General features: G+C 54.8%; 7 protein-coding genes across 8 annotated transcripts; 1 reads left to right on the top strand and 6 right to left on the bottom strand.

Moving 5' to 3' along the window:
• The first annotated feature begins 32423 nt into the window (after window positions 1-32423).
• LOC119105411 (RNA polymerase II subunit A C-terminal domain phosphatase) lies at window positions 32424-35650 on the top strand. Its single transcript, XM_037228876.1, has 2 exons — window positions 32424-35146; window positions 35312-35650. Exons 1-2 carry the CDS (start codon window positions 32723-32725, stop codon window positions 35534-35536), a joined length of 2649 nt encoding a protein of 882 aa, XP_037084771.1. The 5' UTR covers window positions 32424-32722; the 3' UTR covers window positions 35537-35650.
• Window positions 35651-36080: 430 nt separating this feature from the next.
• LOC119105410 (integrator complex subunit 7) lies at window positions 36081-44989 on the bottom strand. The gene is made up of 9 exons (XM_037228875.1): window positions 44927-44989; window positions 44177-44313; window positions 42510-42708; window positions 41949-42143; window positions 41168-41350; window positions 40727-40822; window positions 39738-39926; window positions 38240-38330; window positions 36081-37834 (listed from the first exon to the last, which is right to left on the bottom strand). Exons 1-9 carry the CDS (start codon window positions 44966-44968, stop codon window positions 37674-37676), a joined length of 1293 nt encoding a protein of 430 aa, XP_037084770.1. The 5' UTR covers window positions 44969-44989; the 3' UTR covers window positions 36081-37673.
• A 784-nt stretch (window positions 44990-45773) lies between these two features.
• Window positions 45774-53479, bottom strand: LOC119105409 (integrator complex subunit 7). The gene is made up of 8 exons (XM_037228874.1): window positions 53428-53479; window positions 51551-51664; window positions 50972-51101; window positions 50080-50203; window positions 49065-49355; window positions 47076-47192; window positions 46432-46542; window positions 45774-46004 (listed from the first exon to the last, which is right to left on the bottom strand). Exons 2-8 carry the CDS (start codon window positions 51621-51623, stop codon window positions 45774-45776), a joined length of 1077 nt encoding a protein of 358 aa, XP_037084769.1. The 5' UTR covers window positions 51624-51664; window positions 53428-53479.
• Window positions 53480-56095: 2616 nt separating this feature from the next.
• On the bottom strand, window positions 56096-60845 carry LOC119106392 (protein singles bar). Its single transcript, XM_037230031.1, has 5 exons — window positions 60794-60845; window positions 58531-58714; window positions 58025-58207; window positions 57178-57318; window positions 56096-56416 (listed from the first exon to the last, which is right to left on the bottom strand). The coding sequence occupies exons 2-5, from the start codon at window positions 58699-58701 to the stop codon at window positions 56339-56341; spliced, it is 573 nt and encodes a 190-aa protein (XP_037085926.1). The 5' UTR covers window positions 58702-58714; window positions 60794-60845; the 3' UTR covers window positions 56096-56338.
• A 2671-nt stretch (window positions 60846-63516) lies between these two features.
• LOC119105407 (uncharacterized) lies at window positions 63517-71471 on the bottom strand. Its single transcript, XM_037228873.1, has 5 exons — window positions 71055-71471; window positions 69608-69808; window positions 65490-65621; window positions 63835-64389; window positions 63517-63684 (listed from the first exon to the last, which is right to left on the bottom strand). Exons 1-5 carry the CDS (start codon window positions 71151-71153, stop codon window positions 63517-63519), a joined length of 1155 nt encoding a protein of 384 aa, XP_037084768.1. The 5' UTR covers window positions 71154-71471.
• A 2825-nt stretch (window positions 71472-74296) lies between these two features.
• Window positions 74297-92707, bottom strand: LOC119105284 (uncharacterized). Its single transcript, XM_037228751.1, has 5 exons — window positions 92560-92707; window positions 82705-82845; window positions 80503-80694; window positions 79280-79402; window positions 74297-75778 (listed from the first exon to the last, which is right to left on the bottom strand). Exons 3-5 carry the CDS (start codon window positions 80665-80667, stop codon window positions 75704-75706), a joined length of 363 nt encoding a protein of 120 aa, XP_037084646.1. The 5' UTR covers window positions 80668-80694; window positions 82705-82845; window positions 92560-92707; the 3' UTR covers window positions 74297-75703.
• Window positions 92708-107832: 15125 nt separating this feature from the next.
• LOC119105791 (uncharacterized) lies at window positions 107833-123807 on the bottom strand. 2 transcript variants are annotated; one of them, XM_037229311.1, is made up of 4 exons: window positions 123591-123807; window positions 111678-111848; window positions 110773-110889; window positions 107833-109375 (listed from the first exon to the last, which is right to left on the bottom strand). In XM_037229311.1, exons 1-4 carry the CDS (start codon window positions 123705-123707, stop codon window positions 109301-109303), a joined length of 480 nt encoding a protein of 159 aa, XP_037085206.1. In that variant the 5' UTR covers window positions 123708-123807; the 3' UTR covers window positions 107833-109300. The 2 variants fall into 2 exon arrangements, with proteins under 2 accessions (XP_037085206.1, XP_037085205.1); XM_037229310.1 differs by lacking the exon at window positions 110773-110889 and adding an exon at window positions 110446-110565.
• Between the last annotated feature and the right edge of the window lie 11534 nt (window positions 123808-135341).

The following is a 135341-nucleotide window of genomic DNA, read 5'->3' as shown; positions in this document are numbered from 1 at the left end:
AGAGAAGAGAGAGAGAGGAGAGAGAGAGAGAGAGAAGAGAGAGAGAGAGGAGAGAGAGAGAGAAGAGAGAGAGGAGAGATAAGAGAGAGAGAGAGAGAGAGAAGAGAGAGGAGAGAGAGAGTATATATATAGATATATATATATATGTGTTGTGATATATGTATATATATATCATATATATATATATATATATATATGTATATATGTGTGTGTGGTGTGTGTGTGTGTGTGTGTGTGTGGTGTGTGTGTCCATTTAAGTGTTAAACACAGCACGCAGCATAAGTTACAAAGTTTTTTTGTAAATCAGGAAAAAGTTTGTGATTGTAATTTCTGAGCAGCAACACGTTACTGTTCGTTTTGAACTAAAGCTTGCCAAATCTCAGTTAGGAACCAGAGGATATTGCATGGTACAGACATCCTACATTCCTATATTCTACCCTAAATCAGTGAAAGCTTGTCTGCTACCCATGAAATTAAGGAATAGTAATATGGTTCATTGTCAATTGTCAAAACAATGAATTAACCCACACCTGACGCCTCATTCACTACTACTTGAACTGCTTAAAACATGTTTTTGCTGAGGCTATATGAAATAAACAGCAAGGTCGTCTTGCCTCATATGCGCATTGTATGTCGTACGTGACCTTCCAGGTATATCACCAATGACTATTTGCATGCAACGCGCTACTTGTGAACATTCTGTCTCCAAATTAAGTCGCCTTAGAATGCGCATAATGTAGCGGGCTTAGCACTAATCTCTACGTAGCGCGAAAATCTAGCCCATCATAGAGTGATCTGACGAGATCAGCTTAAGGATCATGTTGAAAACGACAGTCGGTGCCTAGGTTAGCTCATTTCTTGTCTGGTTGTTCAGAGCTGAGTTCAGTGCAGTTCCTTGCTGACTGGAAGACGTGGGTCTCGTGAAGTGAATTTTTGTTGGGATTTTTGTGAGGTTTGCGAGAAGTAAGTAAGTACAATTGTAAGTGGTAATGCTTATAAAGTTCAGGTAAATAGATAAAGTCATATAATTTTCATGATTTATGCTAGCTTATCGGTATTGCTTCAGTGCAGCGTTAAGTTGCTGACACGCCTGATTCCGTCGCTGACGGTATGGCTAGTACTGGCTGATGGAAATGAGATGACCTGCGTGTGAATGCACTTGGCTGACATCTGGCGGTGCAGACTGCAAAATGCCAGGTTAAGTGCAGTCAAGTTACACTGTATGCTATCTAACTAACGGGTCTGGGTCATAGGCGTCATGTAAAATATGCTAGTCTTATAGGTGAGATTTGAGAAATCTGGTTGGTAACAGGTCACAGGAAAGGTATCGTTTCCTGCACTGGCTTTGGTAGTCTCAAACTACATACTTGCTTCTCGGCTATTTGTATCGAGCTCCCATAGTATTATATATATATATATATATATATATATATATATATATATATATATCAAAGCAAGCCAAAACTGAATCGGTTCTTTGATTTACAAGCTGTGTGAGTTATGAGTCAAATGACTGAATGCAAGCAATGAGTCTGAACTGAGTCGGTTAAAAAAATGCGGAACAGCTGTGAGCAGTGAGCTGAGTAGGATCCTGAAATCTGGGAGTTAGTCCTGAGCCGGCCAAAAAAATCGAGTCGAACACAAGTCTGTCCACCACAGGGGTGTGGTTTTGCAAAATGGGTTTGAGGCGCTGAGCGGGGAAAATGACCGAATATGCCCTTGAACACATTAGAAGACAGGTTCTCCCTGGATTTGACCTACTTTTCTCTGAAAGTTAGAGAACTGGGGTCTTTCCAAGCTAAACAGAAAATTACACCCCTGTTTCGATGCGTTCTATCGCTCTGCCTCGGTGCGGTCAACATTACCTTTATGCTGGGCCCCGATGATCGAGGCCAGGTTTCGGCAATCCGCGTAGGGTCGATGTCACGTGACTTTAGACGTTGTTGCATCGTGTAGCTTCGGGAATAAAGGAAGTAAGTTAGTGTGCGCGATAACTAAAGGCTGCCACCGAAGCCCGCCGCCGGTAGCCCCAAGACGAGCTGCAGGCTGCATCGCAGAACTCGCGCTAGGCATGTTCGACACGCGGTAGTGCTGTTTCGTGGTCGTTGCCGGACGATTGCTGCTACCATTTTGGTCGAGCGGTTGTCTATGGTCGGTTTTCGTTATTCACGTCGCAGTGTAGGTCGACCCAATACGAGGGTTCTTCTGAACGTAGCGAATATTAGAGGGCATAAGCTACCTTTTTCTTTTTTCCACCTGTTATTGGGTCAGACGCGTACGACTTCGTCAGTGATATCAGTTTCTCTAAATCCTTCTGAACAGCTGAGAATTTCGATTTGAAATAGCCGCTTCTGCGGATGAAATCTTCTTGGACTCCTTGCTTACCAGTATGAAAGTAGTACATTTCATTTGTCTTGCTTTTTTGACGTGTGTGCTCTTTAATGCTTTCATTACACTACTTTGTCAAAATAATTTTGTAATAAATGCTTAGAAGGCTTCATACGCTCTGTTTTGACACAAAGATAAGCAAGCATAAAGCTATTATCCTGCGAATTCAACGGAACGTTATGCTATAGCTTTGATTTTTGCTCTATGGCGTCTATCACAGAGGCTCTTTTCGAGGCGCACTTTGGCTTTGAAGATGGGAGTATCATATTTCCCGGCCCGCTGGGCCAATCACAAACGTTCTTTCATTGGCGCCATCAGAGGTGCCGCGGCGGTTGGCGTGACGACAGCGGTAGCAACTGCAGAGAAGAAACGTAGTGCTGTTACAAAGCGTTGGCGGCATAATTTGGGCTGGAAAATAATCCAGATTTACAGCCTTATCATGTGTGATGGTGCTGCAGTGGTGCTGCCCAGTACTGCTGTGAGACGTGACTTGTCCTCAGGTTTCACTCGAGAATGCTTTTGAAATATGCCCAAAAGTTGGGGCACTCCCTTGGAATTAGTCACGTTTTTAGGCTAATTTCGGCCGGCCTGTTTCAATTCTCCGATAAGACGTGCCAGAACGTCGCAGGGAACGCAGCTTGTTGTAGTCTGTGGAACTTGAAACACCGCTGAATAATGCCAAAATACTCAGGCAATGATGCAAAACTAGACCGGAGGCAACAAGGCATATGACTTGTGTGATTAAAAACATACAGAATGCAGCAAAAACAGAACGTGCTCTAGCAAACACGGCACGAACGCGGAGCTCTGAAAGTTTGGCGAGCACCGTCGGCTTTACTCAAGTGAACATCACATCTCAGTTGGCACTTTTTGTTCCTTTTGCGCGTGAAGCAATTAAAATAGACTTTTGAAATGTGTATAAATTTTTAGTTCTCGCTTCTCATGTTCTACTTGCACGTAGGATCCGAAAGGTCGAGGGGGCAAAACTCGCCGTTATGGGTCGAACTGGAATATGGGAGAGGGTCGGTGGCCACCCAACAGAATGCAAATCGATACCGGTGTGTACATACTTCCCTGTGTCGTACGCGTAATACTTCCTATTGAATAATTTATGTGTTCCATGTGGTATGTAGTATGGATGTTAGTAAACGGAAAACATAACGTTGCCTAGCAAGGTCACAGACCTGGACATCCCACCAGCTGCTTAGTCCTCGCTGGTTCCACAACCACTGACTCCAGAATTATATGAAATAGTCGGTACGATCCCAGTCGCGTCGTCCATGTAAGGCCTCGCCTAAATAACGATTGTCCCACTATCTTATAGCCTATTATCTGTCTTCTCTCAGTCATGGTCCACCCAAGGGGCCGTGTAATGCTACTGCTCTCGGGAGCGCGGGTCTGCGTCAGGTTCGCCGCCAATTGTCTGCTCCCGGAGGGGACTAGCCGTGCTAGTCTTTAAGCCAAATGCGAACATATAATATACCGTTCTCCAGAATGACTCAGGGTAAAAGCGTTGCGCGTGAAGGCGGCAGCATAACGATCGTCGTCTAAAAAACTTTCAGCCCATGATGATTAAAAACGTCGCCCTTCGGTTATGCTTCTTTGCTTCGGATGTTCACATCTTCTTTGAACTCCCGATATCGGAGATCATGTTTGGTCAGCTATGGAGTTTTGACATCCTTGGCAACCATTCTGGCGGTTTATTCGCACACCTTCAGAATGCTTAATTTTTTAGAGCTTTTTTGCACGTGGGATAAAAAACGGCTCTTCCAGCTGTCGCTCCCTTCCTACCGGTGACACGCAAGGCCTTCTCGAATCGCTCGGCCTCACCTTGGAGTCGCCTGCTGCCGACCATCAACGTCGCTCACACGCGGAAGGAACTTCCTACCGAACTGGACGATGTATTCGCCGCTGTATTAATTTTTACGATCAATGACTTTGTTTTTGCCGAAGTGTTTAAATGGAGGTGTGACTAGAAATGTACCAATGTGGCTGCGTTGACGTCACTTTCAATATCACGCTTATACTGTGATTGTACTTGTACCGAATTAGACAATAACCCACTCGTTGGAATGATTCGTTAAGCACATGACGTTAACCTTGAAATTGAACTGGAACGATATCGACGGCATAGGTTCTTTGCCTTCCGGGCCGCTGCAAGCACACCCTATGGGTATTTTCCGCATGCCGCCGTATGCCGGCCAGCAGGCTACGTGCCCGCCGGGTGCATCTAATAATGCGGCGCCGGGGGGCCATCAGAACAAAACAGGTGCTGTCAGCTAGCGATCAATTTACTTTACCGTCCGATAGCGCTTCCGCTAATCCAGCACGGTATCGTGTGCACACGGTTGCGACTGCCGCGCACGACCATAGCTATTTTTAATGGCTGCCATGACTTGGCAAATGCACTTTGCGACCGGTCTGCCAGCATTGAGTGATACGCTATCAGGGTGTCAACCAGATAAAATGGATCCCTTTGACCGACAAGCATGGTGCAGCGCCAGCTGATACAGATCGGACCGATAATATTACCTATTGCAATGATCACCGCGAAACCCTCGCCATTCGATCCGCCATGCATGATTCTCTTTGTGTTGCACTCGGCCCCTCATGAAATGTGTAACATGTGCTTATCCCGAGTTCGTCAATGGCCTCTCGAATGTTTCTTTCTGCCCCCACCAAAGAAGGTTAGCAGCACAACTGCTTCACAGAATACTTATTCTAGTAGCCCATACGGCTTACGTCTTAAATGCGTGTTTTTTGCAGAACTGTAAACCGAATTTTATCACAACTTCAATGAACCTGGCACCAAAATAAATTTTCTCGTGTCGATCTTTAACCGTTTTTGACGACAGAAGCTGAACTCTCACGGCGTACCGGGTCAAAGTTTTCATACATGGTATGCCGTGGGTGTTTTGACGTTCGAGACATGTCCTGTGGTCTCGGTGGATCGATCGGCATTGTGCCGAATCCATTATTGAAAGGCCGTGCGTTCGGGGCCGGGACTGGCGGGAACTTTTGTGCCAGGTCCACTATATGTAGAGTGTGCTGAAATGTTTGCCAACAGCCAACGCATGCTGCCAGTGTTGTGCAGTACACAGTTACTTGAGAGTTTCTGATAAAATATTTGGACATAGCATTCGTTTCAACTTTGAATACACTCACATTTATAGGAGTTGCGCCACGCTACCTACAGATGCAAGCTGTCAAATGTTTCGTGTAAACTTGAAGTCAAGCCTACATTGCACATCTAGCGTATTTCTAGCATTAGACTGCACTTAACGTGCTGATTTCGTTCTGACCGACATGTGTTACCCTCTTTTTGTGTGCCATCACTCGCTCTCTGTTTACTCGCTCGTGTCAGCGCTGGATGCTCGTGATTGTTCAATAGATATGTATTGTAAGGCGCTGTTTTTCGGTCTTAATGTCGATTTGGCGACATCTTGTTATGTGCTCCTGTCGTCACCTCTTGAGTTCGGCATACAGTGAGACTAATCGATCATCTCATGATTAACCTACAGGTGAGTTGACATTTCTTTCTGCTTCCATGCACCTCAAAAACAAGGTCATATTGGGTTTCGCAGGGTAAATTTCAGAATATGATGCCTGTGCCCCACAGTTCCTGCTGTTTCTGCAATCGCTTGAGACACAAGCCATCGTATTGCACATGCTGATATGCCTGTCTTTTTCCAGAACTCCGGATAGCAGCACCTTTGTTTTTCAGTGATTAATTTCTACGCCATACGACTCAGCTCAATGTTAAAGTCACTGGTCAAAATCATTCAACAGTGAGATCAATATAACAACTGTGTAACGCCGGCAAGTTTTTGTCTACAACGAGCTGATGCATCGCTTCGGCCGGCAATATGTTGTATGAGACCGGCCACTTGAAGCTCCGCTGGCACGTGGCGCGGTTTGCTGTGTCATCCCACCCCGTGCCGTGTCACCGACGCCATCCCGCGCAGCTCCCCGTGCGAGGCGGTGAAGACTCCCCGCTGGCATGACACACCCTCACATCGAAAGGGTGAAGGTCAAGATGGGATGCACTGGGAAGAGTGGGTTAGCAGAGCTGCGTGCTGAATGTCATCGTAAAGAGCCGAGATAACTGCCTCAGGGTGGTGAGCCGGCACGAAGTGTAGCTAAGTGAGCGTTGCTGTCGGGTCCAGGTGCCTCCCTCGTACCACACGCGGCTGAAGGAGCCTTTGACGGCTGGACAGGCGAAGCTCGTGGTGAATTCAATCGGAGCGGAGATTTATTCGGTTGTGACTCAGAACGCCACGCAGGGGCTTCAGTGGGATTCGTCGCAGCGCACGATGTAGCCGTTTATTTTTGTCTGGCGCAAGGAAGAGAAGGAGGGGGTGGGTGTGTGATAGCTCAGCTACTGCTTATCTTGAAGGCAAAAAGTGTGTCGCTGCTCTGGTTCACGTCGTTTAGGGGCGGATGATGACGGAGGCTCATATCTGAATGCCCGGCCTGAAGAACGTACATTTTTTCGCGGATGGTCGTCCAGCACAATGTCGAACCAAGATTATTCTCCGAACGGAGATGATTTTGAGGGCGTAGGTTACCATGTCATTAGAATGTCTTCGACACATCGCTTGGAAAAGGAAAGTGGGATGGCACCGTGGCATAAAAGCTGCTGCACGCACCCAGAGTATTTGAAGAGGTCTTTCTTCAACCCGATCCTGATGGCCCAGACGATGCATCAGTTTTTTTCAGGCGAACGCTTTTCATTCCCCTAATCCGACGCCATATGAACAGAGTGAGTCATTGCAATATTGAGCTGCACCGTCCAACGTGAAATTAATTACTGATTGAAACAGAGGTTCTGGCATTCAAAGTTCTGGCATGGTTTAGTAGCGCGTGCGCCATTGTGACCCAGTGTTTTGTACGATCGGAGGTCAGAGGTGAAAAGTCAACAGAAATGGAAAGTAACGTTCGACTCAACAGTAGGTCAATGATGACGCGATAAGCTGGTCTCATTATGCATATGGTACTTAAATGGTGATTACGGGACTTAACAATGAAGATTATGTATTTGTCTGCATGTGACCTCTGGTATGGCGTTAACTTCGACTTTGCATCACAAATATGGTGTTAAGCGTCTTGCTCAGAATCGCCTTCCCAGCTGAATTTCGTTTCCCGAATCTCGATGTCTATATCTAATCCGAAAATAAAAGGAGAAACCTTTCCAACACCAACTATGCCAATTTTTACAAAGCCCAGAAGAAGCATCTGTAACAAGAGCCCATTTTTGTCATGTTGATAAGGTACTAAAATTGGTAAGCCATGAGATGAAAACGGAGCTTTTGATACGCGACAGATCAAGGTATGTCTTATGATTTAAAGTTACGAGGTCAAAAGTAGAAACGAAATTTGGCAACTGACAAAAGTTTTCTTGTGACATGGTGAGTTCACCAATATGTGAGTTTTTTTAGTTCCGATCACTTGGCTATAAGTCATGGATCACCACAGACACGCTGCGGCGCGACCTCTCAGAAATGTTCGAAGCTGTAACCTAATGACAGTTGCTCTGAGAGGTTCAGGGTTTGCACAGTGGTCTTTATGGTGTAAGGCCACCCTACGATCTTATTTTCAGAGCTTTTAAGGCATGGTGGTGTTGGTTTGCGCCTTGACTGTGTCGTGGAATGTCCTTGTAGACGGTGTCGCAACGTCAGTGCTAGGGCAATAACTCCTACCGACAACGGGGCTATATCAGTTGTACCCGACATTTCTTCTACCGCAAAAACTTATGCAGACTGCACTTAAACGCGGCATAAGTTCTGCTGCAAAAAAAGCATGCACATCAATGCTGCACGACAAAACGTATGCTGCGAAAGCCTGTATCCGTCATTATTTATGCAGCAAAGGCTTATATAGCTATAAAACTTACGTTGTAAAAACGTATATCAATCATAATTTTTGCGGTAGACTTGTATAGCTTTTATTTATACGTAGCAAGTTACTTCAACTTTGTATAGACGTTACTTCTCAGCGAGTTTATTTCTTCGGCAATGCTTATATGCGACGTTTGTGCAGTACGATCCAGGTTATAACCCTCAAATTACAACCGTCAGTGCTTCGGCCCATTAGATTATACATTATATTATATTATAGGGGTAGATTATACCTCACCAAAATCCTGGAGGAAACGAACACGTGAGAGCACTTGACTGGGTGAAATCAGACGGCAAGTGTTCACTCCATGTTATCGATACATTGTTGCTGCTGTAAATATTGTGATCGGCGGATACACAGCAACAACAACAACAGCAACAACATCAAAAACAAAAACAACAACAATATTTATGCGCGACAGTTTTCTTCTGAAGACGCATGGTGCATTGTCGTAGTGTTACAAAACAAGGCTCGGGCCTAAGCAGAGAAGAACGGTCAAGCCCTAAAATACGTGAAACACGTAGTTTGCCTCCCATGTGACACACCTGCCTATTGCAGCTTGGGGACGGTTAGGGATTTGACTACCTAAACTAGAGCATTTTGCACATACGAACTAAGGATATCATTTTTACTTGACTGAGGATCACTATTCGTGTAACTGCGCAAGGGAGCTAGGCATGGGGATCGAATGACGAAGGTTTGGAAGCGATCGACGCCATGCTCTCTGACATCTGAGTTGTCTGCTTTTGCACGTGAAATTCCCCCTCCCCTCCCCCCGCGTTTTTAAGGCGTTTTACCGAAGGTCAGGTCACGGTATTGACAGCGTGGTACCCACTTCATCACGGTGAGTCGACTGGTGAAGTGTTCAGTGTGAGTAAATGAGCGAGTTCTGAGAACGAACATGTCTGTGAAGCATACTGGATCTTTATCCCCACCTTTTTGTCTGCACTTTGACCGCTCGCCAAAAGTATGTGTCGTCTTAAGCAAAATTACAATTTGTAATACGCGCGCAGGGATTATCGATTTGGGCACCCAGACCCGTCCCTCTGCCTGGAAGTCACACCAAGATGGCCTGTCCCTCTGCTTGGAAGTCACACCAGGATGGCCTGCCCCTCTGCCTAGAAGTCACACCAAGATGGCCTGTCCCTCTGCCTGGAAATCACACCAAGATGGCCTCTCCCCCTGCCTGGAAGTCACACCTAGCGCCTAGACGTCAGCTCAAATAATCTGAAATATGCCGGGCAGGTAAGAAAGCTGAAGCTAACAAACCATCGTCCGTCGTCAATTCAGGATATCTCAGAAGTGTTCCTACAATGAGAGTCATTCATTTTCCATGAGTCGCGTGAGTTTAAGCGCACAAACTCTTAAACTCAAGTGATAAGGGCGCTTAGAAATTTTGGTGATATTGCATGTGAGGAATATAGTCAAGAACAGCACCCGCGTCGCGCTACGCAGTTTAGCATCGTCGAACAGCGTTCATGACGTGTTCGATGTGTCAAACGTGACGTGTTAGGAGAGCGTAGGTCGCGAGAACAAAATTGTGTCTCAAACCCTGGCGACCGGACGCTAAAAAAGACACTGTAACTCTAGCACAGCTCTCGCGAGCTGCTGGGTGCTTTATGGTATGCTATTATAAATATTGTCTTTAACTAGCTCCACAGGAGGAAGTCGAACAGGCTGTGGTCAGAGAACAAGAAGCTTTCGCGTGTCCATCTTTAGCGAGTTTTCTCTCCTTGGAATGCCTTTGAGAACATTTTTACTTCCTTCACCGCAGCATGATGAGTGGCTCGACCTTTTTTGAACCACTGCTTATTAAAGTTGACACGATTTCGGAAAACGGAGGTGAACTTACAGATATTTTAGCTTAAATTTTTCTGATGAAGTGCAGCCCTCTGTCCGTCGTCATCTTGAAACCACAGGAGTTAATCTATGTCATGCGAACTTGGGAGTAGCATAAGCAATGTCATTTGTGATGGGTGATTGATGCCAGGCACTATATGTTAGGTGCAGGTCGTGCTAAGTGGGTGCCTCACTAATGGCTACCGACATTAAATCCCCGAGCTCAGGTCACAGAGCTGGTCTGTAGAAACCATTGCACTAATTACATTATCTATCGTATGGTGTGCGACTTGCTTCTGCTCTTATGTCCATGCAACTTTGTGATAATAGGCCCTCAACCTTGTAGAGGGTAGTTTTAGGGGCAAAAAGCAGCAGTGATAAATAACAGCAGTGCGAGGTAAAATTCCTATCGCACAAACACTTTTGAAAGAGCCGATATGGCAAAATGAACTAACCTGTGCAGTGTTCAAACATGCATTCCAACTCCAACGGGCTGCTCTTTTAAAAGACCGCTCAGCGTAACCAAACAGGGGGCGGGGAACGAAGCAAGCGTGCAGCAGCCATACCTGTCGAAAGAAAGAGGTGTTCAGCAGAGTATGCCCTTCGCAGACGCCTGGTTCACAGCCTGGTGTTCGAACCTTGAGTACCCCTGGACAGTCCCTGGGTAGCCCCTGAGTAGCCCTGGGCAGCCCCTGCATAGTCCCTGGGTGGCCTTGGGTGCGCGCGTCCGACGCGCGTAAAAACCCACTTGGTGACAGCCCGGCCCTCGACGCTGTCCTACTTCTGTGCCTTGTTAGTGCGGGCTGCAGTGGCCTCCGCCTCGTTACGGAGCTAACGAGCGGGCCACCACTGCCCGTGGCCACGACGGTATAGTGTGCTCGTCCGTCCCGGTGTGCCCCGGGCTCGCCGCGGCTGGGAGGGGGGTGGCCGGCCCCCTGCCCTGCGGCTATGTCAGCCGCCAGAAGATCACTGTTGGTGCGCCCCAAATCCCAAATTATCATCAAGCTGTCAGAAGCCCCGGTGGCCGCTCCCAGCCGAAAAGCCGATTTCTCGTCAGTGCGGAGCTTCCATGTCCTCTTCATGATCACGTTCACTGGAATCTCGCGGGTTGATAGTTGTCATTTGTTCCTGATAAGCTGTTTAGGACGAGACTGAAAAAAGCATACACCACGCATCAATGGAACATTCGCGTCAAAGGTAACTGTGGAGATAATGATAGCTCCTTGTGGGCGTCGCGTTCTTTTTGCCGTCATTTTCGGCTTACTACCTCTGAACGCCCTTCGTTGCTGTTCTTTGCCCCGCTACGATTTCTGAACCTCCTCGGTCCAACCTGGCCCTGTTTCCTTGCTACTTGGTTAATCCTTTCGCGTATCACTACTGTCATTTATCACAGCGCAAACGCACTCGAGGGTTCTTCGCCAAGTTGATTTTGGCATCCGCGCGTTGCGTAGTGTCAAAAGCATGAAAGAGGTACTTAGTGGAAAAATTGAGTCCCTGCTTGGTCCGGTTGGTCCCTATTGGAAACTTCCAGTCCACTGGAACAGACTGCAGGAGTTCCGAGATACAGGTTAGAGGCGGCGATAGCAGATTTCTAACTGTTTGCGTGATAGTTAGATAGTTCCTCCTGTAGACTAGTGACGACCTCGTCCGTGCCAACCCTTCTCGCGAGTCAAGCAAAGATGAATCTCGTCGGTGTAGAGCCCTTTTACCCAGTACCTCGCACTCACCAACCAACGCTTCACACCACAACGTCCACGTGCACTACCAACAGCAGCCTTCAGTCGTCGAGTCTATGAGCATATGAGCATACATGGTAACAAACGGTTCGCCTGATATACTAGCTTCAGTCGGAAACGAGTCATGACCACGTGCCACGGAAATGATGCGATTCGTAACGAACAATGAGGAGCGAGCATGTCATCGTGCGATGGGCCGCCTAACCAATCCCATAGGTTAATCGCCTTGCAATCCCGGAACTATGCAATGCAACAGACGGCTGGTGAGGTGCTGGGGATGGCTTTTTAAAGAAAGCATCGAGGGACATCACGGATGATATGCATGGTTTAGGAGGCTCCGACGGAATATATGGCATTTAGTGGGAAGTATGTTTGCCAGATACCTGGGCTTGAGCGTGAACCAGTCCATTTATTAGCTGCACATAACCCACCCGACGGCTGGCTGATGCAATAGCCCTGATGTTTTGACGCTTCTCGTTCGTGCATACGTTCCCCGCGAATACATTACTGTCTGTCCGTGTGGGAAGGCGCTCCCGACTGTTATCTAAGCCGGGTCCAAAGGACAATTCACTTTGCCGTTATGCTGGTGGATTGATTTGCCGTTAGGTGGATTACTTTGCCACTTTGCCGTTAGGCATCCGCCGCTGCAACTTCATTACACCTGCATTAGAAACGCCGGGATGGTGCAGCGTGGCGGGGATGGAGCGCCGACACGACTGCGTCAATGTGTACCGTACATTGCATGTCAGCGGAACGCCCGCCGCCCTACGTTCATGTCTCGGTACGCGCGCGAAGGTCTCCTAACGCTACACCCGAGTCGTGGCCCGTGGTAACGGTTCGCTGCACCTAGCGCGTCAGACCGACTACCACTCAGCGGCAGCTTGCACACCGGACGGCTGCCGCATGGAACTGCCTGCCCCTGGCCACCGTCCACGCTCCATCACGGCGTGCCTTCTTGACTGCTGTAAGACGCTTTGTGACTGAGCATTGCGACTGTGTGTGTGTGTGAGCGTGCTTATTATACGAAACCGACTGGGTGCAGAATGGCCACCACGCGGAAGCCCCCCTAACAAACTGCTGAACAGCCCGTCACCGAACCGAGGGTGAGTCCCTCGGCCGGCAGGTCCAGCGAATATAGCGGGGCGGTTGGGTGTGACTAATGGACGGCGGCTGGCGCATGGCCACAAAATGGACCGTTCGATGACAAAAAGTGGACCTTGTTGCAGCAGCTCCATAGAAACTGGTAGCCGAGCAAAAATATTTATTGAACCATCACACTACATCGTGTCTATAAACTGCAATATCGCAATTATATCACATACGTCGAGAAATATATCGTATAGAGCATCCGAACCACAATAAACGCACACACCTGGCACCAACGGCTGCTCGCCACCAGGAAAACTATGGACCATCTCAACACACAACCACCTCCGCAGAAGGCACTTTAGCGGCTGTAAGGCGCGCGCCGGGTCCGCCCCACCCCTCCGTCCTGCGGAGGCCGCCGGCGCGCTCACACACAGCCAGCCCAACCCTCTCTGTTGGTGTCGTGGCAACACGGCAGGAATGGGCTGGGGACGGCCGGGGTTTGTACTAGGTGCGGGGCATACGGCTCGGAAGGTGAGAGGGAGAGGGTCCAGCCGGGGGCGACATCTCTGGACGAAAAAGAACACCACCGCGGCGGACGAGCGTCCAATGTGAAACAAACACGCTTGCAGGATGCGCTACGGCGCGAGACAAACTGAGAGTACAAACCACGAAGAACCGTACGATGGGCACACACACAAAGGCTATACAAAACTCGTCTAAACAACACACAGAGAAGCATGACAAATACACCTCACCTACTGCCTCTGAAACGACCCTCGCTTTGCATTGACAAGTGAATAATACTGCGTTGGTGAAGGACTCTGCTGACAGCACAACACTTCATCAGCCAGCAACGGGCCGGCCGACAACAGACTCCGGCCCGTTCAAAGCAACTCGACCGGGCTGGCAGCACGAAGTCAACAGCACGTAAGCCGGTTCAATACGAGCCACATGGAGCGGGGATGGCCTCCTCGACCTCACCACTGCTAAAACGCAAACGCCGGGTATCACAGCAAACCGTTCACAAGAGCAGCGCGGCTACTGGGCGCCGCCTACAAACGCCGACCGAACGGAGCGGGGCTGTGGTTCGGTCGGGCCGGCCGCTCGCGTTCGGCACGATTGGCACGCTTCTTCGCCCGCGAGGCGGCGGTGACTCGCCCGCGCCGCGCGGGACGCCGGGACGCGCGCGCTAGTGGAGACCGCCGGGCGCCAGGTCACCTACACGGGCAGCTTCGACCGCAGCTCGCTGATAACCAGCGCGAACTTCTCGCGGTCCTTGCGGCCGATCTCCAGCTCGTTGAGGTCGGCCTCCGACAGCGCGACGAACGCTTCGAAGTCGATCTCCTGCGCGGCGAACACGGGTCCGTAGCGCGCCATGCCCAGCGAGCGCAGCAGGTAGGTCAGCTTGCTGACGGTCTGGCCGCCGGCGCCGGCCGGCTGCGGGCCGTCAGCTCGCGGACTCCTCGCACCAGGCGGCGGCGCCGCCGGCGCGCCACTGCGACCTGCCGCCGCCCTGCGGACAGCACAGCAGGTCACCCACGCCCCAGGTCAGCAGTTTGCTGACCAGTGCTGCCGCTGATGTCTGCTGGTGCCGCTCTAGGCTGAAGGCGTGGCGATCACGTGGTCACACACCGCCAATAAAAAGCTTGTCCTTCAAAATGATTGTCTCACGAGCAGGGAAACGTACTGTAGCCAGCAGAAGAGACATCCGTATTTTTACGTATTTAAAACGAGTGTTGTGGCGCTTGCTATTACCCGTGCGGACTATGTCGGGGAACAATACAAAAAACAAAGAACACAACAAAATAAAAACAGACAACACAACAAGGGGCGGAGAGGAACTCCCAATGCCCCAGTTATGAGGCCAGAACTACGAACTGCAAACACTGGTAATTAACTACAAAGTGAAATCAAATATGAGCGCTTATCAGCGCTAATAAGCTAAAACATGAAAGGAAATTCTCCTGGCATACAAATGGGAGCAACTAATGCCACAAAAGTGCAAAATGTCATTGTGATGCCCCAATACGTTCCTGGTGTTTCATAACGGAACCCGAATAAGTCAATAATGTAGTCGGCAAATCCCAGCAGCCGCTTAACTTACACGCGGTTCCAGCAAACAAAGCCAGTATACTAGCCACATACCATCATCCAATCGGCTTGCAATTTTGGTCCATAATTTGATTACTAAATGTTCACAATGATGGCATTCGCATGAGATTGACTGCTCCAGCATGCCTGCAAATAGATGCAATTTCATATTCGGTAATTCGCTAGCTGGAGCAAAACCTTGCAGAGAAAGCAGCGATGAATTTGCAGAGCTAAAACGAATCAGCTCGGGGTGGGCACAGCTAGCGCCCACTTTTCGGTCTGCTTTGATCTTGATGATGATTTGGGCTTTGGGGCGCACCGTCTGTTTTGATCTTATTTAACGCCTTACTCTGTGTATTTGACTTGTTTTATACATCATTGTTATGGTCCGTCTCACCTTCCCATGGCGTATGGTTGTAAATAACGACATTGAATGCGCTGCTCCAAAAGTCAATCAGGGAAAAGTAACGTCGAGACCCCTTCAAAGGTTCGCTTCCATTGGAGATACGGGACTAGGAGGAGGGTGGCCCCTTACTCCGGCCTGCCACTCCCCCTGATGAGCCGCTGCAGTCGGTCAAAGGACAGCCAGGCAGCGCGCTTGTTCGACCCGCGCTGTATGCGCGGATAGATTACCGGCCAGTTTCTGGTGATATGGCTTGCGTAATCCCCGTTCGTGTGTAACATCGAGAGTCGGTACAACATAAATAACAGCCAATGCAAGCGTTGAAGTGCATATCAAGGGCAGGAACAAACGCTTATGTTAACGTGCTCCCATCAGCTCCAATGGTCAGCTTTGATTCCATTAGATGAGCACTGGTCGCTACTTCAGGACTGAGCCTGCCATCGAAATCCCTGATGGCGGCGGCGTCTGTCTCTTTATCTCATCAGACATGTCTAAGATGGGCAAAGCCAGGAGCTAAAACACTTCCAGACGACGCATTACGATTCAATAAACGTCCAGCCCTGGACTACACCTCGGTCGTAACGTAGGGGCCGACGACCAATAAGCGTTGGTAACATCTGTGGATCATGTTCGATCATTTCGAGATACCTTGGCTAAATCATGGCTGACAAAGAAAACATTTAAAACACCTGTATCTAAAAGCGATGCATGTATGGTACCCATGCAAGTCGAGATAGCCGGCAGCACACCGGATGCCTGCCAGCGGGCACCGCTGAACTCTGCCTGCTTTCAGCATGAGACCCCGTGGAAACACGTCAAGAACGGTGTGCATGAAATCTGCCGGTTCAGACGACGGCGGTCCCATAAATAAGGCTGCTCGAGTGCCCAGTTTTACGACTTGGCTTACCTATAAAATGTTGAAATAACAACTATTTTGTTGCATTCTCTATTATGTCACACTATACTGCGACTTGTGTGGCCAACACTTGTGACAGCATTACATTGTGGCAAACACACCCAAACACCGTGACTTGCGTCCCACATTTCTGTATGGTGGCTGATTTGGGTTTAAGTGGACCACTCTTATCAGCGAGGTAAGGCAGCCAAACCTTCTGAACAGAAGTTCAGAGGTCACCAGGTACCATGTCGTGCTAGCGCGCTGCCAGTGGGCGTCCCTGAGAGCGCAGCGTATGCCGCCGGCGCGGTAATCGGCCAGCGGGCACAGACCCAGCGACCTCGGCAAACTTCGGGGCGCCGGGACACGTGCATGATTGCGTCATTATTACGTCACTTATGGCGTCCTCACGAACGGTCGCGATGGTTTCGCGCAATAGATCGGATGCTTGCAAGGAGGCACCCCTGACAGTCGTTACAAAACGTGGAAGCTGCTCAAAGCGATGCCCCGGGGGCATGTCGCATGCAAGTCGGCGACTTAGCGCCGTCTTTGTTGTCACTTAAATAATAAAGTAGGCGACAAGAAAACCTTCGCCCGTAGAGCTCAGGTTCGTACCGAATTTTGACATTCTGACGCATTCTAAAGGATCGTTAAAAGAAGCCATAGACAATTTAGTGTGTATGTCTGGTGTGCGTATATACATCATCACTTCCAAATGCAGTCAACATCGCTGGGTGATTGAGCCTTAGGGAACTATATCTAATGTACGTGGAACAGCCCGTCCTTGCTGGGAGTGTGATAACGGCAACACTAATACAAGGAAATGCATTGAATGGAACTGTGCAACAAAATATGTTGCAAAATTTGTATTCCCCACTTTAATTACTTCATGTTTGCATTTCTCGCTCGTTTGATGTGAGTGTTTTCACTGCCGTTTGACCCTCCTTTTCATTATAAATTCCCTCCGAACTACAATGGTGACTGGTAATGTTCTCAGGACGACAAAGCGAAGCCCCATAGTGGTCCCACGTACTTCTTAGGCGGCTTCTGTTTGGCCTTGTTGGAGAAGCGTTTGCTGGGAGAGACCTTGGCTTTGTTGAAGCAGGGATGGTCAGAGGACTTCCCCAACGTCTCGAAGCCCGAGTCTCCTGGAAGAGGAGTTCAATGACGAGTGGGGAACGCTTTCGAACCAGAGTGAAATAATGCAATACTGTTTGGTTGTCGCGCGGATGCTCACGGATGCATTCAAAAAAGGGGGAAAGCGACAATGCGGAGCGTGACAGCTCAAATGTACGTCTGATACGAGGGAGCGTAAGTGATATGAGAGGAGGTGGGACGATGCCTTATCGTCATACAGGCGTGCAGCACCATACCCTCCGACTCCCGACACCAGTGAAGCCCTGTGGGAAGCATCGTGAACAGCAGGCAGTCGAGCGGTGGGGCGGTGGAAGCAGGGCGCGGAGCGACGGCACTCGCGCTCATTAGTCACGGGATTTTCACTGCAGCAGAGGCCACTCCGTTTCAGGAGACTGGAGTACTGGAGTGAGGACACTCCAGCACTCCAGATCATCCGAGCACTGAATCGCGGTGCTCATCGGATCAGAGCAGACACTCCGAAACTCGCAGGATGAGTGAATGCACTCCGCACCTCACCAGATCAGAGAATGCGCTTCCGGTACTCATCGGATCAGAGCCGACACTTCGACACTCACAGAACAAGCAGACAATCCCGACGCTCACGGGATGGGCAACGCTACTCCGGCACTCGTGGGACAGGCACAGACGCGCCGACGCCATGGGACGGGCACACTCCAATCTCACGGGACGGGCACAGACACTCCGACACTCACCGGACGAGTGCGGTCCCGGCGACAGCATGCGGCGCTGATTCAGCGAGCTGGACGGGGACGAGTTTGGCGAGCGGAGGTACCGCAGCAGGCGGAAGGTGTTCAGGTGGCCGCCCTGTGGCGCCATCGACGTCCCTGGAGTGCAGCCAGGCGTGGTCAGAGCAGCATGGGAGGGTGTGGCTCCTGCAAATGCTGAAGGCGAGAGGCAGGAAGATGATGAGGGGCATGAAAATCAGGCGAGAACACGAAGGAAATGAAGACAGCAGCCGCGAAGGCAAGAGATGCGACAGGGGAGCCATCAAGAGAGACCGCGTCTTCAGTGGCATCCCCTGGAGCATCTGTCCTAGAGCTGCAGAGTCAATTAGCCTAGCCCACCCAGTTTGCGTTGTAAAGACTCAAATGGTGAACAGCATACCCCTGCTCTCACTCTCGCTGTGGGCGGGGAGGAGCGCCCGTCTCTCAGCAACCGCCCCCTCTCACCCAGCGAACCGTCCCTCAGTCCCGTCCCCTCTCACCCCCGCTGGGCTGAGGGGAGAAGCCGTCCCTCAGCCCCGTTCCTTCTCGCCCTCGCTGGGCGGTGGTGGCAGCGGCCGTCCCTTACCCCCGTCCCCCTCACCCTCGCTGGGCGGAGGCGGCAGCGGACCGTCCTTCAGAGCGGGCGGCAGGCAGCACCGGTCGCGCATGGCGCGGTCGCAGTAGAACGGCGGCAGCACGGGACGTAGCATGTCCGACGACAGACTTCGCGACGGAAAGCCCTGCAGCGTGGAGCAGGCGCCGGCTTCGTAAGCAACGTGTGTGGGTTCCCTATCCGCTTCGGGACACTCCCCTGACCGTGGATTACACCAGTGCGACTACATTTATGGCCCGCGTATTTGCATGCGTTGGTTAAGAAGTCAAAAATCGGACAGCCAGCGCTGGGACACGGAAAAACAAGGGCACGGTGTGCAGATTCAGGGCGCCTCCATGCGAGCATGTGTGCCGGAACATTATACGAAACAAATATATCTGAAAACAAGCCATGTGTATGAATGTCCAGATAAACCCATTTGATAAGCATCCGCCTCAGCAGGACCGGGTGGTGCAAACTGCACAGCCAGTACAGCGGCAGGCTTCGTACCACGGTACCCCGCATCGAATCCAGCTATTACGTATACTATTATGTACATCAAACGCCATGTCGTTATAACCAGCGTGAGCGAGCGAGGATAGCGGGAAAGGTAGCTGCAACCGTCCACAAATGATCTGGTGAGCATTTCAACAGCAGCACTAACTAGACGGAAACCTCCCATTCATTTAATGCAACTGAGCACTCGCTGTCATTCAATGCATCTGACCAGCGAGCCGTGTGCTCCCTCGCGTGATGCGCCCCTGTACGCACCTGGGGCATGCCTCCCTTGACGCGCTTGCTCGCGGGCAGCACGCCGTCCAGCGTGAGCTTGGGCGCTGCGGTGGAGCCCTTCTCGGAGACCTCCTCTGGGATGGAGCGCACGCCGAGCACCTGCACCGGCTCCACGCGCGGCTTCACATTCCGAAACCTGTCCGCATGAGCGCGCGACCACGCCGTCCTGAGCAGGGCACGGCCGGCGGCTGTCGTCACACCCGCTTTACGTCACTAAGCCCGAGGTGGCGTGACCCCATGCAGGCTTAACGGTGCTGGCTATTGTTTCAGCTTCAAATAGCACGCGCGTCGTGTCAGGGCATTGTAACGGCGCCGGGCTGTGACACGTTGGTCGACTTTAGGTGCGCCGTCGTCCGCCCGCTGACCGGCTAGGCCCTCCGACAACCCGGCCTTTAGCGCGTGTCATGGGGGCGGAGACCTGCACGAATCGGTTGGGGACCTGCGCCTTCGGGCTCTACTCCGTCAGAGACACCGCCATCAAAGCGAACCACGCCGCGCAAGTGAAGGGCGGGCCCTGTTGGCAAATACGCGACGATTTATTAGATTATTGACACTACAGCGTGGGGAGCCGCTTGTATCACGCTGTCCACTTAAGTGAATTGCAGTCGTAGAGTCTGATGCACAGTACATCACCCTGAGTAATCCTCATTACAGCCAAAACAATCGTATTGCAGCAGCCACTTCCGTGAACACCGAGAAACTCATGCACAACGCCGCAATTGTGCACAAGTTAACGGGTTACGTTCAACAGGGTTCGAAGCCCCCAGTAAGGAAAGCAACCAGTGCTGACACAGAATCACCGCGGGCCGTCCAGTAAGAGCAATACGGCTGAGAACGGAGCAGGCCGCCAACTAACTTAAGTAAGCACGGCGCCACTACGGTTGGCGGGCAGTGCCCAGTGCGCATAAACAGTTCGGCTAGCGGGCAGTGCCCAGTAAGCGCACCAAGTGCTGCTAGCAGGCAGTGCCCAGTATGCACAACCAATACTGCTAGCGGGCAGTGTCCAGTAAGCACGGCACCAGTGCGGCTGGCGGGCGGTATCCAATACGCAAAGCATCAGTGTGGCTGGCGAGCAGTGCTCGGTAAGTACAGCGCCAGTGCGACTGGCGGGCAGTGCCCAGTAAGCCAAGCACCAGTGCGGCTGGCGGGCAGTGCCCAGTAAGCATAGCGCCAGTGCGACTGGCGGGCAGTGCCCAGTAAGCACAGCGCCAGTGCGGCTGGCGGGCAGTGCCCAGTAAGCACAGCCAGCGCGGCTGGCGGGCAGTGCCCAGTAAGCACAGCGCCAGTGCGGCTGGCGGGCAGTGCCCAGTAAGCACAGCCAGCGCGGCTGGCGGGCAGCGCCCAGTAAGCACAGCGCCAGTGCGGCTGGCGGGCAGCGCCCAGTAAGCACAGCGCCGGTGCGACTGGCGGGCAGTGCCCAGTAAGCACAGCACCCGTGCGGCTGGCGGGCAGTGCCCAGTAAGCACAGCGCCAGTGCGACTGGCGGGCAGTGCCCAGTAAGCATAGCGCCAGTGCGACTGGCGGGCAGTGCCCAGTAAGCACAGCACCAGTGCGGCTGGCAGGCAGTGCCCAGTAAGCACAGCGCCAGTGCGACTGGCGGGCAGTGCCCAGTAAGCACAGCGCCAGTGCGACTGGCGGGCAGTGCCCAGTAAGCACAGCGCCAGTGCGACTGGCGGGCAGTGCCCAGTAAGCACAGCGCCAGTGCGACTGGCGGGCAGTGCCCAGTGAGCACAGCGCCAGTGCGACTGGCGGGCAGTGCCCAGTAAGCACAGTGCCAGTGCGACTGGCGGGCAATGCCCAGTAAGCACAGCGCCAGTGCGACTGGCGGGCGGTGCTCGGTAAGCACAGCCAGCGCGGCTGGCGGGCAGTGTTCGGTAAGCGGACACGCACGGACCAGTAAGCGGACACTCCGCGGGCACAGACCAGTGGCTTCCTATCTAAGCCCACGGCAATGCACTTGGCGCAGCGCGACCACCAGGCAGAGACCAGTCGGGTCAGTCTGTGCAGACGCCAGGGAACGAAGGCCTCTCCGCCCCGCCGGCGCGTCGGCGGCGAGCGCCGCTCACCTGTGCGACATGCGGTTCCAGAAAGCCTTCAGGCCGCGGTCCTGCAGGCTGGGCGTGCTGACGGCGCGCGTCTGCCAGGCCAGCGGCACGGAGGGCGCCCCCTGCAGGCCGGCCGCCGGCATCGGGGGCGTGTACTTGTACGTGCAGGCGGCCAGCAGCCGGATCTGGAGAGGAGCACGGTTAGCAGCGTTACGGGACAAGAGTTCTGCGATGCGGGTTCAAATCCACGCAAGGCCAAGTCTCAAGTCGTCAGAATTCTGAGGGAAGGGGCTTGAGCGTCAGTGGTGCCATGACCCTCAGGACTTCGCCTTGACATGGCCATCTCCAAGAAGATGCGGCCCGTAATTTCTAAGCTGTCCCAGTAGCAACAGCTCAGGGCACGCACGCAATGCAACACGAAACAAAACTCGATTGGGCTTCATTCTAGATGTTCCACGGAAAAATTGCAGGTTGATGGAAAGAGGCCATAGCCATATATAAATAGATACACCCGTCTTAAGCCATCGCACTGTTGTAAACCGGCAATGGACTATCCTTTTTAGCGTTTGGAACATGTGACATTGATCAGAGGCCGGCGTTGACAATGTTAATGACCAGTGCGTCACGCGCGGACCGGGTGAACCATAGCGCGCGCTAATGGTCGGCCCTTAGGGCTGACCCACCATATCCGGCTTGCTGTCCACGAGCGATGCCAGATCGAAGGCAGTGCAGCCGTTATGGGCGCGAAGGTTGGCGTCCGCTCCAGCCGTCAAGAGAATCTTCACTATGGCAGCGTGGCTGGCGAAAGGCGGACAATTCAGGTCATTGGTCACCATTGGTCGCAGCGGAGGAGGCGAATCAGACAGCGCTGGTCTGAGATGTGTGAATGAGCACTACGTTGCTCTTCCCGTTACTGCACTTTTACTCTAGGTCAGTCTTACTACTGATTTCCCGAGAGGTCACTTGTAAAAGATGGCGTGCCTTGATATCAAACGTAGTACCCAATCTGTCTCCATTGAGCAGCTCCGCGGACAAACTACAGGCATGGTTCACTTACCGGGAACATTAAGAATGGCCTACGAGGTTTCAACATCCGGAGCACGGTCTGTGAATCACCTCCCATTTTAGTGCTGCTCCCTCCCCTTCCCTCACTGGAAACGAATTTCAGTCGGCAGCCCGCCAATATGCCACCTTCCGAGATCCCCGAGAGGCGATGTATCCAGAGACCTCCGAGTGTTCGATCTCCCAAGATCTACCCGGTGTTTTATCTCCCGAGATCCCCCAAGCCTAGTTCCTATTCAGTCTCTTTCTCAAACCCATCAACAGACCCCATCTTCCACATCCACGAGGGATTGAGGAGGCATGTTTCCACATGAGGTCCGAGACAGCGTGCCTCCGGAGATCCCCGAGGGCCAACATCTCGTCCTCCCCTTCCCCCCCCCCCCCCCGAGCACTGATCTCGCGGCCTCCCGAGATCTGCACGGACACGGGTCTCCCTCGACAACGTCAGTCAGGGTTTCAAGTCGTCCGCATGTGAATTATGTATACCGACATGCAGGTATCATGTTTATTCCTGCCGCGACACCGACTGGCCACCTTAGGTTACTGGCTTTCACTCAGTTGAACCTTGGACGCTTCGCCCATCCTACCGGCGACCTGTTCGACCAATTTGCACTGCCTGCGGCGGCTGGACGCCCGCCTGGCAACGTCTTCCGCTCACTTCTGATTGGTCTCTCTCATGAGGCGAGAGAACCGACACAATATTCATGTCCAACGTGGGACTCTAGCGCCGTGAACTCCTCTTGACATCCTTGCCAGCTAACTCGACGAACTTGGGGGGGGAGGGGGCACGCAGTCAGGCCTCACTCGTGGAAGACGGCCTGCATGAGCGCCGTCCAGCCGGTGCTCGGGTCCTGCTGGTTGACGGCGGCGCCATGCCGCAGCAGCAGGGCGGCCATCTCGGCATCGCCATCCAGTGCGGCCAACATCAGCGGCGAGCCGCCCTCCGGCGTCAGCTGGTTCACCAGGTCGCCGCCAGGTGCCAGCAGCTGCGCGGCCAGCCGCACGTCGTGTCGACGCACGGCCTCGTGCAGTCCACAGTCTGAGGGAGGTCAGACGGAGAGGGGTCAGACGGGTCAGAGAGGGATAGACCCACACCAGACCAGACCTCGTGCAGTCCGCAGTCCGAGAAATGGGGGGTCTGATGGTCGGATAGATAAGAGTGGTCTATTATGTCATAATAACCAAATGAGCTGTAACGTACTGATATACCAACAAAGTGTCGTTTATTCAGATATTAAACTAACATTATCAGTGGGTCACACAGACAGGTTACAGAGCGGCCCGCGCCCCGCTCCTCCATGTTACGTCACCGCCGTCACCTGAGGAACAGCTCGCGCCCCGCCCCTTTGCGTGACGTCACCACGGTCACCTGGCGGGCCGCTCGCGCCCTGTCCCTCCACGCGACGTCACCGCGGTTACCTACGGAGCAGCTTGAGCCCCGTCCTTCCATGTGAAGTCACCACGGTCGCCTGAGGAGCAGCTCGCGCCCCGCCCCTTCATGTGACGTCATCGCTCACCGGTGGCGTCATCAGGCTCGGCCGTGTGCTCGTCCAGGATGCGGCAGACCTGGCGCTGAGCGGTGACGCGCGCCATGTCCAGCGCCGTCTCGCCGCGCGTGTTGCGCGCGTTCGGGTCGGCACCGCGCTCGAGCAGGATGCGACACGTCGACCGGTGGCCGCCGACGGCCGCCAGCATCAGCGCCGTTACACCTGCGGCGGCCGGCGGGCGAACTGGTGAGTGCAGCTCACGCCGACAGATGGACGCGTTGGGCCGTGTGGACCTTGGAAAATGGACATGCGGGGGTGCAGGTGGGCTGAATTATGCGCTGTTTCTGAGAAATCACACCTACGTGACCTGAATACCGGAAGAAAGAGACCAGTTCGCTGGACCCGTTCATGGCCACTGAATTTTTACTGCGAGGTGCAGCGCGTGCTGCCACGCTGAAAACAGTTCCGGCAAACCACGGCTCTAACGACCTGAACTAAAATCGACTGTCACATGCAAACGTCCAATTTGTCAGGACGCTTAATTCCCAGAATGTCCGCCTTTGGTCATTCGCCGCTCTAAGTGTCTGAGCCCGCCTGCATTCGGACACCGGTCAGGGTTTCAATGTCGACCAGTGTGCGCGGAGGGAGGGTCACGAGCCCGTTGACCTCGTAAGAGTATCCACTCATTGTTGACAGACGCAAAGCTCCACTGTGCAAATACAGCAGAGTAAATTCTGGATCGACTGCTGATAAGAAAATGCAGCACCGCACCACGATGCAGCCGGTTGCAGGCAAGCTTTGCAAAGAGCAAAGTACTGCACATTGTCTGGTGGCCTTGATAGGATGCACATGACCAAAAACACTGACAGACTCTTTGCCCGTGCATGGTTTCAAATGAGGTCGATTGGGGAGGAGTATTTCCCACCACCATCCAGTGTATTGGTTCGTCCATATCAATGCCGTGCCCGTGCTGCCTCATGCCGCTCCCAAGGACGCATGCCGTGCCCGTGCTGCCTCATGCCGCTCCCAAGGACGCATCCCGTGCCCGTGCTGCCTCATGCCGCTCCCAAGGACGCATCCCGTGCCCGTGCTGGCCCATGTCGCGCCTGTGCTGATTCATGATACACTTGTGCCGACCCATGTCATACACACACCGACCACTACCTGCGGCAAGCCGTGCCGTGCCTCAAGCGGCTCATGTTATGTCTCTGCTGGCCCGTGCCGCGTCTCTACTGACCCGTGTCATGTCACAAATGACCCATATCACGTCCCTACTGACTCGTGTCATGTCTCTACTGACCCGTGTCACGTCTCTACTGACCCGTGTCACGTCTCTGCTGGCCCTGGCCCGCGTCTCTACTGACTCGTGTCATGCCTCTACTGACCCGTGTCACGTCTCTGCTGACCCATGTCACGTCCCTACTGCCTCGTGTCATGCCTCTTCTGACTCGTGTTACGTCTCTACTGATCCGTGTCAAGTCTCTACTGGCTCGTGTCGCGTTTCTGCTGACCCGTGTCACGTCCCTACTGACCGGTGTCACGTCTCTACTGATCCGTGTCGCGTCTCTACTGACCCATGTCACGTCTCTACTGACCCGTGTCACGTCTCTACTGACCCGTGCCACGTTTCTACTGACCCGTGTCACATCTCTACTGACCCGTGTCACGTTTCTACTGGCCCGTGTCACGTCTCTACTGACCCGTATCACGTCTCTACTGACCCGTGTCACGTCCCTACTGACCCGTGTCACGTCTCTACTGACCCGTGTCACGTCCCTACTGACCCGTGTCACGTCTCCACTGACCCATGTCACGTCTCTACTGATCCGTGTCACGTCTCTACTGACCCGTGTCGCGTCTCTACTGACCCGTGTCAGGTATGGGCGTGCCCAGCTGAGCGCCGCGGTCCAGCAGCAGCCTAAGGACCGAGTTGTTTCCGTGCAGGGCGGCGGCCAGGGTGGGGCTGAGGGGGCACTCGGCCGCCAGGGCGGCCTGCTCGCTCTCCAGCGGCGCCGGCGGCGGTGGCGGCGTCGGCGGCTCGCGGCCCGCCGCGTCCAGCAGCGCTTGTACGGTTGATAGGTGACCACTGACAGCCGCCAGAGTCAGAGGTGTCGCCCCTGTCCGAGGTAAGCGTGGAAAATCAGTGGGGAGAGAGATAGGGGGAAGTCAGAGGGGTCGTCGTTGTGGAAGGGGGGGGGGGGGGAATAAGCAGGGGGCTGCACCGCATTGGTCGGTGGAGGTGTCATGCTACAGCTGGAAAACAATTCATTCAACTGAGCAAGGGAATAACGCAATCTGAAGGCACCTTGGTGGGTGTCACGCACCAGGCCCTGGAAAACCCTACAACGTACACAACAGCCACACAACACCCCACCCTCTCCTATCTGAGAGACTCCTGGATGCTGGCAAAGTCGCCTGCCGCCCGATAGACCGCACCAGCGCGTGTCATAAGCTGCCACTAGCATGCAGTGTTCTTATTGATTAGTGTAGCTTTGTCTTCACGTTGAAGTTGTTCGTGGTTCGGCACCATCCTTCCCATTTCAAAAAAGTGACAAACTCGGCCTACTACGAATCCCTCCCTAACTTAATATCAAGTAAAGAACGTTGTTAAAATACACTTTTACGAGCATGCTATACAGCTATGTTGCGTTACCATGCTATGCATGCTATACCATACCATGCAGGTTATATAGCTATGCCAGTTACCAGCAAAAGCCGAATGACTTGCAAAGCCTTCGCTGGCTTCAAAGCTAACAGCCCCCCCCCCCCCCTCACAGATGACCCCGCCACTCCTCACAGCTGACCCCTGCCCCTTCCAGACCGGAATTCCGCCCTTCTTCACAGCTAAACTCCACGCTTTCTCACGGCTGACCCTCCCCCCCCCCCTTCCTACAGCTGGTCCCACCCCTTTGCACAGCTGAACCCCGCCCTTTTTAACAGCTGAACCCAGCCCCTTCCCACAGCTGATCCCGCCTCTTACCACGGCTGCTCCCTTTTCAAAGCTGACCCCGCTCTTTCTCACAGCTGCCCCCCTCCCCCCTCACAGTTGACCCCCCACCCCTTCTCACGGCTGACCTCTGCCCCTTCCCTTTACTGACCTCCGCCCCTTCTCACAGCTTCCCCGGACCATCCTCCCAGTTCCCCTGACCATACGGTCACCAACTGACTGTCACCCACGCTGTGATCAGCGAGAAACGGCAATGATGACGTCACTACTTGCATCATTTTACCAAAAAGCATGCAATGATTATGCTCCACAACATAACTTGCATGTTGTCCTCTTGCTTCCAAAAAAAATATGAATCAGCCGAATACCCAACTTACATAAACCACCGCCAAATGCAGGCGAGCGGCTGTTGTCTAGCGCACGCTGTACGTATCCCCACCTGCTCACCCTGAAAACACCCAGCCGACTGATGCTCCGGCCGCCGAGCAGCCCTGACCATCAGCCCCCCGCCCACCACCCACCGAGCCGGCTGGTCCGGGTGGCGTCGGCGCCCCTCTGCAGCAGCCCTGACCATCAAACCCCCGCAACCACCCACCGAGCCGGCTGGTCCGGGTGGCGTTGGCGTCCCTCTGCAGCAGCCCTGACAGCAGCCCAGCCCCGCCCGCCACCCACCGATTCGGCTGGTCCGGGTGGCGTCGGCGCCCCTCTGCAGCAGCCCTGACCATCAAACCCCCGCAACCACCCACCGAGCCGGCTGGTCCGGGTGGCGTTGGCGCCCCTCTCCAGCAGCCCTGACCATCAGCCCCCCGCCCACCACCCACCGAGCCGGCTGGTCCGGGTGGCGTCGGCGCCCCTCTGCAGCAGCCCTGACAGCAGCCCAGCCCCGCCCGCCACCCACCGAGCCGGCTGGTCCGGGCTGCAGCGCCCTGACCATCAAACCCCCGCAATCACCCACCGAGCCGGTTGGTCCGGGTGGCGTCGGCGCCCCTCTGCAGCAGGAGCGCCACGACGCCGGCGTGGCCGTGGCGCGCCGCGTGCATGAGGGGCGTCCAGCCGTACAAGTTGGTCGCGTCCGGCCGGGCGCCGCGGCCCACCAGCAGCTGCACGATACCCTCGTGGCCGGAGGCGGGCCGCCACCTGAAGTGGTGTGTGTACACGGCATCCGAGCCGTTCACGTCCACACCTGGCGACGCGGAGAAGCGCGGTCACAATTACGCCTCGGGGTTGGACGGCGGCCACGTCTACACGTGGGGACGTGGAGGAGAACTGACACGTCCGCATCTGCAGACGCGGAGGACGGTCACGTCCACATCCGGGGACGTGGTGGACGGTCACGTCCACATCCGGGGACGTGGTGGACGGTCGCTGACACCAGAGCGCAGCTAAGGAAGACAGCGGCTGTACGTACTGGGACCATTGGAAGTTAGCTCCCGCAGTCTGATACACTGACATCCACACCTAAGAATACATTCCAGGGTTGGCCTCACGGGTAAGGGGGCGTCACGGTCGAGGGGTTAGCGCATCGGGTTCCCACATGGCGACCCGGGTTCGGATCCCGGTTGCACCATGGTCTCTGAGCGCCAATAATGGCAGTGCGGTCGTTGGCGCTCCATACAAGGACGTGACGACGTGCGTCGCGTTCCTCAAAAAAGAAGGCTGGCTTTACGGAATTGCAGCCTCAAAGCTCGGTTTAAATTGGGCGAGGAGCCGTGGCATCGAAGTTACCATCACACGGTACGCCCCGGCGCGAGTTAAACTTCTGCCTACAGTATGCAACAAATCGTGCCCGGACCTAACTTCACTCGGTCATCGGGGCCTAACAACACTGAGTCATGACAAGTTCCGCAGCGGTCAGCGCCCAACAGACACGACGGCACCCTGGCCAGCAGGGCCGAACAGCGGCACCCTGTCCAAGAGCGCCCAATAACGGCAACCCGCCCACCAGGCACCCCGAGTCCAGCGGGTGGCCGGGTGGGCGGCGCATTGCAACCCTATCGTTGAAGCAGCAGCAGGACTGAACCGTGCGTGTGCGTTATGACGATAGTAAACTTTAACCGAGCATCCTCGCCAATAAACAGCGGCTGAACTTGTACAGGCATTGGCCCGGTTTCAGTGTGCGACAACAGCTACGGTCGCTGGAGGAAAGCACAAGTGGAGACTCCTGGCAAATACTCCAGCAGAGTAAGGTTTTGAAACAATGTAATATTCGGCTGGTAAACCCGATCTGGGCAGCATCCGAGTACGGATTTCGGCAATCGAATGTTGAAATACATATAAATGCCTCCTTCAAATCACGCAACTTTTTACGAAACCACCTGACCGCAGTTCAGATCCAAATTCGGATTCACAGCTAATTCTGGTGTCGTTCTTGCCGATGAAACACGACCCAGTTTTGAGGTTCATGGACATGGGATCTGAGTCCCAGGAACAGCACACCGCGCCGCAGTGCTAGAGGAGCTCAAGTGAACCGGAATCCGAGAGGAGCATGGTAAAGGCTAATACGTGCAGGAGTGTTGCTGCGTTATGATCGCAGGCTTGCAACACGAGATGCTTTATCACGTTGTGGAGGAAACTACGCAGTTTTCTACTCACGCAAAAGAAAAAATAATGAATCCAACCCATTAACCGCGATGACTCTCGACAGCTATATCTACATTGACCCAACATCCTGCCGATCCGAAACGGAACGGAAATGCGTGTGTCTCGCCCGCCATGCAGTCACTATAACACGTCCACACCAAAGCATGTTAAAACTGAGTCTTTAAAAAATGTTGGTCGTGTTCTTTCTGAAAGGACGAAACACTTCATCAGAACACATGCCTGCACGTGCGATATATGATGGGCGAGGCCGGCATCCGCCTCGATGAAATCGCCCTGCGCACGTTTTACGATCTGGCTCGGTGACGACAAAAATCTGTAGTCTGATTTATAACTTCGCCGGTAAAAAAGGTAGCATTTCTATACAGGAGTTTGCCAGCCTGGCAGCAGAGAGGTCTAGCTTTCCCTGGGAAGATGTCCACTGACAGTTTAAAAAGTCGCGCCCGCGCTGGTTGTGCATTCGTTTGTGGAGACGTCAAGCAAGGTGTTCGTGTCACAGGGCATCTAGCAGTGTTCTCCATAGAGGCTTTGATAATCTTAATGGCGTGGAAATGCATCCAATGTGACTTGGAGCAGGATCCGATTTTGAAGGAATCACTGGGTGTCCTTGTATCATCAGATTCAAATCCACAAGGTTGTCATCACTCCTACCTGATACAAGCTAGGGGGTCACTCTGCCATTTACACCAACAAAATGCTAGAATCGCTTTCATGTGGATACTCAGCCATGTTAGGATTGCGGGCAATGAAGGAGCAGATGTGGCAGCAAGAGTAGCTGCCAGCCAAGATCTACCTTCCCATCAACCTGCCAGTGAGTGACCAGATTCCAGTAGTTATGTGGCATATTCACCATAGATGGAAAAATAATTTTGATATCAAGTAGCATATTCCAGGCCATCCATACCATATCCAACCTGACCTCCCAGTCCTTCATGCCTCCAGCTTCTCACACAGCCCTGCACAGCACTCCCATCCATCTCTGGGTGCAGTGGTGCAAGCATGCATGACCCATGGCATACCTTTCTCCAGCTGGGTGACGATGGCTGCCTGGTCACCCTTGTAGCAGCTGTCCAGGAATGCACCAATGGCATGCTCACCCAAGCACACTGCCGGGCTCTCCATGGCAGCAAGGCTCCTAATGGGTCATGGTGTCTGGTGCCTGGGGATCAGCCTGCTGAGAATAACAACATTGAGGTGATAAGCATTGGGTTTATAATGGTGTGCATTGCAAGTTACTTAACTTATCTATATGCCAGGATAAACTGCTGATTTTGGATTACTGAAACAGTGAGTTCTAGATTGTTCAATAACTGTACCACATGGCAGGGGCCTACTGAGAAGGAAACAGTACAGACTCATCTGTGATAATGAGCAGGTATCTGGATATGACAATGAATCCAATAACAACAAATTATGACCCTAAGCAAACATGTGCCTAGACCTAATGTGTTGACCTGAAATGTTCCAGAAACTGATGAAACCATGTTGTTACATCTGGCACCAGTCCTTTAGCAGCACAATACATTAAAGGAACATCCATGAATTACAGCACTGTCAAATAGTGCAGATCAAGTGGCTTATCAAGACAGATCAAGATAAATCATAGTAGGTTGCTAGCATACCATTTGATTCCTCATGAGGTCCATAATATTTTTTTTTAGATATCAATGATTTGGAACATCTCTCATGTTGAAATCAATGTTCAAAACTATAACAGACACTGATGAGCACATATTTTTCATCTTTGGACATGACTCTGTCAACCCATCTACTGGGTTTTGACTTGCTACCCATGAGTATATAGGGTGCCTATGGTAAGCAGCCTGCACCAGTGCAATAGATGGTTGACCACACCATGAAACACTCATGATGTTGATGTGCCATTCATGTACAATGCAGCTTTGGCACACATATATACACATGTACAAGTGGCACAAGCACTTGTGTTCTAAGACTCAGAAAAGTTGAGGCATCAAGGCTTCACTAATGAACACTATCAATGAAAAACTCTAATATGCCCACTTTCCCTAGTTCTTATTCATACTGGGTTGAAATGTGTCCTCCAAAACTCCTGTACAACTGAAAACCGCAAAAAGCATTGTGAACGTATCGACTAACCAGCTCAAATCCAAAAGTACGGGCTGAAACGCGGCTGAAACGCGAGCATGACCAACCAGGGATTGCCACACCGTCGATACGGCGTTTCCTATCGCGTGGCGCGCATAGTTGTTCAGGGTGAAATGTGGGTAAATTGAGACAAATTGCTTACGCATCAAAAACCACACTCACTGTAACATGACTACCTCTTCCTTCCACAATTTCCCCCGCACCCAGCTCAGCGCCACACTCCACGGTACACCGCATCGGAAACCCACGAGATCCGTAGCAACCGCGCGGGGGCTCCAAATGTAAACAAACGAGTTGACCAATGAGAATGTGGGACATATCAGGAAGATAAAAACTATGCATATGACATTTATACATAATACATTTTCCTTCCAACCTTAATATTGGGCTGTTTATACTTCATGATAAATATCAATTAAAGCAGTTCAATATTTTATATCGTTTTAGCTCCAAGCACCTTTCGTACAGATACCCATCAATGCGGCACGGAATACTGCGCCAAAGACAAATGTTGTGTAGCTGTTTCGAAAGCGGTGCAAAATTTGCAGCTGCGTCTTGTCGTTGCGTCGTCGTCATAACAAACATAAGCCCGAACCGTTTGCTGTGTCAGGGGTATTCTGCCGAATAATATCTGCTTGTGGGGCGTCTTGGAAAAGTCTGAGTCATAAATTGGCGACATTTATGCGGTATTCTTGTGACAGGGTGGCTTGCGGTGTCTTGCAAGGGTGTGCGCGAGAGCAGATGGAGGCTGAAAGCAGATGACAAGCTTGATATTTTCATATTTGTCGAAAGTGGTCAGCCCATGTGAGGCCGTTTTTCATCGGTGAAGTGGTCCCAGAGGATGTTGTGAGTGGATCCAAGCTCTGCAAAGATGAGTATCAACAAGGTGATAAAGTACTCAGGATCTCAACCAATAACCATCAAGAGGTGGAAAGCCAAAGAAGGGGATTTTGTGTCTGTTGGTGCGATCCTGTTCACCTATGTGCCTGCTCAAGAAGCCACAAATGCTAACAGGATAGCAGACGAGCTCAAGTTCAAGAGTGACACATTTGGCAACCTGGAGAAGATCACAGTGAAGAGTGGAGATGTTGTTCATCCAGGCTTGGAAGTTGCACAGATGGGTGCCTGCCAGCACCCTGTTGTCATGAAGGACTTGTGTGCAGAGTGTGGGGCTGACTTAAGAACTGAGGATAACCAAGGCTCTGCCTCTGTGGCCATGCTTCATAGCATTCCTGAGCTGAGGGTGAGCAAAGAACAGGCTGAGACTATTGGCAAAAGGGATACTGAGCTGTTATTGAAGCACAAAAAGCTTGTGCTGCTGGTGGACTTAGATCAAACCCTTATCCATACCACCAATGATGAGATACCAGCAAACATCAAGGATGTCTACCACTTCCAGCTGTATGGTAGCAATTCACCATGGTACCACACAAGGTTTCGTCCTGGCACTCAAACATTCCTGGAAAATATTTCAAAGTATTACGAGCTGCACATCTGCACCTTTGGTGCCCGCTTGTATGCTCACACCATTGCTGGGTTCCTGGACCCAAAAGGTGTATACTTCTCCAACCGGATACTGTCGAGAGATGAGTGCTTCAACCAACAGAGCAAGAGAGCCAATCTCAGGGCACTATTCCCTTGTGGTGACAACATGGTGTGCATCATTGATGACAGGGAAGATGTGTGGAACTATGCACCCAACTTGATCCATGTGAAGCCCTACCACTTCTTCAAGCACACAGGAGACATCAATGCTCCTCCAGGCCTGGAAAAGGCTGAGCAGGATGAAAAGGAGGGCTTTGACTTCTCCACCATCCAGACAGCTCCAGAAAAGGAGGAAACAGAAACATCATGTGCAAATGCAGGGGCCCAAAGGCGAGATTCCATGCCAAACCTTACTGATGATGAGGATTCAGATGAGAAAGTCCTTCCCCAGGTGTCAGACACAGCACTAACTGAGGGACTCACTGAGGACCTCAGCCTGTCTGAAGACGAAAACGAGCCTTCTGACGATGCCCCCAAAACAGCTGTCAGCGAAGACCCCACTGCCGAGCTAGTAGCAAGTGACGGGCCGTCCAGCACAAAAGCGGCGACCGCCAATGACGCAGAGAAGGCGCCCGAGCCGGCCCGGCCAGAAGGCACCTCGGCCAAGCCGGCCCGGCCCGAGGGCAGTTCGGTTGAGGCGGGCTGCGAGTCGGTCCGGCCAGGGGGCAGTTCGGTTGAGGCGGGCTGCGCGTCGGTCCGGCCAGAGGGCAGTTCGGTTGAGGCGGGCGGTGAGCCGGTCCGGCCAGAGAGCAGTGCGGTTGAGGCGGGCGGTGAGTCGGCTCGGCCAGAGGACATGGAGGCGGGCGGTGAGCCGGCCCGGGCAGAGGGCAGCTCGGGGGAGGCGGGCGGCGGGTCGGCCCGGCCACAGAGCAGTTCGGGGGAGGCGGGCGGCGAGTCACCGGACGGCGGCGGCGGGCGGGGGACAGAGAAGGCTGCCCCTTCGTCCGCCGAAGGCAGCTCCGACTGCGGCGAGTCCAAGCCGGCCGTAGGCGCCTGCAATAGTGCCACCTCAGACGAGTCTCGCGCCGAGGGCAGCCAGGCCACCAAGTCGGAGCCGACGCCTGTGTCTGAGGGGTGCGTCAACAATGGTGCCGTGCCAGAGGGCAAGGTGTCGCGTGAGATCGAGGTGCGTGATGAAGACGATTACCTGTTGCATCTGGAGGACATCCTGCTTCTCATCCACCGCGCGTTTTACTCGATGCTGAAGAAGTGCGACACGCGCGAGCCCCCCGACCTCCGCTTGCTCATCCCGTACGTGCGGAAGAAGGTACTGAAGGGCGTGCGTCTCGTCTTCAGTGGCGTCGTGCCAAACAATGTCGAGCTGAGCACCAGTCGACCGTACCAAGTAGCTGTCAACTTGGGCGCCGTGGTGCAGGAGAAGCTCGTGCGCAAGGGCCCGCGCGATGAGCTCACTACGCACCTCGTGGCCGCACGGCTCGGGACGGCCAAGGTTAACGAGGCGCTGCGCTCCAAGCGCATCCAGCTGGTGACGCTCGACTGGCTGTGGTCTTGCGCCGAGCGCTGGGAACGCGTCGAAGAGCGGTTGTATCCGCTTCGCGCCGAGACGGCGGTGAGCCGCGCGCCGCCGGCGCACTGCTCCAGCCCCGACCCGGAGGGCGAGCGGACGCGTCGGCAGAGCTTTCAGGAGACGCTCAACCCGCTGCTGACATTCTCGCCCGACGACATCGCGCGCATGGACGAGGAGGTGGAGGACATACTGCAGAGCGGCTCCGACGCCGACGACGACGACGAGCCGGGGCCGGCGCGCGCCGAGACGCCGCCGCCACGGCCCGACGCGCCGCTGCCGCCGCCGCCCGGCGACTCCAGCAGTGACGACAGCGACGACTCGGCCGGTGCCGGCTGCGCGCCGCGCGGCGCCAAGCGACGCGCTGCCGACGACGAGTCTAGCGACGACGAGGCGGCCGGTGGCTCGTGCGCGCGCGCCGCCAAGCGGCCGGCGCGCGAGGACGAGGACTCGAGCGAGGACGAGTCGCCGAGCGTGAGGTTCCGTCGCGGCGAGCCGCTGCCCAGTGACGACGAGCTGGGCGGCGACGGCAACGACAGTGATGGCGGCCCTGACCTCGAAGAGGACTGGAGCATGATGGGCGCCGAGCTCGAGCGAGAGCTGGGTGGCGAGTGACGCCCGCTGGTGAGCCCGGGACGCTGGTGTGAGCGGGTGCACGAATGCGTGACGGGGTGATGGAGTGGCTGGGTCTGCAAGCGAGAGGAGGCGACCGCGCAGTACGCCGACTCGATGCAGAAAAGTGTAGTGTGATGGGTGGGAGTATACAGAGGGTGGATGGGGAGAGGGGAGCTGTCGCTCTGCCGTGAGGGCGGCGGCGGGAACGTCAGGGTGACCGAGTGGCGGTAGGCTGGGGCGCTGCGCGGGAGGGGCCTTCCGTGTTGGGCATGTCCGTGATGGACATGTGTGTGACGTTTGGCGGAGGCGTTGCGGTGGGGGTTTCTGTGCGTGGTGAGGTTCAGGTTTGTGGCAGAGTGGGAGCATGCCCGTGAAGTAAGGTGGCTGGCCGAGGCGAGGTTCGTGTGGTGCAAACGCTGGCTCGTATGGTGGTGGATAGGGTGCGTGTGGTGGGGGCGTGGTTTTGCGAATGCGATCCTTCAACACCTCTGTACAACGGTCGCGCCGTCGCGTGGACGGAGCCTTGGCTGGCATTGTTGGCGTCTGCGTGCCGCTCGCCAGCGCGTGACGGCTGGCCCCCTCCGGTTCGGAGCGGTGCCGGCCCATGCCACAGTCTTGTCACGTGCCGCAATAATTGAATCGGTCTCGCGCTCGTAGCTGTTACGCCTACCTTCTGTCACGCGAGAGAGCGACCAACCCAAACGAATCACGAGAGTGGGTGAATGATGCATCTCGGCACGCGGTTCACATGCCACGCCAGGTGCGTGCGCCCAGTGGTCAGCGCGTCGACTGTTCGTATTAATTTTGTAGCGGTGTGTGTAGATTGCTCGTAGCGGCGTGTGAGCCCGCGGTCACTGGTACGGCTGGTGTTGTTCCCGACAGTCTGCCCGCTGGGCACTCTCCGCGTGGTGCGCATCCTATTTCATACAGACTCCAGGTCGCCTTTTTTAGAGTGGAGACCGATGTGTTTGTAGTTGATGTGTAAATACCTGTCGATTCGTACCTGCATCACCGTGGGATGCTCATCAATTCGGTGGTTAGTGATCTCCGGCAAAATCATATGTACATTCATCGACTCAGCGCTAGAGATAGCCCCTGTCTCGCCATCCTTCTGCGACTCGCTGCACGCCACCTCGGCCCGTCGCGCCCCAAGCTTTGTCCTACGCTCGCCGCCCCCTCCACCGGTCGCCTTTTGTGCATTTCTCACGCCACATCGCCGGCTCACGTTGTCATCCAGCCCAGTTGTGTGTTGCATTAGTGATGGTCTTATGTCGATGGGTCGCAGGTCGCGGGGGAGCGGCGCAGGTTACCTCGGGTGTCTGGGACCTCAGGATCCGCGCCCAGGCTAACTGCGCCGCTCCTGGTCTGGTTCAGACTCACGTCGCTGTTGCGTGTTTTTCTTCCGTTGGCATAATCTGGCGGCGATCCGTTAACTTACGAGCGGGTGAGATCTCGTGGGGCCCTAGTTCTGGAGACGCAAATGCCTTCCACAAACGAGAGCGGATTCGCCGGCACACAGTGCGCTTTTCTCCGCGGTCCTTTTGTGTGTTGCTTCAGCGCAGCGCCGCGAACGAGCGTCCTTTCAGGGCACGCTGTATTGCTCCACAAGCACGCGCCAACATGGAGCACACTCTGTGTCACTTGAAAATACATACGTTTTTGTAACGCCCACGACATTGTTGGGGCGTACGTCGCCGGAAAAAATTCCCCGTCGGCACCAGAGCCCACGCCGGGTCGGGTGAGTTTTTAAACAGCACCATTCGCTGCCACATGCTCGGCGGGCCGACCGGGCACTCCTGGCGCCGTATGAAGCGCTTCACTCGACGCGCGGCCCACTACGCATGGATCACCTAACGTCTGGCCAGATGCCCTGGAAACACCTCAATACGTAGTGATCAGACCCTCGTGAAACTCATCCGCATTGCGGCAGCCCCTACGAAATGCATTCACATTACACCAGCAGCTGGCCCCCGGCGTGCAGCACATCTACGTGATGCCAGCAGCCGAGCTCCGTATGAAGCACTCGCAGCACTGGGCTTGCCGGGCCTGGTCCGAACCACGCCTTCTGAGGGCCCCGGAGCGCAGACCGACTGCTGGACCCTTGGACCGGGGTCGGCCGGCGGGCCCGGCGCGGCGGTCAGTGCTGCGGGGGCCGCGCCGCGCTGCCCTGCTGGAAGCCAGAGCGGCTTGGCTGGCTCTCGTCGAACGCCTTGATCGTCAGCTGCTGAGACGACGACGTCAGCCACTGGATACCGTCCGCGTCCAGGATGTTGGCGTCCACCGTCACCAGGTGAATGCCTGCCAGCAGACGATTTTTTAGGTTTGTGATTTATCTACATTTTATTATCAACCTTGAGTTCCGCTGGTCGGTGGCAAAACCGCCCGTCATCTGCTTATCAAGCATCCAGCTGTTGCGACAGCGCGTGTGCTGAGATTCCTCTTGGGGTTTGCAAGCTTAGCTCCTGTTCACCATTTGCCTTCGACGGACACTGGCATAGTTCTCCTTGGTAACGACATATTGGCGTGGATGTTCCATTCCAATAGCTACACAATAGACGTGCTGTTCTAAGATACGACGTCGCGTATTACCCTCCCGTAATCCGAATAACGAATTGATTAAGAACGTAATAAAACCGAAACTCGCATGACGCCGAACAGCAGGCCTGGCTGGATCATAAGCATGCAGCTGCAGCAGGTGCCCACCTTGCAGGCGCAGGTCGAGCAAGAACTGGCCGTGGAAGTAGTCGTTGTGTGGCTCCACCGTGCGGCTCATCGAGATTGTCGTGTCCTGGGCCTGCGCGGACGGCGAGGAGGCATCGTCACCGGTCGCTGACGTCAGGGGAAGCCCCGAGAGGAAAGCCCTAACAAACAACATTGGGTGACGCTATACCTTATCTGGTGTGCACGGGACCACACGGCAGGGTTCCACCAGACCATGGTTATGGTTTATGGCAGTGATTATGCTTATTCGAGCTTTTGGGGCGCGCGGACTGCATTGGGCGTATGACGTTCATGACTCATGGCGGCAATAAATCAGCATGTCGTTGCAGCCATGCCCTTGTTACTTGGACCTGGGGCCGCGTCCACGGCCGCGGCCATTTTGCGCCCAAACGTGTGTGCCCAGGGTATAGCCAGCCCGACGAGTCGCACCTCTGCTTGCAAACCATCTACAACACATGATTCAAATTGTGCCGTTTGGACAGGACGGCGCTAGTCTCTAACGTGCGGCGCGCCACCTGCCCGGCCACCACCTGTATGCCACGCGGCATAACGTGACCTGCCGGCGCGCGATGACGCGCCCTACAGCTGGTCAGCTGCGGAGGGCAGAGATCGAGTGGCGGGAAACTGGAAGCGCGGGAGACTTCGCCGCAAGTCTGAGCCATGCGTCATATCTGCTACAGGCGCGGAGCGGCGACACCATACAAGACACACTCAGTGCGCACAGCTTGAGATCGTGTTCCACGGACGCGTCCTGTTCTCAAACGACGACTGTGGTGGGGACGGGTGAAGCACGGCACTATCGCAAGGAATCCCGCAGACACATCGCCACTGCCATGAGACCAGAACTGTACACTACTGCAAATCATGCCTGGGCATTTCAGTCACCCATCTCGTGCCATCTTGTGACCTCCTCCGTACGAGACGACCCTCACAAAACTGCCAGCCAGCTACAAATCATCAACAACCAATCAATCAATCAATTAAAACAACTTCTGGACTTGCCGCGCGTCACAACGCCCCCCGGCGGCTGCCTACCCACGGCCGCTTGGTGGCCTCGGCGGAGGGCTCTGGCCAAGCCCCCGGCCCCGGTCCCGGCCCCGGCCCCCGGTCCCGGTCCCAGCCACCAGCCCCAGCCCCGGCCCTGCCCCGGCCCCCGGCCCGCCGGCCCCCGGCCCCGGCCCCGGCCCACCGGCCCGGCCCCAGCACCGGGTCCCAGGCCCCGGCCCCGGCCCGTCCCAGGAGCCCGTCCGGCCCGGTTCCCGGCCCCGCCCCGGTCCCAGCCCCGGTCCCGGCCCCCGGCCCCGGCCCCCCGGCCCCCCGGCCCCAGCCCCGGCCCGTCCCGGCCCCGGCCCCGGCCCCCGGCCCGGCCCCGGCCCGGCCCCCGGCCCCCGCCCCAGGCCCGGCCCCGCCCCGGCCCGGCCCCGGCCCCGGCCCCGGCCCCGGCCCCGGCCCCGGCCCCGGCCCCGGCCCCGGCGCCCACCTTGGAGTCGCTGGGGGCCTTGCTTTGCAGCGCGGCCGTCACGGTGAGCTGCACGCGCGCTATGGAGCGGAAGACGGCGCCGCGCGGGCCGTGCGCCACCACGCCGTCGATCTTGACCACCAGTTGACTGGCGATCGGGTGGGGAATGACCAGCTCGGTGGCGGCGCGCGGCTGCGGCTGCACCGACAGCTGACCGGGCGCGGACAGACAGAGTCAGGGGGCTGATGGGTGACGGCGGTCATGGCGGCACGAGTCACTGTTGGGGTCACTGGGTCACCAGGCCGATCCATCAATGGGCAGGTACGGCCACACCAGGTCGGCTCGGTCAGCTGCGGCCTCCCAGGTTATCCGGCGGCTGAGTTGGGTACGGTCTGGCCGTGTCTTCAGGCATCCCTAGTTTGAGAAATTAGCAACAGGTGTGAGAGCACCCCTCGGTTTGTCCCATTCTCCTCCACAGCATATCGCCACAGCACCTCGCCGCAACGACAAGGCAGTGTTCTCAGGCATCAGGGACAATACCAGAGCAGGTCTGTAGCAATACATCCACCCTTCTCGATTCTACACATTTCCTCTCCTCTCCCTTCAAGACAATACAACAAGCCTCGCCCTCCTCGGCTGTATACAATGGTTTTCGACACGAACTGTAAAGCAAACTGTAGGCACTTTCCACGTCATTCACCCCATTTCGCAGACGCTTCTGTTCGCCTCATCCTTATGAACCTTCCCCCAACTCGCCTCATCCCTCCGAGCCCTACCCCAACTCGCCTCATCCCTCTGAACCTTCCCCCAACTCGCTTCATCCCTCCGAGCCCTACCCCAACTGGCCTTCGTCCCATTCCTCTAATACCCCCCTTCCCCCCCCCCCAACTCTCTTCATCCCTCTGAACCCTCCCCCAACCAGTCTTCGTCTCATCCCTCGAAATCCCAATCCCATCATTTCTCTCATTCCTCCCGCCAGTGCCTGCCTCCCTGGCCCCCTCCCCTCTCACCGAGATCACAGTCTTCTGCAGTGTCTGGAAGAAGCGGCGAGGAAAGCCTAGAGGCGCCCCGGTCATCAGTCGACTGACAGCTAGCAGTGCTGCCGTCTGGTGGTGGCCGAGGCTGCGCGCGCCGGCGCTCAGCTGGTGCGCGCGCGCCACCAGCGCCGCCGCGCGCCGGCACGCCTCGTCCAGGTTGGCGACGGCGGCCGAGCGGTCTGGGTCGGCCGGCGCGCTGGCGGCGGCGGCGGGACGAGTCAGACTGGCGCCGAGGGTTGGGTCAGGCGCGGCAGAGCGGGGTCAGACCGGCATCGCAGTTGAGATGGGAGAGGTCAGATTGACTGCGACCAATGATACTCGAACCAACATAATCCATACCACCTCCCCGTCTCGGTAATTGCGCTTCCTCGTCCCCTCTCCTCCACCCCCATCCCACCCCTCTTCCGTTCCCACCCACCTGAATGTCTCGGGGTTCCCGCGCCGCACGGCCCAGTCGACGGCCTGCGCCACCAGGAGGCAGCACCGCTGCAGCCGCTCCAGACAGGCCAGCGAGTCGGGGTCGGCGTCGAAGGACGAGCGGTACAGGCGGCCGTACTCCTCGGCCAGCGCCGAGAACTCGGCCCCCGACTTCTGCAGCTGAGGACAGGAGGATGGCGTGGACGCGGGGGCGCACGGAACCGGAGAGAGCGGTGAGAACGCCGCAAAACGTCACGGCACAAACTTCACTGCCGCCGCGCCCCCCAGAGGCACCCTCTACGTCACCACAAAAGATGCTTTGGTGATAACAGCGTACATATATAGTATCCTTCTTATATGCGTTACATCCTCTCATACGCGCGTCATGGTCTCTGCACCTGCATGACGACCTCCGCACATGCGTAATGACGTCCGTACCCGCCTTATGATATCCGTACCTGCGTAATGACCTCCGTTCCTGCGTCACGATCTCCTGTCCTGCGTGATGACTTATGCACCCGGGTAGTGACCTCTGTAGTTGCATAATGTCCTCCGTGCATGCGCAATGACCTCAGTAACTACTTAATGACCTCGGTACCCGAGTGATGACCTCAATACCTGTATGATGACCTGCGTGCCTGGGTAATGACCTGCGTACCTGGGTGATGACCTGCGTACCTGGGTGATGACCTGCGTACCTGGGTGGTGGCCTGCGTACCTGGGTGATGACCTGCGTACCTGGGTGATGACCTGCGTACCTGGGTGATGACCTGCTTACCTGGGTGATGACCCGGCCGGAGCGCTGCGTGTCGTCGCGGGCGCCGGCGGCACCTGCGATGGCGACGCAGGGCGGCGGCGAGGTCTGCAGGGTGCGGCACGCGGTCCACAGGTGGATGTGCGCCTGCAGACAGCGCCAGCGCAGCCGGCAGAACTCGGCGGGGAACTCCAGCAGCTGCGTCGGCGACGTGGTGGCCTGCGGACCGGCCAGAGACGTCCAGGGCTGGATGACGGGCGCGCGCAAATCACCGGCGATGGATGACATTCCGCGGGGGTTCCCGATGAGACAATACCAAGCAATGACGGCCAGCGTACCAAAAATGTGAAAAGAGGGAAATGGGAAGTACAAACTGCCAGTTGTTAAATATTTGCCAGCTGGAATTAGCTGTCAGTTTTGCTTGTCACAGCTACCTTGGCTCACAGGAAAGGTACGATGAGTGTCACTGGCATCCAGAGCGCCACAGCCTGCCCCGGGGGATTCCAGGCGACCGCGGTCGTTACCATTGAGCACAGGTTCTTACCCATCAACAGAACGGTCCGACGCCAGCCGGTGGTAACTCACCCGGAGTGCGGAGAGGCCACGGGCGTACCGCTGCGCCGCCGCCGAGAGCGTGCCCAGGTCGTCGTGAGGTGGCGCCACCAGCGCCGCCTCGGCTTCACTTAGCTCGACCAGAGCGCTCAGCCAGAAGTGCATCTGCTCGGTGGAGACCTGGCACAGGGTGGGCCGCAGCAGGGCGGCCGCCACGCCGTGGTGTCCGAATCTGGCGCCGACCAGGCACGTGCACAGGTGAGGGGGGACGGTGGAGACGAGGGTCGACGAGGCTACGTGCGACTTACGAGGGAGGGGTGGGGTCACCAGTGTGTAGGGTGGGCCCAATTACACAGAGTCATATCCGTCCCTCTTATCCTCTGTCTTGCTTCATTCTGCATCCTCGCGACACCCCGCTTGTCCGGGGCAGGCTGCATGCGTCAGCCACGAGTGGGCCGAGAGCCCCGTGGGAAGGGGGACCCCGACCGGGTATCCAGCGCCCATGCGCGGGTTGAAGCTCGGCGATCGGCCCTCCAGGCGCATGCTAGCCTGTTCCTCCGTCAACTATTTTCTTTTATACCATAGCCCTGAAACCATCGTTTCTGGTCAAAAGGGCTCTAATAAAAACCAAATCACAGAGACTTAGGCTTAAGCACTCTCTTAGGTCTCAGCGCCAATCAACCAAACGCTGTCACTCGATACGCTGCGCCAACATTACATGACATCTGCCACCCAACCAACGGCGCCGAACAGACAGCGCTGGAGTGCGGCCGTCCGGCCCGGCACCTGAGGCCACGTCACCAGACAGACAGCGCTGGAGAGCGGCCGTCCGGCGGGCACCCGAGCCACCGTCACCAGACCAGACAGCGCTGGAGTGCGGTCGTCCGGGGCACCTGAGCCACCGTCACCAGGACAGACCGCGCCTGGAGGTGGGCCGTCCGGTGGCACCCACAGCCACATCACCAGACAGGACATCGCGCTGGAGGTGGGCCGTCCGGCGGCACCTGAGCACATCACCAGGGACAGACACGCGCTGGAGTGCAGCCGTCAGGCGGCACCCGAGCCACACATCACCAGACAGAAGCGCTGGAGTGCAGCGTTCCGGCCGGCACCCGAGGCCACATCACCAGACAGACAGCGCTGGAGTTGCGGCCGTTAGGCGGCACCCGAGCGCACATCACCAGACAGACCAGCGCTGGAGGTGGGCCGTCCGGCGGCACCCCAGCCCACATCACCAGACAGACAGCGCTGGAGGTGGGCCGTCCGGCGGCACCCCAAGCCACATCACCAGACGACAGCGCTGGAGAGCGGCCGTCCGGCGGCACCTGAGCCACATCACCAGACAGACAGCGTTGGAGAGCGGCCGTCAGGCGGCACCCCAGCCACATCACCAGACAGACAGCGCTGGAGGGGGGCCGTCCGGCGGCATCCGAGCCACATCACCACAGACAGCGCTGGAGTGCGGCCGTCCGGCGGCACCCGAGCCACATCACCAGACAGACAGCGCTGGAGTGTGCGGCCGTCCGGCGGCACCTGAGCCACATCACCAGACAGACAGCGCTGGAGGTGGGCCGTCCGGCGGCACCTGAGCCACATCACCACAGACAGCGCTGGAGTGCAGCCGTTCGGCGGCACCTGAGCCACATCACCAGACAGACAGCGCTGGAGGTGGGCCGTCCGGAAGCTCCGGCTCGGCTCACCGCATTGCCTGGCGGGCCACCTTGTAGGCCTGCCAGTGGGAGACGCGGCCGGCGGCGGCCAGCACGGCGCGCCGCTCCTGCTCGGGCCAGTCGGCGCCGCCCACCCGCAGCTGCAGCAGCAGCGTGCACAGCTGCACCTGTACGACAGCAGCGGCCTCTGTCACCGGCCCGGCGCCAGCTGACCAGTGGTCCCAGCATTAAACGTCAGCGCTGTTCGCATAAAAAGGATATGATCCAGCTGCCGTCGCAGGAAGCTTTCTCTGTTCTCACTGCAGGGGACGGCAATACTGGCCTTGAGTGACAGGCAGGCGTGCACGTTCGTAAGCGCATCGACGCAATGGTAGTGCGGGCTCTCGCTGGGATGTGTAAAGCAAAGTCTGAAGGATGGAGTGCGCGACACGAGCTAAGAGCGGAAGTGTTTCGGTGACTGATACGGTGTGTCTCAGGCGCTAATGGAGTCCCGAGGTCGGCTCCAAATTAGCAAGGCAGTATCAGCTGATCAGATCAGTGTGTTAATACTGTTAACTGGAACAACAGGCCGACATCGTATGGCATATTTCCTTTTAAGTACAAATGTACAACTACATATTACGAATGAAGGGCAGATCACGTTGAAAAAACAGCGGCCTCAAACTGTTGAACAGGAGCACAGCTCCCATCCAAAACCATAACTGTCATATTCTGTCCCACTTTTCATGAGACTGGCCGCTAGGACGGCGCACCACCGCCCTCCACCTTCCGCTGTCTCACCGCCGTGTCGCCGTCCACGTCGGGCGCCTCGAGCAGCGCCATGACGTCCCAGGCCAGCGGCGCGAGAACATGGGGCCGGCGGCAGCCGACCGCACAGAGCGCCTCGAAGAGCGCGCGCCGCGCCGGGCCGGGCGGCGCCGCGCGCGCCAGCCCGCCCACCGACTCCAGCAGCTGGGCGGCGGTGGTGTCGTCACGCGCCAGCGAGACGGCGCAGCGCAGCGGCGCGCGCAGCCGCCGGTCGCCGTCGGCGCCGCCGGCCGACGTCAGCAGCAGCAGCAGCGAGTCGCACGCCGCCACGGCCGCCTCCGTCACGTCCGGCCGTGTGCCCGTCTCCTGGCTGCAGGGGGGCGGGGAGGGGGCACAGGTAGACGTGCGGACTACTCCGTAGGGATGGCTGGATCCTGGGGTGCGGCGACAGGGCTACATTTCAGGAATCTCTTGATGGGGAGGGGCCTGGCTTCCTCGTCCACCCGGCTGCAGTGGGACGGGATATCCACGAAGGACGGTCATCCACATCGCCCACGTCCTGGTCTCCTGAATATTAACTCGGAATCGTTCTCCCTGCACTCCTACCCCCTTGTCACAGCTTTCAAATCAGTACAATGCTGTTCCTCTAACATGGCAACATAGTTGTATTATCCTCACTTCCAGCATCGGAAGTATCCCATTCTTCTGACCTGGAATCTTTTTAAGAAGCGTTTGCATTCTCATCCTTTCATCACCCCAGCCTTGTCAACACAAGCACCCATTCTGAGCAAACATTGCATGTGTCCACCTCTCATCTCGTCGTTCCCTTCCTATCTCGCTCCCTCCCACTCTCCCCTTCCTCCCAACCCTGCACGCGCTCTCACCAGTGTACGGCGAGCGCGGTGAGCAGCTGGACGGCGCGGCCGGCCACGCGCGCCTCCTGGTGGCAGGCGCCGGCGCGGCAGAGTCTCATCAGTGGCCCGTCCGGCGCCAGGTCGAACTGGCGCACCGAGACCGAGCGGGCCAGGCACACCAGCACGGAGAGCGCCGCCGTCTTCACAGCCGTGTAGCGCGTGCCGGCGGCGAACTCGATCAGCGACGACTGGTTCTCCTGGGACCCCACCGGCGGCGGCTTCAGTAATCGGAGGCGTACGGTTTGGGCGCCAGGACACCGGCAGCGGGAATGTTTGGAGAGCTGTCTGGAGAGCTCCAGCAGCTCCCCCTGCACTCACCGGGGGGAGGGTAAGGGAGGGGGAAGCCTGACCTGGGACCAGAGCGGCGCCGCCTGTCTGGAGAGCTCCAGCAGCTCCCCCTGCACTCACCGGGGGGAGGGGAGGGGAAGAGGGGAAGCCTGACCTGGGACCAGAGCGGCGCCGCCCGTCTGGAGAGCTTCAGCAGCTCCCCCTGCACTCACCGGGGGAGGGGAGGGGAAGGGGGGAAGCCTGACCTGGGACCAGAGCGGCGCTGCCCGTCTGGAGAGCTTCAGCAGCTCCCCCTGCACTCACCGGGCGAGGGGAGGGGAAGGGGGGAAGCCTGACCTGGGACCAGAGCGGCGCCGCCTGTCTGGAGAGCTCCAGCAGGTCCCGCAGCACGGCTGACTTCACCGCCCGGCGGACGTCGTTGTTCAGGTAGCCCAACAGCAGGTCCACCTGACGGGCGAGCATGGGGTCAGGCGCAGCTCTCACCACACGGTCCGACGCCGCTCCACTGGCAGACGAGGCATGCACGTCAAACGCTGCCAAACCGCAGGTCACACACGTCAGGCGCGTCGCCAACACATGGTGGGAATACGATCCCGACACCGACCGCGCCCAGTACAGCGAAGACCCGACCTGCGCAGCACTAGGTCATCCGGATAAGGCAATTATACAAATACGGTATGGCTGCGCCTCTCTTGCGGTGGACAGCATTGAAATGCCCTAATCACGACCACCCGATACACGCAAGCACGCAAGCACGCACACACGCACGCACGCACGCACGCACGCACGCACGCACGCACGCACGCACGCACGCACGCACGCACGCACGCACACACACAAAATGCATCATCCCGCAAGGTGACAACGATGTCTCTAAATGTCTGGCGTGTGCAAGCACCTTAGTCGCCCAGTCGTGCGGAGTGAAAACCCGGCCATAAGCCGTCCCCGCTGTGCGCTGGAGCCGCAGCATTGCTACCGACCTGCTCCGGGATGTCCACCAGTGTCTGCGCGGCAAGCTTGGTGAGCACGTTCAGCGTGGTCATGACGAACTGCTCCGACGGAAAGCTGGGCAAGAGGCGGAGACAAGCTGTCCGCACCTGTCGGGCCACACCGTCAGGTCAGACGCACAACTGGACCGCGCGCACAGCCCTCAGTGAATCAGACCCACAACTGGACCGCGCGCACAGCCCTCAGTGAATCAGACCCACAACTGGACCCGCGCGCACAGCCCTCAGTGAATCAGACCCACAACTGGACCGCGCGCACAGCCCTCAGTGAATCAAGACCCACAAACTGGACCGCGCACAGGCCTCAGTGAACAGACCCCACTGGACCCGGCCAGCCTCATGAATCAGACCCACAACTGGACCGCGCGCACAGCCCTCAGTGAATCAGACCCACAACTGGACCGCGCGCACAGCCCTCAGTGAATCAGACCCCACAACTGGACCGCGCCACAGCCCTCAGTGAATCAGACCCACAATTGGACCGCGCGCACAGCCCTCAGTGAATCAGACCCACAACTGGACCGCGCGCACAGCCCTCAGTGAATCAGACCCACAACTGGACCGCGCGCACAGCCCTCAGTGAATCAGACCCACAACTGGACCGCGCGCACAGCCCTCAGTGAATCAGACCCACAACTGGACCGCGCGCACAGCCCTCAGTGAATCAGACCCACAACTGGACCGCGCGCACAGCCCTCAGTGAATCAGACCCACAACTGGACCGCGCGCACAGCCCTCAGTGAATCAGACCCACAACTGGACCGCGCGCACAGCCCTCAGTGAATCAGACCCACAACTGGACCGCGCGCACAGCCCTCAGTGAATCAGACCCACAACTGGACCGCGCGCACAGCCCTCAGTGAATCAGACCCACAACTGGACCGCGCGCACAGCCCTCAGTGAATCAGACCCACAACTGGACCGCGCGCACAGCCCTCAGTGAATCAGACCCACAACTGGACCGCGCGCACAGCCCTCAGTGAATCAGACCCACAACTGGACCGCGCGCACAGCCCTCAGTGAATCAGACCCACAACTGGACCGCGCGCACAGCCCTCAGTGAATCAGACCCACAACTGGACCGCGCGCACAGCCCTCAGTGAATCAGACCCACAACTGGACCGCGCGCACAGCCCTCAGTGAATCAGACCCACAACTGGCCACGCGCACAGCCCTCAGTGAATCAGACACAACTGGACCGCGGCACAGCCCTCAGTGAATCAGACCCACAACTGGACCGCGCGCACAGCCCTCAGTGAATCAGACCCACAACTGGACCGCGCGCACAGCCCTCAGTGAATCAGACCCACAACTGGACCGCGCGCACAGCCCTCAGTGAATCAGACCCACAACTGGACCGCGCGCACAGCCCTCAGTGAATCAGACCCACAACTGGACCGCGCCACAGCCCTCAGTGAATCAGACCCACAACTGGACCGCGCGCGCAGCCCTGTGAATCAACCCACAACTGGACCGCGCGCGCCCTCAGTGAATCAGACCCACAACTGGGCCACGCGCACAGCCCTCAGAGAATTAGACCCACAACTGGACCGCGCGCACAGCCCTCAGTGAATCAGACCCACAACTGGACCGCGCGCGCAGCCCTGTGAATCAGATCCACAACTGGACCGCGCGCGCGGCCCTCAGTGAATCAGACCCACAAATGGGCCACGCGCACAGCCCTCAGAGAATTAGACACACAACTGGACCGCGCGCACAGCCCTCAGTGAATCAGACCCACAACTGGACCGCGCGCGCAGCCCTCAGTGAAGAGCATTGGGACCGCTTCATTCTGTTAGACTACATAATGATATACTTATCACAGGTTGGATCTGAAAGTGCAGCCCATCGGCTCCACCACTCGACGGTCACAAGCTCAGATCATATCATGACAGTTCCCGTCAATGCACCTGTCGACCGGTGAGACCCGCGCTCGGGTCCGACTGGCCCAACCCCACGCACCGCGGCCGCCGTCTGCGTGTCGTGGTGCATGTGCTGCAGGATGTTGAGCAGCTTGAGCTTGATGTCGACGGGCGTGGTGACGCCCTGCACCATCTCCGAGATGCGCTCGCTGATGTTGGTGGCGAACGTCTTGGAGACGGCGGCGAAGCGCTGCGCGGCTACGATCCCGGCCTCCAGCTCGGCCGGGTCCCGCGAGTCGAGCGCCTGTCGGATGCTGTGGTGCACCTGCTTGCGCTGCGGGATGATGGCGCTCAGGCTGCCCAGGGTGCTGAGCGCCAGGCCGCGCGCCACCTGCCGGAGCACGGGCGGGCAGCGGTAACGGGCGCCCCACCCGGCCGCTCGGCCTCGTGCCGCAGTGTCCAGGCGGAGTAACGCCAGGACATCGTGGCGACAGGTGTCCGTAGCGGCCTGACGTCAGTCGTATGGTGACGCACGGACGGGATCGGCTCGTGGCGCCCGACTCCCGCCCTGTCTAGGACACTCGTCAGCCCCCGTTTGTCGACGCGCGATACTGACGGGATCATCAGCGCAATCATGCAATAGTCGACGCTGGGCTAGACTTCCTGTGGCACCAATCACGCCTCAGATCTTTCGGTCTCCGGACAATGGCTCTAAACACTTGGCCATGTACGGTGCGCAGTTTTAGCCCTACAAGCCCAGAAGGTCTGAAGTAAGCTTAGGCTCAGAAAAAGTAACGGTGGTTTGCTGGTTTAGCTTCCCGAGTGGCTCCCCGTGGTTGGAGCTCATTCTAAGAGCCAAATATCGAAGGAATATCGCAAGATAAACAACAATAAGAGCATCACAGCTTTACGAACGCGAACATGAGACGTAAAAGCACTAAGAGCATCGCAGCTCGCCATCAGAAATCCATCAGAGGCCATCAGAACATGAAACACCAAATGCATCAATCATGGCCAACGAACGCCATCGCACCAAAACACAACACGCGGACTATAAAGAGGTCATATCGCGCGAGAACGTCCGAAAACCCCCCGGCCACCAACAGGGGACGCACAGGGTCGTTGGAGTGAGTGACAGAGAAGATCCGGCGGACGACCTCGTCCACGTTGAGGATCTTATCCAGGTGGCGCTCGCTCTGTTGACATACGCGCAGGATGCAGAGCCGAGTGAAGTTTGACCTGCCCGCGCAGTGGAGCGTTAGATCAGCAGGTCAGGTCAGCCAGGTCGGCGGGTAAGGTCGGGTAGGTTAGGGGGTCAGGTGAGGGTGTCAGGTCGGCCAGATCAGCGGGGCAGGTCGGCCATGTCAGCAGGTCAGGTCAGCAGGTCAGGCCAGCTTGTCAGGTCAGCCAGGTCAATGGGTCAGGCCAGCACGTCAGGCCGGCATGTCAGGCCAGCATGTCAGGTCAGCCAGGGTGGTGGGTCAGGTCAGCCATGTCAGAGAGTCAGGTCAGCCAGGTCAGCAGATCAGGTCGGCCAGGTCAGCAGGTCAGGCCAGCAAGTCAGGACAGTGTGTCAGGTCACCCATGTCAGTGGATCAGATCGGCCAGGTCAGTGGGTCAGGTCGGCCAGGTCAGCAGGCAGGCGTCGTAGCTGTCGGACGACGCGTCATCAGCTTATTACTTCGCGGGTCTTCACTTCGACACTGGAGTGCTACCGCGGTCTGGTTGTAGACATCAGCATAGTGTGTGATTTTGAACAGCCATCAATGATTAGAAAATACATTAGACAATAGATTACACAAGAGATTAGACAATCAAGCATTGACAACGATAGAATGAAACCATCCCGAACGCCGCGTACCAAGCAATGCAAACCTTTCGGGTCGGCTTCAGGTTCGCTGATGAGCTCCACTCTAGGCGTAACTATTTCATGCTTTACCAATATCATCCTTTATATTGACACCAGTACTAGCAAAACCTGCTCACAACTGAACCCTGGCCACTGACCCAATGCGGAAGACATCCGCCAGCTTCAGCATGGACGAGTTGATCAGCAGTGGAAATGGATGACGATCAAAAAGAGCTGGAAACTTGACAATTGCCTCCACTTGTTCATTGACTTTTCCTGAGAGAAGCCCTGCCAAAAAGAGAAGGGTGCACAAAGTATGGCAAAAGGTAAAACACTAACACAGATGTTTTAAATGCTAGCATTATCTGACATTACTTTTCATGAACATCATATCAGGCACAATTACCACACAGTGTGTACACACTTCAAAGATGAAATAAGTTTCCATGCATAATGTATTAAATCATGATTAATCAAAACAACACCACACCAATAGGTATCACAAATAAATTTTCCTCATAGGTCACATGAAAGAAGATCAAGAATACAGTGTAAAAACAATGTTCCTCACCTTCAGAAAAACAGTCAAGAAAGTGCTGGTATGATCACAACACAGTAATTGATGCAGTTTAGCACATACCTTCTATGACCTTCCATGCAATCAAAGCAATTAAAAAGTACTTCCAGGTATGTGAAAAATATGTGACATAGAGGTGTGTCATTACTTCTCAGCTCACCTTTATCAATTGCCACAAATGCTGTGTTGGCAGTCAGCTGATCAGCATCTGTGGCTCCATGGTCTGTGTTCATGGTTATGTTCTCAGGTGATCCAACACCATGTGAGATTTAGGCTGAAAATAGGTTACAGACATTGTGGCATTAGTGGAAATCCAATAAAAATAAATATTATAACCATTGGTGACAGGGCATGGTGGACCCATTGATTCGGCTTGGCGAAAGAGATATCAAATCATGCACATTTTCATAATGACAGAAAATCCAAACATGTATTTTGATGTGGGCCCTCCTTTACCAGGATTGCTTTTTATTGCCCAAATGTGTGTAGCAACTGAAAATGTTACTGTTTGATAATAAAGCCTTAGCTTTTATGCTGAGCACATGGCATACCTACTTGACCTAATGAAATTATGCAATTGTACAAGGCATATACTAGCCATTTTGCAGTGTGCACATATTGGCTTGGCAACACAAGTAGGAAATGTGTCATTTATTGCAAAAACAAGTAGCATGTGAAGGAGCAGATGGAAGTGTGCAATGGCAGAAAGAGCATTAGGAATGCTACTGAACTCATTTTTGAAACAAATAGGAAATGTGCCATTCAATACATAAACAAATAGCATGTGAAGGAGCAGATGCTTTTTTGAAGCTGCAAACATCCTGCATTCTAATTTGATTGCAAAACTTCAGAAGCAGGGTCAGTGTGCACACACAAGCTTTAATCACACCTGCCATCTCAATGCAATTGCACAAAATAACATTTGCACTCAAGTCAAAAAATAATCTGAATAAGAAGTGGTATATTCATAAACATGTAATAATATGGACATATACATGGGAAGAAGATGCTGAAGGATTTATTGCAGGCATTGCATCATTTTCATTTTTAAAGGTCCAGTAAGACACTTTTAAGTGAATGTATCTCACTCAAGCTAAGCAGTGCCTGTCAACTGTTGCATGAGCCATGTCTCCTACAATCTAGTTATAAAATTAATGCTTTTTTATGCAGTTCCAGGCCTAAACTGGTCTTGGACCATATTGGTGTGATTCTAAATGATCAGTTTTCATAAAATATGGAGATATATCTCCCAAGAACTTTCTCTTAATGGGGTGCGGTGTGAAACTGGATTTTGATTGACCTGCTCCCTGGTCCTTCAAGGGAATGTAATTTTCTGTCACAGAACATGCACACCCATAACATTCATGCCTTACATCTATGCCTGTCCCCACCCACCCGTGGCTGGGTGGACTGGTCACATAAAGTACTCCAAAACTGTTGTTGACTAGGATGGCCTGTACGTGGTGGCAGCAGCAGCACTTATTTATGGTCTGGTTATATCAAAGGGCAACACAGGTTGCATCAAATGCTGCAGCACTTAAATGTACTCAAAGCATTACTGGATGTGTGCCATAACCCTTAGTGACGGGTTTGCTGAACTGTCTCCAGCCATCTATGCCTACAGTTGATGCTTTCAGGGCTTAAAATATTGCAGTGACAACTTTGTGTAAAACTACTCTGAAAAGTCATGAAAAAGGCAGCTTGAGCATAATTTTACCTTGGCACTAATGATATCAATGCATCACTGAAGCATCACAGGCACTACTGACCTGCACAGCTTGGCAATTACAATCCCCTTAATTCAATCTAATTTTTGCACATGTCATAATCCTTGCCCACAAAAAAATTAAATCAATGTGTATCTTTTAACCTCTCAGTTACCAGCCCAAAACTGATAAAAGCAAGCTTAACACGTATCTCCCAACGTTGTGATTGGCACCAGGCAGTTACCAGCAACAATAGCTTAAGTGCAGGCGGACTGGCATATTGCATTATTTGGGGCATCAATGTCCGACCAAGTTCTGATGGCAAACGAACCTGATGACTTCTGAACACCTAGACCTGTACACCTAATGCCGTACCATAACACCGTGCACAATGTAGCCTTCAGACTTTGACGCCGGTATGATTTTGGCGCGTCACTTCTGCGCATATTATGTCCCAAAAATGGTAGCACTTAAAGCGGCTTGGAGCAGAGGAGTGTTTTAGAAGACTTAAATTATTTAAGAGGTCTGCGTTTGGTAACGCTCTCCGTTTGTTGGCCCTCGTATGTTCAGGCATTTAGGAAGATCTCACTGACAGGAGTGTGGCAGGGACCACCCAGATGCCCATGTGCGAACCAGACTCGAATCCCGGTTAAGTCAAAGCACATTGCGCTAATGTGATCGCCGAAGACGCCGGTGCCCGAAAGTGCGGTCCGTGTTAATTATGGATCTTTTCCACGCATCGCTCTTCGTTATGCTCCATTGGCCTCTGGTTTAGTCACGCAAGCATTATAATGCAATACGATGGATTTTCTGCTATCTGATGGCGCAATATATAGACGATCTGGACCCGATGCAAGTTGCGTGCATGATGTAAGGTATCTGCAGGATTTTCCTCTCAAAAGAGCAGCAACGTTTGTTGGCTTATGATTATGGCCATTTCAGATCACGATTGGGAGCAATATTTCCAAAAAATGGCAGGATTCCAACGTTTTTGACGTTTTTAAGTTATTTGCTCTGAGTATTGTCATAGGCCTGGTGTTAAAAACCTGAAATAATTGCCGCATTTGAGAAGGGTACGTACGAGAAGGTAAGTACGCAATAATAACAGTGATTGGGGCTTTAAACAACGATCCTGAAGAACACAAGGTGGAACCTCAGGTTGCAATGTAACGCAAGCAGTAGCGTAGCCAAGAACTCACGAGGCAACCCTTCCCCTTCACCCCCATCCTCCATCAGGTAAGTTCGAGCGCATTTTTCACCACGACACTTATGAACATAATCTCGGAATTTGGTGGGTAGGAAAGTAAGCAAATATCAAAGGCTTTATCATGGGCAGCGATGTGTGGAGCCCAACAGTCGTAATTGGAAACAAGACTGGTGGATAGCCGAGTAATATGCATGGTGCTCAAATGAAACAATTGATGAACACGCGCCCGGGTGGCCGGTTGGATACCCTTCGCTCGGGTGTGGGGTCAGTTTGACGCCTAGAGATCTCGGAAATTAAGAAAGCTAGAGACACCAAATTTACAGGGTGTATTGGCCTGTACCTGAACTCACTTAGGTCAAAATTTGAGACTACATCATGACCTTCGGGTCAAGTAAGGTCTGACAAAGTCAATTTCCAATTTGGTCTTCAAAGTACCCCCTGAACCTAGATACCTGTTCTGACCAAAGGTCGCCTGATCATTTAGGGTCAGTGACGTTGTTCGACCTTTTGAAGGTCATGGTGACCAAGATCATACAAGACTGCTTTGAGTTTTGCATTTGAATTAGTGAAAACGATTACGCCAGGCAGTATGTTCTTTAAAAAAAAAATGTTGGCCTGGGTCCTTTTAGGCCAGTGGCCTATTCTGACCTTTGAGAAGTGCATGGAAGATGTACAAGGCGGTTCCTGTTATCAATAAATTCGTAATGAGCACCAGAAACTACGCCGTACAGCAAGCCCTGGAGTAATGAATCAGGCAAGCTTTGCCCTTGGACTGACGCTTAAAAATGACCTGAGGTCAACGCAATTTGTCCATTCAATTGTTGCGTTGCCTAAGAAAGCATTTCAGTGATGTATAGTTTCGTCTAACAATCCGATGTTGCATCAGATTGAACGATTCCCATGACATTGACTTCGCAGCACCAATGGCCTGACTTTGACCTGCCGTAGGTCAGTGACCTAATAAAGTACATCTAACTTTTTAGTGTCAAACGATACGACATTAAATTGTATATAGCTATGCAAAATGTAGCGTGGCTGCGCCGCGTTGTTCGGAAATCATTCCGGAAAAACCTTCAGTGGGTCAATCTGACCCCCGCCCAAGCGCGTGTTAAGGCACCACAACAAACCAACATCGATAGCTCATTGATACGCTAGGTACTTTTTCTGTTAGCGTGGGGGGAGTGGGGGGGTTGCTAATATTCTGCAGTGCGTAGATACTGTCAACACCACTGAGACTGACTCGAAAAAACTTAATCCCCGCCTCAAATCATGGCAGCCACTCCTGTAGCAAATTCTAGCTGCGCCCTCTCAGTGTGCGGCAACCTTTAAGGTCCGCATCATAGTATTTACATTACCAATGATGCAGACGAGAAAGTGCCACAGACCGTGTATTTGTAAACATCAAATATCCAAAAACATGCACTTGATGATCTACCTAAATGGATTTACGGTTAGCGAGTAATACGGATGTGGAAAATTGCAACAACACAATTCACAAGCGAGCAAACGACAACGCTTTGCAATCGCAAGCAGTACCACCCGAACATGTCGCGCACGACAGTTTCGCTCTTATGCGCGGCTCCGGGAATATTTGAGCGTCTCGCTGTTTTACTCTCACAGCGTAACGCTCGCAGTGCCTCCGTGCGTGCATGCGGTGTCCCAGTCACGTGTCTCCAACGTCTTCGTGCCCCGAACACCATCACGTGACACAGAGCCGGACACCATCGCGTGACAGAAAGCCGAACACCATCGCGTGACAGAAACCTCACGGCAGTCGCAGATAGAAATAAAATATTCAATAAGAGATTTGTGCAGGTGGATGCCTACCGCGGTCGAGACCACAAGTTAGGCCACAGAAGTACGCGGAAAGTGACCATGGTCAACAGGAAAATTTCAAGAGCATGTTTTGCTCCATATGTCGCGTCTTGGCGTTATGGCGATGAGACAAATGACGCGCGCCGTGGTGCGTGAACTCTGTTCACTGGGAGGATTATCCGCCCGCCCCCTCGGAGAGGAGGTGGCTTCGTCTGTGACGTCACTGCCGGTGTCGGTACCAGCGGTACGCCAGGAACGCGTCGTACCCGTGGACACAGCCGACGACCAGGCCCAGGCACTGCCAGCAGAGACGCGAGAGGGGTGAAGAATTGTTGACTGTGGATTGAGTTGAATAATCTCTGAGCCTGAGGCTTCAGGAGCTGGGAGGTGGCTGACAGGCGATGGTGACTGTTAACATTGGGCGGTTAACAAAAATTCCCTTTGTTATGTAAATGCACTGAATGGAGCAAACCTTCGGAAGCACTGGATTTGCGGTTTCAAATTGTGGATTGGGATATTTGAAGGAGTTTTCCGGGTGGATTGTACAAGGCCTCTGGTGAAAAACTATGTGAATGCGATACGTTAGTTTTTTTCAGAGCAAGTACGTAAATGAAGACAGAAGACAGTAGACAGTAGACTAGACAAATGAGAGTAAGAGAGAGAGAGAGAGCGAGAGAGAGAGAGAGAGAGAGAGAGATATATATATATATATATATATATATATATATATATATATATATATAAGCATGTCAAAATCTCACGTATTGAATTGTCAGCAGCCAGTTCCACCCCTCATCTCCCCGCCCCGCCCCGTCAGTTCCAACTGCGGATCATGCAGGCATGCGGATGTCAAACAATAGTGAGATTCGAATACTCACCTTCAGTGTACGCGGTATTTGCCGTAGGCGCGTATGATTGCCATGAAAGTCACAACTTCCCGGTCATGAGCATGCGCACTGTTATTTTGGGCCAGAAATGAAGCAGAAAGAAAGAAGCAAGACTTTGACGGGGAGCCAAGCCATGCCCAGTGAGTGGGCACCACGGAAAGACGCGACTCACGTAGGCGGCAGTGAGCGCTGGATACACCTGGAAGTAAGGAGTCACCACATACTGTGGCCACAACACCGACTGTACGGTAAAGGAAAGAAACGCTGAGGCGCCCAGGTACAGCACGGCCGCCACGCCGTTGAACAGCGTCTCCTGCCGGCCAGAGAAGAGAGCCAGTCAGCGAGGCGCGCAGTGGCAGCATCAGTAGACCGCGTCTGCGGCTGGTGGGTCACAGCGCAAAGGGTGCCTGCCCGCTCTTTGCCACCAAAACGTTGCGTTCAAGGATGTGATCTGCGTCGGTTGCGCCTTTGTTCGTTGATGTCCTGGATGCGGAGGAGCAACAAGGTTGTCTGGTAGTCAGTGAAATGTCATTCATCTAGCAAAACGACACATTCCCAAGCAAATATGTCTCTTGTTAATGGCGTTGAGATTGTCAAGACGCACACAATTTGTTAAGCTCAACAGCCGAACAGTCTTTGTCATGTCACCGGGTCATACAAACGTACCTTACCTAAAACAGCAACAGTTTTGATGAGCACCGAGGACAAGCTTTCCTGACACTTTCAAAACACGATGGCTTGGCGAGCGCTAAGGACGAGCTTCTCACAACTTTGATTATCGCACGAGCATCCAGTACCCGCAAACAACGACTGCCTGACAGGCGTTCAGTACCCGCAAACAACGACTGTCTGACAGGCGTTCAGTACCCACAAACAATGACTGCCTGACAGGCGTTCAGTACCCGCAAACAACGACTGCCTAACAGGCGCTCAGTACTCACGAACAATGGCTGCCTGCCCCACACCTGGCTGTCCAGTGCTCACAAACATTGACTGCCTGACAGACATCCAGTACTCACAAATATCGACTGTCGGATAAGTGCCACAGACGGGGCGGAGACCAGGTAACAGAGCAGCAGTATGCCGGTGCTGAAGAGGCAGGCGCAGGCCGTCGTCAGGAAGATCGAGTAGGCGTGACCCAGCGAGGCGGAGTAGCCGATGCCGTAATTGATCAGCAGGCTCTGGCATATGCCGCCGAGTGCCTGCCGGCAGCGTAGCGTGACCGAGCTCTGACCTTGTGACGGTCGGTGTGAACTTAACGCTCATCATGTTTATCATCAATGTATTTGAAGTATGTATCTATTTACTTATTCTATATAATGACGTTATCACAGAGACACCTCATATGGGCGACAGTGAGGGCGAGCACGCCTCAAAGGACAGTCACCACCTCTGCCTTTCATGTGTGCATGCACATGAACTAAACGCATTTAGCCACTGCACTATGCTCTGTACTTCACCATCGCAGTCGAACAACAGGGCCACAATAATCAGACGTCTAACTGTCGTTTGATCAGGAGCTCACCATTTCTACCAGCTTCAGCAGGCCGATCCGGGTCCTGAGAAAGCTGAGGTTGAGGCAGCGGCAGCAGCCGCAGCAGCAGCAGGCGCACGGGCTACAGCCGCTCCTGCTGTCTGACCTGACCTGACCTCGCGTTGTCCGCATGGGAACGCCGCGACTGACGGTCGAGATCATCGCGGCACAGTGTCTGCGGCCGGCGAGGCGAAAGTGTGAGAAGGCGGACGAACCGCACTCTGACGCCTCAGAGAGGGGTCAGGACAGAGCTACGTCGCTGAGCGTACTACAGCATCGCTAGTTCCCACAGTGGATTCGCACAGCTGTGCGTATTTTGGGGATGGCTGCATTGGCTGATGACTGGGGACGTGAGGCAGGGCCGGTACGTTTAACCGATGGCCAAAATATAAAGTTAGTGCCCTGACACAGGAAGAGCGCAATTTGCTAGTCCACAGCACTTGTACAAACACGCTAGCCCTTCACAGCGTTTGAACAGTAAAAGGCATGCAACCGCAAAAAAAATAAAGCATGATTTACTGCTGTGGTGACCTGTGGACACGTTCCATGAACTAGAGTTGCAGCCTACGGGAAGCTCCTTCCACGAGACATAATTCTAAAATGCGTCCAAAACCAAACGCTGTTACAACCTAAGCCTACAGCCAGTCGCAATGTGATTGCCCCCTCCCCCCCCCCCCATTCTTGAAGGTTGTAACAGCCACTCAATGTTTTGGGTCACAAGGTAGGCAAAAACCTTTTCTCAACCAAAAAATCCGTCTTTGTTAGAAACACGGCAAGAATTCTGAACGCGGTCATACTTTATCCACAAAATGATTTGTGTCCATCATTAGTTTTGTTATTGTCATCGCTTCATCCTACCACGCTCTCTTGAATTGTGCTGTATTGTTAAGTCATATATATATATATATATATATATATATATATATATATATATATATATATATATATATATACATGTACGTGTGTATATGCCGTAAGCGCTCGAAGCTTCAATATGCGAAGACATTTTACACACGTAGTATGATACACGCCGATAGTATTATACGCGTTAGCATGGAGACGACAATGGCATACCCAGTCGTGAATGAGTCAATTATCGTTGACGAATGTCTGAAAATCTATAATGATTAATACTGAATAACGGGTGGCTACTCATCACGCAACGCCTCATGATGTAGTTTTAAAGTGTCTGATATGATGACCTGATGGGCTACTTACGTTAGAAAATAATGTTGCTGAATCGATTTAAGCGTACTCGATATTACAAGCCTAGACCGATCCTGAGCACATCGTGCCCAAGATGTTCATAAAACTGGAGGCCTTGTCGCACATTGGGAACAGTGTCTTTTAGTAATCTTAAACGTTCTAGCCTTAGCTTTGGCTTTCAACTGATCGCGAGTCTGTAAACGTTGCGACTGAAAACGTATCGTGCGCGCGGCGTCAGCGGATATTGCTCCCGCTGGCCTCAATAGCACGAGTTCAGACGTAAGTGTCTGAATCGTGTCACTTAACGAGCGACTCGAAAACGTCGGTGGAAAACCTGGATTTTTCAAAGAATCTAGTGCAAATCTAGTCACGAAAACTAATGACACATTTCAAGCAGTGCCAGAACAACGTTTTGTACCCGCGGTTAAACGTTTTTAGAGACCGGCATCACAAATTCTTGCTAGAGTGACTTTGCGTGTGTTTATTATTGAAAAACGGCTGCATTTAGCGTCTGTTATTGAGCACAGCGGGCAGTTTATTCGCTATGACACTGCGAGACCCGTTAAATGTTGTTTTTGCTGTCACGTTAACTGTTGCGTGTCGGACAGCCTCGCTTAAATTTGCATGTGATGGCAGCTTGGTGACATCACGAAGGCTTCATCATCGTGACGTGCTGGTGTTTGCACGACGAATGCATGTTCTGTGCAGCTTTTCCAAGCATTCAACACGCAGTCCCACATGCAGACACGCTCCCAAGGCCGAAGATTCCTGGTGGGTGGCGAGCAGGAAGGCTCCTTATGCAGTCCACCATGCTGGGGAGTGGATGTGACTCAGCCCGAACGCGTGGCACGAGGCCGCAGCTCGGACGCAAGGCCGGACGCACCTCCGTCCCAGTGCCCTCCAGTCACTACCGCCCGCCGCCGTCCCTGTGACGTCACGCCGGCGCCCCACCCCGCAACGTCAGGCAACCGGACAAACGGATAGGCGCCGACGCTCTGTGGCGGCCAGAGGCGACCGCACTGCGAGGCGGGTGAGAAAGTCGACTCACCGTGTCACCAGGGGATGGGCCTACGTCGTGTAGAGGTGGCCGCCGCGCACTCCACACCTCACTCGCCACGTGTCTGGAGAGGAGAGGCGTGCCTCCCCCGACGGCGCCGGGCCCGTCTAAAAATATCCGCCGTACTGGCGCCCCAGGTGCGAGCGCGGCGTGGGGTTTGGCGGCCGCGTCCGTCTCCCAGTGAGACGGATCTCCAACTTCACTAGTACCAGCATATCTCCGCAGGGAGCGGTAGTTCATGAGCCCGCCGCCCGGGGTTGCATACCCATGGGTACTAAGGCGACATGACTATAAGGATGAGGAACATCTCAGGCGTTCGTCATCTCCCACCGTCCACAGGCACATTGAAGCATGGGATTACCACCAATACAAAAGCAATGCACGGATAGATCACCGGCAAATACCCTCATAAGCACTTCATTGACAGCCAATGGTCCCTTAACCGATGGTTAAGCATTCGAAGTGCTTTGGTACCTTCTCTTGATGCTCTTGTCGCCAATCGTTGGCACAGACCCGGCTTGTGTCTACTTGCAACGCGCCGACGCCCCGGGGGGGGGGGGGAGGGAGGGGTAGCTCCTGTCCATTTCTGGTAGAGGTCAACTTTGTCAACCCGCTGGGAACAGAAAGGTCATTCAGGAGGCGGGCTTCGTTACCCGTCGTCAGCACCATTGACACAACTCAGGGGCGGTGTGGTCCGAGCTTTTCAGTTGAGCACTGCTTCTCATGTACTTGCAATCACGGCACCAGTGCACCCAAGTGCGCTGCGCACCCAGCCGTGTGACTTCAACTGAAGGCGACCGTGCCTGCCGATGTCACGATCAGCCATCCCGCACGGGTCAGGTGTTGGCCTCATTAATGTCCAACATGTGGGATACATTGCAATCACGCAACGCCAGCTTGGTGACATCACGGTGACGCAACGCCAGCTTAGTGGAATGCAATGCAATGGTGATGCTGAACCCGAATTATGGCTACCATTTCATGGCGCCTCGGCATCTCGCGCGATGGAGGGCGTGCGAAAAGAGCTGAAAGTCTGAACCCTCTTTCATCCTTCTCCCGCGTTGCAATAGTTGCATCCCGGTCGTATGCCAGCGTGTGAACAACTGAAGTTACACTATCACGAATTGAAACATACGAGACGTGACGATCGGCAGTGTATTTCGTCCGTCTGTTCAGGGTGAAAGTGATGCGAGCGTGTTCGTCAATGCAATGGAGGCTCGTAGTTGAGGACACACAAACATGGACCTTTGGTCGCATGGGTGTCTCCTTATTGAGGGAAGTCTTCAGCAGCAGCGTCGTGACGGTGCTCACTCGACGATGTATACGCTTCCTAGGAAGCAGTCATGAATCACGTATGAAGATTCACACACGAACAGATAAATAACGTATCACACCGCACACAGATAACTACATCCATAAATAGCAGGATATATGAACTCCGCACCGTCATCACAACACTGCCATTTTTGGTCATTTTGCAACACCTCTGCGCGCACGCGTGCTTTTCGCAAAACAAACCAAAGAAGGGCCTGCAGCAGTGCAAGGTCGTGCGTGCTTGCAGGCTGCTGCAGACAGGGGAGCCGAGCCGGAAGGCACATGTGAATCGACCCGGTGATGCCACGGGCTCGTACGGACGCCTCGGCGCATTATGATGCAGCGTTCCTCGCCGCCGATGGCATAAGCAGTAAACACGGATCCGCGCAGTGGACAGACGGATGTAAACAGCCCGGCAATGGACTGAGTCGGCTCCTGTCAGTGCCGTTTACGTGTCGGTGAAGTGGCAACGAGCAGACGACATGTCCCTCACGTCTGACACGTGATGAGCTCACTCTGCCACTGGCGGACACAAGGCGGGCGCAGGGCGGGCACAGGGCACCTGCCCCGTGCACTTCCCACCCTGCCCTCAGCAGTAGAACACATGGTACAGGTCACGAAAATATCAGCTAGTTGGCACGTGCATACTACAGTGTTCTAAGGCGTTGCCGCATGTCGACTGCAAGCCTGGCGGCATTCTCGGGACACTCCTTCTATGAAGCGACAAGTGCGTGACAGAAAACATCAGGGTTAACGGGGAACCCCGGGGGCGGGTCCCACCGGCCATACTCTCACGCCGTGTCCGTGGCGCCGCCCCCGGACCTGTGCCCGGCCGCGCGCGACGCCAGCACACGCTCCTGGCGCCTGTCGGCACGTGACCTCACGACACAGCCACGCCGGGGTGAGCCGGCGCCGGTCTTGCCCGGCGTCCCCCCCCCCCTCCCCCTCAGTCCCGTCTCAGGGCGCGCTGGCGTCTGTTATGATAGGAGCTGACGACAAGCAACGGCGTCATCAAACGAGGCAGCTGGAGCTAATGGGCAGATTCTGCGTCCGCCCGCGCCGGGCGAGCGACTGCAAGCGGCGTACGTCTGCCCGTCTGCAGACGCTGCCGTCTGCGCGGGACGGCGACGCTAGCTCGCCCCGTCTGGCTCTCGGTCCATATCCGCCTGCTCTCGTGTTCTCAGCCCGCAAGTGTGCGCTCTCTCGCTGCGGTATGCTCCCGCTCGCCACACCGCCGCATTCATGCGCTCCCTCACATTCAAGTCCACTGCGTGACACGCACCTACCCCCCCCCCCCCCCCAGCATCCCTCCTCCCGCATCCCCCCGCATCCCCCCCCCCCGCATTTCTCCCCGCATCCCCCCGCCACAGCCAGTTCTTTGCGTCTGGTCTGAGCGTCACTCAGCTTCCGTTCGCTTTCCGCTGCTCCAGCATCTTGAGCCGCTGGCTGAAGCTGAGGTTGGCCGGATCGCTGGCCAGGTAGTCTGTGCTCGCAAACTTGGTGCCGGCCACCGCCAGCGGCTCCTCCACGTCCCCGGGCGTGCTGACCGAGCGGCGCATCTCGCGCGTCTGCGACCATGCGCCCGCGCGCAGCTGCGCCGGCTTCTTCTGCGCCGCCGGCGGCGCGGGCGGCCGGCCGGCGGCGCGGGCGCGGCCGGCCGGCGTCATCGGCGGCGGCGGCCCGCGTGGCAGCGGCGGCAGGCGCCCTGGGCCCCGCGCCTTGCCGCCGATGTGGTCGGCGGAGCCGGCCAGGGACCGCGTGGCTTGCTCCCCGCCAGCGCCGCCCGAGCCGGCCGAGCCGCGCCGCCCGGACAGAGGCTTCGAGACCAGCGTTTCGGCCGGCGGCGGTTCGGGCGTCGGCGCCGGGACGTAGGCCGGCGCTGGCGCCGAAGACTCGCTCTTCAGGCTCACCGACTGGCTGAGTGTCTTCTCGGTCAGCCTGCGCACGCTCTCGGACGGCCCCTGCAGGCTGACGACCGAGTTGGCGGCCGGGGCGGCGGCGAACGAGAAGCGTGCCTCCTGCTGACCGACGAACGGTGGACTGCTGGGTGCGCGCTCCATCCGGTGCCTCTCCGGCCGCGCCTCCACACCGCCGAAGCTGCTGCGCTGCGTCGCCTCGTGCGCCGGCGGTGTGCCAATGGTGAGTTGGGCCGGGCGGGCGCCCGACTCGACCGAGGGCGCCGCCTTCAGCTGCGGCGAGTAGATGGCGCTGCGGTGTCGGTGCGACAGCAGGCAGAGCGCCGCGTCCAGGCAGGCGGCTGCCAGCGCCAGCACCTACCGACAGCGGCGGCGGGTCACGCACAGGCTCACCGGGTATTACGTCACTGAGGGCGCCCGATGGCGTATGGCCCCACGCGGACACCTGCAGCGTATTTATTTACAAAAGATGTAGTCCTACACGGGCTTACTTAGGGGTTAAAGAAGCATGACCGATGCTTTGTTTAGGTGCTTAATAGATGGAACGTGACCACTTGTACCATCTACACTCTAGCTCTAATTGGACGAAATAAATTTGTGCCCCGCTACTGTCAGGCAACCCATTGTATCATTGTTTTATACGTTCACTTGCATTATGGCGGATCGTGTGCGGCGTCCACTGTAATCACGACGATTATCTGATCTGATGAGCGTGATGTCTGAGCGTCCGGGGCAGTTGTTAATTGTCAGCATTGTTCATTCAGACAACCGCTATACCTTTCGAAGTTATGTAACAGATTATTTGTTTTTACTCAGCTACTCCAGCTTTGGCGGACCAAAATCCTGTGGCCGCTTTGCAGCTTGGCTTTATTCTATACCCGGCTCCGGTGGTGGATTCATATTTACCGCTCTGGCAGGCGAAGAATATCGCCAAGTTGTGAGGGAGCCAGAGAACTTTGGTCTTCCAAAGCTGGCGTCGCTGAATAAAAACAAAAACATCAATAAACCCAGCTGAAAAACCTTCCCTGATGTAACAAAGTTTTGTTTCATATTCGCTTCTCCACACATCTCGTTCGCATTTCACTTGCCCCCGAATTCCTAACGTCTCGGTACCACATCGCGGATGGTTGCTTGTTTGGAGCCGGTTGTCATGGTGTGGTTGGACCACAAGCATGAGAGTTTGTGCTTGGTTCAGGCAGCCACCGCCGGCAAACCGTCCAAGCAAGCTGTTCAACGCAAAAGTGAACAAAGTTCAGAATTGTAACGTGTTCGTCCCAAGTTGAGATAATAGAACTACCTGACCTCCCTGTAAAACCAAACCATTTTACAAGCATGAATACGGCAGTGGTATGTACAAAAGTGTTTTCAATTGGTCCGAAGCAAGCTTCACCCTCTTGCTCTTTAGTCGCCAGTGGAATTGTAGTAAGATGAGGCGTTGTCGGGCACTGGTCACTCACAGCCGTGAGGATCTTGAGAGGAAATCCTCGCTCCCTGAACAGATAGTCCATGTTTCTGCCGACAATCTCGGCCATGTAGACGATGCTGGCGACCAGCCAGAGCCCGGACATGACCCCGAACGCCAGCTCGGGCTGCAACAGAGAGGGGGTGGGAGACAGGTCATGGACGCACCACGTTTGGCCAATCACAGGGCCTCAGGGAGCGGGAGGCGGGCCATCAGGTCACCGAGTGAGGTCAGTTAGAAGCGACCTGCTTGCAGCCTTGTATTGCAGCCTTGAAGCATCGAGCAATCTTGATCGTTACAAGTTTCCCACGGAAACGACCAACGAAAAAACATGAGGTATTGAATCGCCTAGTCTCCATTAAAAGGCGGACTTGTCACCAGAGTCGAAAGGAATGCCTTATCGTCATTCATATTACCCATGCTAATGACCGCCACCGTCTCCCCTGACCACGAACGTACTTTTCCAAATTCCAGGAAAACGGGCACTTCGCGTGTATAATGGCGTGTTTAGTCACTAAACACGAGGACGCAAGTCTGCATCTCTAGCTCCTAGAACATAGTGATTCCGTGAGACACTAATCAAAATGACTAGCAATTTGCAACAATGCTCGCCAGGTACCACGTGCTTGGTCTTTATTTAGCCTTCTCGCTTGCACTTTTAACATCGACGTTTCAAGTGCAGCACCCAGTGGTTTCCTCATGTGCAGCTGGTAAAACCACGGCTAACACCGAAGGCGGTCTAGTTTAATATCTGGTAATTATCTATGCTGAAGTTATCGTCCAGGGGCTACGTAGGTAAATAACAGATATCGATAAATAAAAGACAAAACATTAAAACGATAAGACAATGGAACCGCCAAAATGTAGGAAACCGTGCAAACGCTCTATGCGCGGAGCAAGACATCAATCAGTGCGCTACATGCCGGAGCGTTTGCCATTCCAACATGATTTCCAACATGCGCACAAAACTGGGTATTATTGGAGCCACTCCCATCGGAAACTCCAGACTGTCACTGCACCACCGAGACACAACTTTTGCCAGCTGCAAACGCCGCGAACGGCCGTATCACGCGGCCGTCTGGATCGGCCCGCCTGTCTGTTATCAGCTCGAATTCCGGCACGACAGGAAGGAGAGTCCGTGAGCGCTGCCGGCCGCCGGAAAACTCGGCAGGAAAGCAGCAGCAGGCGCGGTGGCCGCCAGCGGCGCGGCGCCGCCGCCAGCGGGCCTCCCGAAGCGGCGGCCTGGCGTCGCCCCTGCCGGCACGGCCAGGCTGCAGCGGCTGGGGGGGGGGGGGGGGGGCGGTGACCGCTGTGCCCGCTTCGAGGCACGGCAGGCGAGCGACAGGCGCGACTACGCGCGGGAATTTCGGGGCGGCGCCGCTGCCAGCGCGGTTGTGAAATGGCAGCCGTTTCCTCCCTCTCTTGCTCGACATAGATGAAGCGATAGGCTGTTCGCACGCCGAACCACGTGGAATGCGGTTCCGGGTGAACTGAATCGCATGTGTCTAAGTTTGCACAGAAAAGAAAAATACTGGGAGTGGCGTAACTCGATTTGCTCTGCACAACTGCACGCTACACGTCATCAGCCACTGTGATGCTACCATTACATTAACCGGCTGCCCGCTTTTAAACAGATCCTTCTCTATTCTGACCGGTAAATGGCCAGAATAGATGTGATCTCCTTTACGATATGCGGCCTGCATCCCCATCTCCAACTCCCATTCGAAATTTGGTGGAAGTGCAATAAGTCTGTTCAGTTTTGAACATGAGGCAGGCTCAATCCAAATGTAAATCCAGGATGTGGTAGTATAGGCAGTGCACTACCCACTTGGCATTCTCAACTGATTTAGCGAGACGGCACCACGCATTACTGTCCCAAAAGTAGCTCAAGCGTGGTATAACCCAGGACCGCCTGGCCAAGGGATGGGAATCTGACTACGGAGCCCTGAATTCAGGGGTATCGCTCTCTAAAACTTTCGTCCGGATTTCGTCCACTTAAATATTCATCCTCGATGTTAAGATTTTTTAAACAGCTGTTTGATATTTTGGAGATTCCAAGTTGTTCTCCTGTGCAAGAATGACTTCCTAGTTCAAGTCAATGTGGGCTGCCTTTTGTGAAAAGCTTAGAGTAAAAAACATTATTGCATAACATTATTGCATAACTATATCATTCAAGGAAAAACATTAACTAAATTCGAGTAAGGAATCACTGATGACTACCACTGTCGCTGATCGTGCTGTATAACGACAAGAATCACGATCAGGCAACAAATACATGTGCGACGGTTGGAGAAAACAGGCGTTATGTTTTGTCTGGGCCACCCTGCACTTTTTGAAGATGCCACATATTGCAGTCAACTGTTCTTTATCCCAACCCAAGTGTTATCACTTCAAAAAACTTGTGAAACATTTGCAGACCGGCTTAACATGTGAAACAGCTAGTATGACATGAGCAGTAGATGCCTACAAGATGTTATTTGGTACAAAAGTAACCTGATACTAATAGTTAAGACAGTAGTAATGGCCTTAGTCCCCGGAGAAAAACCAGGAGAATGGAGACAAAGATGTGTTGATGTTTCGGCAGCATGCGTTTATCGAAACGAATAGCAGAGGTGAATTCACGTAGCAGAGCAGGAAATGCAGAAATAACAGAATTCGTATAGCACAAATATTAATCAGCAGAAATCTCCACACCAAAGATTCCGATAGCAGAAAGTAATTCAGAAAAGAACTTATTCAGAACTCAATTCAGAATTCACTCCTGCTATTCGTATTGATGAAGGCATGTTAACGAAACATCAAAGCGTCTTTATTTCCATTATCCTGGCTTTTCTCGGAGGAATGAGGTTATTGCTACTGTCTTATCTGTGTGAATAATGTGCCTCGCAAACGCACTTAACAGCTTACGTGTTACTAGTAGTGATGTTGTGAGGTTTCTTCTTCCCCGAAAACTAGTGGTTAAGATAATTGGTCTTCATTTATTTGGTTCAGTATTTCCTCTTTGCTCATATGCGGTGAGAGGGCTCAGAGGAGCATTGGGGGGGGGGGGCAGAGGGGGGGGGGGGGCTCAAATCAGCATGGGGAGAAGGGCTCAGGCTCCCAGAACGTGGAAAAGATGGTACCCCTGCCTGAATTGAAATGTTTCGGCACACCACTTCGTAAGGTAGCGATCTGAGACCGACAAGACAGGCTCCGAGACTGGCAAATCTGGACTGAGGACTGGGGCTCCGAGACTGACAAATCTGGACTGAGGACTAGGGCTCCGAGACTGACCAGCCATCCTAGAAGTAATCGATCATACAACAAATGTTCTGAAGCTGGGATCAGACCTTCGAGTCCCAAACTCACCACCAGGCCAGAGGCCAGAGTTCGCCGCCACCGTCCTGAGTTAAGAGTGCTGCGCTCACCTCCAGAGTGTCAAGCTATTCGAGTGTTAGCTCACCTCCAGAGTGTCAAGCCATCCGAGCCTTAGCTCACCCCCAGAACGTCCAGCTATCCGCGTCTTAGCCCACCTCCAGAGTGTCCAGCCATCCAGGCTTTCGCTCACCTCCAGAGTGTCCAGCCATCCGAGTCTTAACTCACCTCCAGAGCGTCCAACCAGCCTAGTTTTAGCTCGCCTCCAACGTGCCGAGTCATCCGAGTCTTAGCTCACTGCCAGAATGCTGTGTATCCTGAGTTGTTAGTTCTGTGCTCAACGCCAAAGCTCCGAGTGTAAGGATGCCGAGCCCCGAACTCATCGCCTGAACCCTTACCCCGCAGTCTGGCTCAGCATCCTGAGCTCAGAGTCAGAATTCTGCCTCCTTAACTAATCGCCGAGCCCTCAAAACGGTATCTGGTTCCGAATCCTTCACTTGTCACCATTTGAGGCCGGGGTCCCGAGTCCAGAGTCCACCAGAGTCCCGAGAGGAGAGTCCGAACCCGATTCTCGAACTCACCGCCATAATCCCGAGAACAGAGTCCAACTCCGCCTCCTGAGCTCACCGCCAGAGTCCAGAGTCCAGGGTCAAACCCCGACTTCTGAGCTCCGAGTCTCGAGTCCCGAGTCCGAACCCGACCCTCAAACTCACTTCCAGAGTCCCGAGTCCAGAGTCTGACCCCAACTCCCGATCTTACCGCCAGAGTCCTGAAGAGCAGCTCCTGTGACTCGGCCGAGGCGAGCACGGTGGCCAGCAGCAGCGTTGTCACCACCATGCACGCGACGCCAGCGATCACAAAGAACGCCTCCGGCCGGAACAGGTCGTAGCCGGGCACGTGCACGCCTTGGTACATGCCCAGATAGTGGCCGGCGAACGCTACACACAGCACCGACAGCGCCTGAGGGGAGGAAATCGGGCTGGTCATCAGGGGACACGCACGCGCGCACGCACACACGCACGGCTTCTCAAGGAGAGGTCGCAAGTCCACTAACGTACTGGTTGGTTGCTCGGGTACTTTTGGTGTCGGCCTTGATTTTGAACGATGACTGGTGCACGTGGTTTGCTTGACCTCAGCGCGCCTCTTGCCTAGAATCCTGGACAGTGTCTGGGTCCACGCTCATCATTCGTCAGCTTTGTTTATGGCATATCGTCCGCCTCCGTGTACGTTTCGTTCGTAACCGCGCGTGAAAGTAACCGTGTTCGTTTGCTCACGGAAATAGATAACGCTCACGATCAATGCCCACGAAAATAGAATAGAAATAGTCGGCACTACAAACGGAAATACGAATAGAAATAGCTGTCCGCAGTTGTTAAAGCAAATACCTGATCGGACAAAGCTGTGCAATATATGGACGGTCACAGGTTCATGGAATGGTTGAGGCGAGGTATGTGTTTTGTCGGATGAAATCACTGCTCAGACTACCGTCCTTGTCTGGTGTGTTGGTATGTATTGCACATACTGACAGCATGTATTTTGTATACCGATAGTACCTACTGTACATACCAACAGCATGCACTGTATATATCAACAGTATGTTTCCTACATATTAGCACACCAGACGGGACGATATGCCGAACAGTTATTCTATCCGCTTTGACGGGAGTCGGCGCATTGAGGCCCGCGGTTTGCGTGACCGCGGCCCGGCGACGGTCGTCGCGACGCCCACAAATCGCCAGTTCCGGTGAGTCAGCGCGGCACCTCGCTCAAGCGAGACCGGTTTTTACGCGCGGTCGGACCTACTGAGTAGGCAGTCTTCCGGATATAGACTGACGCTCGCGCGGATTTGCCGGATACGGATGTTCGCTCACAAATCAGGAAGCATGACGTCACGAGCGGCTACCTGGCTTTAACAAGTGGTGCGCGGTGAGCGCCAGGTATTGTGCTGGTATGCTATGCACAGATGCAACATAAGGAAATCAAATGTGATGTGGCTGCAGCATCCGGGCTATCGTCAGGGAGATGTTTTTGGTTACTCAGCACCGGTAAAACGAGCCATTTTGTACGATCAGATTTCCTCCACTAGGACGATCTGTAAGACAGTAAGAGGAACAATCGACAACGCTGCAATGTGACAACGGACTAGTTACGCACACAACCCCGTCCGCAGGACTCCTGCCCGCTACCGCTACCTGCCATCACTCACCAGCGACACAAGGTGGAGCATGCCTGTCAGCGAGGCCGCGTACCGCCAGGGCCGCGTTTGTCTCAGCGAACCCCACTGCTTCCCCACGCCGTCCGGCATGCCAGCGTCCTCCGTGCCGTCCTCCGCGCCGTCCGCGCGATGTCCTCCGGCCGTCCGCCCTTGCAGTCCTCCGCGCCGTCCGCCCTCTCAGTCCGCTCCACTCGGACCGTCCGCCCTCACAGTCCGCTCCGCTCGCACTGGCTCGTGCTGTGCGCCGGGCTCTGCGCGCGGCACGGCTCTCGGCCGCCGGCGGCGCTGACTCAGACGGCAGCGGTGGCGGCGGCGGCTCGGCCGGCGTCCGCGGAGGAGACGACCCGCCAGTGATAGTGGCGATTCGAGCGAATCCACTGGTGGAAAGTTGCCGCTGTGTTCCCGCTGCTGCCTCGCCCTCCCGCCGTCGCCGCCTCCCGCACTGTCTCCTGTTCGCCCTCTCCTCCTTGCTTCTCTCGTCCCGTCGCCCCCTGGCCGCCTCCCGCTTACATGACATTGGCTGGATGTTTTCAGTCTGCTTTTATGTAAATAAATTATTGGACCACCATCGCTTTTGAGCATCTGTGCTAACCTCTTAGCCCCTTTGATGCGTTACCTGACAGCCCATTTCATTCGTTTTTATCGCAGCCCCGTACTTCAATGGGGCTTTTCAATTCGTAAATGGTCGCTTCGATCCGCTCGAGGCTGGAAGAGGCTGTAGAGAACAGTTTACTATATTAAATTCGCGCATCCCAGACCGAACAGAGACCTCCGCAAGCTGAGGTGGGCTGGCCGGAAACCCCGGAACCGTCACCACGGTGCCGCTGCCAAATGGCTGACAGGTCAGAGCGCTGTCATGGCCAGCAGAGGTCTAGCCGCCAGGTCAGTCAGTAGAAGTCACACCGCCAGGTCAGTTAGCAGAGGTCACGCCGCTAGGTCAGTCGGCAGAGGTCTGACAGGGCGTCACAGGTGATGTGCTCCGTTCGTAAATGCGGGAAGCATATGATCACGAGAACCAGATGAATTCTGACCAGGCCATCTTCGGAGCATGTAATTTTGTTAGCTGACAGCTTACAAATCTTTGATTGCGTACTACATCATGTTATCACTTTATGTAGATGGCGTCAAAACAGAGATAAAAAGGCATGCACTTTCGAGAGCCAGCAGCAACAGCTTGCAGCAACACGTTGGAAGCTTTATCGTCGACGAGTGACTTTACAACTTCTATTGTTTTACGGCCTTAATAGCTTTGAACAAAGCATTGTGAGAAGCGCAAGTATTTTGGGTAGATATGGATATTAATAAACCGAGCGACACGCCTACAAAGCCTTGATTGCCCCATCTACCTCAGTTTGGAAACAGCGCCTTGCATTCTGGACCGGTTTCAAAAGGTGAAACTGACCACTTCCAGGTGTGTTATTAGCGTACTTGTGGGTCAGACAGCTATAAGATTCATTCGTGAGTTGTGGCCGGTCCATGTGCCTGCATTGGGCTGTCAGTTTTACTTCTTCACCTGATTTAGCCGCCGATATTCGACAACATCCTAAAACGAGTGGTTGTATGTCTTGCGCGTGGAAGCGCTCCGCCGTCCGCCCACTCAGACGATATTTTTGCGGCGCGATTGTCCAGGCTGCTCTCAGGAGAAAGCAACAAACTGGGAAGTCCGCCAGGCTGTAGGCATCGTGTCGTTGCAGCATGAGGTCGTCGAGGCCTGGACGCGGTTTCTACCCACATTTGTCAACTCTTCGCGATTTGAAAATGTGACGCTTTTCTTGAGGATTCGGCGAGAGAACGTGCAACGGTGCAGGAAACGCTGCAGTGACGCGGCTGCCTGGGTGCAGCATGCCTCACGCTTTATGCAGCACGGCTGTCGGCCTCTTCTTGTTGCAAGCTCCTGTACCCCACGAGCCTGTGACCAGCGGTTGCAGCGACGGAAGCTGCTAGCAGGCGTGTTGCCCGGTCCGGCGCGCGCTGGTCTCGGTAACAGCAGACCGGGTGGGCACAAGTCGCCTGAGGCGACGATTGTCTCAGTTCAAGCAGGGCGCATTCGGCTCGCTACATGGCTGGCGACTGAAGCCAACTCAACTCGGCTCGCTAACCGGTTGGCGGCGACGTCAGCAATTTAATAAGGATCGAATTGTCCTGCCGGCACGTTATAAGTAGCGGGCTCCACAAGTCGCCGCGTTGTGGAAGCCTGGTCACTTGTGACTCGCGTACTTGCAGCGGGTTGGTTTAAGAACCAACGGTTCTTGGGACATCCAACGAGCCCGAGTATTGTGAAAGCGCGGCTATCCCTAAAGGCGTCAAAATCACGTTACCAGCATGAGGCACTTTGGCACCCTCCAAAAACCGGGCATGCACAGCACGGCTTCAGAGGTAACAGCTAAAGCTTTGAATGAAACGACAAGGGTGCGAGTGAGACGTCAGATATCTTCGGCATTTCCTCTCAGCCGTGAACGCTTTTGCCAGGGCATTGACTTCGCGCCACGCCGTCGCTGTAAAGCCGGTATGGCGAGCCCGCCATCCTCACAGTGCGTATCAATACCACAGCATTGTCTCAACAACAGGGCGAGGTGTGGTGGACGTTCTGCTCCGTTTAGCGCCATCTGAGACCTTCGGCGTCACACCACTGTGCCGTGGCTGGCGGTGCCGAGCGAAGCGGGGCCGCGAGACATCGCGCACTACATCCCGGCTTCCACCACATGACTCACGACGTTGCACGGCCCCTTTCGTCCATGCGGAGCGTTGGCCATCTCCACGGATGCTTTGTCCTGGTTACTGGCTGAGCGCAGTGCCGTGCCGCACGTCCCGTGGTCCGATGGCGGCGCACTCCACGCGAGCTATGCTTTATCGTCCTACTACGCGATGGATTGCATTGCTCGTCATTTTAACCCCGTCGTTGCAAAGCGCAACGACCACAAAGTCCATTCTGTCTATCAGCAGCACTCGCAACCCGCTTCCGAGGAGAGCCGCTATATAACTGAGGACGCGTGCTCGTGCGGCCACTCCTGTACAGTAGCGTCTGTCGAGTGCTGAACGTGACAGAGTCTCTTCTGACGCAGTTCGCGGCTATTTGTCTCCTAAAACAACACCCATTCACGATTCGGCGCTCTGCGACAGATCACACCCATCAACCGATCAGGAAGATCAGAGTGGCGAGACACCATACCCACCAACCAGTCACGAAGATCCGGATGCTTTCCAGGCATGCGTTTGCGACTTGGGGTCTCGAATTGACAAGGCTGACGTATATTCGTAAGCATGGCATGGCAGTTAACAGCTCGCACACTTCTCACACGAACTAGGAGCGCTATCACCAAACAAGCTCCACCACGTGGTCAGTACAAATGCTCGCGGCAAAAGAAGCGATAGAGCGCGCCTCATCAGACAATGGGGCATAAAGATGATCACGGCCGCCCGGTCTCCTCTTCCTGGGCATCACCAAGAGTTCAGACTACGGGCGCAATGCAAGCAAAGCCGTTTCCAAGCGATCGTCAAATAGCGAGTATCGCATTTTCGGGGAGGTCCAGGGGCGCCTCACTTGTGAGTTAGAGCTAATCTGGACGGCGTAATACACAAGGCCACAGGGCGAAATTCCGCACGTCTTTGAGGGGATGACAATGCCCATCCCCCCCCCCCCCCCCCCACTTCCAGGCCCCGCCAATAGCACACCAAATCCAAAGCTAAAGATATTGGAGAGGAAACCCAGGAGAAATCCTGTGGGCCTCTCTTTCTTCTCAATACGCCTCCCCTCCCCCCCCCCGCTCCCCTACCTCCATGCTTTTTACGACTCCACCACACGGCCAGCCTAGACGAAGGGTGTTCATGGCACAGAGCAGCACAGTACAGCTGCTACAGATGCACGGTACGTCCAGAGCACGAACTGCGGCATGCGGCAGCCACAGATGCACGGCACGTCCAGAGCACGAGCTGCGGCACGTGGCAGTTACAGACACGAGCTGCGGCACGCGACAGCTATAGATGCACGGCACGTCCAGAGCACGAGCTGCGGCACGTGGCAGTTACAGATCACGGCACGTCCAGAGCACGAGCTGCGGCACGCGGCACCTATAGACGCGAGCTGCGGCATGCGACAGCTATAGATGCACGGCACGTCCAGAGCACGAGCTGCGGCACGTGGCAGTTACAGACACGAGCTGCGGCACGCGACATCTATAGATGCACGGTGTGTCCAGAGCACGAGATGCAGCGTGCGGCAGCTACAGATGCACGGCACGTCCAGAGCACGAGCTGCGGCACGCGGCAGTTTAAGATGCACGGCACGTCGAGGCTGGCTGCAGCTCCGGGGCAGTTCGCAGGGGGACGGCTTTTCAACTTACGCTTAAGGCAAAACAGCGATGGGACCAAGCAAGCACGCGACTCGGCCAAACATTTCGGATGCTTCGATTCGCCCGTTAAAACCGCAAAACGGTAGCTATGACGTCAAACATCAATGGTACACGGCTACTACCACTACAGGACTTGAACACTTACACACTTTGTCGATGCACGCGAGCGTGGCTTACGGAAGCAAGCGCCATTGCCAAGTAGGAACCTTTTGTTGCTCTGCCAACGAGGCACTGTGAGCGCGGGCGCACACTGCAACTAGAGGTTCAAACATGGCGGACAGATGGCACTGCTTACAGAACCCTCCAGGAGCGAACGGCCATGATGAATGAGCAGAGATACAGGAACGAGTTGATTAGTCCCATAGCCTGGAAAGGAATCACATTATTTAACACAGCTAGATACAATCGCCAGCGATACAGAGCCGTTCCTGAAGGCGTACTGATCGGCCCCGGGGTGGGTGTTTGGTTCACGCGGACATAATCCGTAGAGGCATGTCCTGTTAAGAATGTCCTATGTAGAATAAAGACATGCATTATGGGCCTATGACTCCCAATAAATAAAAACTACAGACAGCTCCTGTGGTGTACTGACATCTAGCAGTGACGGTGAGCATATCACCAGGAAGTTTCCTTCGCAATGAACATCACCATTTCCAATCAGTGTTGGGCAAAATGCCAATGCAGATTTTCGAAGGAAAGGTGGCATACTTGGAGGCCGTCTCGCATAAGCTCGCATATTGCGGCGAGGACCTGGCGTTGCTGACGAAATTGGAATCTGCAAGATAAGCCCAATCCTTTGCCTATCGTAGACGCATTTAATCGCAACATTTTGAAGAAGGCTTTTGATCGAAATAAGACATCACAAGGTCTCATACAATTCTACATAAATGGAAATTGGCTACAAAGTCCACTGAACACGTAATTTGGCCACAGTGGTGAAAAACCGAGCAGATCGTGCCCAATCAAAAGATATCATGATAAGCAGCCCAGCGAAAAGCAGCCGACTGATGTAGCCACTCCAAATAGTTGTTCCAAGTGAAAAAACTGGGCACCTAAGACAACTTTGAGCACCGGCTTTGCAGCGCCAATTTAAAACGCCCCATTAACATATGTTCCTGTTAGATTACGACCCAAAATAAAACACGCGTTGCGATTTGAGGTAACACCAGATAGAGCAATCGCTCTCCCTTCAACAACAGTCCCGATTGCGAGCAAAGCACCGCATAGCACAGAGCAGCCACTGGGTGTAGTCTGGTAAAATAGCCTAGGGGTTGGACAAGGAAAATTGAGTAAACCTCACCAACATACACCAAAGATTCGGCTTCCGGGAGCTTGGTACACTTTCCTTTGAAAGTTGGGGTGCTGGAGCCTCTTACCCCAACTGAATAGGACACTACGCGCGTCAGCCACATCACTGGAGAGCACAAGCACAATCGCCGCATGCCCCCACAATGCATGCACTCGGCGCCAACAAAGCCGAACTCCCACCTCCCCCCCCCCCCCCCCCCAAAGCTTCCAAAGCCCCGGTAATGCGGTTCAACGTTCGCGCCATGCATCAGAAGAGCAGCGACAGTCCGTTGTGGAGACTAGTATGCGCACAGCGCAGCTGAAGACCAACGAAGACAGACGAAGACAACTGGAGACAAACCGAGACAAAAACAAACAGTTGCCAGAAATGTTCCCGGCAGGCCATAGTCAATATTAGAATCAAACACCCGAACCCGAGCCAGTCTCAAAAAGTAGAGGTCGTCACGTGACCAGACCGGTATGCGGACCGGTTCGGACCAGCACACACGATCGTCCCGAACGTTCGAGCCGCCATACTCTCCTTCAGCGAGCAGTCCGGCCCTCAAGGTCATCAGGTGTTGACGCGTCTGCGGTCCTTTGCTAGGTCTGCGGACGGATTAGCTGGGGGGGGGGGGGGAGGGGAAGGCGGAGAGGGCTGTCGGTCGGGCTGCTGTGAGAACGCTGGTCGGGAAACGTCCTAAGGCTGGTTGTGACGATGATGACGCCCTAGACGGCGCATCTGCGCCTGGCTCCCATGGCCTAGACTAGCCTCGGAATATGCACGGACCGGGTCAGACCACGACAAGAGGCGATTAGCAAAATTCCCGCAAGGCCAGAATTTCCCCACTCAGGCAGACATAACAAACTGACCCTGGCCAGAAACGCCAAATATAAATGTTAGCGCGCGGGCACCTGCCGATGGACGAAACGGAGCATGCGCTCTGACCGTCAGGACCCGACATCGGTTCTGCTGACGAGCAGCAAACATCGTCAGCTGAGACTCTGGCCCGTGTCAGCTCTGGAGCCGCCGGCGCTGCTGGCCGTTACCAGTGACGTCAGCAGCTCTCGAGCCGCCGCCGCTGCTGGCCTTCATTAGTAGCCCCATCAACTCTGGAGTCGCCGCCGCTGCTGGCCGATACCAGTGGCGTCAGTAGCTCTCGAGCCGCCGCCGCTGCTGGCCTTCACTTGTAACGCCATCAACTCTGGAGTCGCCGCCGCTGCTGGCCGTTACCAGTGACGTCAGCAGCTCTCGAGCCGCCGCCGCTGCTGGCCTTCACTAGTAACGCCATCAACTCTGAAGCCGCCGCCGCTGCTGGCCGTTACCAGTGACGTCAGCAGCTCTCGAGCCACCGCCGCTGCTGTCCTTCACTAGTAACGCCATCAACTCTGGAGTCAACGCCGCTGCTGGCCGTCAGTAGTGACGTCAGCCCCTGTCAGAGTTGCCGTTCCAGAGCCACTGCTACCTCCCGTCAGTGAGCCAACAGAAAGGCTGGTCGCGCGTCATGCAGCGACACACAAGTGCGCGCGGCGCCGCGTCCGCTACGGCCGGGAACGCAGCTGCGAACCGACAGCACAGACAGGAGTTGCCAGAAACTGTTCAACAATCGGGGGAACACAGGCCACCCCTGGAAAACTCCTATCGTTTTACAAAGTGGAGCGGCTGCAGCGCGCGTCCTGTATGGAGCCGTATCCCACTCTAGGACGGGAGGTTCCTCGGAAACGTTCCATCTGGCCGCGCGCCGTGCTTGACGAAGAGGCGGCTAGCAGGACTGGAGATCACGACCGACCACAACCTGCAGTCGGCGGGCTCCGACCGAAGACCATCCACGTCCCTCAGGCAACCAGAGCCGGCGCCGGCCCGGTGCAGCGAGGGTGGGGCGGCTCGGTGCTGCCGGCTCGTCGTCCACAGACCAGCGCCCGTCAACCTCGGACCAATGGATGGCCCATCGGCGCCGGCCGCCCCCGTTAGTGTGTTAGTGTCGCACCGGCGCGCCGCCCCACTCACCGCCGCCGCCAGCTTGCTGTGGTAGCCCGGCTCGAGAAATCTGTGTCCGGCGTTGCGCCGCTTGATCTCATTGATGGTGAGTGCGGCTGACAGTGCCAACATGGCTGCCTGGACAGAGCTCAGCAACACCATCTGCAAGCGGCCGCCGCCCAGGCCAGGTCAAGGTCAGGCCGTGGTCAGGGTCTCAGGCGACCCGGCTGGCCAGCACGGGCTGTCCGCCGGCGGCGGGGGATGGATGGGCGGGGTCGTCCGCAGGGGGCGGGGTTTGAGCGGTATTGGTCGTCTTTCGGTGGAGAATCCTCAAGCTTCACTCTAGCTCGGGAAAGACTGTTGCGGAAGAAAAAGAAACGGAAGAAAAATGCGACAGAAAGCGAGAAAATGGCAGCTGCATGCGAAGCACCACAAACGCAGGGCGGACAGCCGAGCGCGCCGCCACGTAGTCAACTGCTCCCCCCCCCCCCCCCCCCAATCCCTGATGTCCCCGCTAGGATCCTTCCCCGACCACCAACAAGCAGCCCGTGCCGACACTGAAACCGGGCCGCCTGGCAAGCACAGATCCGGCGGCGCGCACATACCGCGGCAGCCAGCTTGGGCTCGTAGTTTGGGTCCCGCCTGTATCTGTTGTCCGTGAGCACCACAAGAAGGGTGATGGAAGCGGCGCAGAGCAGCAGGAACGCGATAAAGTGGTACACCACCTCCTGTAACAGGCACAGTGGCACGTGCAACGGCAGACGTAGGGACGGACCACGTGCTGCAGAGACCTAACACACAGATGGTAGACCGCCTCCTACGAGGGGCCTGTACTCAGGGACACATCATATCCTGCAGCATGAGAGCGAGTGTCACACTCCTCCATCCAAATGTATCCCCTCCTGTACCACACGTGTCCATGAGCGACTTGACCAGCTGTTCTTAACCCCATGTTGGCTAATTCGCATTGGCGAACGGCTATCCCACCACCGTGATACGCAAGACCGGTCACCCGACAATGACTCCACGTGGCGTGGTCGATGCGTGTGCTCGGGGGGGGGGGGGGCGGGGACACCGGTCGCGTGACCCACTGGCATGCTGGCAATCGATGGGCCGGAGAGGGGAGGGGTCCCGTTCCATAGCGCCGCTGGGGCCGCGGCGCGTGGCGTCACGATGGGGACCAGCGGCCGCCCGGCCGGCAGCCCGGGCCGCTCACGTGACTCGAGCGGTCACTAAGTAAGCGACCCTCACGGCTTCAGTTCATCTGGTGTACGGGATGTTGTCTACGTTTCGCATTTGACAAACGATGGCTGAATGACTTTGTATCACCCCCCAGCCCTCCCCTGCCCTGGTGAGCGTCCTGTTATGTCGTGACGTTGCAACAGGCAGACCAAGAATAAAAGACGGACAATACTCGCTTTAACGGCATTAGACGGACAATGCTCGCTTTAACGGCATAAGACGGACAGTGCTCACTTTAACGGCATTCAACGAAATAACTGTTGAACTGGAGTCAACCTTCTCTGCAAGTTAACCGTCACGTCAACATTCTGGCAACAAATCTTCCGGGGACACCCCCGGCCACGGTGTTGGCAAACATTGCAGCATATCGGGGGATATTTGTTTTGTTGTTGTTGCTTTTTTGCTGGTTTGTACTGTGCCCTCACTGCAAAGACGAGAAAAACTGCACAACAAAGTACACACGAGACATATGACTCCATACTCCCCATGTTCCACAAAACAACTGTTTACACTTCCCAGCTTGTACTAGGCAGTAGCCCTACCCCAACAGGTCAACAGTAACCTTTACGTCCGCAAAGCCACTCACAAAGAAGGTGCGCGGCAAGATGGAGGCGGTGCCGATGCTGAGGACCATGGAGATGATGACGCACGCGGTGGTGATGAGAGCAAACACGGAGATCAGGAGGAAGAACAGCTCCGGCCGGAACATGCGCAGGTTATACCGGGCGTAGTTCCCCATGTAGTAGCCCATGATGGCGGTGGTGATGATGCCGAGTATCTAGGGCGACAAAACCGAGAAAACCGTCAGCAGTGACCTCATACGTTGCCGAGGGATTAAATCACTGGTGTTGTAGCACGCAGTCGGTGGCAAACCGCAAACGGCCGCTGAGCGCGGGCAGGGACCGTCACGAGGCTGGGGTGAACGGCTGCTGAGCGAGGACGGGGACCGTCACGAGGCTGGGGTGAACGGCTGCTGAGCGTGGACGGGGACCGTCACGAGGCTGGGGTGAACGGCTGCTGAGCGAGGACGGGGACCGTCACGAGGCTGGGGTGAACGGCTGCTGAGCGTGGACGGGGACCGTCACGAGGCTGGGGTGAACGGCTGCTGAGCGAGGACGGGGACCGTCACGAGGCTGGGGTGAACGGCTGCTGAGCGAGGACGGGGACCGTCACGAGGCTGGGGTCAATGGCTGCTGAGCGAGGACGGGGACCGTCACGAGGCTGGGGTGAACGGCTGCTGAGCGTGGACGGGGACCGTCACGAGGCTGGGGTGAACGGCTGCTGAGCGTGGACGGGGACCGTCACGAGGCTGGGGCGAATGGCTGCTGAGCGTGGACGGGGACCGTCAGAAAGCTGGGGTGAAGGCCACACGTCACCTTCACGTCAGGTCCTTCTTTCCATTCACGAACGTGAGGCCACTGTTAAGCATTCACGAGAAGTTGGGAGTGTTCGAGCCTCCGGAACCCGTATTCCTATTGCTTAAGTTGAACACGGTGAGCCACCACGGCAGTCAGCGAGCAACATTATCTCGGCAGATTGGACGCTTCCTGGGATCGGTTAATTAGCCGGGCTGAGTGGCCCCCGTTAATGAGTTCTGACCCGCACAGGGATCCCCGTGTGAGGTCATTCCAGACTGCACGCGGGTGAGCGGACGCCTCCGGGGCGGCAGTGAGGCTGGCCCCCGGCTGACGGCTGCAGCATCCACGCTGGGGCCCGCTGCTGCGAGCATGGAGGACACAGTGGCGAGGGAGGTAAGGAGAACGCGTTGTTTGTTTTGTGCTGTGACCATATAACACAATACTCCAGCAATCAGATACATGCAGGACCGGCTTCGGTAAAACTGGTAAAACGGCGCCTGATAACGTGAAAATGATATACAGATGAGTAAAAAAAACCTGAAGAGGTTTAAGCCCAGTTTCTGACTATTGTGCTGGTGACTTTCAGGCCTATGCACAGGTAGGATGCACCAAAGGAAACACGCGGTGACACTGATCACTGTAGACCGTGAGCATGACACGACGAGCAGTGACTCGGCCCAGCTAGTGTCATCTGTCGGCCATTCTGCACATGATGTGCATTGCCAGGAAGAGAACAGTCTGCGTGTTGCGTTCACCGATCGTTCATCAATAACGTTACGCATTTTTGTCATATCTGAACCCTCCGCCTCCGCTGATTACACATGAGTTACAATGGGCGAGAGCCCCCATCTCCCCTGAACGCGCCGTGCTAATCGTAACGTCCCAAAGAGCACCGCTCGTTTGACACCTGACGGAGCTAGGCGAGAGAAACAACGGGTGTGTTGCTGGCGACGAGAGGAAGGCAACAGTGTCGGGCTTTAACGTTAACAATATTTTTAACACGATCCGCAACGCCACCTGAGTGTAATGTTACGATTTTGAAAGCCCCCTTCCTCCCTCGTCACGCTTCGACAATGCTTCATCAATTCCATTCCTCCCCCCATGTGCAACGTAATTTATGGATGGCCCCCAAAGACTTGCGCACGCAAAGGCACTTATACATGTATTTTAAAAAGGTGCACATCCACTTTACCCAAATTCTTTTGACAACTGCAAATTAGCACATGTACCCACGTAAGGCACAGCTGTAATGAGGGGTCACAACTGCCCGTTTCAAGCCTGTCACAGAAATATGCGTACTGCACCCTGCTGTCGACGAACAGTGAGAAACGGCTAACGTCGGCGAGCTCAGATCTAACTTTTTCGGACAGCCGTGTCAGCCAACGAGAGCAAAAAGAAATGGTGCCCCTTGTTCCTCGGTCCGCGCTCACCAGCTGGAGCAGCTTGATCACGCCGGGGGCGGTCTTGAAGTGGCCCGTGTTGATGACGAAGGCGGTGCCCTCGTGGTGCGTCGAGGTCACCGTACGGGTCACAGGTCATGGAGTGGGACATGGTGGCCGCTCGCTGGGGTCCTGCCGAGCGGGCGAGTACACACGTCAGCAACAGGGTAGAACTGGGCATCAAACTGCACGTAGACAGCCGGCATGAAACTCAACCGGGCCGCCGGGCGAGTTGAGACATCGTAGCCGTTCTCGAACCAGTAATATGCAGCGCATTGCTGTGGCTTGCTGCGGATGGATTAGTTATTTCAAGACGCGCATGGGAAGCCGGTTGAGTAAGACTCGCTTGGGCGGAGCGGGAAGGGCGGGGTTAATGTCCCCTCTCTCCCTCTCCCTCTCCCTCTCCCTCTCCCTCTCCCTCTCCCTCTCCCTCTCCCTCTCCCTCTCCCTCTCCCTCTCCCTCTCCCTCTCCCTCTCCCTCTCCTCTCCCTCTCCCTCTCCCTCTCCCTCTCCCTCTCCCTCTCCCTCTCCCTCTCCCTCTCCCTCTCCCTCTCCCTCTCCCTCTCCCTCTCTCTCTCTCTCTCTCTCTCTCTCTCTCTCTCTCTCTCTCTCTCTCTCTCATCTCTCTCTCTCTTCTCTCTCTCTCTCTCTGCTGAGATACTGAAACGTGAAATTCACAGGGCAAGTAGGCCTCTACTTGAACTCAACTGCGTAAAGCACTTAGGTCTTTACGTCATGGCCATCCGGTTAAGTAAGGTCAAAAATATTGCGGCACACTGCGAGCTTAACAGCGCGAACAGCGCAGAACAGACAGCGCAAACAGCGCGGAACAGACAGCACAAACAGCGCGGAACAGACAGCGCAAACAGTGCGGAACAGACAGCGCAAAAAGCGCAGAATGGACAGCGCAGACCGGGGGCATAGGACGCGGTCTGCTAATTAGTTCTAAGCTGGGACACCTGAGCTCACAAAAGAAAACAGCCCGCGCGAAAGACCCAGAAAGTAAGTTTGACTTTTCGTTATGTTTGGGTCGCCAGAAGTAGGCCGTTCCATCACAGACTGTTGTATTGTATTACACCAGCATGTGTCATTCGAAGAAAATGGAGCGAACGGCATGCCTTGGTTGCTTTTAAGTTCAGACGATGACAGTGAGCTCTTAGCTTTGACGATAAGCTTGCTTCTGAAGTGCTATGCTCTGCGTTTCGTTACTGCTATTGCATAATATTATCTGAAATGCTGACGGTATGAAACGTTTGTTAAACAAGTGTACAGCATACCAAATATAGCAGCGAAGTCACGAACAGCAAATGACATCGTGACCCCTCTTCTCTAAGGACACCGAAGCTCTAGTATGCGACCGTCTATCACAGATACGCCTACACGATTGAAAGAAGGGTGGCTCAGTTTAAGATGTACCATCATTGTTTGTAACATATAAAAAGTCCTCGCACTGTTCAGTGAAGCTGCACCAGCCAGTTCCCTGCGTCCCTGTCAGTCTCAGCGTCGTTCGTCCATTAGCAGCCATTCGGAGCGTGCCGTCAGATGGCGTGTTGGGCCACACGCCATGCCAGCACGCCTCCATGGACTGATCCGCACCACGTCCAGACCCTGCGGACGGCGTGCGGCGAGCGGACCCACGCCGCCGGCGATAAGACGCCGCCAGACGTGTGACGTCACCACCTCACATCGGTACCGTCACTGCCGATGCCGTGTCGACCGGAGCACGCAGACCTCCAGTGTCGACGGCAGCCGGCGGTGCCTCCAGCGGTGAGCTGGTGCGCATCCAGCTGGTGGCGACGGCGGCGGCGGCCGGCCGGCCGGCGGCGGCGGCAAGCCACCAGCCGGCTGGCTGTGTCCGGGTGCCCGGCCGGCCGGCTGTGGGGGAGGGGGGGGGGACGGTCCGCAAAAACCTGGGATGGGACAGCACTTGCGTCAACGCCCTTTTGTAAGGTTGTTGCACAGCTGCAGACCCACTAGCCCCATTGCTCGCCATCCGCTCCTGTCGCCGCCTCAAACGTAGGCTTGTGGGAACCACGGCGTGACCATGGACGGCTGCATACCGATGCAGACCAGACCCAGGTGCGAACCCGAGACCGTCGATCGCGCCAAAGCTGCCTCTTGTAGAGAATATCTGACAGATTTAGTAAAGCCCCCAAAATGACCACTAAACCAGCGTATAATGAAGCGGATCGATTCAGAGCATTTGAGCTAGTGACCATGCTAAAGCTGTGTTGATCTTACGATAAGGCCTATCCGTACTATATGCCAGCCACGGGGAAGCGCGAACTATAATCAGCGCGCATGTTCTTTCCAAGCTTTGATCCCACACTCCTATTAAGAAAACCCTGGCTGCGCCCCTACTCCGTACCACCTTCAACTAGGCAATGATCACAGCCTAGCCCCGATGATCAAACGGTACTGAATGTGCCTGATGCCTGACGCCTGAATCCTGCCCAGTCACACCTGACTCGGCTATTTGATCAAACGAACCGGCTCATTCACGACTTTGTCCCACCACGATGTCCTCGATCCTCCAGCAGACCCATGACTCCTCCCGGGGACCCAGCGATCCCGCCCAGGGACTCAAAGCTCTCTCCCGGAACCTCCTGATCCTACCCGGAGAACCGGTCCCGCCCGTGGTCCCACTGATCCCACCCGGAGACCCACTGACCCCGGTAATGAAACCAGTGATCCCACCAGGATGCCCTGATCCCGCCCGCAGAGCCGCCGATCCCGTCTGCGGTCCCACTGCTCCCGTGCCCGCGGCGGCCCCGCCCGGGGCGTGTCCTCGTCAGGCCGCCGCTGGAACGCCCCGGGCGCGCAGCCAGCACAAACACGCCGGCGGCCGCGCCCGGCCGGGTAAACAGACAGAGCACAGCCGCCGGCTGAGGCAGGGCCAGTGCTGGGCGGCGGGCGGCCCCGATCCTGCAAAGCACTCCGAGGCGGGGAGCGGTGCACCTGCTGGCGTGACCTAGTGGCAGGCGGGAGCCGGCCGTAGGAGCCGGGGAGAGAGGGGAGACGGGGAGTGGCGCACCAACTGACGTGACCTAGTGGCAGGCGGGAGCGGGCCGTAGGAGCCGGGGAGAGAGGGGAGACGGGGAGTGGCGCACCAACTGACGTGACCTAGTGGCAGGCGGGAGCGGGCCGTAGGAGCCGGGGAGAGAGGGGAGACGGGGAGTGGCGCACCTACTGACGTGACCTGGTGGCAGGCGGGAGCCGGCCGTAGGAGCCGGGGAGAGAGGGGAGACGGGGAGTGGCGCACCTACTGACGTGAACTGGTGGCAGGCGGGAGCCGGGGAGAGAGGGGAGACGTGGAGTGGCGCACCTACTGACGTGACCTGGTGGCAGGCGGGAGCCGGGGAGAGAGGGGAGACGGGGAGTGGCGCACCTGCTGACGTAACCTAGTGGCAGGCGGAGGCCGGCCGTGGGAGCCATGGCGAGAGGACAGGAGCTGCCAGAAAGAGGGAGCAGGAAACTCTGGGCGTTTTATGGGAGAGGCCGAGCGCCCGTTGGTGTGAGAGGCGAGCCCAGCACCGCACCGCCCGGCGGCATGCTTTGGCAACGAGCTGTATAAATTCAAAACAGGTCGCAGAGCCGCTTTGAGTCAGTAAATTTGACTTTATCCGGTCACCAAACATTCAACGTCTGTTGCTCATACACGCTACTCCGGTCTGTACCTAGGTCCAGCCACAACATCAATGTTCCGCAAGTTGTCCAGGCACTCGACCGTTCTGTGCCACTGCTCGGGGTCTGAGTATAGCGTGTCACAAATGTCCATGAATGGCTCTACATTCTTAAAGCAGGTGGGAAGATCAGTGAACTGATGTATCCACGCGGTCAGTATGTGCCAGGGTGGCGTCGGGCGGCGACGTCCTGATTCGCGAAGATGAGGTCACCATCCGGTGTGCATTGGCGCCGCCGGACGCCGTGTTGGTCGCCCAAGCGCGGTGAGCTTCCACAGTGAGCCCCACAGAAGGCGGCCGGTAACATTGGTTCCCCACACGTGTTCGGAGTAAGTTCACCGGCTCCGTACATCTCGCTCGAGACGCAGCTTCAAAAGTGGGCGTGCTCCCTGGAAGCGGCTGCATCCTGGTAACCAGGCCACGTGCGACGAGTCACCCCAGTGTAAAAAGTTGATAGTTGGGCAGCATCCGGGCGTGGGCGAGGCTTGGCTGAGCCGAGGATGTGCCAATAATTTATGATGTGGGCAAGGGCCAATATGCTCCTTCAACTGGGGCAGCCAAGTTGTCTTATGCAAAAACAACTTAAAGGATCACAGTTGCTTTTATCCTACCGAATGTGTGCCTTTCTCCCGGCGGAGGTCACAGCGTGCTCCGCCTGTGCCGACCCCTGGCCTTGACTGGTGGGGTCACAGCATGCTCGTCCTGTGCCGACCCCTGGCTGCAGCTGGTGAGGGTCACAGCGTGCTCGTTCTGTGCCGACCCCTGGCTACAGCCGAGCAGACGACACCCGTCGCTGCCAGTCAGCTGACCGCTGGCCGACGAGCTGCAGCGGTCACGTGACTGTCATGGCGCCGGCCGCGGTAGCCGGTGCCGGTCTGGACCGGCTCTGTGCGGGCCGCTGGGCGTCGCGCCCAGCTCCCTCACGCCGCTGGACTTCCAGAGGTGACAGCCCCCACCCCCACCCCCATTTCCATCGGTGCAGAGCTCGGCGTGGCCCGTGGACCTGCCGCCGCGCCATACTACGTCCCACTTAGCGTGATTGTAGCAATTCGGCCGTCGAAAGGATCTCATTCTGGAGACCACTCACAGACTTTTCCCAGTATTCTATGGACACCTGCACCACCACTCATGGCGGTTGAGCCATCGACTGTGACCTTTCATCAGAATGAAGGACTCATGCACCGTAGGCGCTCCACCCAGCGGTCTGGGAGGCGACGCCAGACCCTGTAGCCGCGCGGTAAAGATGGACCCAACAACCTCATCTGCATCCCCCGCAGTTTAGCCCATTTCAGCCCACACCGCCATCCCTTAGCAACAAGTGCGAACTGAAACACCCACAAACCCCACCGGCTCGCCCAGTGCAGCGCGCTACAATAGCGTGGGGAAGAAAGCAACCGAACTGGTCGTCAGAGCCCTGAGGTCGGTGTTCATTGCCAGACCTTCCCTATAAAAAACAGCCGCAAAAGGAGGGCACCGTTAGATCGGGCCTGACGTGGCTCCGGCCATGACAGCCACTGGTCCCTGACTTCCAGTTCAGTGCACGCCAGAGGGCAACAGGATCCTGCCTGGCTGAAGCGGTCCCCCGGCTCGCTGGCGACCCAACGTTGAACAAGAGCAGGAGCTTTGCCAATTCAGTTGGGGCTGAACCGTGATTACTTTTACTTAATTCACCGTCATTTTCTAATATAGTCAAAGTTCTTCATGCATTTGAATCACTTTCTTTTCGATGTCGGCAAGGCTCTCAAGGCAAAGTTTGCGGGGGGAGAGGTACATGGCCCGTCTAACTGAATGCATAACTGCACCAGTGCCCTAAGGTCAGGGCTGACGCTACACCCTTGCACTAAGGTCACGGCAGACGCTGCACCCCTGCCCTAAGGTCAGGGCTGACGCTGCGCCCCTCCGCTAAGATCAGGGCTGACGCTGCACCCCTGCCCTAAAGTCAGGGCTGACACTGCGCCCCTGCCCTAAAGTCAGGGCTGACGCCGCGCCCCTCCGCTAAGGTCAGGGCTGACTCTGCACCCCTGCCCTAAGGTCAGGGCTGACGCTGCAACCCTCCGCTAAGGTCAGGGCTGACGCTGCACCCCTGCTCTAAAGTCAGGGCTGACGCTGCGCCCCTCCGCTGAAGTCAGGGCTGACGCTGCACCCCTGCCCTAAAGTCAGGACTGACGCTGCGCCCCTGCCCTAAAGTCGGGGCTGACGCTGCACCCCTCCGCTAAAGTCAGGGCTGACGCTGCACCCCTGCCCAAGGTCAGGGCCGACGCTGCGCCCCTCCGCTAAGGTCAGGGCTGACGCTGCACCCCTGCCCTAGGGTCAGGGCTGACGCTGCACCCCTGCCCTAAGGTCAGGGCCGACGCTGCGCCCCTCCGCTAAGGTCAGGGCTGACGCTGCACCCCTGCCCTAGGGTCAGGGCTGACGCTGCACCCCTGCCCTAAGGTCAGGGCTGACGCTGTGCCCCTCCGCTAAGGTCAGGGCTGACGCTGCGCCCCTCCGCTAAGGTCAGGGCTGACGCTGCATCTCTGCGCTGTCAGGACTGACGCTGTACCTCTGCGCTGTCAGGGCTGGCGCTGCACCCCTCCACTAAGGTCAGGACTGACGCTGCACCTCTGCGCTGTCAGGGCTGACGCTGCACCCCCGCGCTGTCAGGACTGACAGTGCTGCGCTCCGCGCCCACACCGCTCTGGTCTGATGTGCAAGACTGACCGACCCCTTCCGACATAGGCGGACAAACCAGCGCGACCTGTCCTCGGGGTGTCGGACAAGCCAGAGTGACCTGCCCGTGAGAAGGTCAGGCCGCACCTCACGCTTGGCATCGCGTAAAGCAGTACTCCTGAAAAGGAGTGCCCGCCTCATTTGCCAGCAAACGTACACACCTTAATTAGTGTGGTGCTGCCCTGGGGCGAGCGAAGGGTAAGACCAAAGGCCGGAAGGGGAGTCACTCTAGCGTGCGACAACAATGAGAGGGCGGCCAGCAGGTGATAGCGCACGCGGTTCGCTCCGGGGGACGGAACGGAGGCGGAACGGAGGGCGGAGAGGAGAGAGGCCGGGAGCACCGCTCTACGCTCTACACCGCGCTCCCGTCCCGCCAGGCTTCCGGCTCCACCAAAATAGCCGCCTCCTGGCACCGACCGAGCAGAGGCCGAGGTGGGGAGAAGGTGTAGGGGTCAGGGCCGGCCCAGTGGCGCCCAGCGAAGGCTCAGCGAGGCAGCCAGGACGGCACTTCGGAAGCAAGAGCCGAGAGAATGAATGACCAGGGAGCGCCGCCCTGCCGGTGCGGTGGTAAATGACTCAGGTGCGGTGAGCCACCTCGAGCCCGCAGTGGGCAGTGATTCTGACACGGCAGATGTTATCTACCCCGCATGACGTATCGATTCGCTGCTCTGAAGAAGACACTCACTCAAGCCAGTTTTCAGCGACCCCACTGACCTGGCTTTTGGCAAAGATCCAAACTCTCTATCCTCCTGGGCACAACCCCCCACCTCCTGGAAGACCCAACGGTCTCCACGCGCCAGCGGACTCAATCATCGAAGCTGAAAACAAGTCAACGACTAGAAGTTTAGCAAACAAGTCAGCGACGATCAGTTCGAGTCATGCCAGTCGTCTCAGTCATGACAGCCGTCTGAGTCATGCTGTCCGAACGTCCCCGAGCGTGCGGTCGCGCGGCCCGTATCAGAAACAGGGAAATTCGCCGAATCGCGCTAGTCTCGGGACATTCGACGGTCGTTACGTCATTAGTGGCGCCGAACCCACCCGGAACCACCGATGTGTGCCACTGCTCCATACCACGACGGACACACAACTGGCAGCACTTCGCCATCATCCGTAGTGAAAGTGAGGTGTTGTACCACACCTCAGAAGGTGGTCCGGTTGCTCATACTCTCTGAGGCACGCGATTGAGGGAGCGAGTAGAGGACTGTGGCGCGTAACAGAGGTGCAGACGGACAGAGGCACACAACGTGGGTGCCAAAGGAACGGGAAAATGGCCGAGGCACACGAAAGAGGTGCCCAAGAAAGTGGTTTTAAAGCACGATCGATTCATCGTTTCTTCGCACTGTCCCGCAAATACCGGTTTTCCTATTTCCCATTCACATTTCTCAGAGAGGCGCTTAGCTGAAGCTTGAGATGGATGGAAACTGGTTTATGGGTCCAGCATTACAAATTGCCTGCTGCCCTTTTCAGCTTTACAATCACGGGTGAGCCTCAGTCGTGAATTAAAAACTCATACCACAGGGATGACGCCTTGATGACATAGCCCATTTTGGTGATCCCTCGTGGCCACAAGTGGTGCCGGCTCGCCTCCGCGCACGAGGAGGCGACAGGGTAGGCGTCTGAGCACCGCCGCCTGTGATGTAACGTTGACTTGTGGCTCAGCAAAATGAAATGAGTCTGGGTAGGCATCCGTAAGCTGTCTAACACTTAGTCATCATTAGAAAATGCTGCTCATTCAATGCTGTGTCGCTCACTCGGAACATGAAACAGGTCTCATTTAGTTACGTGTAGTGTCTGCTTGCTTCTCTGCGCGCAGGACCGGCACTGCTGGCGTCGTTATAACACCTCCTCCAGTCATATATCACTGATGAACATGACAATGATGCAGTGTTCTCCTTTCTTGTTCTATTTCCCAACAACAAGTTTGTTCATTCTTGCTCCTTATCTTCCATACCTCCATCGTCTGCGCCAAGTGGCAGTCCCCGGCGTGGTGGGATGCTACACTCGTCGTTACCCGAGCTCTGCGGCATGTTTTCGACGGTTGGCCTCTAGACAACCTGCTTCGCTACCTCTTCCGACATACCTTGACATATGCAAAGGTGTCTCCCTACTAGATGCCAAGATATGTTTGCCTCTCGCGCGCGCTGTGAACGGCATCGGCGATGGACACCGGCGATGGATTCTGCGCGTTCGGCAAAAATGTCGCGTGACCTCGCGTAACAACTTCGCCGACCGGGTCGCCGCAGGACACCGGAAGGCGCCACACATGTGGGAGTAGGATGTCCTGAACGACGTTCACGGCATACTCTTCGCCGTCCGGGTCACCGCGAACTCATCCTCCTCGCCCAGTCATCCACTGAGCTTGACCGAGGCCGCCAACACAGAGACGTCCCGGGAATGGCAGCATACAATCTGCATGCATTCCTCTGTACAACGTGAGCTAGGCACACACGCCGAGAGTCTCGTGTGTACTCTGCGCGTGGGTCGCCAAGCCCCGTGGGACCTCAGGCAATCCGGGGCCGCAGATAACAAAACGACTCTGGGAACAGGGCGGCGGGCGTGGCCAGGTGACCGCGAGTCACCCAGCCTGACGTCAGACGCTTCAGTCATACCCGAGGGCCGGCGTCCGGGCAGGGAGCGGCGCGTGCACGCGGCAGGGGCCGACGATAAAGAAGAAGGGAGCACCTGACGTGATTGCCGATGAGTGAAGGCAAAACAAAGACAAGGGCGCATTTATCAAAACATGCCCGGTGCAACAAGCACTCGCGCCATGCAAGTCAAGAGATGAAGGCTTGTATCAGCCGCGCGAGGCGGGCGACAACCCAGCGTTTTGCTCGCATGTGACATTTATATCGGATATTACCGATGCGGCCCACGAAAAATGGTAAAACTTCAGATATGTTTATTTTGACACGCTGTGAACAAGTCAAAACAATTCCACCAAAATTCGGAGGAGCTCGAGGTTGAGAGCGGGCCAAGCATTTGATTAACGCGTTGGACAACTGTGGCACCGATCCATATGGATGATGCAACACGGCTGCGAAATTTTGCAATTGCACTTGACAGCTGTGAAGGGCGGCAGGCAAATGGCATTTAGTGGGGTGGATCCGCACGAGAACATGCCCCGCCGTCAGGGGCGTACCCGTCGCCTGCCGCGTGTTCCCGTTGTTAGCACACCGGGCAAACGTCTCGGCTCGCCACCACTGGAACACAGTCCTCCCCTCCCTCTCCCAGTCCAGATTCAGTGCACTCATGGCCGGACATTGACCAGCGCGCCGTCCTGGGTCCAGCCCACTTCCTCCACGCCGGCTGCCTAGCAACCGCCTCAGCACACGCCGGCGGATCGCCAACAGGTGCCGGGCGCTCCAGGCCCGTCCCCCAGGGACCGTCAGCTCCTGGCGACCTTGAACTGTGGCCGCGTCCAGCGCCGCCGGTCCAGCGCCGTCCAGCTACCCACCTGTCGCTGAAATCAGCTGTCTGCCGTGCTCCGGGCGTAGACTATGTCGTCGCGGGTGTCCTGTGGGTGGACCGCTTCGTTGCGATGGTCGACGTCGGCCGCGCGCAACCCTCCCCGCCGCCTGCGCTAAGCGATGACTAGACCGGTACCCGGCCACCGCCCCTGTACAGTCTCTGGCATAGGGACGCGCGCGCGGGCTGCTGGGACGATCCCTGGAACCGGACGGGATCCCAAGCGGACGATCCCGGCCTGGCCGGTCTCCCACGCTTCCGCGAATGGGCAGATCGCTTTGCTCGAGTTTGAAGATACTTGTGGAAAATGGATGTTGTTCGTGTTCTACGTTCGAGTGTCAGAGGCGGTACAGGAGCGTCCATGCCTGGTACGTACAACCGGCGCGCATTTTGTGTTTTGGGGGACGCGGGTAGGAGTTCCAGGTGAAACAGGTCCTGACTGGACGGCCGCGGAGCATTCGGGGGCCGCAGCTCAAGACTGCAACCGACACAGACATAACAAACGCTCAGTCAATTTCGCCCCAACGGTTTCGATCACGGCATTGACACGAGGCGTGAGCACTATGTTCCTTCGCTTTGGCGCGTTCCACTGCGCTCAATTATTCCACGGAATCAGTTTGGCGCTTGCTCGCCCCGAACGTGTTTAAACAGAATGGCAACGGCCACCGCTCACTGGGTGCCGTATCGCTCATAAAACATAGTGCATAGCGTTATGTTATTTCCGTATTAAAAACAGACCGCTGCGTATGCCGCCGTGTCCCTTTTATGGAGCGCCAGTGACGACCATGTCCGACAAAACGCGCCACGATGCAGCCGCTCCCATAAATTACGGAGATAACAACACTCAGATCACATGTTTGGTCGGGAGAACTGATGAGACGGGCCTGTCTACCGTGTACTCACCAGAGTATCGCCCACCGGTGCGAGGCGGCGATTCTCCTATGGCCTGGCTTTTATTGTGTGACACCAAAAAAGTATCAAATATATCTTGGATAAAGCGCAACATCGGTTTCTTAACGTTTGCCTTCTGGTATAAGGGAATCCCATTGGCATGGAACCAGAGAAGACACATCGATATCAGTGGCAGATAAGACAGTCATGGCCTTTCGATGATGGATTTCTATTTCGATTTCGATTTCGACGATTTCGATGATCATGGCCTTTAAAATTTGCCGCGCAGCTCCTCATCGGCCCGACACAACTCTTGCCTTGACCAAATAGCCGTTGGAACGGTGCAGGCTGGCACATCTGGGCTCTTTTCTGCTAGTGGCTGACGTATCACCTTATCACTTTACCTCAAACGCCATCGGTAAGCGTGCGGCCCCATGGAGTGTACCCTGGGCTACACGCTTCGGTAGGCGTGCGGCCCCCAGGAGTGTACCCTGGGCTACACGCTTCGATGGCTATAGTGGTGTTGTCTGCACGCTGTTGTTGCAAGGCGTGTCCCGGCCTTCAATAATTCACTGTGGGGTACATTACAATGATCAGATTTCCCCCTGCCATCCAACAAATATACCTTTCTGTGTTGTAAGCCTCATGTGCAACATGCACGAGATATCTTAACTCCACACTCATATAAATGCAAAAGTACTCAATATTTCCCAAATAACGTCACTGCATTTCGGAAGAAAAGCCTTCGTCGGATGACTAACAGCCAATCATTGGATCTAAAGCTGGAGAGACAACAAGATAGAGCACTCCGGTCTCATCAAGTGTAGGACCTATGGCTTTGGGAGCAGCAGCGTTCGGACATCATATTCGCTCTTTGATTGGTCAGTCAGTCAGTCAGTAATTCAGTCAGACTGGCCACGTCATCATAGAGATTAACCCCGCGCAGTTCGGGGATTATCAAAACGTCCAAGATCGCAGCGCCCAGTGAACAAAGCATCCAAAATCGCACCATCCAGCGTGCCTAACATCCAAAATGAGTCGAAGTCCACACCCATCAGCCGAGCTCATAACATACAAATTATCAATACCCGAGTTCATATACAGTAATCCCTAAGACCAAAGCTGGTTTTGATTCCGGCAATTATATGGCAAAACAGTGTCGATTTTTTCGAATCCTTTCACTAGATAGCACAACGATGTCAAATTTTCCTCTTTTGCCGACAGATGGCTTAGTCGACTTGGCGTTCAAACCATAGTCACGTGGTAGGTGCAGTGGAACATGGTAAGCAGGAATCCCTTAGAGTGTCGGGCGGCTTGCAGTCTTACGTTCTGTTTTAGTGTAGGTTCCGTATTATAAGGAAGCCTACGCGTCAGTGGCATCAATTTATATGATGCAACGTTTCGCCTAGGCCGTTCCATCCGAGGAAACTTTTTTTTCTAAAATCCGTCGATGTCACCTCCCCACAATGATGCAAGGGCAGAACTACTGGTTCCAATCCATCATTGACACCAACTGTTGCTCTTAGTATAATCATTCAGCTCTTCTAACCAATGCCATCAATAATTTTCATATGTCCACGGTCCCTTCTTGAAAAATCAAGGGTGCTTTGATGTCAATCTGCCCTTTAAGCATCTTATAATGCATATATATATATATATATATATATATATATATATATATATATATATATATATATATATATATATGTGTTGTGTGTGTGTGTGTGTGTGTGTGTGTGTTGTGTGTGTGTGTGTGTGTATAACACGGCTTTGCCACATCTGAGTAACGCGGCCACCCCTGTCATGGAAATGTTTGATTGTGTATAGCCTGTCACACGCGTGATGTACCATCTGGGCTCACAGTTACCCACTAGGAATCAAAGCAAACTTGAAGAAAATGTTCCAAGTTTGAAGATTTTGAAGCAAGCATCAGATGCCATTCAAAAACTCACTTATATCTGTTGGTGTACTTTTAAGTCGAAAAAAACATTTTTTTTTTGACAGCACAATTTCTCTGTTTAATAAACATGCCCCTCCATACGTCATTGTTTAATTACGTCATCGTACCTCATTGTTTAATTACGTCATCATACCTCATCGCGCAACATTCATTGAGAGCAAATTGATGGTCGCTGCGCCTGACAATCGTGCGCACGAATGCCAGATACGAACGACTTTACAATTATATTTTTATTGGCCTTGATCACTGCATGACGTGTCGAAAAACTCCAAAAGGCTGCTTTTGGCAACACAGTTTTTGTGTTAAGTAAATATGTTTCTCAATACGTCATTGCTTGATTACGTCATCGCATCTTGCACAAGATTGATTGAGAGCCAATTGACGGCCGTTATATTTGGAAGTCGTGCTCACGAATAGCAGATATGAACGACTCGACAATTTTATTTCTCTTGGCCTCGATCGCAGGATGGCAATGAAATGGCAGGGATTTAAATGGCGTTGTTATGGCGTCATGAATACCTGAGTGACCTTGAAATAGTCTCCCCGAACTAGTCTGCATATCTTCGCGGGTGTGTAGCCCAGAAGCTTGAGGGTTTTAGGTTTTAAGAAAGGCAGGACTGTGAACTGCACTGAGTTGTCTTCAAGATGGCTATTTCAGTTCAAAACCCCATACAAATGTGGAATACTCCCTTTGAGAAATACAGTCCAGGTCGCGTGACGAGGCACGCATCACCGGCTCAATGCGTAACTCCTTATTTTGTCGCCATTCGTCATTCGCCTCCATGTGTAAGCTCCCTTATGTCTTTTTTGTTTTTTATATATTTAACTGTTTTTTGCGTCTGTGGCTACAAATTTTTATGTCACGGTCCGCAAGTGTTACTTTTGCATATTATGCAGGTGGTGCCTCCTTCAGACAAGCCATGTTTGTACTGGCCGATGGTGCCTATGCCGTCTTCCCAACCAAAGTCTCTAAGCGCATGCTTACTTGAAGTCACCAGGTACTCGCCAGTGGTTTCCTCCCTCGTAACGTATCACATTAAACACCGAAGACAATATCGTGATCCTCTGGCATTTGTCGCTGTGTTGTTACGTGCGGTCGGCTGCTGCACGCGAAACGCCTGGTTTGTCGCGCCACCGTTTCAAGGGCATTTGTAATATGCACTGCGCACGGTGCTCTCTGCTGCCCTTGCCGTAACCCCACGGTCTGTTAACCCAATAACCAAAGACTTAACAAAACGATAAAACGCACCCAGCATGTTTAAAACTACTATTACCACATTCGTTTTGCATATACCTGTATATTCGCTACACATTCCACTGTCATGGACACCATTTATACTCTACTGTTATACGTCCCACTGCTATGGCCACAGCAAAAATGAAATGTCCGTCTTGTAAGTAACGTTTAACTGGCTCGCGGCGGTGTTGTATTTGGACGCTGAATCACCATAGCACATGTCCGTCATCCGGGTCTCTGCGCTCAACATTTTCCATCGTATTTCATTGCGGAAATATGGACCTAAAAAAGCAGTAATTGAATATGCACACTGCTGCGCCGAACAAAGCTGTCAAAGGGAATTCAGTCTTTTCCAATCAGCGGCAACTCATGAAACGCACCATTTGATTGTGGGAGCCATGGGTAGATTTCTCATACATCATTTGCTTTGTCATTAACTCAGTCAACAAAATGATTCGTAAAACATCACCAAAGTCAAGAAAAGAAAGGAGCCAAACACCGCGGGGGTTTTATCCACAGCCTGCGTGCAGCTACTGCCGAGTAACCAGAGATCTTTCAGACCACAGGCCGAAGATCAGAAGCTTTTAGTTTTGCAAGGCACCTATTACCGAACACGTTCTGACAGGGCAACGTTCGCGTGCGTAAAAAATTGTTTCCCATGTCCAAAAATAGTGACATTAGTCGGGAGACACTCTACTGGATGACGTCATTCGCTGACATAGTAGAGCAAAATCGGATATGGTATACCTTTATCGGGTAATAACCAAACAAACAGTTAAGCTTAACTAGGAGATAGCACTGTCCTGCACATTTCGGACGTCATGAACGCTAGATATCATGAACTCTAAAAGCTATGATGTGTTTTTTCTGCTAGCTTGGTTGTTTCGGTTTCCGTGAGTCTTCACTATCAAGGGACAATGGAAGATTTTTGGACGTCATGAACGCTGTATGCCGCGATCGTGAACGTTACAAAGGTTACGATCGTGAGCCATTGGATGTTATGAACCCTGGATATTTTCACGCATTCCCGGTTGTCATGGGCAGTAAGCCTCACGTTATGCATTGCGGTAGTGTGTCCAATGCTTGGCTCTAGTCTGGGTTGTGCCATATTCTAGGATTCTGGGGTTGAAAAGAGATAATCGTAAATGTGTGTACGCGTACAACCTCACATGATATCTTGGCAACCGCTATTTAAGCGTAAATGCAGCTGTTCAAGACGGATGCTTTTCAGGTAGTGGTTGATCTTTTTTAGGTCAACTTGACGCGGCAAGACAGATCACCGTAATGTTAATACGATCTACACATGCAATAAGGAACAGGGGCAAAGAATGCACAGGGAACAGAAACACAGGAATGAACAGAAAAATGAAGCAAATGTCATGCCTGCAACATCGGTCAGCCTGTGTCGGTACACGTCATGAAGCACTGAGGTGAACGGCAGTTATTATTTGAAATCTTGGCGCCATGTGCGCGTGCGTACGGGAGTGTAAATGTGTAATTGTATGGCATGCAAGCATGTTGATGTAGTTAAATGTCATATGTATGGTAAGGCAGAAGTAATAGTCCTATTCCTTGTAGAAAAACCAGGATGATCACCTTTCGTTGTCCTGGTTTTTATACGAGGAATAAGGCTTTTACTATTGTTTTATTTCTATGCATAATGTTCCTCACAAATGCACTTGACAATTCATATACATGCTCACAAAAATGCTGGTGCACGCAAGAGGAAAGAAATTACAATTGTTGGATATATCACGCATTGTGTTTTCTCAAAATGTAGTCAAACTCAGGGGGTTTGTTATCTGGAAAAATTACCTTCACATATGCAGGTTGAATAAAGCACGGTTCCTTCTGTTTTATCTGTAGTCCATTTTTGGCCAGCAGTGTGCAATTTTCTTGCCTCAATTCTGAAAGCCTTCGGCCTATGTCAGATATTATGAAACCAAAACCGCCTAGTGCCACGTTTTCTTGGCGATGTTTTCATGGCATTACGGCAGAATATAAGTAGGTAAAAGTGGTAGTTTTCCATTCCAGTGTTTTGGTTGGGTTGAGATGCTAATCTGTGGAATAAGCACTCATGGGTGTTGAAAAGTCAACCTGATAAGCAGCTGCAACCAACAATAAGCCGGCTTGACATTTTGATAAACTTTACGGCTTATTATGGATTGGTATGGCCAAATCATGCTAGGTCATAGTACGTTATTACATTACATTACATTACATATATTACATTACATAATATGTTATTATACATTATACATAATACGTTATACCTACTTTGGAAACAACTGGTCCTCGCTTACAGTCCCAGTTACCTTAATCATTGCCTCATTTCGCTCACCTAGAATACGATATGTCACATTGGACATCGCCACTAAATTTGCATTTAAATTTAGCCTAGCAGATACGTTACCAGCCGGTGCGTTCCTGCCTCTCAATGCTGGGTGCTAGTTCACACTTGTCATCACAAGGAGGCCAAAGATGCATGGTTTCGGCTGGTTCTTTCATGAACATTAGCCCCTGATTCCTGGATCCTATTGGTTATTTTGCATGCATCTGGCCCTGTCTCCTGTTTCTCACTTGCTGTTTTCCAAACCTAGCATACGGGTTATTGATTACAACTGATTGCTCATAATCCAACAGTTCCATCTTTCCGCACAGTTTACGGTCAACACACGGTAGAGAAATGAACGTCACTTTCGTTTCGTTTTGTTTTGGTCCGTGTGTCTTGTTCCCTGAACATTCTGTCTCTGAGTGTGCTGTCCCGTAGAGCGATGCAGCGGCGGTTAAGCAGTGGCCTGCCCTGCAAAATAGCATAGACAAGCCAAAATTCATCGAAGCAGCATTCAGTTCGTACCGATATGCGGAGCTCAGCGAGCCCCACCAGGCGAGGCGTGATCATTCCCTGCACATCTAGCTTCGAACCTGCGCGACAAACAGCGCGGTTTATCAGGTCCGCTGCCCCCTGCGCCCTGCCACTGAAGTGGAGGGGGGGGGGGGGGGCACTTACGTCCCGCTAAAGTATGTTTTTGATCATCGCCGTGCCGCGTGCAAGTAAGACATCAACAACCCGATGGGAATTCATTTTCATGAGCACCACGGTTTCGATTTCCTTCTTGAAGTTCCAGTTGATGGGTACGTGTCATGGCCGTGTCGAACGAAAACTTAAAGAAACCAGGTTTATTCGGGGCATTAAAGCCGCCATGAACAAAACGCCACCAGCTGGTCTCTTTTGAGTTAACAAGTAGTTTGGCATAGACTTGATAAACACCTCACAAATGTTCTGTAACATGGTGTGGCATGTGTTTCAGTATGTCTTACAGTGTCCACACCAAGTGTCTACAGTGATGCTAACAAGATCTACACGTGGTACAAGGAGCAGGCGTAAAGAATGTTGATGGAGCAGAAATACAGGAAGGAACAGAAAATTAGGCCAACGCTGTGCTTTAAATATCGGACAGCCTGTGTCGGTGCAGGTAATAAAACACTAAGGCAAATGACAATTATTATGAGTTGAACTGTTAAATGAACTGAACGCTCTGGCCCTTGCCCTTGGCCGAGGACCAAGGTGAAGGGGAGGCACCCAACGAATACATTTTGTTGAAAACCTGTCCGAGTAACTTCCCAAGATGTCAAGTGTCTGAGTGATCTTTTTCGCCCTCGGGGAATTAATCAGATCCAATGATTCGGTGTCAGCTACTCGATGAAGTACTGTCATCCGAAATAAAGTGGCCTTATTTTGGCATATTAAGCTTTTTTTGCATTCCCATCAGTGCGAAATCAAGTGTTTCGTGTATGACCAACTATAAATGGGGTAGTTAGCTTAAAATGCTCTTGGTATTTAGCTTTGTATGCTCTTGGAAGCTAGCTTTGAATGCTCTTGTTAGTTAGCTTTGAATGCTCTTGGTAGTTAGTTCATTTCGATGCTCAGAGAAGGGTTAGAACTTATTGCACACATTAGTTAATCAGTCACAAAAAAGCCAGTCTAGTGGGCACAGCAAAATCCTCACGTTTAGCCCCGTGGTGTTGGATGAAAATAATACGTAACGTGCATAAATTAAGTGAATACGACCCCTGGGTGAGTGGTAATCGCCTGCAGTTTCGGTCCATCGATCGCCCTGAATTTGTGTCCTTTGTTAACTGGATCCTGGCAGCAAAGCGATCAGAGGATTCCCCAGGCTGTCGCGGGCGGCGGAGCACTGCTGGCCGTTCAGAGACATGCTTGTGTTGGGCTTGTGTGCTGAATGCTTGGCGACTTCACACTCTGTCTGTCGATGGGTGCTTTAGTTCGCCAATCCGTCAAGGTGTACGAAATGCTCTTGGTGGTCAGAGTTCAGCAACTGACGTTGTTTTACTCTGGCGCACCGATCGACAGTTGTTTCACTTTCGCCGTGCGATGGGGCCTTGCAGCCTTCCCGCCATCTGGAATATGTGAGCAAGCCAGAGTCATGCGGAAGACGGTATTAATAGCTCGCATCTAATTGCATCAGCTAAGCGCCATTGTACGGAAATTAAATGAACATTTTGGTGAATGGTCTTTGATTGGTCAAACCAGATCAGAGGTAAAATTGGTGACTTAAGGACTTTTCTCTGTCTCCACGGTTATGCCCCACCTGACTGTGGAATATTTGGCATTGCTTCATTGTTCGCGTGCTCAGTGATACACCCACAGCAGCACACCAGCGGCCGTGACCCGTGACGTCACGTTGGGTCGCGCTGGTCAAGTCTAGTGTGCGTTGACCCACACCAGCATCACAAGAACCAGGTACGGCACGACAACGAAGCGAATGACACTGGATAAGGCTTGTTAAGTGTGCTCAAGGATTTCCTATCAAGACGAGTCGGTTGCGGCTATGCAAGGCTCAAACTCATTCCACACGGGCTTCTTCATTTGAGGCACTTGAAATCTATTCTTAATTGACTAGCAGTCACGTCCAGTGCACATTACGTGACGAATGATGGGAGCGGACGCCTCAGTGCAAAACGCAACTCGCACCACCTCATCAAAGAGGTCGTTGGCCGTAACATGTGCAAGTTGTGCTCCTGTTGTAATCTTCAAATATTTGTAAGTCTAGCAGTGCTGAGGCCTGTGGTGGTGAGCGTTTCGGCGGCTACGCCATGTGTTTCAATAAGTTAAGGAACACATTACAGGCCCTCTGGGGCTTGTCCTGGCTCGGTAAGTGTTATTACGATTCACCAAGTTCTCATTCCAAACATCTGTGTTTCCGGGGTGAGGCATAGTCTCAACGGCACTACCTTTGCGATCCGCACTTGTGTATCGCATGTACTGAGGGATTGCCCATCTGTATTACGCTCTGTGCATTACGCGACAAGCGGGGTGCTGTCAGCCCATTATTGCAATGCCTTATGTGATGGCAGCTGTGTGCTGTTATAACGCTACCTCGTCCCTAAACACCACCACCTCACCGGAGGTACGAAATGTGTCGACGCACGGGGGGAGCCGTCGTCAGCTCCAGCTGGTGGCGGAGACACGACGGCCGGAGAACAAACGTTCGCCATCCTCGGGGCCATGCTTATCTGCCTCGGTGCGAAGCGGACGCCGCCGTTGACCGTCCATTAAAAATGTACCATAAGCCGGACTTGAAGACGTGGACGTGTATTCCAGTTGTCTCGAGGTTTGCAGGTCCCCTTGCCTGCAAACATTGATGTGCATACGCCGCAGGCGCGTCGCCATACCGAAAGTTGATGAGTTGATCTATTTCACCTCTCGCTCTGTACCGTTCGCCTTACGGAGGTGAGCTTACCTTATAGTTTCAAATCGACCCGCTAGATGACACGATGGTTCCGCTGCGTCGACTGAACGGATCACCAGTACCGGGCCTGACAGCAGCGCGGGGGCGCGCGGCGTCAACGCGAGACACTGTGGCCCACAATGCATGCGTCCTGTGGGTGGGACGGTTGGGCGTGCATCGCACGTGCACGTGCACGGTGCAAGTGCACCGCGATTATGCTGCACCGGCTCGGCAACCGGGCACCGTTGATCCGGCACGCATTCACAATCGCCTCCCGGAAGGGCTGCTCGCGGCGGGGCACGTTTGGCGGAACCTGACCAGCACCGCTGCGCCCTCGCTGTCGTGCTTTCACCCCATCGCCTCGACTGATGTCCGGGCGCGACCGCCGCGGGCGCGCGCGCGCTCTGCAGGCGGGTTTGCAGGTCACAGTACCGGCCGCCGCGCCGAAATGTAGGTCGGGCGCCCGGGCACACGTGGTCCGGTTGTCCGTGTCCAGGTCGGGTCGGCAGATCGCCGCCGGAAAATGTTGTCGGTCGCTGACGGCCAGGCCTTTCACCTCCGAGCGGGGAGGCAGGCTCGCTGATGGGCAGACCTTTCACCTCCGAGCGGGGAGGCAAGCGGGGTGATCAGCAGGACACAGCGTTGCTTGCAGGCAGCGCAGCCGGAGGTGAAGGAACATCCAGCAAGTTGGGGGGGGGGGGCAAAGCCAATTTTTAAGTTGATTCTTTCCATAAATCACCCTAGGGTTAATGATAAATATTATTGAATAGTGTTGGGGAGGACTCCCTGCCCCCCCCCCCCCCCCCTCCCCCGCTCCCACTGTTTCCGCACCCGTGAGTTCAGCCATGCTTGCGGGGACGGCGGTGCTGGATGGCCGCGGATGTGCACGGGAGGTTATTTGGCGTTCAGGAACACGGAGGCGGACGCTCTTCTTATGCATGTGCTCAGGCATGCAATCACACATTTTAAGTCACTGGGGACCACTGAACTTTGATTGTGTTTTGCACGGCCAGAGCACAAAAGCAGCTCAGCCTGGTCGAAAGCTACTGTGTTCCGGACCGCACCAACCCTGCAGTGGTGGCAATCCGCTCAAGGTCGTGCCTGCCTTGCCAACCCAACTAGGGATCTTTCCACATATTTATGTGCCAAGTCCTACCATCTTTCTGAGCTTCCATTCTCATTTTCACTCCCATGTGCATTACATCAACGATCACCGGTCGGAAAACCCGCAACAGATGGAAAGTAATTGCAACATGGTACAACTGCAGCCGGTACAACACCACAACGCTTGAGCGCACCGTCAGGAAGACCACTCGGACTTCGTGCAATGATGGCCCCAGCAAAGCCTTTGAAGTTGTTATCCTTTCCACAGCGCAGCTATGGAAAGCTTGTTTGTTTGCTGTCAGCTTGTTTGAAGTCCCTAAGTGATCAGCTCGCGCACATATGACGTCATAGAAGTGGGCAACCACGGACATAAACAGAGAACCAGTGCTGGACGGGCACGAGACACTATTGATGGACCGCGACTGTCTGATGCGATTGGTTATGCCTCGGACCCGTCAATTCCCAATCGCTGGTCAGTCACGACACGCATTACTGAGCATCGATCGCTGGTATATTTGTATCATTGGTCATCGATCCCAGTACTCCGTGCGTTTCGCCATCGACCCCTGGTCCTCCGACCGAGGTGCGGGCGGGGCTCGCCGCCTCTGAGCAGAGCACGGCTCACCAGCTCGGCCGCCCTGAGGCCAGATCGTCGTTGGGAAGGTACTTAGCTGACGTAGCCACCGGGGCAGCCAAGCGGGGGAGGGGGGTGGTTGGGTGCGGACCCGGATCAAACCTCCCCTCAACCCTGATTTATTTTTCGTTATTTTCGCCATAGCTAGCTCATGACAGAACGTTCGAATGGGCGCGATGTGTACTCGCAAAGCGATGCCTTCCAGTGCACGATGTGTACTCTCAGAGCGGTACCCTCCAGTGCGCGATGTGTACTCTCAGAGCGGTACCCCCGAGTGCGCGATGTGTACTCGCAGAGCGGTACCCTCGAATGCGCGATGTGTACTCTCAGAGCGGTACCCCCGAGTGCGCGATGTGTACTCGCAGAGCGGTACCCTCGAATGCGCGATGTGTACTCGCAGAGTGGTACCCTCGAGTGCGCGATGTGTATCCGGAGAGTGGTATCCTCCCACGCCCATGTGTATCCGGAGGGTGGTGTCCTCCCACGCCCATGTTTATCCGGAGAGTGGTATCCTCCCACGCCCATGTGTATCCGGAGAGTGGTATTCTCCCACGCCCATGTGTATCCGGAGAGTGGTATCCTCCCACGCCCATGTGTATCCGGAGAGTGGTATCCTCCCACGCCCATGTGTATCCGGAGAGCGGTATTCTCCCACGCCCATGTGTATCCGGAGAGTGGCATCCTCCCACGCCCATGTGTATCCGGAGAGTGGTATCCTCCCACGCCCATGTGTATCCGGAGAGTGGTATTCTCCCACGCCCATGTGTATCCGGAGAGTGGTATCCTCCCACGCCCATGTGTATCCGGAGAGTGGTATCCTCCCACGCCCATGTGTATCCGGAGAGTGGTATCCTCCCACGCCCATGTGTATTCGGAGAGTGGTATCCTCCCACGCCCATGTGTATTCGGAGAGTGGTATCCTCCCACGCCCATGTGTATTCAGAGAGTGGCATCCTCCCACGCCCATGTGTATTCGGAGAGTGGTATCCTCCCACGCCCATGTGTATTCAGAGAGTGGTATCCTCCCACGCCCATGTGTATTCGGAGAGTGGTATCCTCCCACGCCCATGAGAAGCCCTGGCCACGCCCTGCGTAGTCACGTGAATTACGAACAACTGTGCTCCAAAGCGTACGACGCTGCTGTGACGTACTGATTCATACTGTCATATGTAGAACTTGGAGACAATTGTTTACCATCAAACCCGTAACTTGGTAGCTCGCTGGCTCCCTCTGGTCGCCCCACAGAACAGGCGACTTCCTCTGGTCGCCCCACACAACAGATGACTTCCTCTGGTCGCCTCACACAACAGACGACTTGCTTTGGTCGCCTCACACAACAGGCAACTTCCTCTGGTCGCCTCACGCAACAGATGACTTCCTCCGGTCGCCTCATACAACAGATGACTTCCTCTGGTCGCCTCACATGACAGATAAGACCCTGAGCAGCTGGCCGAGTGGCGATGTCTCAAAAGCTGGGCCAAGCATTGGACCCGTCTGAGTAGACATCGGGACGTCTTAGCCAGGCACTGATCTAGGGGATCGATTCTGCCCCCCTCCCCTTGCTGTCGGACATTCGCGATAACTCAAAAGTTCGTTGTGATATCGGAAGGAGTTTTTTGGCACCTGCCATTTGGTCAATGGCATGCCTGGTGCAAAAAAAATAACACCCGCGGTGTCGTCATGGATGAAGGGTAAGCGACGTCAGCATGACATGTTTCCGATTTTTGACAAAAGCGCATGGCCGTGGACAAATAACGATACAAACCGAACGAAAGAAAAGAGTTGGCATCTATGAACGGTAAATAGGAAACAATTAGCTCATCATTGGTACGCATCGTCATTGTATTGTTTCAACGTTGCACATCTAAATATTGGCGTGCCAAATGACAAAAATATTGATGAAAAGTTAACTTTGTTCGGCCTTTAACCCACAGTTATGCAAAAGGAGCGAGGTCTCCTAGACGCGACTGTGAAAAGGCCTGTACCGAGTTTCAGACAGATATGTGTAAAAATGACTGAGGTATGACTTGAAATGTATCGCAGCGCGTGTGTCCCGTGTCCAGGCGGCTCCGGACCGAAGGCAGCGGGCGGCAGGGAGTAATGCCGCGTCCCGGCGGCGCCGTGAAGCAGCGGCGCAAGCTGTTTAAGGTGGTGCTCGGGCTTAGACCGCACTCTCGGCGTCACCGGTTAGTTAGAGTTCCGTGGCCCGGCCGCTTTTGACGTGAGCAGGACGCCAAATATGCTAAACCCCGCCAATATTGTGCAGCTGAGGAGCCCGGCCAGTGGTGTTCTACGGAGGAGCCAGGTCGACGTTGTGCCACTGAGAAGTCCGGTCAGTGTGGTACCGCTGAGGGGCCCGGTCAATGTAGTACCGCTGAGGGGCCCGGTCAATGTAATACCGCTGAGGGGCCCGGTCAACGTAGTGCCGCTGAGGGGCCCCGTCAATGTAGTACCGCTGAGGGGCCCGGTCAATGTAGTACCGCTGAGGGGCCCGGTCAATGTAATACCGCTGAGGGGCCCGGTCAATGTAGTACCGCTGAGGGGCCCGGTCAATGTAGTACCGCTGAGGGGCCCGGTCAATGTAATACCGCTGAGGGGCCCGGTCAACGTAGTGCCGCTGAGGGGCCCGGTCAATGTAGTACCGCTGAGGGGCCCGGTCAATGTAGTACCGCTGAGGGGCCCGGTCAATGTAATACCGCTGAGGGGCCCGGTCAATGTAGTACCGCTGAGGGGCCCGGTCAATGTAGTACCGCTGAGGGGCCCGGTCAATGTAATACCGCTGAGGGGCCCGGTCAACGTAGTGCCGCTGAGGGGCCCCGTCAATGTAGTGCCGCTGAGGGGCCCGGTCAACGTAGTGCCGCTGAGGGGCCCGGTCAATGTAGTACCGCTGAGGGGCCCGGTCGATGATGTGCCGCTGAGGGGCCCGGTCAATACGGGGCTAAGCCTTCATGTAATGCAGTGTTACACGAGGTTGGTGAGTCGTCAGTAACGGGCTCCTTCAGATGTGGGACGGACCGCCTGTGCTGACCGCAGTGCACGACCTCAGTAACCCGGCTCAAAGTGGGCGTGCGCTGATAAGGAACTGTCATAGCCGAAGCGTTTCCTACATGCACACTTCTGAGCCACCCGTCCGGCGGCGCATCGCGTGTGACATTAGGTTGTCAGCCCCGGACACAAAGGATGCCAGCCCCGGACACGAATGCCACAGCGGCTTCACTCCATAATGAAGTTAAGCCTTCGCGGACGTTCCGTGCAGGAAGTTGGTATTCGGTCGAACGGAGCGCGCCCGGCGCCGAGACGTCTCAAAGTTGGCCCGGCTCTGTGTGCAGCCCGCCACAGGGCCGATCAGAGCAGCGAGCCTGGGTCGGGCCGACCCGCGCCGAGTCCTACTGCATGGAACTTGACCGTTTCTCACGATGTATAACTTGCGAGGACGTTATCAGCTGTGCTTTAGAAAGGGCATGTGGACAATGGGGGTCAACTGGCCACGAGCAAACCGTCGTGGGTGGATGAACTACGCTGTCAAACACGCTCGGCGCCGATGCCTTCACCGACAAGTCAAGGGCGGCGCTCTGGTTCACTTACGCATGTGCTCTGTACATCATATGTATGACTGCTAGAGCCTGTCGTTCAGATAGATCCATACTGATGTGACATCAAATCGAGTTGTTCATATGTCTATACTCGTTTACGTTGTGTTTTATTTGCTCGTTTTTACGCAGTGCAACATAGTCGTTAGAAGTGTAACGCCTACCTCAGAATAAGTGATTAATCACAAGGTTGCGATACTTAGGTCGAGGGACCGAGTTTGACATCAAGCTATCGCGTGAAAAAACAGACGTACAACACATGTTCATAATGTATGACAACTAAATCGAAGAGCTACCCAAGTATTCACCTTCCGACGCCGTAGCTTGTCACCACTCCCAGAACAACGCTATGGTTGGCATGATCTTAAGTTATGGATTTAAGCAAGTAGTGGTTTAATCAACTGTTGCGGGCCCTTTTAAACCAGCATAAAGAATCACCTTAGCGCGACGAATCCTAAACGGGAGAATATGGCGGTTAGGACACAAATTAACTCTTTGGCCTCAAACAAAGTAACACTGTTACAACGAAGAAAACAAGAGTGTGTTAATGACCCCCTGGAACACCCATCCAAACGATACGTTAGCAAATTATGTATGGCTACAAAAGCTACCAATGTACGCCTTTGTGAACAAAAAACTATGCTACTGACAAGAGTTCACACTCTCCATTACTTCAAGTGTTAATTCAGATAAACACCAAAAGAAAGAGACGATCACTAAACAACATGTGGCAGTGAAACCATGGATGCGTGATGTTAACATGTTAACCCATATCTCTCAGACCTTTTCCACATTAACGCCTCCAATTTCATCACAGCGAAATCAAATAGCTCTCACTCAACCACCCAAAGCCAAGCTTCTAAGCACATGCCTTTTGAACTCTGAATCCACTATCATGTTAACCGCAGTCTGTACACACCCACGCCGCCAGTCAGCCGAGCGGCGCGCAGCCCGTCCACACGAGCCTCCGGACGCTGCGCCCAGTGACGGCCGGCCGGCTCCGCAGCAGCGCAAGCCACGGGCTGGCAACGGCTCCGCAGCAGCGCGAGCCACGGGCTGGCAACGGCTCCGCAGCGGCGCGAGCCACGGGCTGACATCGGCTCCGCAGCGGCGCGAGCCACGGGCTGACATCGGCTCCGCAGCGGCGCGAGCCACGGGCTGGCACCAGCTCCGACCGGCGCCTGCAGCCAGGCCTGCGCGCCCACGCCGACGCTGGCTGGCGCTGGCCACACCTCTGCCCACACGGCGCAGCTCACCAGCCGCCTCCGCCGGCCCCTGGCACTCCCGACACTGCGGACACTTCGGCACTCCCGGCGCTCCGCTGGACACCCGGACGTCGGCGCAGACCGTGGCGGCGGCTCGGCGTGCTCCGGCGAGGCGATAGGGCAGGCGGACGTCTCCGAAGGGCCGCGAGCGTCGCCGCGTAGGCCCGCGCTCGCCGCCGCATGGGACTGCGACGCCGCCGGTCGGCCGGACACGAGCACCAGCCGTCAGGCCGAGCGAGCGTCCAGCGAAGACGGCAACGGTCGCCGGTGCGCGTCACCACGTCGCCTTTCGCCGGTTACGACTGCCGGTACTCGAGGAACAGGAGGTACGCGCCCGCCGCGTACACCAGCGTGTTGAACAGGCCGAACACCTGCAACGTGGCGCGACGGTCAGGGGTCAGAAGATCATAAAGGTCAGGGGTCAGAAGACCACACACACAGGGGCTGAGCTGTACGTGGCTCATCGCCAGCAGCACACAGAGCAACGCCCTCTCGGAAGCCTGGCTCAGTGCTGTTGATTGCCTCAAGCGGACCGTACTTCAAGGTGGGAACTCAGACGTAACGTTTATTTTGAAGACGATATGAATGACGTTCAGAAAATATGGAGAATATGTGGTAATGCTGTTAAAGGTTAAACGGTCACCTGACTAACATCTTAAGTTGTACCTTAGTTTCACCTTCAGCTCGTCTCCGCCCGTTGCTGTCTGAACATTAAAAGCTAGGTAAATTATGGCCGTTTGATTCTCGTCTATGTACTACATCTCTACGGAATAAGCAGTAACTCGCAGTTCACATGTTTATGGGCATGCTTCATAAACAGTTCGATGTCCCTTCCATCTCACACAAGCAGCAAGCCAACCGAGCTACTCGGGCTCGTACCAATGCGAGAGAAACTGAGCAAAAAAGCATTAACTCCCACAGGATGTTATTGGCATCAATCTTACCAGTAATAGGCAGGCAGCGCTATGCTTCCAAAGCATAATCTACTTACTTGTCGGTAGTAACTCCAATGAGGTCCCTAAGCTAGTGCGAGCACGTGTGTGAGACATGAAAGGCTGCTTTTCAAACCTACATGTCAGAAGGCAGGGCAGTGTGGAGCATGTGGGGGTGGTTCCACTGTCGTGACGCTGAAGTCGTGATGTTTGTAAGTGTCGGTGTTCAAACTCCTACTGAGACGGCTGGAATATAGTTCCATAGCTGACACCGTAAGGGTGCCCTGGAGCACATCACAAACGCTAAGCTTGATAGCGGCGCGATAAGGGATGACCCACCAGGATCGTACGCCGCCGTCGCAGAAGTTCAATAAAACCGTATTGCTCGCTTTAGGTTCACCAACAAAGCCTGTCGTACCTTTTCAACACAGGCCGCATCGTTCAGCGCCGACAAGAGGTGAGATCGTGTCGCCTGAGGTCAGTCAGTGACCTACATCGCTCGTACTTACGCCAGCAGCAATATTGGCGCCAAAAGTGGTGAAAATCCTTCCTTTGGTGGCCCAGGCAGTCAGCTGTGTAATCACCCCGACAGCGTACAGAATAGTCAAGATTGACGTGTTAATCAGCTCCTGTAACAGACGATGTCAAGTTGGCCATGCGGGTCAATCATGCGTTAAGCTCACGCCAAGGCCAAGGGTTAGTCAATGTCAGGCTTTGACTGGCGCTAGCGGGCCTTTCACGCGCGGGCGTGGCACGCAAGACGCAACACAGAAGCGGCAGGCGGCCGGAAGCTATCTTGACCTTGGGTGACCTTCAGCGATTGGGCGACTACTTACACCGGCCGCAATGTTCAGGGCGTAAAAGTTGTGGTTGAAATACGGAGCAACAGTAGCCAGCTGCGAGACGGTTCCCACAGCTAGCACAATGGTCATGATCACTGTGTTCACCACCTCCTGAAAGATGGCGGTGCCGTCAACCCTCAGACCCCGTGGCGGTTGGTACAGGACTGTGAAGATGCTGACTGCACATACCGTCCAGTTCTCCACGGCGTTGTCGACCGCGCGCCAATCTCCCCACACGGAAATGCATTTGGCACAGATAATTGACGGAGCAAAACAGCGATGAAATTGTTCAGACACTACCAGACAACACTAAATGGCGCGCCTTATTTCATGACAGCCTAGTGATGGTATCGATGACAGTGATGATTGTGTAGCGAGGCCACGGACACACAATGGCGCAGAGAGTGCGCGTGATGTGGAAGCCCCGCTGCACGAGCACACTTACGCACGTTCGCTTCCGGACATGTTCCACTTTCCCATGTACGAACAACAGTCACCGCCTAGCACATGCGTCCAACTGACCTTAGTGGACACCCCGCTGCGGCTACGAGACGCGACGCTGAGCTCATTTGAGCAGCCACAATGACCAAAGCCCACACATGCACGTCGAAAAAGTTGTCTCGAGCCACAGAACGTTTCCACTGACACAGTTGCGTTGCATAAAGGTGACATTTTGGTGACATAAAGGTGACATAAACATTTTGCAATGACCAGCCGCAACTATCTGAAGACGGGTCCACGATCGGACCCCAAAGCCGATGCGCTGTACGCTTAACATGTGTTGCACACGACAGAGGAAAGCCCAACAAGCTTTCCACCACAGCCTTGTTTTCCATGTCATTGGTCCATGGAGCCGGTCTGGCCTCGCTGTCGGCTCTCATCGATCTGCAATGACTCACCGTCAGCACCCACTGGATGGGGATCTGCGGCAGCGCCTCCCGTATGGAGAACAGGTAGATGAAGATCCAAACCATGGTGGAGAGAAAGCTGATGACGACGGCGAATAGGAAGAAGCCTGTGCCGCTGAAGTAGGACGGACTGGCCAAAATCAGGCAGAGGATGCCAATGGCCTGCAAACGGACATCCCGGTCAGCCGATGTAGATCACGTGGGAACGAATTAGCCGCCTTAATCATTACCCCGACTTCACCAGCGGTGACGGGACGTACTAGGTGATACGTGGGTGTTGTGCGTTATGAACGTGCGTTAAAAACGCTTTCAGATTGCATGCAGATATCCTCTTCCTTCTCTTATCCTTTGATCAGCGTAAGGCGCGTTATTTTCATTACAGTACATCACGACATCACGTTAGGCCTCTTCTGCTGCTTTCCTTTTCTCATAATGTTCATGAGCGCAATGCAGAACAAGATTGACTTCCGGTGACTTCAAGTGGCTGATGCAGTTTGCTCGGAAGTAGCTCAGGAAAACCAATAGGGACAGCATACCCCGAGTGACTGGTTGGTTTACCAGTCAAGAACACGGCACAAAGTGACACGCCGTTAGCTGGTTTCAGCGATATTACAAACGTCGATCCACGTCCCCCAACAGCCGGCGACGCCAGGCATCCGCGGAATGCGCATCGCCCGTAAGAAAAACGAACAGGAAAGTGCCCCCCGTGCAGTCGCCAGCCCCGCCTTCCTTCTTCGCCGCGCAGATCCCGGTGCTGACCCCCCCCCCCCCCCCCCACCCCCACCCCCACCCCCCACCCCCACCCACCCAGCCACGACCGGGCGCGAAGCTCGTCTGTGAGAGCGGCAGGCCAACAAACAGCAGTGGCGGCGCGCGCCAGCTCGGCAGCCAGCGCCGCGCCGCGCCGCCCCTGCCGCCCCTGCCGCCACCGGCAGCCACCGGCTGCAGCCCCTCAAGGCCGGGCTGAACCGTCCCGGCCGACGCGGGCGGCGGCCGGTGGCCGGCGCGGTCTGCCGCGGCCGCCAGTGCACGATGGTGGGGCGCTGGCGGCGGACACCGCGCCGCCCCTGCCGCCCCTGCTGCCACCGGCAGCCACTGGCTGCAGCCCCTCAAGGCCGGGCTGAACCGTCCCGGCGGACGCGGGCGGCGGACACGCGGCCGGCGGCCGGCGCGGTCTGCCGCGGCCGCCAGCGCACGATGGTGGGGCGCTGGCGGCGGACACCGCGCCGCCTCGCTCTTTCGAACCAGGTCCTAAGACGGCAGACGTGGAGGCTGGTGTTCGGTGGCGTCAGACGTCGCGGTCGCCGTCCCAGCGCCGCACTTCCGTCCTCGTCAAAGCCACCAGCGGCCGCTGATGGTGAGTGACGGGGCCGGGTGGCTCCGCCGGGCGTTGCAGGCGTGTTCGCCGCCCAGCGGGCAGAAAGGCAACGTTGGGGTTTGAGCCAACAGCAACACGTTCCCTTTCGGTGGGCGGCCGGCGGTGAGCTTTCCCAATGCGAGGTCGGTCATGTCAGCGGCCGACAGTTTGTTTAGAGCCTGTCTGGTAACCCGCGCGTGTGTGACATGATGACCCCAAGCCAGAGCATGACGTCATTAATGATTAGTTGAGGCTATCGTAAGCGTGGCTGCTCTGTTCAGTGCTGGCAACAGCCAAGTGCCCTCACGAAGGCGTGTTCTGGGCCCGCTTAGACAATGTTGCGACAAAGTCCTCGTCGCCCCCACAGAAGCTCTCGTTGCCATTAAGCGAGACCTCGCGCGCATCTGATTTCATCTCATTTTCATTTTTCATTTTCTTTTTTTTCATTTTCAGGACCGATGATGATGCTGTTCCTAGAAGCATCGTCAGCATTTATGCCAAATAGAACATGTCCGTTCCCAGTGGCATGAACTAGTGTCCAGTAGTCGAGAACGTCGATTTGCGAGGCCAAACCACTGAGACTACCGGATCGTCATTTACGTCTGGTGAAGGGAAACTGCGACACAGGTTCTTCGGGATGCCCCGTTAACGACGCCCTTGTGTTGCACACACATTAACAAAAATCACCATTCAATATGCCACGAAATATATAAATATATATATATATATATATATATATATATAAATATATATATATATATATATATATATATATATATATTATATATATATATATTTATATATATTTATCTCTCTCTCTCTCTTCATCTCTCCATCTCTCTCTCTCTCTCTCTCTATCCTCTCTCTCTCTCTCCTCTCTCTCTCTCTCTCTCTCTCTCTCTCTCTCTCCTCTCTCGTCTCTCTCTCTCCTCATCTCTCTCTCCTCTCTCTCTCTCTCTCTCTCTCGCTCTGAAACTATTGCACAGAAATAATGCACGTTTTCATCATGTCATGATCACGATTAACGCGACATTTTTTCCGTAATTTCCTCCGATCACGACAAAAGCCTCCGCATCATGATTCCTCGACATATTGTGTTGGTGAGGACCTTGTCATCTTAAGTTTAAATAAAAATTCCGCACAGTGTGCAGTATCCAGGCGTGTGCTAACGCATAGCACAACAGTGGGCTTTTAAAAGCAATTAAATGCCACATAACGTCGCAGGAGAAAGGATGCCATCAAAAAGTGCTGGATGCTTGTGCTCCCAGAGTGGAGGGAGGATGTTAGGAACATTCACCACACGTCATGTGGGATGTGCACGCTATACGCCGAGGTGGATAGGGGTTTGATCAAGACTTATCTCACAGAATTACACAACGTCTTGCCGTGGTGGGATCAGGTAGAAAGCGAGTCAATCGCACGCACGTCCGACCTGAGCGGCCCCCTGATGTGACAGCATGAGGACAAATATATCACGATTCGGCTCTCCAATCCGCTCCATGTTTCACAGGCTGTTGCTCACAGTTCACGGCAATTTCACAGGTGGCGTTGGTTCATTTCGCGATGCAATTCGGATGGATTTTCTTTACCGCCATTTTACCTCCTGCTAACATTCAGCCAGAAAGGAACGCGCGGTCCAAAACCATTCCAAGCGTCCCAAGCAACAACCTTATCTGTACCTCCATAGCCTTACATCAGCCCACCACAGCGTGCACGGTAGGCTAATCGCCGTGAGCTCTTCACTTCCACGAGACGCCGCCCCGGAGCAGAAGACGGGCAGCAGTGCTGACGTCACCGGATCGCCGGCGTCGGACGGTTGGTCGAAGCATCCGACAAACACGTCACCGCCCCGCTCCCCGCCAGGCCCAAACCGGTTCACCTACACCCATTCGCCTCCGCTGCGGCCTCCAGGGCGCCGCAGGGGCCGCTTCAGCGCGGGGAAGGCAGGCCCAGCTAGTTCACCGGGGACATATGGCTGGAGAGTGCGGGCTTTCATCGACATAGAGACAATTTTACCATAGCTGCTTCAAAAGACACTCGTCCCGGCCGCTCGTCCCCCACCCCCCTCCCCTCGCCCCACTTTCGCGCCCCAGACGGTGGGAAAGGGCAGCGCAAAACGCACAGGCGCACTAACGAATTGCTACATCGCTACACATGTACGACCCCAACCCGCCGACCACTTGACAGAAGTCCTGAAGCCCACCACCTCGTAAAGCCCCCGTGCTTTGCACCCCTCCCCCCCCCCCCCCCCTTCCCATCGGCACGTGCGTGACGCATCGCGCAGGCGTGTTTGGCAGCACGTTCGTGTCCGTCACGTCCGCTGGGGCGGACGTCACGGGTGGGGCCGTGACGCCCCCTCCCCGCCCCCTTCCCTTCCGCGCGAGCGCCCGTCAGGCCGGGACCGGTCGCGACGGCGCGCCCCGGGAGCACCACGCCCATCCCGGCAAGACCGCGACTGCCGCGCGCCGAACCCCCGTAAATATGGCGCGCCTGGCAGCTGGGCCCGGCGGCGGCGGGCGCGCCGTCGGTCTTCGGGTGCGCGGCCGACACCGGTGCGCGCCATTGAAAGCGCACACCGCGTGCTGCTCGGTCGCAGCCCGCGGACGGTTGTGGCGTGAGTCACGCATCCGTGGCGAGGCCTTGGGCGGCGGCAAACGTGGCGCACGCGGCACATTTCCGCCGCCACCGACGGGATTGGCCCGGACACATGAGCCACCGAACACCTGCATCGACATCGGCCATTGTCTGCCGCCCCGGTGTCTTCACACGTCTTCCTCGCCGCTTATTCGCGTTCCGGTGTACTCCAGAATTCCCCGCTCCCTTGGCACAATGCCTATATTCACAGCATCGCGACCTCACATCCCAGTCTCCTACCAGCGGTGACCGCCTGGCCACCAGACGGTCGGCTGTTACATCTCCGCCCGTGTCACGTGACACTTGACTTGGGAACGGGTGGGGGCATAGCTCACACACTTCCCAAAGCATGACATTAACCCTGCCATGATGCGAGCAAAACATCAGCCTGAAAAAGATCACTTCCATCAATTTCGGACACTTACGCGCCTGGCCGTGCTGTACCGTACCCTAAAGATGCTCGCGCATTGGTCTAAAAATGGCGCGTATCGCAGCGCGCCATCCGTCGGAGCGCGCGCCGCGCCGGCAGTCGCTGCGGCCAAATAAGGAGGCGGCGGGCGGCCGGACCGCCGCCTGAGACTGCACTGACCAGGTCAGGCAAAGCTCGCGGCCAGAGCACGCCTCTCATCTGGCCCTATCGCAGAGCGGGAGGTGAATCCTGTCCGTATCGAGTGCCCCTACTCCCATCGACGCGATGCAGGCAAGATGGTTTTAACACTTATGTCCAACATGGTCGTAATTCGCCGGGCGGGCGAGCTTCAAACCCAGTAGGGGCGTACACCTTCGACGCCATATGGTCGGTAAAACGATGCCACGCAAACCCCCGCGCGCCACGGCACGGGTAAATAAACCGCCCACGAGCGAGACGGCTGAGGTGTAGAGACGCCGGCGTCGGGCGGCGGCGACACGCGCGCCGACCGGACGCACGCTCCAGCCTGGCAGAGCGGCGAGGGACTCGACACGCGCGCCGACCGGGCGCACGCTCCAGCCTGACAGAGCGGCGAGGGACTCTCGAGGCGGGCTGCAGGACAATCTGCCCACGGCACGCCGGACTGCCAGACCGCCGCGCCGCGCCAGTCTGGCAGAGCGGCGAGGGACTCTCGAGGCCGCTGCTCCGCGCCATGCGTACTTTACGAACACAGCCGTGGCGGCGTCCCAGCTGCTGGCAGGGAGGGACTAGCAGGAGCAACCACATCGACTTCATCGATGTGATACATGGAATTATCAGGCTGATGCGAATACAGGAGACACATAGTCGCTTATTTGGGGAATGCGTTTTGTTTGATTGCGATATGCAAGTGAGTGAGCCACGCCAAAACAGCGTGGTCGGTTTGAAATGTAGCGGCGTCATCCGTCTGCACGTCGTTGACAAGCACGTTTCGTCAAAAAACTTTACTGAGCCTGGAAGGCATCATTTTACGCCACAGAAAATTTCACTTGATTCACTGTCACATCATGTGAGCGACACTGCAAAGACAACGCTTTTACCCATATTCCACCCTCCATCCGGCACTTGGAGCTGTACGGCATTTTACTGCACGACACTGTACGACACAGCTGTGTAGCATCAGCACCAACCCCGGATCCCGAAACGCTCCATTTCCACGGAAATATTCAACAAGCTGACCATCAACGCCACTGTTTCACGTGGCCACATCATTGAGAAGGGATACATGCAAGCAAACCGGGCCTCTCTCCCTCTCTCTCTCTGCCCCTTTTCAAAGCTGTTTACCACCTCAAACATGCAAGAATGACTTCATAAAAGCACATCCCTCGCATACAACTACCCAGGCGTGAAAGAACGGAAGCCGGCTGCTCCTGCGGCTCCCATCGCGGCGGAGCTCAGTTACACGGCGGAGGGGGAGGGGACCCCACATGCCTGCAGAGAACGGCCTTCAGCCGTCCGCAGGTGGTGCCCCTGCGGCGCCTGCGACGGCTCTGGCACCAGCGGTGACGGCTCTGCAGTCCCGCCGGCACATCTGGCAAGCCGCGGCGCGAACAGGTGGCGCGGCGATGGCGGCGGCGACGGCGGCGGCGACGGCGGCGGCGGCGGCGGCGGTGTGACCCCCGACCGCATGCCTCGCTCCACTGTGCGGCGCTCGGGGAGTGGGCAGTGTCGGCACGGCCCTGCGGTTATCGTCGCCCATGCTGGTCGTCACGGGTCACGTCACCAACATCGACTTCGGGAGCCAAGATCCTTTTTTATTTCATCTTTCAAGATTTCATTTTGTCCGAGCGGTTCCTGATTGGAGTGACGACGCCACCGTGCGCGTGTATCCCCGGGCGTAGAACTCGGGTTTCGTTGTCTTCAGAGCCGTGTCCACCGGTGTCTAAGTCAGCTTGTCGGACATGGCGTGTGCTTCCTGGCCGACAGAACAATACGGCGAATGTGGACGGCGCACGTGATCGCTAAGCGTGTCACGCGTTTAATGTTGATCACACCCGTAGTTTCCGTTGGCAAGTGTGGCAAGTGTAGGGCGCACAGGTGCAGACGGCAAGTATGCCTCCAGAACGTGTCACATGCCGAATAGGGTACACCCAGCTTGTAACCTACTCGTCCGACAGCGCATTATTGGCAAACCTCGGCATCCCTAAACACGACATCCAGATGGACATCGCGACTATGCTTGTCGTTTACCAAGGGTGAGACAGTGCCTCCACACAGCAAAGGTTACTATATGACCGAAACCTGAACCAAACTGGACAACGTGCCGTCATTCCCGGAGCCAGTACAGCGATCGAGATGCGCGGGACTCCAACAGCGGCTCTCCGGCACCGGCCACACAACTCAGCGCCGGGCCCACCCGCTCGGCGCCGAGCTCCACCCGCTCAGCGCCGAGCCCGCCCGCTCAGCGCCGGGCTCCACCCGCTCAGCGCCGGGCCCCATCCGCTCAGCGCCGGGCTCCACCCGCTCAGCGCCGGGCTCCACCCGCTCAGCGCCGGGTTCCATCCGCTCAGCGCCGGGCTTCACCCGCTCAGCGCCGGGTTCCATCCGCTCAGCGCCGGGCTCCACCCGCTCAGCGCCGGGCTCCATCGGCTCAGCGCCGGGCTCCACCCGCTCAACGCATTCCGGCGAGCGGCTCGCCCTGAATAATGAAACAGCGGCGCCGGCGTCCAGCACTGTCCTGGATCAAAACCCACACTCGCTGCCACCAGCCAACATACTGCTACATGGAGCGCGGGACAGCTTAGCCCCCTCCCCCCCCCCCGCCCCGTCAGTCGCCCCAAGAAGGGGCGGGGCAATGCACGCAAAGCGGGCCGGGACGTCACGGATGTAGCCCTTGAACGGAATGTTCGGAACATCTTTTCTGATAGGTGCCTAGGTGCAAACCAGTGACCGGGTACTGTACGATATTGGATAATCGCTCACCATATCGAGAAATCGCGACACGAGATTACTGGATTGAGACTTGCACGGTCACTGGAGCGGTTCGGGCTAGTGTGAGACGTAACCACGGCCATGATTGCGATTACACACAAGTCACCAAGAAGTGTCACAGGAATGTCGGTCAGCTGAGGGAATGTAGGCGAGTCACGCAGCGATCTCGTCCGCGGGCCTGGCGTGGACGGCATGTTCGGCATGCTGCCCCACGGGTACCGGTTACGACCCAGAGCCGCCCGCGCGTGGAAGGCCTCGCAGTTGGCAACCACGCATATGGGCCTTCGCTCAACTGAAGCTCGAAGCGTGCGGTTGTTTGCAAAGGGCACGTGTCGGGGGGTCACTTCAATAAACACCGTGGACCGTCTTATAACAGACAAGCTAATTGAGAGCCATCATGCGATCTTCTCCAAACATGAATTGGGCTGAGTACAGTCATTTATGCACATAAGTGGTACCATCCGCTTTTCACAAGTGACGCCGTAATTCAGTATGACGCTTACCCCATGCGGGTCGTGGTAACATCACTGCCATTGAGGTAATGACGACCGCTGTTAAACGCCATCCGCTCGGATCGCTCACTCTAGCAGCGGCACGGCCGGCCCACGACTCTCTTCAGTGCATCACAGCCAACTATGGCCTGCAACAAGCCTGCCACCGGCTATCGGAATGCAGGCTACGCCTTTGACGTAATTCCGAGCCGCCCTCCCCACCCCGCGCCGCGTGCCGCTGCTGCCGCCCGGCCCTGTCGAGTCACCCACTCGACCTTCAAGCTCGACCTTGACTTGAGGACCGCAGCTCACGCAGCCCGAGGCCATCCCGGACAACGCAGCGGGCATCATCCAGCAGTCGCTGGCCTGCGTGGGGAATACAGGGGCAGCAAACATGCGTCAAGTCTCTCTTAAGTCTGACGTGAGGCGCCTAATTTGAAACGAGGAAGGAATTGGTGAAGGAGCCAATCGCTTGAGTGATACGAATACCATAACCACCTCTGGATGGTGGTTGAAAGCATAGTCTAGACGAAAGGACTCGCTACGCTTTACAGAATGAGTCACAAGATCACCGTCTGGGAGGGATCCACCTGAATCAATATCGACAGCCGAGAACACAAACATTTCCACAGCACGAACCGCTCGAAAGAGCCCAAAACAGCTTGGTCCTGTTAAATGTTCACCATGGTCCAAACACGTTTTGACAGGTTTTACGCATCAGCTCATATATGACTCGACCCACGGGCGGTCACCTGATAGCGCAGGTCGTTTGTGAAGAACAACCTTGCCCAAGAAAATAGCATTGCATGACACAGAATTCCTGTTTTTCATGCAGTTAATTCGCACCCATCCGAAACAGGAAATACTAAGCAAAAGGCAACATCAGCCGGCTCACTCATCGCGATTTATAGCCGGACATATGGCATCCCGCCCACAGCACTACACCCGCTAAACCGCAGAGTGAGCGGGAAGCCCACACCACTACATCCGCTAAGCCGCAGAGTGAGCGGGAAGCCCACACCACTACACCCGCTAAACCGCAGAGTTGGGAGGAAAGCCCACAGCACTACACCCGCTAAACCGCAGAGTGAGCGGGAAGCCTACAGCACTATACCCGCTAAGCCGCAGTGGGCGGAAAGCCCACACCACTACACCCGCTAAACCGCAGAGTGAGCGGGAAGCCCACAGCACTACACCCGCTAAACCGCAGAGTGAGCGGGAAGCCCACAGCACTACACCCGCTAAACCGCAGAGTTGGGAGGAAAGCCCACAGCCTGGCTGACATCCCCACCCTCTGAGACGACACCTGCACCTGGGTGGAGGCGGAACGACCCTCGCATCTGCGGGACCCGTATGTAGACCACGTCACCGCGATTGACGAGCGCCGCAGAGCCGGCCGGCAGGCAGGGGAGGGGTCGGACGGGCGGGACGGGCGAGCGATCAGCCAGGCGAGGAGAGCGGCGCCCGGCGGGCTGGCGTTTCGCACCCCGGAAATGTTACAAAATATGAAGGGTGGAGCCCTCTGTGCCCTTGGGTGATGGATGGCGGTGTATTACCTTGTTATTGCAGCGTGCTGGGACCTGAAAGCAATGCCACCGAGCGTCTAACATTATAATGAGTTACCAGACATGCCTACTCGACAATCAGCCCGGGTCGGTCACTGGCCGGGTGACGACTCCCAGAGGTCAGGTCACAGGTCACGCCCCGCAAGACACATCTGATCACCACCGGCCCGCGCCACATGGATGTCTGGCCCAAGTACGCGTTCTGCTGCCAGCTGCACAGGTGGTGCGGGACCTGCGGCTAGGCCTGCCGAGCGACCGGGCGGGTCAGAGGCCGGATGCCTGGCCCATCGCTTACCTCGTCTCCAAACCCGTCTCCACAGTATCCTCCATACCAGCCACAGGGCCGCGAGTGACCCCGCCGACCCGAACCCCCACCGGCGTCACGGAGGAACCTGAGCGCACCCTGCACTCCGCCTGCCAGTCCATACGTGAAACTTTCTAAAATTGCGGGTAAGCAATGGGCCCTGGGACCGTTGCTTCCGCATAAATCCCTCTTGAGCGCAAAATGAGCCATGACCCGACCCGCTCCATAGCACCCAAACGATCCGAGTCCCACACTGCTCACGTGACTGTTAACTAACTCGGAGTTATGATCCAGCGACTGACGAGAGGAGTGGACCTGCCCCAACAGCAGCGCAGTGTGGAAGCTCAACAGCGGCCACCTGGCCTGAACCGAGCCCGGCAGCCGCCGTTACCCAGCCGCCGGCGCCCGGCGGGCTCTGGCTGCACGGCCACCTTCGGCAGGCTGCAGCCGCGCAGATCTGGGCCAGTAGGCTCCGTCGAGCGCGGGCGGCTCGGCGACCTGCCGCCAGCGGCGCGCGGGGCTTGCCTCCCGCCGGAGCACGCGGCTCAGTGCTCCGTGCTCCAGCGGGGAATGAGGAGCCCGAAGTGAAGAGTCCAACGCCGTTGGAGGATTGCCAGATTCACATCAGCTGTTGCTGATAGCCTGCAGTAGACGACCCAGCGGACAAGTGCGCGTCCAAGGGCAGCCAGCTGGTCACTAGTTCCGCAAAGAAAACGGCTACATCTGCACCAGTTTAGGTCGATTTTGGTGGAATTGGCTCTATAGTCAGAGATATTCCTTTCTTCTACCCCTTCCCGCCACCTCAAACGAATCGTGCATCATGCCCAGATCCGGTAGTGGATTCGCTCTTGACTGCAGAAGCTAGCAGATGTGGCATTGTGAGTCTGCACGGCTCCCGTGGGCGCACACTGTCGAGGCGGGCGGGCTGCCACTGCCATCTGGTGCACACAGTCGCACCCGTGCCGTTTCACCGCCCGCAACGACCGCCCAAACATGCCGGGCCGCGTCCTCGACACCAGCTGCTACCCGTTTCCAGAGGCGGTGAAGGCTGTAACCTGGTGGAGGTCTGCCGATAGGCCTGGGGTCAGTGACCCCGCCTGTCGCGGCGCCGCCCATGGCAGGCTGGTGAAAGTGCTCCACCGCCCCTCGCCGCCCGCACCGCGGAGAGGCGCTGGCTAGCCCGCACGCAGTCAGCCCACGCCCCCTCCCCCTTCCTCCCCCTCCCCACACCCGCCCGGCAAACGAGGCCGTAAGACGTATGCGGTGGCTCAGAAATAGGACACCCTCAAGAATGGGACTGCGTCAATACTCGACCTGTTTTGGCCTACAAAACGTGCCTTAGAATACATCCTATGAACCATGCCGCACGCACGCGGACGGACAGGACGCGGCTGTAGCTTGCGCGTGGTGGCGACCGGGGCGTGGGCGTGGAGGACGCGCAAAATCGTGCTGACCAGTAGGTCACGTCAAGGGTACAACACAGGGGTACAGGACCATCGTGACATTTGCAGGCGTTTCTCGGTTGGAGTGGCTCTGCGCTCTGGTGGTGGTTCAATGTTGAGAGCATGTCTGCGTCCCTTTTTTTATTTGACTGGATCTTGACTGAGTGACAGGTCGGTCCTCGTTGTCGGGCAGCTCAGCACCGGGCTGGGAGTCTGGGTAACGGTTTTGTCGAGAATAGGCCACGATAACACGAGTCACCGCCTCCTCCCGCGGCCCGCAAACCAATCGACCGCCTCGATGGTCAGCTCGCGAGGGAATGCCAGCGTTCCACCGCCTCGAAATTGCGTCGCCGTGCCTCTCTATCCACACTCCAACCTGAACCACTGGACTTGCCGCGCAGGGGACAGTGAAAAAATGTGAATGGCTTATGTCCTCGCAGACGACGGCCGGGCAAACTTTGATGTTTTTTTACTTTATTTTTAAATTTCAAATTCAGCTATTCACATGCCGAGACAAGCTTTGGTGCAGATGATATAAATAACTCTGGCGGAGTCAGATGCAGCTTGCGACGCTCAAGAATTATCACGCCTCGCCTTGCGGCCCCCAGCCCTTCACAGACAGATCATTTATCGCCCAACAAACGACTCTAACCCACTATTACTACGCTGCAATAGTCGGAACTGATCATGTCGCTGTCTGTCTTCACAGCTCCGGCCGCGCGCGCGACTCACCACTTCGACGATCTTGATGATGCCGGGCGTCGTCTTAAAGTGCTCGGCATTAAAGCGGATGCCGCTGCCTCCCGCCGGCGGCGGCGGATCCACATTGGTGTGTCCAGCCTCAGGCATGCTGCCGGCTCGCGTCGGGTCAGGGCACAGGTCAGCCGCACACGACGCACACTCGGCGGGGGCTCGCGCGCGCCAGCTGGCCAACACTCGAGAGCCGCCACCGCCCGGCCGCGCGCCGCCGCTCGCCGCCGTCGGCGACCTGTTGCGGGCTGATGACGTCACCGCTGCGCATGCGCACACCGCGCGTTGCCCACACCCGCCCACCTGCCCTGGCATTGACTGAGCCGGTTTCTTCTGACAGCGAAAATGGTACACCCGGTCGTGGAGGCGCGGCGCTGTATCTGCCCGGTCATTTGCTGCATCATCAAGTGCGCTAGTATGATACTCTTAATCTTGCCGCCATTTATGTCAAGATCGCACAGCTAGGCCTCAGCCTCGTGCCTCCTTATGTGTCTATCACCCGCATATCATTATCTATTACCCTCACTCCCGCACAGCTCTCCGACCTCTTCTTTCAAATCCCCTCCCCTTGCCTCCTCTTAGGCTAACGTAATGTCCACCAGCGAGCGTGGGTGTGTCAATTCACACAGACTCCACATGCTTGCATGCTTATGACCTCGCATTTTTTAGTAATGAGAACGCCTGCGCATCCACAACACCGAGGAAAGCTGTCGGCTAGTCCGTAATTGACCTGGCCCTCTCAGCACCACACATCGTGCCACACTCCACACACCACGCACAAACGGATCCGCCAGTCTTCGACCTTATCCAATCCATATTGGACTAAAAGTTCCTTCAGGACAGGTGGATTTTCATTTCCTCCCTCGATGGAACCGCTGCAAAGTTGCCTGGATTTAATTTAAAATTTTCAGATGAGGCTCACCCTCCAGGCTCAACTCATAATCTCGTTGGATTTATGAATAGCCTCTTGGCGTCTGAACATCAGTCTGCTCCACACTCCTCTCGTCGACCCGGGGACAGACACGCACCCTGGTGGAACCATCTGGGTCAGCGTGCTGTGGCTCTGCGACGCCGCACCATGCGCGTTTTTGCCAGGTGTGTTTGCACAGACCACGATAAAGTTTACTGACATCAGGCTAACGTAATGGCTAAGTAAGCGATGATTAGTCGCTAATGCGGAGCTTCACCAATAGAAACACGTATCCCATCACAAAATCCCGCACCTCATAGTCAACAGTCAGCACTATGGGTGCCTTTTGAGATCGCCAAGGGTTGTACACTACAGTACGCCCGCGTTTCATCGTTCGATCAATACTCTGAACAGCTCACGAATTCCCTCAACACTACTCTTCACGCCCTCGCCCTTCCCTCTGACAGCACCGGACAATACAGCACGTTATTCACCCCATACGACCGAGGCTATCCCTCAGCAAGTGCGGTAATACCTCGGTGGTCTCAACTAGAGGTGCAACTTTTCCGTGCGCCAGCAAAACCTGACCCGTCACGGGCTTTCGCGGGTCAAAAATTTTGGCAAGCAAAATGATGTGAATTTTACTACTACTAATGATTTTTTACTGTTACTTATGCTTTAAGCCATTCAAAAACCTGATTGTGCCACCAGACAATACAATTATAAAAAACAGCATTTTGATGTTTATAGCAAGAGCCCCAGTGCCATAAAACCATAGCAGACATAGCACACCAGTAAACCAGGTTAGGCGAGTTGAACAACTTCCAGCAAGCATCTCTCTGAAAAGGCATTAAAAGGCAATCCTGATTTCGAAAGCTTGACCTCCTTTCATTGATTAGTTCGATGGATCATTGATGCAAACACAGCTACGTACTGCGCATTCCTTGTTATTGTGAGGGTAAGGTACACTTACACTTTTTGTTTATGTACAAACCATATCTTATAATCAATATCGATGACCGATGAAAGGAAAGAAAAACCGCGTGCCAAACGTCGACCTAGCCTCGCGCTCTCGTGATATTACGGCTCGCGGTTACTGGTGTTTGAAATACGCAACATTTGTTAAAATAGACATAGGCCTTAAGAGCAAGATAAGTAGAGTTGGTCTATTAGGCCTAGAAAGGTACAATTGGCGACTGGAATAGTAGTGCCTCTTGCTTGTTTTTTTATCTTTTAACATATGTATCTATGTCATTTGTGGTAAAAGTGGCGGATCAACATATGGCGTTAATCAAACATTAAATATAGTTTGAAAGTTGCAGTCAGCAGGCTGTATGAAATGTGGGCCGAAAGTCTTGGACATGAACTGCTCAAAACTTTTTCCAGAACTTTTGCTGTAGCTTTTAACCATATCTTGCGGTTTGTTTGAGGCAGTGCTTAACGTAGCTGATGCCACTTCGGTGGCAAAGATTCTTGAACAAAAAACTATTGCTTCTCACCTGCATGCAGTGTCACAAGCGGCGCCGCCAGTACTATTATTTTTTTAATTATTAGGAAGCTATGAGAGCTCACTTATTGGCTGTTCGGCGCAAACACTGACGTCATGATCGCTTGGACGGGTCCATGTCACACACGTGGAAATTGTTTGAGGCGGTGTTTCACCGGCATCCGGCCGGACCCTTGTCTCTCTTCGCCGACGGAGAGCCATCCACGGCGTTTTCATTTAGCATCGGGGATCTTAAGACTCTCAGCGTACCCTGCCTCAAACAATAACGAGCCCGCTAATTCCTTGATTTCTAATCAAATATACTTGAATGTCATACGTCTTCGTATTTTGCGATTTATTAACATTTCGGGTAAAATGAGTCATGCAGAGGTTCACAGATGGCTGGTTGGCGGCCTGACACTGCGAGACTTTTATTTTCGTAATGTCAGTAACGGAAGTTCGGTAAGGTATTCCAAGCCACGATGCTCCAGCACTTGTCGTTTTAATGTGTTCCATGTTCTGCCGATGGTGGCTGCACCAAACCCACACCGAATGATGAACCCAAATTCGCTACATCGCTTCGTTCACGCTGCCTACGGACCTGTCTTGTAAGCCAATGCAAATCAAATGGGGCTGTCTTGTTTGGGCGGCTGGGGTGGGAGGAAGGCCGAGGACAGCTACATCCATGAGACAATCCATCAGTTGACAGCTGATACTCAGCAGTGGGAATGGGTTGTCGCAACTAAAATGAATCACGGGTTTTACTGACATGCTGTAAGGTACGTTACCTCTAAATTCATGGAATGTCCCTTTTAAGGTGATGAGTAGAAATAAAAACGCTGTCATACAAGGACAGGATTCCACATGCTGTTTCTTCTGCTTACATTGTGGGCGAGTAGGTGGGTTTGTGTACCTCTGTTTACATGGATGCATGTATGCACGCCAATGAGCGAGCTCTCGTAGATTACTCGTATGTTCGTAATGACGCTCCCGACGACTGTAGATTCTTTTTCTGCGTCAGGTCGTCGACCTGCGGCAGTCGCCGGTTGGAGAGAGGTGAAGCATGCAGCCGCGAAGCGCAGAACTGTAACGCCCGCTTCTTTTTGTGAAAACCGAAGCCGACACCAGCGGCCTCTTGTATTTCAAAGAATAAAGCCGAAGTTGAGGCCATTGGCCTTTGACTCTTTACCTGTGAGGCCGGAGCTGAGGTCAGCAGCTTTGAATTTAGGAATTGGGAATAAAAAACCAAACATATCAGTTGAAAGCCACAAGTCCAAAGCCGTAGCCGAATTTAGCGTACATTTATGTGTTCTTTGTTCTTTGTGAGTCCAAACCAACTTTTGCTGTCCTCAAAAACTGCACGCTGTTATAAAACATCATCAGGATTCTGCAGTCATCGTGTCGAAGTGTAAGCATTACGAAAAGAAGATTTTTCAGATCTCGTTCTGGTTTGTTTGTTTTACTTAGTTCCAAAATGTGATAACTCAAAAATACGATGACAACGTAAAATAAAAAGACTTGGTGCATAGGTTATGAGACTCGTAAGACAAATAAAACTTTCTCGTCTTGAATGTTAGTATGCAGATACACAGCGTTTCGGGCAGCTAATTCTCTGGTCATTGTCAGGTGTTGTTTGGTCCTGACAATCACTTGCTAGTTTTTGCTTGAAGCCATACAAGCGTCGCAGCATCGAGAAGCTGTGTGGTATATTGGAGTGAAAGGAGGGTAAGACTATTTTTGCGAAGTCATGCTGCACGGTGCACGCAGGTGTTTGGCTTCCCAAAATCAGTTGGCTGGGAGGGAGGGACTGAGTCGATAGAGTTGAGCTAACCTACTTCCGAAACCTAATTTCCCCCCCCCCCCCGACTTCAGTCACTCTCATTTGCGTCCCCAATGTCAAAAACTTCGATTCGAAAATTGTTTTGCTGAATGAATGAGATCCCATTTCAAGCCGATGTGGAGCTGCATTTTGTAAAAAGTTTACACTGGGGTGTAATTCACACACAAAAACGCTTCAGTAACTCGGGCGGTTGTGCTCAATGAGAACAGGTGTAGTTTTTCGTTCATCAAAGGTGTCTGAAGCGCAAAACACAGCTGCATAGAGAGTGGTATGGGCTAGCATGGACAGACGAAGGGTTACGGATTTTTATTTGCACCGAGCTTGCACGACCTTCTCAACGGACATGTCGAAAACTGGAAGGACAGACGCTGGTGAGGCAGAGGCACAAAGGAAGGATTAAGGATGGTGAGGCAAAGGGACAGAGACTGATGAACGGACCGGTCAGCAGAGTCGTCCATCTTAAAAAATAAGCATGATCAACGCTTCGGCACGTGACGGAAGTAGGAGACAAGAAGCCAGAAGTTAGTTTGTTTGCTAATCTAAGGTATAAGATAATAGTAACTGAAAGATGATCTAATTATCTAGAAAGACTTCACATTTTTCATGTTTCGGCGTTATGCGATGTGAGTTGTGAGTTGCTATGTTGAACTTAATCCTCAGTATGCCGGGGGGTAATAAGGTAACCTCAAACACCACGTCCACGCGAGCGAGCCAGCGAACCTCCAAATGTTCACGGCCACATTTATACTTAAGATGGGGCGCATCACTGTGGATAATCGACCGGACAATCGACTACCTGCACCAAAGCCAGCATGTCGTGCGTTGTGTTTATTACGTTACCAAAGAAAGCGTAGAGCGTCCATGTCTGGTCCCGGGAAGGGCCATCTCAGACTCAGAAGAAAATCGTTTCGTGTCCGCGAAGGGCCCATCTGGGCTGGAAATGGCCCATTTCAAGACGGGAAAACACTCATGGCACTTCCAGGCACGGTGTGGGCCCCGCTCTGCTCTGGAAAGAGCTTATCGTGAGCTCAAAAAGGGCCCGTCTCAGGGTGGTAAAAGGGCCCATCGTAGGCTCTGAGAGGGTCCTCCTAAGCCTTGAAAGGGTCCATCATTAATTCAGAAACGGCTCGTCTCAAATCAAGTAGGGACCCAGCACATGCCGAGCAACGAAGAACTTTGGGCTCGGAAAAGGCCTATCTCACTTTTTGGGCCCGGGAAGGGACCATCTCTGGTCTGGAGTGGACCTATGGTAAGCTCTGACAGCTGAGTGTCGGTGTATCCGCGGGGCAAACTGTCCCCATGTATGAAGTAAGATCCATAGCTACATCTTCCCTCATATTTCAAGTGGCCTAAATGGGTCACTTGGCGGATTTGTGGACGAGATTCGTTTTACTGTGTGTCATCACATTAAGTGTAGGGGCCTATCTCAGGTCAGGAAAGGATCAATTTCAGGGAAAGAAATCCTTATGACAGTTTCAGGCACGGGAAGGATCCTTTTACGGTCTGAAATGGCCTCATCATAGACACAAAAGGGCCCGTCTCTTGTCAGGACAAGCCCATGGCAAGCACACAGAGAGCCCTCTCAGATCTCGAAAGGTCCATAGAAGATTCAAGTAGGGCCCTTCTTAAATCATGAAATGACACGTTTCAGACTGAGAAAGTGAGCACCTCAGGTCCAGAAAAGCCAATCTAAACGCTTAAGCCTAGGAAGAGCCTATCTCAGATCTCACAAGCTCCGTCTTATACCAAGGGAGAGGCCAGAGTTTTGGTAAGAAGGTACTAGGGGGCGGCACTCAGCTTAGAAAGAGGGCTCCCGGTGAAAAGGCACCCCCAAAAATACCAGATTTGGTTCATTTTATTTCGAGGACCACCAGCTTTCTTCACTTGCAGCATCCTGACGACGTATGCGTTCGTTGAGGGGCCCAGTGGATTGAACACTAAAGAAATCCCTTGCCCTTCGCGGACAGGGAGCCCCCGAAAGTAGAACACTAGGAAGCCCTATTGCCTTTCCCGGTCAGGGGTTTAAGGGGATTTCCGTTTTAACCCACCAACCGGGATACTTGCCGGACACTTTTCTGGAGACACGGTGGCCGGGGCCCCTGGTCGATCACCAGGGCCGCAGAGGGATGCATCATGTATCGGTCCCCTCCCTGACGCGGAAGGCCCTCAGGCCGGAGCAGTTGATCCCGGATCGGCGCAGGGGGTTTCGTTGAACCCAACGGACCGCTTATCGACACAGTGAGTCCAATAATTGACACGTGTCTCCTTTAGGCTCCGAGGGGCCCATCGGGTCCATCGGGACCTATAACTAAGGGCCCTATTTGACGGCCGGAGGTCGTATTCAGGGGCCCCAGCCAACAGGGCCTGGCACTCCGATGCCAGGCAGAGGGCCCTGTGCGCTGATCAGGGGCCACTAAGTCGATAAGGGCTTATGTGTTGACCAGACACTACCAGTATACACTGGCCGGGACCACACAGCGTCTAACAGGGGGCCCTGTACTAGCAAAGGGCCCCAAGTCGGCCAGACGCAGTCAGTGTTTGAGAAGGCCTGCAGAGCCTGGAGGGCCCACCGGGTCCGACGATCAAGGGCTCAATTGGAAGGTCTAAGGACACGGAGGGCTGGTCAGAGTCTTATTCAGGGGCCAGACCTGCGGGACGGACCCTCAAATGACAGCCAGAGCGCCCTCTGTACCGATCAGGGACGCCCTGAGTCGATCTGGGTCTATGCAACGGTCAGGCAACACCACTACCGCAGTCTGCTCGTATCGGTATTGTGGGCTTGGGGGTTTGAGGAACACTTTCAAACCATCTACAGGGCCGAGGCCGGTGATCTGCACTGGTCGGTGCCCATGTATCTGTCAGGACCCACAGCGCCTGACAGAAAATCCTGTGCCCGTAAGAGGCACGAGGCGACCAAGGGCAGTGTTCGATGAGATCCGAAGAGGGGCCCGGGTGGTTCAACGGAACAGACTTTCAAAGGTCCGGTTGGGCATAAGGGCCCGAAGTTGTAGGTCACATAAATAATCGCGGCCCGTGGGGCCGTGACCTGAAATATCCGCCAGAAGTCCTCTTGTACCCCTTCAGGGCCTCCTAAGACAATGCGGGCACCTATCTCGGCCAGAGACACGAACACTGAACAGTTGGCTCCCTGTCAGTCTGAACCTCGGGGGCCCATTTTCCAAGCAGGAATAAGACTGGGGTTCACCATTTGCATTGATCTGGATCCCCAAAACAGTGGGAGGGGGGTGAGAGGCTCGATTGGACTCGGGCCCGGACCCCACCCGCAGCGCCATGACCTGAAATGTCAGCCAGAGGGCTTCTAGGACGCCTTCTTACTAGGATCCTTTATCCCTAACATATAGGGCCTCGACACGGAGCCAACAACAGTCGGCTCCGTGTCTCTTTAAGCCCTTGAGGCCCCTTTCCGGAGTGTGGCCTGTATTGAATGGCTGGTGCTTGAGGGGGCCTGAAAAGGGGCTGAAGGGTCTCTTGAGGACCGAAAATCAGCAGCCCGATTGGGAAGGCTATACGGCCTAAAGGGGCTGGCTGTATTGGCTTTGTATTGTACGGTCCGCTTTGGAAGGCTATACGGCCCTAAAGGGCTCGCGTATTAGGCTTGTAGTGTACCGGGTCCGATTGGAAGGGATATACGGCCTAAAGGGCTGGCCTGTATTGGCTTTGTATTGTACGGTCCGATTGAAGGCTATACGGCCCTCTAGGGCTCGCTGTATTGGCTTGTATTGTACGGGTCCGACTGGCTCTGCGTTGAACAGACTCCTGCCCGAAGGGCCGTGATCTCCAAACCGCCAGTAAGAGAACCTCTGCATCCGATTGGGGACCCCTGAAGGAAAGCATTCCTCATGTTTCGCCGGTAGAGTACTGACACCAAACAAGCCGGCTCCTTATTGGTCTGAGCGCTGGAGCCTATTTCCCAATCAGGAACATGGCCGGGCCCGCGACTGATGTTGGTCGGGGCCCCTGTAACAATGCGGAGCTCTTGTATCGTTCAGTGGCCCACAGTGCCGAACAAGGAATTTTGTGTCAACAAAGGGCCTCGAGTCGGTCAGAGGAAGACGTGCTCAACAGAGACGGGGACGGACTCTGAATGACAGAGGCCTCTTGCGTTGGTCAGGGCGCCCAGACAATGAAAAGAAACATGACGGCTTGGGAAGACTATTCACACTGAGGCAATGGAACGGTGCTGTGCCAGTCAGGGCCCCCAGCAACGAACGCTGGGTCATTCAGCCTAACTCCAGCAAGGGCCCGTCAAACCAAACTGGGTCCATGTGCCAATATTTGGACCATTTGAGGCGATCAGAAATGTTGTTGCGTCAGTGAGGGTTCCTGTGTCAATCCGGGATGAACTGCGCTGTGCGTAGATCAGAAGGCCTCCCGCGTCAGGAAGGGGATCAATGTGATGTGATGTGTCCCTCTAAGGGCCTCCAGATCGGCTAGGGGACCCCGCCCCGTGTCGCCAGAATGGCAGCCGGAAGACACCCCACGGTGGGACGGAACGGTCCCCCGGAATGGTCCCGTAATGACCCTTGACTGGGGACAATAATGTGCCCCTAGTGTTTTACTCAAGGGGGCCCATTTCTGGAAAGAAATACGGGGTATCATTAGTGTTGAATACGGTGGGTCAAAATGAGGTAAAAACCAGCGGAGCCACCCCATGTTTGCGTGAGAACTTTTATTCTCTTGCGGAACCGACTAGTGAAACAAATCATCAAAAGATGCGAGCCTGCTTGCCCGCAACCGCGGAAGCAGGGACAGCGACAGCCTGCGTTGCAGTTTCTGCTTAACCGAACGGCGCTGGCCAACACAAGTAGCACCAGGCGTCGGGTGCGTGCGCGCGAGAGCGACCGTCATGGAATAATGCTTCTGGATGTCTGCAGTTAATTCGTACCCTTCAAAGATGAGGCTGGGCGTATCATTTTTACAATTTGTGGTTGTCCTCTTGGTAGCTATGATTTGCCAATCGCACATGCTCAAAACTACGTTACATAATTTGTATTACCAATCAATTATGACTGAATGCTAAACGCTTCCGGACAAACATGGCTCGGCTGTGTTGATGCAAATTGTTAACTTACTTCGATCCACATTCACGGGGTACTTAATATCTCTGTTCAGCCCAGGTAAAGATTGTAACAAAGGCTCTGCATTCTATTGGTTAGACGGAGTCCACCGGGCCACTTGAAAACGAAGGGCGCTGCTGATATATTTTATACAGCTGTTAAACGCATGATTTCTTCAATTGATCGCGCATAAGATTCGGGCAGAGTTGATCTCGCGGTAGCTTTTGGCTATGTTTCCAGTTATGCAAGGTAAATATGAAAAGATGAAAAACAAGTCTTCATTACAAATGTACCATTATCTGTACCTTTCTTTTGGGGCCTTTTCACTGTAAGGGGCTCTTTGTTAACCCTGTGCCGCTCTCTTGCCAAGGCTCTAGCTGCGCGCCTGTTCTTAAAAATAGGGGCTCATCGGTTTGGGGGGCTCTTCGTTAAATCTTTGCTCCCCCCCCTCCCAAATTCGGATGCGCCGCCTCTGCATGATTTTACGGGTGTGGATCTTCTATGTCTATAACGTCTCTCTCGCGCGCTACACCGGCAACTGGCGCGAGCAGCTCCAGTTGGGCGCCCGCCCGTGCGTTGAAATGACTGGCCATTGTTTCGCAATTGGACGTGCTCTTTTGCGGCTCGGTGCCCACTCAGGGTCTAAACAATAGCCTTTTATGTGGACATGTTCTGGAAGACGACGCTGGTGCTCGTGGTCTGGGGCTCCATCACCGGCCTGAGGCCCGCTATGGGGGCTCCATCACCGGCCTGAGGCCCGCTATGGGGGCTCCATCACCGGCCTGAGGCCCGCTATGGGGGCTCCATCACCGGCGCTAGGGGGGCTCCATCACCGGCCTGGGGCCCGCTATGGGGGCTCCATCACCGGCCTGAGGCCCGCTATGGGGGCTCCATCACCGGCCTGAGGCCCGCTATGGGGGCTCCATGACTGCCAAACGCTTTATTTTACTTTTGAAACCGTTTATAATGGGATCTTAGCTATCTCCGGTCATATCACACCATGTCAAATCATGGCACGTTAAAACACCGAATAATCAACGTTTGTTGATGATTCAGAAAATATATGTCATAAAATTATGGTGCACCTTATGAACGCGAACGCTATGTGAGAGTTAATGAAAACGAAGTGTAGTGTTAAAAGGATAGTCTCTGCCAAACTGATTGACACTTGAGTTGTCGGATTTGTGGCGAATGCAGCCTTGTCATCAGCACAGGGATTCGGCGTAACGTTTCGAATGTTATTACAAAAATATGTGCGCACAAAATTGTTACAACACAAGGTGTACACGACAGAACTTCTGGGCCTCAAATTTGTACAGACAAAACTCTTCGCGGCGACAGAACTTCCACGTGATCTTACTTCTGTCGGACAAAACTGCTGAGCACCAAACCTTCGCACGACATTGCTTTGCGTACAGAAAATATGTGATTCAGACTTCCACAAACCGAAACTTATTGACAGATTCCTACATGACAGGAACTTCCACGGATAAAACTTGTACGGTGCATTTGGACTCAAAATGGCGAACGCCACACAACGGCATTGGAAACTCTGTCTACGTGGGGTACTTTTGCCTGCAAACGTAGCAGTTACATCATAATTTTTTCAGCCGCAGTTTTATCGTGAGCCTTAGCAATTTTTTCGTCAGAAGTTCAGTGTGTAGGAAGCGTGGCGTGAAGGCTTTGTCGGGAGCAGCTCTGCTTTGTCGGGAGCAGCTCTGCTTTGGGAGCAGCTCTGGAGCAGTTCTTCTTGTGTCTTTGTCGGTAGCAGCTCTGCTTTGTCGGTAGCAGCTCTGCTTTGTCGGTAGCAGCTCTGCTTTGTCGGGAGCAGCTCTGCTTTGTCGGGAGCAGCCCTGCTTTGTCGGTAGCAGCTCTGCTTTGTCGGGAGCAACTCTGCTTCGTCGGTAGCAGCTCTATCCGTAGAAGCTTCGGTATGGAGCCAAAAGCGCCATCTGCAGAGGGTGTGTGAGCGGTGTTCCTCCCACACGGCTCGGTGGACAGTGCGCGGAACGCTTCCATTTGTCTTGGCACACCCCTGCTGAAACTGCTGCCAACTGAAGCGTGCCACCGGCTGCCAATGGGAGCGTTCTGTCCGACGAAGCATGTCCTACGAAGCATGCACGACTTTGCGGCAGGGCGGTGAACTTCATATCGGCGCTAAGTATTTGTCTATGTTCTATTATCGGTTACTCGGAAGATAACTGCGTGAGGATACGTCAGGTTGAAGTAATATCAAGATGGCTTTGCCTGAAACTGAAATGTGTATTGTGCATTACATAGACGTAGACGCACTGCTGATGTCGCGTTCCGCAAACATGTCCAGGGAAAGTTATTACAGCTGCGGCAGACTACAAACCTGGTGAAAATGAAGGGAAAGGGCAAACCGTCATCTGTTGCCCACGAGCAGCTGGTCTTCAGA

This window comes from Pollicipes pollicipes, unplaced genomic scaffold, assembly GCF_011947565.3.
Source record: "Pollicipes pollicipes isolate AB1234 unplaced genomic scaffold, Ppol_2.1 Scaffold_6138;HRSCAF=7277_pilon_pilon_pilon, whole genome shotgun sequence".
Taxonomy (NCBI): Eukaryota; Metazoa; Arthropoda; class Thecostraca; order Pollicipedomorpha; family Pollicipedidae; genus Pollicipes; species Pollicipes pollicipes.
This window is presented reverse-complemented; position numbering and strand designations above follow the sequence as displayed.

Bases quoted from the DNA above. Each gene is read 5' to 3' on its own strand.
- LOC119105411 (XM_037228876.1), top strand. From the start codon at position 32,723: ATGAGTATCAACAAGGTGATAAAGTACTCAGGATCTCAACCAATAACC. The intron at 35,147-35,311 runs GAGCCGGGGCCG...TCTAGCGACGAC, and splicing joins CCGACGCCGACGACGACGAC to GAGGCGGCCGGTGGCTCGTG.
- LOC119105410 (XM_037228875.1), bottom strand. From the start codon at position 44,968: ATGGCGCTGCTCGAGGCGCCCGACGTGGACGGCGACACGGCG. The intron at 41,351-41,948 runs GTAAGCAGGTCA...TCCTGTCCTCAG, and splicing joins CCGGCCGGGTCATCACCCAG to CTGCAGAAGTCGGGGGCCGA. The intron at 39,927-40,726 runs GTGAGAGGGGAG...GCGCCCGGTCAG, and splicing joins TGCAGAAGACTGTGATCTCG to CTGTCGGTGCAGCCGCAGCC.
- LOC119105409 (XM_037228874.1), bottom strand. From the start codon at position 51,623: ATGAACACAGACCATGGAGCCACAGATGCTGATCAGCTGACTGCCAAC. The intron at 50,204-50,971 runs GTCAGTGGCCAG...CTGCGCGGGCAG, and splicing joins GCGGATGTCTTCCGCATTGG to GTCAAACTTCACTCGGCTCT. The intron at 47,193-49,064 runs GTGCGTGGGGTT...GTGGCCCGACAG, and splicing joins ACACGCAGACGGCGGCCGCG to GTGCGGACAGCTTGTCTCCG.
- LOC119106392 (XM_037230031.1), bottom strand. From the start codon at position 58,701: ATGATCTCGACCGTCAGTCGCGGCGTTCCCATGCGGACAACGCGAGGT. The intron at 57,319-58,024 runs GTGAGTACTGGA...TCTGGCCGGCAG, and splicing joins TTATCCGACAGTCGATATTT to GAGACGCTGTTCAACGGCGT. The intron at 56,417-57,177 runs GTGAGTCGCGTC...CTCTGCTGGCAG, and splicing joins CAGCGCTCACTGCCGCCTAC to TGCCTGGGCCTGGTCGTCGG.
- LOC119105407 (XM_037228873.1), bottom strand. From the start codon at position 71,153: ATGCCGGACGGCGTGGGGAAGCAGTGGGGTTCGCTGAGACAAACGCGG. The intron at 69,809-71,054 runs GTGAGTGATGGC...TCCTCCCCTCAG, and splicing joins TGCTCCACCTTGTGTCGCTG to GCGCTGTCGGTGCTGTGTGT. The intron at 64,390-65,489 runs GTGAGTGACCAG...CGCTGTCGGTAG, and splicing joins CTCTCAAGATCCTCACGGCT to GTGCTGGCGCTGGCAGCCGC.
- LOC119105284 (XM_037228751.1), bottom strand. From the start codon at position 80,667: ATGGGCTACTACATGGGGAACTACGCCCGGTATAACCTGCGCATGTTC. The intron at 79,403-80,502 runs GTGAGTGGCTTT...TGCCTGTTACAG, and splicing joins TCTTGCCGCGCACCTTCTTT to GAGGTGGTGTACCACTTTAT. The intron at 75,779-79,279 runs GTATGTGCGCGC...ATTCCTTTCCAG, and splicing joins AGCCCAAGCTGGCTGCCGCG to GCTATGGGACTAATCAACTC.
- LOC119105791 (XM_037229310.1), bottom strand. From the start codon at position 123,707: ATGCCTGAGGCTGGACACACCAATGTGGATCCGCCGCCGCCGGCGGGA. The intron at 111,849-123,590 runs GTGAGTCGCGCG...GTCCGTTTGCAG, and splicing joins TCATCAAGATCGTCGAAGTG to GCCATTGGCATCCTCTGCCT. The intron at 110,566-111,677 runs GTGAGTCATTGC...CGTCTGTTACAG, and splicing joins CCATCCAGTGGGTGCTGACG to GAGCTGATTAACACGTCAAT.